Here is a 138,066-nt window from a genome sequence, read left to right as displayed (position 1 = left end):
TTCTGCCCAGAACTCCTTTGGTAAATGTTTCTCCTTCAGCATACATCTTACCATATTTAGTACAGTCCTGTTTCTCCTCTCTGCAGTCCCATTATGTTGAGGGGTGTAAGGTGCCATGACTTCATGAATTAAACCTTCTTCCTTGCAGTAATTCTCAAATTCAGTTGATGTAAACTCCCCCCCACCATCAGTTCTTAGTAACTTGATTGTGTTTCCAGCTTGTTTTTCAACAAGTGTCTTAAATGATTTAAATGTTGTAAAGACTTCACTTTTCTTTTGCAGCAGGTAAATCCACATTTTCTTAGTAAAATCGTCTATGAAGGAGACAAAATACAAGTTACCTCTATGAGACTTAGCTTCAAATGGTCCACACACATCTGAATGAACAACTTCAAGCTTTGTCTTGGCTCTTGTTGGCACTGTAGTCTTGTAGGATTTCCTGGGCTGTTTCCCTTCACAGCATTTACCACATACACCCTTTGGAGCTTCAATTTCTGGCAAACCAGCTACCATGCCCTTCATCTGCAGCTTCCTCATGCTGTTGAAGTTCAAGTGTCCCAATCTCTTATGCCATTTCCACACATTTTCATTGACTTGAGCAGCTAGGCATTTCTGCTCAAATGAGCTCACACCAACCTTGAAGGTCCTGTTCTTTGATACAGGTACTTTCAAGACACATTTGCCATTTGTATCAGCAACTTCCATATGCTCACCTTGCATATGCATTGAGAGGCCCTTCTCCATCAATTGCCCCAAGCTAAGCAAGTTGCTTTCCATATTAGGAACATACAGTACATCACTAATCACCACCTTACTTCCATCTACTCTTCTTATGCTTACTCTTCCAATTCCTTTGGCCATTACTGTTCTTCCATCTCCAAACTTGATGCTTCTTCTCACTGTTTCATCAAGCTCACAGAACCAATCCTTATGTCCTGTCATGTGATTCGAGCATCCAGTATCCAAATACCACCATTCTTCACAGCCTGTTTCACTGTTAATAATAGCCATCAGCATCACAGTTTCCTGATTATCAGAGTCTTGCGCAAATTGAGCTTCTTCATTTCTCTTTCTAGGCACTTTAGGATTATTACATTCATCTGCATAATGACCATATCTTTGGCAATTGTAACACTGAATGTCTTCTTTAGATTTCTTCTTTCCCTTTCCATTGCTGTCACCTTCTTTCTTCTGATTCTCTCCTTTAGGATTGTTGCCATCTTGCTTATTGTTCTTCCACTTTCCTTTTCCTCTCTTATTCTTCCAAGATTCACTTCCACCACCTTTCTTTTGAGATTTTGCAAACAAGGCTTTCTCATGTTCTTTATCATCTTTCTTTATACTCTCCCTGTTCTTTAGTTTTAATTCATGAGCTTCTAAAGCACCTAGCAATTGTTCTAGTTTCAATGTGTCTAAGTCTTTAGCTTGCTCTATTGCAGAAACGACTACATCAAAATTTGGGGTTAATCCAGTGAGAACCTTTTCAACTTTCATGGATTCAGACACAATTTCTCCACAGCTCCTCATTTGATTAGTTAGAACTACTAACCTATTTACAAAATTGGCCACTGATTCACTGGATTCCATTTGCAATAGCCCCAATTGACGCCTCATTGCCATCAATTTCACCTTCTTTGTTTGCTTATCTCCGGCGTATGTGGTGGCCAGCACATCCCACGCTTCTTTAGCAGTCTCATACTCTATGATCTTCTCAAGAACGTTCGCGTCCACACATTGATGAATCAAGAAGATTGCCTTGTCATCCTTCTTCAATTGTTCGCGATGCGTTGCCCTTACTGCTTCTGTGGGATTCTCCGCCAAAGGTGTAACACCGGTGCTTATGATATCAAGAACACCTTGATACCTGAACACCACCTTCATTTGCGCCGTCCACCTCTCATAGTTGTTGCCGTCGAAGATCGGCAATTTCGCCGGAATCTGGTCATTGCTTTTCTGCATTGCCATCGTTCACTACCGTGTTCCGCCGTGGATCGTAGAAGCTCTGGTGCCAAATGTTGGAATTCTGTTTTTGTAACAGAAATTGGATTTCTCTCTCTCTTATTATTAACCGTGGTTTACATGGGTATTTATGTAGCTAACTTCAATTATTAACCACACATTAGTTAACTAAAACAAGTAAAATGCCTAATTTGAATTACACTACAATAAGGACTTAGGAGTTAGGATGGAGTTTTTTTGTCTTTTTATGTTTGTTTGGTCTATCTAGTGGCACTGTGGATGGCTTGGAGGGGAAGTTTGAAGTGTAGCTTTTTCCTTGGCCAATAATAGTATAGTTGTTTTGTTCACTCTCTAGTCTACAATGTATTGCATTGTCGCTGTGAAAGACCGACTAGGAGGGTCAACGCTACACCCATGAACACGAAGGACTAAGGAAAGTTGAGATAGATTTTAAGACTTATATAGAATACTTACAAAATTATCTACCAAGTTGATAACAAAATTCAAATTCACATGTTTTAAAGATATGAATAAGTTGTTTATCAACTGATCGAACTACATCTTATCGACACTTATAATTGTTTGCTGACACTTTTCGGATGCACCGTTACAATAATAATAATAATTTTATATAAGTAACACTTTTCAAGTGCTCTTTAGATAAAAAAAAATATATATTTATAATAAATTATAAATATGGCTTAACTTTATTACTTTTCAAAACTCTTACATTTGAATGACGAAGTATTTTTTTAGTGCTTTTACTTTTGCTGAATTTCTTAAGTTTTTATATTTTTATATCATGTAATTTAATCTATAAACTTTATAAGAAAAACTTGTTTTTATTTATTATCCTAAAACACTTTTTTATAAAGCTAAATGACTAAATTACACAATAATAAAAAAAAGATTTAACAAAAGTATAAGAATTAAAAACATTATGTACTTGATTATAACATAATGTACTAAAAAAAGTATAGATATACAAAATTTAGCTCGTTTAAACTTATGTGTCATGTTATTATATTGTTTTTTTAGTAAATTTAATTTATTATCATTATATATTATTGGTGAAAGAGTAGTGGTAGTGTCCATGCCATGAGACAAATAAAAAGGATGCAAGGGTATGTATATCTTTCACTGTGAAAGGCCTAAAATTAGGCTGAGAAAGTGAGAATGTTGATATCATTTTCCAAAATATTTGATCGCAGATAGATATATTCTTGACTTTTGATAGATTGATGATAGGTATAATGATTACAACAGGTGAATTATAATGGAATTTGACTTCTCTCTGCTATCCCTTCTCATGTTGTCCTTATGTTACCACATAGGAATAACACTTATATTAATATTTAATAATAACATTTAATTTTAAAAATCATCAAAACTATATAATTTTAAAGGGGCAGTCCAAGAAGTTTCCACAATTAGATCTTTGTACTTTTGGATCCATGGCCAAAATTTATCTTTTATTTTTAATCTTTCTTTTTACTTTTCTTCCTTGTATTTCCATGTTTACCCTTCTTTTTATCACACAAATTCAATCAAAGCGGGGAAAGATCTGGGTGATTACTTGTGGATTCAAGGTTATTTTTTATGTTTACGGTCAAATACCGACCGTTTTTCTTATACATAACTATCCACTCCCCACGTTTTATGAAATAATAGGACTTTAAACTTTCTCCCACGCCATGGATCTACTACATTAACCGATCGATGGTGACTTAAATAGTTGTTGGTCATTTATTTTTGTGTCAACAATATCCATAATTTGATCATGTCATCTCTTGGAATATTATTAAGCATCCTTGTTTGGTACAAAAAGCAACAACAAAAACCACTAAATTTTATTTGAGCTAAAAGATGACTTGTCATTATTAAATTTAAAGTGAACAAACACAATAATAACCAGAACAAAATATTTTTTCACTAGGTCATGTCAACTTTATAGATCACATAATATCAGCAAACTTGGTTAAAAAAATCAAATTTTCATATATATATTGTATCATGATATCATTTTTAACAAATTATCCTCAATGTTCTTCTCAATTTCTTCCCTTTTTTTCATAAGATTAAAAAACATGCAATGACATATTTTGTACTGTCAAACCACCTTAACATAAGATTATGCAATGATATTGAATAAAATGGTGATATTTCTTTTTAGATGTGTGATGTGTTTGAATATCTAGAAAATATCAATAAGAAAAAAAGCCGTTAGTTCCCACAAATCGAAGATGATTTTATCTTCCTATATATTGAATAACACAAACAATCTTTAACTTTTTAATTGAGGCTCCTAAATGATGGACTTTCGCGGTATGACATTATTGAAAAATACAAGTACTGTTCAGACTTCTCATGAAAGAATTAACTATAAGTTCCCAAGAATCAAAGATAATTTTATCCATGTATGTAACAACACAAACAACCCTTAACTTTTTAATTAGAACTCTTAAGCGATGAATTTTTGCATGAGAAATTATTGAAAAAGATAAATATGTTATCAACTACACTTTTCACACGAGAATTACTGGCCTGTCTATTATACTTGTCTTTTTTTTTTCCGCTTTAAAAACTACACAAAACAATTGATTACACTCTTTCGATATATAATAAAGAGTAAACTACTACAAGATTTTGTTTTAATTTATCCTATTAGTATTTTTTATGTTTTGAATAATCAGCCTAATAAAGTGTTTATTAAATAAATGTTTCTCATGCAAGTACTTATAGATAAGTTGATTTTATTATCAAACAGGAGAATAAAACTATTTTTCATATAAATTATAACCTATTTTTATAAATTACAAAAATATTTTTAACTATTTTCATATTCTCTCACAAACAACTATATATTTGATTACAATCAATTTTTATATGATTTTAAAAATAAAATACCAAGTAAATTTCTACATATTAATTATCATTTATAAAATTAAATTTCTGCAACTTTTATTTAACTATTTATTAATGAAATTATTTTTTGAAAGTAAAGTTAAAAGTCAATTGTCAAGGTGTACAAATACTTACGTATAAGAGGGGAAAAAAAAAAACAGGACGTAAGACTGTGGCGCAAGTCTGAGTCGTGAATCATCGTTGTTGTCAAAGTTTAATCTCTCATTCCGTGTTTTCCCCAGATTTTGGGTAAGTGAACTTCCATTCCCTCCAACCTCTGTCGTTTTGATCTTCTCTTACTGCTTCTTGGTGTCAAACTAGAGAGAACCCTAGTCTCTGTGAATTCTCAACTGCTGCCTCCTTCAATTTCTTCTCCAAAGATCGCTTGCTTTTTTTTTACACATTTCTCAAATCAAAAGGCAATCATCAACTACTCACTCAGAATTCCTCGATTCCCACCTTTCCCTTTTCTGCAACGGTTGAGGTTTTGGTGGTTTTGCACGTTTTAAGTCTTGGTTCCACTCTTCCCCTTGCAATGCGGTTGATCTGCTTTGGATGTTTATTTTCATTGGTGTTTTTTTTTTTACAATTGTCGTTACGGATTTCTTCAATGGTGGAAATACATGTACTTTTTATTTTAATGGGTGGAAAGTCACGTGTTTATAGTTTAGGCACGATGGTCGTGTATATGTTAGTGGTAATTGTCTTTGTTTGCGTTTTAATATGGATTTCAGAACAATTTGATGATGTAATTTCGTTAGAATTGATTGATGATTGGGTGGCAGATTGATAGATAAGAGGAGGATTTTTTTTTTTTGATTTTGGTGATGTACTTTTTTTTTTTTATGGTTTTTACTTGGAGGAAAATTTCTGTAGGTCTTTCACTGATTGTTTTGATTTGAGCTCTACTTGTGAATTTAATATGTAGTTGGTTGGAAAGGTCTTTTAAGATAGATGGATGGATGAGAGAATTTCATAGTTCATACCGCCTTTGTAGTGGGACTGTTAATGCTGTCTTGGGGGCATTTATTTTTTTACTAATATTCAAAGAAAATAGATGGATGTTGTTTTTGATGTTTTGCCCTTCAATCTAAGTCACAATATATTGTTAATTATTTTGCAATATTTCTTCTCTTCTGTCAATAATTTTTTTTTTTATCTGAAAAAGAATTTCGAAAATGGAACCCATTTGCTTCAACTCTTATTCTGAGGGTTGCTCTGATATTGTATTGATATTTATGTGGTCATTGTGGTGTTATACTTCCCTTTCTTTCCACCTCCCATTTATTGGTTGGATTTACATGAAAAAGGAATAATGAGATTGATGATAAAATTTTTGTAATCTCTTAATTGCGTTTGCTTGTTGTAAAAAATTGGGAATTATGGATCAAGGTGTACCCTCAGGTGGGTTGCTACTAGATAAATGCTATTTTCCTTTACTGTGATTCACATCATATTTATTTTATTTTGTTTAGTTTTTTTCCCCTTACGTTGTTAATGAATATCTGCTTAATAAGGAAGCTGGAATATGGTTCAAGTTTGAAGTAGATGCTTCACAATGTGGGCCATATTCATCATTTCACCAATAGAACCTGGAAATCTTGTTCTCTTTTAGGGGGTTGAGTTTCTGATTTAATATCAAAGCCCTATAGAACAGCTGTGAGAGAAGGTGTTTTCATTTGGGGAAGGTTTATCCATAGTAATCAATAGTGCGGTATAGCAGCATTATAGTGGGATAGTAGAGTGGAGCAGCCCTGGGCCATAGTGGCAGCAATAGCAGCCGTAATAGTGGCTTTTTGCACGCTATAACGACGCTATCATGATGTAGGCTTTAAAAATCCATTTTTTTACCCCTGGAACATCAGTATTTTGTTTTTTTTGGGAAAATATTCCACAAAACTTACATATGTCTTGACCTCTACTCCTTCACAATTTATAGGATTATTGTTACCCCATTTTCCATTCGTCTTCCTTTAGACTTCCAGTTCACATTCTTCTGATTTTTTTATTATCTAATTTGTTATGTTCCTTTTCTATTAATTTCACCATCATTTTTCATTGTTTTTTTGACTTCATTTCTATGTTCTTATTGCTGATAGATTGATGGTAATTGTGTGTGTAAATTGTGTGACTTATTATTTATCATGAATTTCTTTAATTTTGATTTTTGGAGCAATTATATGTGTAGTGTATACATTATTTACTTTGTAGTATAATATTTAAAATAATGGTCATTCTGCTTCCTGCTATAGCATTTTCAGAGTTAGCTGCTATGCGCTACTATCCGACAAGATTTATAACTATTAACTGTGGATTTATCATTTGTTGTCATGTGGAATGGGATGTTCATGATACCTTTTTACTACAGGTTGGCTCGGCATTTTAATGGTTCTGTTTCTCGGGTGGCTGAGGAAAGAGAATTTCTTATTTTGATTTCATGGATGGGTGTATATATATTAGTTCGTCAGATGATGACTTGGAGGAGATAGATGATCAAGGGAGGACACTTCCGCAATGGGCTACTACTACTGTAAAGAGTTCGGGTGTGTGATCTTTAGTAAAAGCTCCCTTTTAAAATGTATATTTTTTAAATTAGTAATCATCATACATGCAATATTATGTGCAGATAATGGTGGATGGTCTAGGCGGGATAGTTTTTCAAGAGGGGCAAATAGTTCGAACCCAAGCTCTTCTAATGTTTATAATCATTCACAAGTCAAGCCTCAAACCCCACCCGTGTCCAGCACCAATACACTGAACCACAGAATTGCACGAAGAGATGAACCTTCCTACCATGCCCAGAATGGAAACACAAGTCAGCATCAGACAGTTAATTCCCGAATTTCAAATAATCATGGTGCAGATTATGAGAAAATGTCATCTCAGCAAGCTTTCAAGAGGACCCTTCAGTCATCTCTTCAACCTTCAGCAACAAGGGCTCTTCCTTCTTCATTTGCACCAGACAGCAGATTAAGAAACTTAAAAGATAGCACGAACAGTAGTCAACTTCATGATGCATATAAGAACCGTCCCCATGGAGTAGGACCTAACACGTCCAGTGACAGGGGCTACATTCATGAAAATTTTGGCAGGGGTTATGATGAAGATCGTTTCTTGTATCAAAATGGTGGGAATAGGATTCTTCCTTCACCTCTGATGCTTGGAAAGGCTATATCTCCACAGTTTGCTACTTCTAGTGAATCTGCGTATCGTGCTGGAGCAGGTGATGAAAGGGCTGCTGAAAGTGATGAGAGACTAATTTATGAGGCAGCATTACAGGTATTACATGCTGTTTATCATTGTGTTTGTAGATTCCTTAAATTCTTAAGTTGTATGCAGAAGATATTTTCTCTGTTAAGTTTGAGCAGAAATCGTTTAATGAAAAATTACTTCCTTAAGTATGAAGCTTTGTTTGGGACTTATATGTGATGTGTTGCCAAAATTGACTCCTTTGGGAAATTTGTTTTGGTTGTTGAGATGTTGAATTTAAGATGCAGTGCTCCTGGATATAAAAGTGGTGAAGCTGATTTTCTCCCTCTTTTAAAATTTTCTTCTTCATTTTTTGGTGTTCAGTGTCAATTTTCTTTCTTAAAAGGTGTTTAATCCCTCACATGGTTGTCAGGTTGTTAGAATTGTTTTTGATTTGAGGGTGTTAAAATTATTATTGTGTTATCCTTGTGGTGTAGTAGGAGTTAATTCTCTGGAAATACACTATTTACTAAAATTTCTGGTTGTTGCTTTGTTGTTGAGGATTATTGGAACCTGATTTGTTTTTGTATTGTGTTTATGATAAATGTTTACCAACAAATGTGCGTTTTGCTTTTGTGTGAAAAGCCTCAAAGATAAAGAAAAGTAGACATTTGCTGCATGAATGTGTAACGTAGGGTGGCAGAAACATTAGGATTTAGCAGATCAGAATTAGGGTTTATTGGGCTGATCAAGGGTAGAAATCAGGTGAGTTAAAGGGATTTTGGGTTGAGTTGAGAGAAAGATAGTTTACGCATATCGAATATGGAGATGAGGGTTTGAAGGGCCAATTAATGGTTTTTTGGGTGTTTTGAATAGTGTTTGTGAAGATAGGGTTTTAGGTCTAGTGGATTTCTTTACTATAAATTCACAATTCATATATATGGTTGCTATATCAATTATCAAATACGAAGCATCACATTTATTTTAAAAAGCTTCCTAATTCCTATCACTTGTCTTGCTAGAACAGGGGAGTGCCCGAGGCTCTTACTGATGCTAAAACCATTAAAGAAACTTGGACATGAAACTAAAAGAATTAAATCTTAGTTATGGGCTTATGCCTACTTAACATAAATTCAAGAACAAGTACCACCCAAGCACTAAAATTTCAAAAACAGCTCAATGACTGAAAATACAAAATTAAATGAACTAACACCCCACTACAATAGTTGGTGCATGGAATAATACAATTAGTCCTGAAGTAAAACGGTTAAACCTAATTTTGAGTTTCACATGGTTTGGTGTTTAATATTATGCTTTATGATTTATCAATGTTTGTCCTGTATCAATGTGATTTGTGGAAGGTGCTTTGAAGATTATATTTTCAGTGCTTGTGTGTGTGTGCGTTATAGTCTTAGAGACTCAATATTGTCAATTGTGAGTTTGGTTATCGCAGGATATCAGTCAACCTAAAACAGAATATGACTTACCTGCTGGTGTATTGTCTGTCTCTCTTCTGAGACATCAGGTATTATGGCTTGTCTATTAAATTGCTTCTATTATTTCTGTTCTGGGCCATTTATTTGTTATCACTTTGTATTTCAGAAAATTGCATTGGCTTGGATGCTTCAGAAGGAAACCAAGAGTTTGCATTGCTTGGGGGGGATTTTGGCTGATGACCAGGTCAATATTTGATGATAAGTTTTTTAATCAACGGCTCTTTACATTTAATTCTGAGTTTTGTTACCTGAACATCAAAACCTCGTTCAAGCAGGGCCTTGGAAAGACAATTTCAATGATTTCCCTCATCCTGGCACAGAGGTCATTACAGTCAAAATCAAAAATAGATGATACATGCAGTCATAAAACTGAAGCTTTGAATTTGGACGATGATGATGACAATGGTAGTGTTGATGTGGAAAAGCATAAAAATAGTGAAGAATCTGATGATATAAAACCTAGTAGAGAACCAAGCAGTTCAACACAGGCACCTGGTAGAAAAAGGCCAGCTGCCGGTACACTAGTTGTCTGCCCTGCTAGTGTTCTTCGACAGTGGGCCAGGGAACTTGATGAAAAAGTTGGAGATGAAAAGCTTTCTGTTTTGGTTTATCATGGGGGCAGTAGGACAAAGGATCCTGTTGAACTTGCAAAATTTGATGTGGTTCTAACAACATACTCTATTGTGACTAACGAAGTTCCCAAACAACCATTAGTTGAGGATGATGATATTGATGGAAAAAATGGGGAAAGATTTGGGTTATCCTCTGAGTTTTCTGTTAATAAAAAGAGGAAAAAGCCATTTAATGGAAATAAGAAGAGTAAAAAAGGTGGAAAGGGAATTGACAGTTCTTCTATTGAATGTGGTTCTGGCCCTCTTGCCAAAGTTGGTTGGTTTAGGGTTATTCTAGATGAGGCTCAAACAATAAAGAATCATAGAACTCAGGTGGCTAGAGCTTGCTGCAGCCTTAGAGCCAAAAGAAGGTGGTGCTTATCTGGAACTCCTATTCAAAATACTATTGATGATTTGTATAGCTACTTTAGGTTCCTAAAGTATGATCCTTATGCTGTATACAAATCATTCTACAATACAATAAAAGTTCCAATATCCAAAAGTACTATTCAAGGTTACAAGAAACTTCAAGCAGTTTTAAGGGCCATAATGCTACGTCGTACAAAAGGTGAATTTCTTATATTCTGTTTGCTCATGTCCAGACTGATAAATTGTGTTTTACCTTTTTGCTGGCATGGTATGGGTTTTCAGAGTCCTTGCAATATTCTCACTGATCTCCTCTTAAGTATAGTCATCATTTAGATAATCTTTTTTCATTTCATCGCGTTTGACATTTGATACTAGTGTACTACCATTCCTGTATCAGCAGAAATTCATTCTTGTATAGGATGTCTTCTGATAAGTATTCCAAGATCTACCTGGAATAATGTAAAGTATACTGTTCTCTCAAAGAATCAGATAAAACTGTCATTCATGAACCTGTAAAGAGTTCCTTGAGGGTTGCAAAGTCTCTTTCCATAATTTTGATAAATTTGGCTGTGGCTTCTGGGGCAATATTGACTGACACCATATATTGTATTTGGTGTCAGTTTTCTTTTGCTGTTATTTTCTCCCAGAAAATTTTCCATGAGAATGCTAGACATAGGTTTATATTTTTATATCAGTTAAAATAGAAAAAATACTTTAGTAATTTCACATGTACATGGGATACCCCTAAAGGCCTAAGCAGGAAGAGCCTTGACTTTCAAATGGGAGTTTGATGTCTCTCACTCATCTGATATGGGGACTACTCATTCCTGCATTAATCATGTCAGGTTTGGAAGTGTCCTTAAACACCACCATGGGGGATGGGCAAATGGGTATAATACCACTTCTTTAGATTAGATGTCATGAAAGGAGTTTTCATCCTCTGTCATCAAATTCATCTTTGGATAATTTAATCCGGTAGTTGCTGAGAAAATGAACCAGTATGTTCCTCTGATACACCTCTTAGTTTTACAGCCTAGAAATTTCTAGGTATAAATTTTTGGAATTTATCAGGACACGAGAAATCCTCATTTATTTTTGTAACCGATAATGTATGTTCTACTATTACGTTTTACGCATAGCAAGTCCTTCTATAGCATATTAAACACTTTGTTTTTGTAAACAAAAAATTGTTGCCTTTCCCTATTAACCTTGGCCCATTCCAAGGTAACTTGGGCTTATAGTGGGTTATTTTCGGATGACCTGCCAATGAAGGAGCACCTGTAGGAATTGAATGTTGTGTCAATGCTGTTCTTTCCTATCAATTGAGCCAACCTTCATTGGCCAGAATACCATAACTTGGTAAAAAATCTGCTAGAACATTTTTCCTTCATCAGTGCACAATTAGTGAATTTATTTATGAGACTATAGTGTGTGAATAGTATTACATTGTCAGCCTGTTGTTATTTTGCTATTTTTTGGCAAAATTTTCATGTTTTTAAGTGATGGATTATTGCTTATTTTTAGTGAACTCATCCCTAATTTCTTTTACCATACCATTATGTAGAATGTAATGACTTGTAATTATACTCATCCCTACATTGTTTGGTTAAGGGAGTGGACTGAAAATTTTAGCCATCTAGGTTTTGATTCATGTACTTGAGGAGGTTTTTCCTTCGATTTGGATTTTAGAGTAAAACATGGGATGAGTATTGGTCTCTTCTGTTTTATAACATCAATTTCTTGCATTTGTCTAGGAACTTTGCTTGATGGGAAGCCAATAATCAATTTGCCTCCCAAGACAATTGAGCTAAGTAAGGTGGATTTTTCGATTGAGGAGCGAGCATTCTACACCAAATTGGAATCAGACTCGCGTCTTCAATTTAAGGTTTACTTCCTTCAAATTTGTTTACATTAACCTGGACAATTTGTAATTATACTTTTTTGTTTCTCTTAAATAGAGAATCCAGGAATGTCCTTTTGCTAAAGAGATTTTAAACCTAGTGATTAGAAACACATTATGATAGTGGTAGAAGTAATTGTCTATTTGTAGGCAGAAGGGATAGACACTAATATTGGCAGCCTCTAGGTAATATTCAACAACGTGACCTGTAGAACAGAATTTCTTGTATTAATTTTGTTGAGGTGATAGGGATTTGGTAGGGAATGAGGACAAAAGAGCAAGAAAGCTCTCTTATCTATAACTAAGTTTAATCTGTTCAAGCACATAGGTGTCCACCTCTGAAAATTTTCCCACCCAATACCATGAGAATTCGACTCTCTCTGTTTTGATTAGAACAGTTTTCATTTAGTGGATATTTTTTGACGTTTAAATTAAGCACAAATGTCAATCTAGTGATATTATACTATATTGGTGCAGTGTTTGAATTACAAATCGGTTATCACTTATTTATAATAAGAATAAGAATATAATATTTGGTATATATAACAAATTAATACAATGAATAAAATCTGTCACACATTCTATTCAAGAACCTCACACATAACTCCCAAACAAAAACATTACATAACCATCCTACAGTTAGTCGGTTACTAAACAGTAAATACACATACCTCCCATACAACACATCACAACTGTCCTATCATATGGTTTAGAGCATCGAGGCACAAGGACAAGATATTTCTGACTGTAAAATTTTAAATTAATATAGCTGTTTTGAGTCCTTACTTTAATAAATAATTTTTAAATGCGTATGCTATCAATTTCATTTCATGTCTGTTTTTGGGATTGTTTTAAAATCATGCATGATTACTAAATTGTTTCTTACTTTCATAAACGTACAAAAGCTTCAATTTTGTACTTTTGAAAAGCCTGATAAGGGAATTTCTTTCAGATTCCCACCTAGTTGCATCATTAGTTGTCAATAAATATACTTGATATTTAAGAAGTGCTGGGGGAGGAGATTTTTAATTTCCTGTATCTCATTTATTGTATCTAATTTATTAATGCCTAGCATACACTTCCGCAAATTCTAGAATATTTTTGTTCAGCTGATCTTATTTTTCTGAAGTGTTGTAGATCTGATATGAAAAGTTTGTACTTTGCAGGCATATGCTGCTGCTGGGACAGTGAGCCAAAACTATGCTAATATTCTTTTAATGCTTTTACGTCTCCGACAGGCTTGTGACCACCCGCTTCTTGTTAAAGATTTTGATTCTGATCCTGTTGGGAAAGATTCTGTTGAAATGGCAAAAAATCTTCCAAGGGATATGCTGATTAATCTTTTTAATTGTTTGGAAGCAACATTTGCCATATGTCTTGTTTGCAATGTGAGTTAAATTCAGATGTGATATTTTTATTATTTGTTTTCTTTGTTGTGAGTACACTCTCTATGAAAGTGATGGTACTCCAGATCTTTTTGATTATATCTTATAAGTTTTGCTGTTTTGTTCTTATGGATATGCTTACAGTGGCCATGTTTTAGGAGTGCGGTATATTTACACTCCCCATGGATGTTTACTAAATTGACTGAAGTTGAACACTTAACATCTTTCTTGCAAGAAAAGGATGTGGCGGTTATGATTAGGAATGAGTTTTAAACCATTAGGGGTTCTAGTTGTGATTTTTGCAAAAATAGACATGTTTATTATCCCAGAATAATAGGAAATATTTTTTGGGGGATGCTTTTCAATGGGAAAGTTTTTATTAGTGTAGGTAAATATCCAAAACCATCATTTGCAACCCCTAACTTCTCTTTTTATTTAATCTACAGTTCACTATTGTTTTCCTGCTCTTAAATATTATTTTTTTCAAGGACATGTTTTTTATTTTTTGTTGTGAAAGGAAAATTTTTATTGGGATGAAGAGAAAATATTACAAGGACACGATCCTCTTTACTGATACCATGTTTTATTGATTGATTACTGAATCTATGTGACTCTTATTATAATTGCTTAGTTGGAATTTTAGATTTTGATTTCTCAGTTAACCCGTTATAGATGGGTTGTAAACAGTACCAATACGTTGTTAATAATTGCTCTGGCTGATATGTTTTGTGGTTTCAACAGGATCCTCCTGAAGAGCCTGTTATTACGATGTGTGGCCATGTCTTCTGTTATCAATGTGTATCAGAATATTTGACTGGTGATGATAACATGTGCCCTTCAGTTAATTGTAAAGAACTAATTGGCGACGATCTTGTTTTCTCCAAAGCTACTTTGAGAAGTTGCATCTCTGATGATGGTGGCAGTCTTAGTTCAGCAAATTCACATCTTTGTGATTATTCACTAGTGCAGCAGCGTGACTACACTTCATCTAAAATCAAAGCTGTTCTTGAGGTTCTGCAGTCAAATTGTAAATTGAAGATTTCTAGTTCTGACTTACCGAACTCCTCTGGAGGTTGTAGAGATTCACCGTCTTCGGATAATTTATATGTTGAAGACTGTGATTCAGATGTTAGGGTTACAAAACACACAATAAAGTATTCAGAGTCCACAACTGAAGGACCAATAAAGGCTATAGTTTTTTCCCAGTGGACTAGCATGTTGGACTTAGTTGAGACATCATTGAGACAATTTAGTATACAGTACCGGAGACTTGATGGTAGGATGACTCTGGGTGCGAGGGACAAAGCTGTTAAGGATTTCAATACTGAACCTGAGGTTTGGCCCTTCCCAACATTGTTAAAGCTATAACTTTTTTAATCCTCTTCATGGTTATATCAATAATGTGAACCTATTGCTTAGTAGGTGAAGTAGTATGAAATTTAATCCTCTTCATGGTTATATCAATAATGCTTGTTGCTTATTTAATCAGTATGTTTTCCAACTCCTTGAACTTGCATTATCTACTGTGTTCTACAGTTCTAGTGTCTCAACCTCGGTAGACTTTGGTGTCTGACTAGTTGAAATTTGTTTCAGATTGCTGTTATGCTGATGTCACTAAAAGCAGGAAACCTTGGTTTGAATATGGTTGCTGCATGTCATGTTATACTTTTGGATCTTTGGTGGAATCCAACAACTGAAGATCAAGCTATTGATCGAGCTCACAGAATTGGGCAAACTCGTCCTGTTACTGTGACACGGATCACTATAAAAGATACAGTTGAAGATAGGATACTGGCTCTTCAGGTTTGTATCTGTCAGTTGAGTGTTGTTTTAGGTGCCAAAATGAGTCCATACTTAGTGGAAAAATTGGATTTAGGGTCATCCATCACCAGGAGTGAGGTTTAGTATACAACGGGGAAACTGCTCTGCTTTACAAGTTTTGAATTGTTTTCTTTTTGACCTTTTCCCTCACCTATTTACTATTGCTTACTTTTTAAATTCATCAAACAAAATTGACTAGTTGAAATATGACATTTTTATTGCACACTTAGTTTTTTTTTTTTTGAACCTGCGGGTTGGCATTTATGAGATCAACAGAAGTTCTATTAAGGTTCAAGGGGAAGTTGATCTCATAAAAAGCGCAAGTCACTTTTAATTTTTGTAGGTCCCTTCTTCCAAAAGATAATGGGGAAGTTAGCACATGAAGTCGTCTTTTATTTTTTTAGTAAGCTTTGATATACTGGGGTGACAAATTTTGTGATTGGGGTGAAGATAGGATGTATCTGTGGAATGACAAATTCTGATTTCGTTCTTGTGTTGTATCATCTGGCAGGAAGATAAGAGAAAAATGGTTGCATCTGCTTTTGGGGAAGACCATGCTGGCGGTACTGGAACTCGCCTCACAGTAGATGATCTGAAGTATCTTTTCATGGTCTAGACTCTAGACCACTCCTTGCTTGTTCTCCCCATTTGAAGTTTTGGGCGGTTTGGCATGGAGTTAGGAGTTAGGACTTAGGATGGTTCTTAAGGAGGGTATGGCTGTTTTTTCAGTGCCTGCTGACATCGGTTGCACAAGTTGGCAGGCGAGGCCAGGCTTGCTTGATCCAAGTCGTAACTTGATCTGTTTTGAAGTCCACAAGGGCATTTTTGTCCTCCAAACTGCTATATAGCTGAAGGCTGTGTCTGTAAATATACTAATTAAATTATATGGTTTATGAAAATATGTCCTTGCGCAACTGCCCTTTCTGTTGTAGTGTACAGTTTTCTTTATAGTCTTCAACTGTGCAGGGAAAGCCTAGATTGTTTCTCTAGCTGCTAGACATACTTTTGAATTGCTGATTTTACTTTGCCCCCAGCTCCAGTGAATTTGACCAAGTCAATGTGAATTCATATGCAAAATTGAAAACTAGTAATCCAGAGAAATAATTTTTTTTTCCTTCATATTCAGCTATAGTGTACTGCGTATTCATTTGATGTCAATAACCATTTGATGCATACAACTTTTTGTCTTGTTTCAAAATAACGATTTTGACTGCAGTAAAACTTGATTTTATAAAAATATAATGTTTGGTTAATGCCACGTAAAATTGAATTTGTCTCAAAACTGCACTGTCGCTAGAAGTGATAGGGAAAAACATTTTTTTTTATGAAGATAGAGAAAAACAATTAGTTTTACTTGAAAATCAGTTTTTGAACAAAATTAATCTTATAAATTTAATTTCATTCAAAACCTACTTTGCAGGCATCTAATCACCCAACTATTGTTACTAACGTGAAGACGCAACGAAGTTTTGTGTGCATACGCTGTTGAATGATTTTATCAAAATTCCTAATGACTTATCAAACTTTATGAAATTTGTAATAATTTCTTCCCACTAAATCTAATCAAAAGTAGCGCATTATGACTATATACCTCGCGGATTATTTATTTAATTTTGTAAAATGTGTTAACATTGCTTTTGATACTCCTCTGATGTTAAATATAAGAATTTTTTTTCTTAAGAAAATTTTAATTAATTTTATCGTTATTTTAAAAATATTTTTTATTTAATTGAAGTTTTAGTTTTATTGATTATTTTTTTATCCTTGATATCAAATTTTAATGAAAGGTAAGTTAGAAAAAAAATTATATTTTAATTAAGGATGTCATTAAATATGATTAACTAATTTTCTTAGTTAGTATGTGATATTTTTTTCTTATATTTCTTATATTTGAGACTAGGGAATTACATGCAAAGGATTTATCAAGCACACAAGGCATTTGTTGTAGTGACTAGATTTTGTGATCGCATTCATATTTTTGGTATATTTTCATATTCAAAGTACAAGTCAATAACAATGGCATGAACGAACAAGACTCTGCTCAGAGAAGTTCTTACCTGTTGATATTAACTACATCAATAGAAGATATAAGGATTACTTAATGGTAAAAAGTGAAGGAAAAAAGGATAGATCATAGATTTAAATTTATCAGTTAATAAAAGCAATCAAACTAATCACTAAAAATTGGTGATAAAAAAACTGCATCAGACGGTTGGTAGAAATATCAAATACATCAAAGGCTTCTGACATTGACGAAATAACGACGAGGGTATAAAAAACTGATGATTTTGTCAAGTGCTTTTTCTGATGCGGTGTCTAAGTAAGAAAAAAAATGCAAAAGTATATCCTATATGATCTTAATCTCTGATGAAAGCGTACATTACTTGATTCCCTTTCCTTTCACCAATTTTCACCAACAGGGTCTTACTTTATGATGGGCCTGTAAAGTGCTAACAAAGCCATTAGGACTGGACAAGAGAAGTATCTATCATTTTCACCGCTAAAATTACCACATTGATGTAAGTGTTTGCGCTTGGTGCTAATAATCAACCACATTAAGGAATAAAAAGAAAAAAAGACAACAGTGATTTATCTTAATAATCTTAGATCCCTCATATCGAGGTTCCAACAAAGGTAGACCAGAGTCCCTATTGATGGTTTCACATGCCCATAATGGTGGTGGCTCCCCTTCTCTCATGATTCAATTGCTCTACCAGCTTTCAAACACACACAGAAGGGGGAATCTTCGTATGTGAAAGAAAGAAAAAAAAAAAAAGGAAAAGATGTCAGAGCAATGTCCACCCACCAGTAGCGAGACTAAATCATTTTTCCTCTTCAAATTGAGTAAAAGTATTCTCTTGGATCCAATATGAGTCCACAACATAAATATTACTCAAATATCCAATAGAGCAAATGAACTTTTCTATGATTCTTTTGAGCGCTCATTATATTTAGCTTAAGTTGAGTGAACCACTTTCGAATAAAAAACACTAGAAACTTCAAGTTCCATAAAGCATTACTTTTAGCATCTCAATCAAAAACCGAAACAACTTATTATTTTAAATACAATAGTTAATTAATTACCACATGCACGACGACCTAGTTGTTTCTTTTATATGTGACATGACTAAGACTAGAAAAATTCATATCGTTGGTTGATATACATGGCAATGGCTATTACTATTACTATTACTCAACAAACATTGGGTCCAAATCCCACAAACCCATTAGCTCCATCAACCGAAATCTGAATCCCTTCTTGCTGAATATTTCCGATGATGGAAAGACCAGAAGAAGAAGGAGCAAAGGCGAAGCAAAAAGTTCCCACGTCATCGACTGGGATCAAAAAGTTCCTAGCTGGCAGGGTCAAAATAGGCCCACCCGAGAAGTAAAACGACACGGTTGGAACCCGAACCGACACAAACCCGAACAAGTCATAACACGTGTCAAAAATGGATACTCCCGAAGCCCGGGGCAGGTTCGTGGTCTGGGCAATAAAACCATCCCGGAAAGCCTCATACGCCACCGTCGGAAGCCGCGTCACGGCGGTCCCGGTGTCCATAACAACCCCACCATCGCCCAATTCGGATAGTTTAAAAACATCTTCGGATATGGACACCCGCAGGCCCCCAACTCCCAGGCCCGAAAGCCCAATGTAATAAAAACTCTGGGCTCTCGGGTTGTGGATCAGGGGAACCCATGCAGCGCCTACGGGCATTGCTTCTCGTCCGAATTCGAGTAATCCGGACGACTCGATTCCCCTGCTGACCAAACAATAACTAAAGGCACCGCCGGTCTGACCTCCGAGTTGGCCCACAAAGGACATGGGCCCACCTCCGAGGCCCAAAAGCCCGGCGGCGCCAACGAACATTCCCTGGTTGTGGTGGCCGCACCCGATGGCCACGTTTCGGATTAGGGTTCTTCCGAACGTGATTGTCTCGAGTGCGAGTGTGCCTTTGGTGTAGGAGCCGTCGCCGTAGGAAACTTCGTAGCGGCAGCGTCCCTCGTGGCAGGCGGCGTTGTCGACGTGGCTGCAGACGGTGGAGGCGCAGGAGACGCCGGAGAAGGAGGAGGAATCGGCGGGGTTGAAAACGGGGTCGGATTGGTGGTAGCATTGGGTGCAGGGTTCGCATTGGACCCATATAATGTCGCTGCCTGAGTCCATGACCACGTACTGGTTTCGAGGTGGGCTTCCAACTCCGATTCTCACGAAGTATTCTCCGCTTCCTTGCTCCATTCCGGAAACCACGTCCGACCCGAATGCCTCCGCGGCGTAGGTGGGTTTTCCGGCGGCGAGGCGCCGGAGGAGGGCGGCGGCCCTTTTGGTGTCTCGCTGCATTCGTGCATTGAATCGGGTTCGGTGGTCGTGGTAGGTGTTAAAGGTGGGGACTTTATCTCTGTGAACTAGCTTCAGTTTATATTTTGCTGATGAAGATGCTTCGGTGGCACTGTTGAGTTTTTTATTGTGGGGGTGTTTGGAGGGTTGGGTTGGGTTTGGGTAGAGTTTGGTTTCTGTGAGGATTATTTGTTTGACATTGAGTTGTTGGAAATGAGGGTATGATATATTGTGGGAAGTGGAGATGGTAAGAAGGAGTGAGAGGAGAACCAGAACTGTGAGCATGGTGTGATGATGGGAGGAGTGTGTGTTGTGTGGGGGGAGTGAGGAGGGATTTATTTGGTTGGGTTTTGGGAGTGTGGAGAGGGAAAAAAAGGGGTTTGTTTACTGTAGAAATAATTGTGTGGAGGAGAAGTTTCTGTTTTTGTAGTTTAGTGTTTGGAATGATTTATTTGAGTCTGAGAGGGTGAGTGAAAAAAAAAGGGGCATGCATCTCTGACCCTGAGAGTGGTGTTGACGGACGAGTGGTGAGTTACAGCAAGATGGAAAGGTAGTTGGTGGTAGTGGTGGCACATAATGTTTTTGTTAAGGGATTTGATATTGTAAAATCATGGTTATTAACTTTAGATTTTGTATATTCATTGTGCATGTTTTGTCTTCACCTACTTTTTTTCTTTTATTCACCTGCTGTTGGCTACTACATTTACATTGTGTGTACTACAAGTGCTCAATGACCAAATTACCGGACGATAGTGTGCTTGTTTTGCATATTTTTACTTTTATTTGAATGTTGTCTTTCATTTACTCATGATGTTAGTGCTAAGAAGATTAACTTGTGGCATGGTTTTGGAGAAAGGGACGGGCCCTTGGAGGGAAAGAGAGGGGAGACCTTTTTTTGGGTCACGCCAACATGATCTGTTTAATAGGAAGAGAAAGGAGGATTAGTAGTACTGCTATGTGGGGAAGAAAGTGATCAAGGACATTGACCTTGGTACTGATTGTATTTCATTACATTAGATTAGATACGGCAAAGTTGCAAGAAATTTCCTAGTTAGACCAGAATAAGAAGGAACGAAGGGCAGGTACACTTACACAATAACAAGATTGGCTATATATTACACAAACATATGATTTCAAGAAAGAAATTACTGCATTGATAGAGAGGATAAAAACAAAAAGAATGAAAATAAAAAAAGAGATATTTAAATTAAAATAGATTGCAAATCTTAAAATAGATTTAGGACTCACATGAAATCTATACCACTGTTCCTCTATTTCCCTCCCTATCCCCTCTATTTCCTCCCATCAAATAAAGCATAAGACTTAAGTTAATATGTTAGATGAAATGGAATTAAGTATCCTAAAAGATACTATTATTAAATCTATTGGCAAAATGAAAAACAATATATATTATCAAATTATCAGCTTGCCCGTTTGTAGTACGGTAATATTAAATTTAGTTGTTGTTCAGTGTACTCTATTTTTTAATTGCACTAACAGTACAAGAATGTGAAACTGTGTTGTTGGTTGAGGGTGCGTTGATATACAATAGAAGGAATAGGAATTATTAGTTGTGGAATACAGGCTTAACTTTTCCATCAATTATTTGCAAAAAGCAGAAGAAAAAATTGTGGATTCCAAGCATTAATTCATTTGTTGGGCTCTGTTTATGCATGTAACATATATTATGTATCACTTTTATAATCATTGATTCATGCAATGTCACTGTTCTTTTCCCCTGTTTGGGTTTGCTAAGAGGGAATTAGTTGGAACTTAATTACTTTATTGACTAGGATACGCGCCAGCTTTGCTTTCAGCTTAGTATAAATAAAGACTAAAGACGAAGTCCTCTCTTCCTTTCCCTCTTTTCTTCGGTCTGTAATCCAAATATCCAATACGTTCCTTGAATAGCGTGAAGCTTCAAAAGTGAAAGACTTCGATTTTTTTTAAAAGAGAATATTATTGTGAAATACTATTGATTTTATGATGTTAGCCTTTTTTAATGGGAAACTTTCAATGGGCCTTTGGGTACAATAATAAAGAAAAAGAACACGAACAGTCACCGACCTTAGTCACCCCCACCTTAGTATGATGCTAGTAAAACAATTCTGATTTTTTTCACCTATCAATAAGCACTTATTTTATACCTATTTTTACTTTATTTTTGTTTCTCATTACACAATAATTATCACATTTATTATTTTATATTTTTTTTTCTTTGATCTCATTCAGTTGGTTAAATAAAATATTATCTTTGATTCCTATGAATAAAAAAAATAATCAAAAGGAATGTTAGATTTCTAAACAAAGGTGATGTTGTTTTAATAACCAACATCTATTTCCATTAAATATAATTTAGTAAACAATCGCAAGTGTGTCCAGCCTAACCTAGTGCTTCTAAAACCCTCCCCCTCCTCCCCCACTTTTTTGTGGGCAAATTCTAAAATGCCACTGGATAGTGGATACATAACCACTGGATACAATACCTAATAATTCCTGCAAATATCGGTGATGTTGGTGTGTTTAAAGGACACGCACGTGTGATGTGAAGGGCAGTTGGGTAAAGGACAATATACTTGTAAACGAGACACAAAGAAGAGTGAAAGGTGCATATATATTATACTGACAACATGTTTGTTCTACAAGCATACGTATATGCATGTCCATATATACATGTAACAATTAATACAATAATTGAACAACATGGATCTCTATGACTCTATGTTCTATATGAGTGTGAGCCTTAAATCAGCACAACCACAATCATGGTCATTCAGTGGGACAAGTAACTGTGCATTTCTCTCTTTAAAGAAGAACTTTGCAATTCGTCAGAGCCCAACACACTGAGAAAGTGTTTCAGTGGAATTGTGGGACGAAGGGCACAGAAAGATAACAACAACGTAGGTTAATCTTTGTTGTGCTTATAACAAAACTTCTAGGATTTTGATCATTAATGGTCTAAACTCCCTTCTCATACATTGACTAACTAATTTTGAACCAAATAAAAACAATGAATCCCTTGAATCATGAAGGACTATTATTAATTTTAAGCTAAGGCTTAACTGATCATAAATATATATATAAAAAAAAAATTTATATCAAATAATGTCATGAATCGCCAAAGTTGATCAACAGGGGAAATTCGCTCTAGGTTTCTGACACCTACCCATATTTTCAAAAGCAATGTGTCTGGACTTTTTCTTCTTCTTTTAATTCCGTTGATATTATTTGTAAGGTATTGACCAGTTATTTTACATTATATATATGTTGGTTGAAAAGCGATGTTTCTTTTCTTGCCCAAACCGTGCATCTATTGCGATTAATTGATAAAATACAGGTTAAAATATATTAAAGTTCGCATCACCTTTCCCCCCTTAATAAGTGGGTTACTAGTTTAAAAGCAGATTGTTTTCTTTTACACATTTGATATTATTAAAAAAAAAAGAAGCTCTAAAATGGCGGCTGAGCTCATCCTGGTATGACAATATTTGGCAGCTAATATTGATTGGAGTGATAGGCAACATAGGGTTAGGGGATCTTGCAAACTTCTCTCATCCTTTTTCTAATAAAATCTCCTTGCTAAATGGGTTAGGATTAATGAAGCATAAAGTAAATATTACTATTCAAAATGTTCTTCCACGAGTATCATGTTATTTGAAAATTTATTAATTGAAACTAGCTAGACTAATTTTGTTTTTAAGAAATTGGTTAAAATTAACAAAAGATGGAATTGAATTTCAACACCTATTGCTAGTGGGAACATCAAGAGCTCTCCAACTCCCCTAAAATTTTGAAAGTATTTTTCTAGGATGAGATATTCTAACTCAAATTTCAGATATTTTTTAATGAAAATTAATATTGTTATTTAAATGTTAAAATTTTGATCAAAATTCACAATGGAATTCTCTCCCTCCCCCCTCCCTCCCTCCCTCTCTCTCTCTCTCTCTCTCTCTCTCTCTATATATATATATATATATATATATATATATATATATATATATATATATATACATATAAACCAATAAATTTTGAAAAATAAGATCTAAATGAACTAAACTTTAATAAACGAAAAATAAAATCTATTCATATCTAAAAGATAAAGTCAAAAGTCCTAGTTAAGAAAAACAAAATTAAATGCCTTTAAAAAGAAGATAATTTTTTTAAATTCAAATTCAAAATTTTCAATAACAATTAATTAGTTAACAACTCAATTTACATAAGTTGTGATTGTACGTATATCACTCACTTTAGTCACTTAGCTTAAACGTATGAGAAGCAAGCGCATGCCACGTCCAAATAATTAATAAACGACGGAACCATTAGAATTTAATGCTTATTCCTATTGGATTAAGACATAAAGTCCTACTAAAAAAGAAAACCATATAAACATGTTTCCACTTCTCCTAATTAAAATGTCATAAAGATTTGGTGTCATGATATGGTGAAGTATATAAACATACGAATGAAGAACAAATTGTGACAAAAAAGGAGCAAGAGGGACAAGATACGAAGGATATTCAAATGTATTAATGCTTATTAATACGACAAGACCAACCAAGAAAGATATTATTGATAAATGAGAGATAATAGTGGGATTGTCACAAACACAATAGAAAACTAATACTTGAGTTTTAGAAATGTACAAGGACATGCACGAGTTCTCAATAATTGAGCCATTATTACTACCTAAAAGTTGCTCTTATATTATATAAGAGAACCAGGAATAATTTTTCCTTCTCCAGCTTTTCCAAGTCAGCAAGGTATTATATCTCATATCTAAATGCATGTAATAGTTGGAGATCAGGTTGCTGTGTGCTTAAGGATTACATAGAACCAAGTTAATTTTTTCATGGAAGAGACTATTAATTTAGCACTGGTTAAAAGTTTAAGTGAGTCAATTATTTAAAATAGTAAATATGTATTTTGCATTAGAATCTTTTCTATTAATTTTATAATTATTTTCTGCTAGTTTACAGGTTTGGCTTGTGGTTTTAATGTAATTTATAGATTAGATAGAAAATCAAAACTTAATTATTTTGCATCATGCTTCTTCCTTCAGAGACTCAGCAACCAAAAGCAGGGTACAGAACGAACCACTTAATAATTCGTCAATTTCTGATTGTCGTTATCCAAAATCAATGGAGATTATTCTCGAAAAAGATAGTGTGGTAGTTTTTGTTGGCTTCATTAAGTGGACATAATAAAACCATTACAAAATACGATATTATATATATAAAATTAATAATTATTTACTTTGTTCCTAATCATGAAATGAAAGTCTATACAACGAATCTCAATCTTGTATTTAGATGCCGTTTATATCAGATAATTTGAATTAGCATGGTCCCCATTGGATTCCAAGTGCGATCGTACCAGCTGTAATAATGCTTTGTCTAGCCAATGTTCATAAATTCAAACTATAGCTATTAACAATTTAACTATCAAGTGTTTGTTGTTAACTTCTGTTTTTCATCAATGTCGGTCTGAATTAACGATAAATTTTTTTTATTCTATTTGGAAGCCAATTTCCAAAAAGTGAAAAATTTAAAATAACGTAGGTACGTCATAAAAACATACGAATCTATAGGATATCTATCTATAATAGATTTGCGCTTGGAAGAAGTTCACAAACGAAATCATTAAGCTGGAGCCGGATATTTGTTTGTTAACAATGGAAAAAGAACATAGACGAATACAAAGATAAAAGATTAACAAAACAAGGGTTTCCACTTTCCAGTGGCATGCATATATAGAGCCAAATCAAACTTCAACACTTGAAATTTCATATAAATTTACGCAGCTTCTATACTATAATTATTGCCCCCATATTACGTGTGATAGATTCGATGACATACACGTATATTGTTAATTTAAAAAAATAACGTTATCCCTCAGGATTTAGAGTCCTCTTCCAATTGATTATTAGATGGCAGAACTCACTGAACGGCGCTTAGAGTTCATTGGATAAATAAAAATAATTTGATAGCCAAGATTCACGTGTTCTTATATTATAATTTTGAAAACTAATTTTGTAGAACAAGATTCATGTTTCTTCTCAATTAATCTACTCATTACCCTCTCTTTCCTATTACATCGTGATTGATCTCCATATACAATTTAAGAGAACGAGATTAGTCCATCCATTGCAATAATTTATATTTTCCTATTCTGTAAATCAAATAACAGTGGAAATGCATGTTCTGATTTCCTAGCGAAATAAGGCAACTCCTCGGACTATGGCTGTTATATGTTACAAGCTGCCCCTGCTGATATGCTTTTCTTTGTTACTGGCGGATGATATAGGAATCCATCACGTTAGAAGCTAGTTTTTTTTTTTGTCTCTGTCCTCCTTGTTTTACTGATAAAAATATCAAGTAACAGTTCTAATAGGTTACTGTTTATAACTTATTTTAATATATTTGAGTTGTGTTTAGAATTTATATATAGTTGCTCCATACATGCTTCAGTTATATCCATAACATACTCCCATCAAGTAATGTTTGACCTCCTGTACTGCAGTGTTAGGGAATGTATGCATCTCTTGAACAATGAAACTAGGCCTGCATATTGGAATTGGAAGTTAAAAATAGGGTCTCTCTCAACTTTTGTCTCTGACTACTCACTGGATGATGGTCAACAGGTTAAGTTGGCTCTGGTGTTAGTAGCCTAGTAAATTCAACATCAAACAAAAATGCAAAACCATGTAGCAGTGCTGGAGAAAACAGAAAATATGCATCAAGAAATACCAAGATATTACAGGCATGATAAAGTGAAGAAGAATTATTTAGTAAATTGGCAGAGTAACTAAAACAAAAAAATATTTGAAGGCTTTAGAGCTGGTCGTGAACAAAAGGAAGTTGACAAGTGAAGGATTTGCTTTAAAGAGTAAAGTGAGGAGTTTTTTGATTGAAAAATCAATGGTCGGATCATATTAAAAGCATACAATTAAATGTTTAATAAAATATGTAGCTATTTAAACCTCTCAACCATTGATTTTCTAATCAATGGGTATGACTTTCACTTTAGTCTCCAAAGGAGTAAAATCAGAACAAGGCAATCTGGGTTGGACCCACAGAATTTGAGACGAGCAAGGGGAAGAAGAAAAACTAGCATCATTGATCTGAACAAGGGAGAGGTGACACGTTAGCTGTAAACAGAAATTGTAGCAGCAAGATTCAAAAGATAAATACTAAATACATACGCTACTGAAATGGAAGGGAAAGCAACAGAAAGTCAATTTAGTGCATTTGTCGTAAATATTTTTTCATTTGCCTTCCTTCATTATTCTTATTTTTTTATAATTTTTTTTATTTGCCTTCCTTCATTATTCTTATTGATTAATAGTACTTAAATAGGAGTATTATTTATATTTATTGGTCAGTTTACTTATTTGATAAACGAAAACTTGTATTCATTAAGAGAAGTACAAGTTGACAAAACACACAATAAAATCATATTTTATTGTGTATTTTTTTGGAATCCCCTCTTATGTAACAGAAACATGAAAAAGGTATTCTCAAAATAAACTTTTGTAAAACACAGGCTGTGAATAGAAAAAGGTAGGTGAGAATAACATCTCACCAAATTTTACTATTTTAGCCCAACTCTTCAAGGGTGGATGGGCCAAACAAACCGGCCGATTGAGTATTGACTTTTAAAATAAAGGCCTTTTGTCTATAAATTTGTTCTACACTTAATATTTTTTTTAATTTTTAAAAATTATCCCTACTAATAAATATAATTCAAAGGAAAAATGTAATAATGTATTTTTTTAATATATAAATTTTATATAACCACAATAAAAAAACAAAAAATATTACATTTTCCCCTTTCTACTAGAGTGGAGAACGTGGGAGACGCAACCCCTTCCGTGACCTCCGCGTCATCGTCGCCGGTGAATTGATTCACGGGCAGGTAATGTTACCCTTTGAAGATTCGTAATCTTGTTTTGTCTAAATTTTAAGGGGGCATAATTGCAACTTCAGACTTACCTGGAAAACCTAATAGTAACCATGATTAAATCAAATACATGTAGAAAAAACTCTCAAGTTAGTTGCAATTTGATTTTCCTAAGATGAGCTTGCCAGTTAGTGAAGTCCTTTGTAGGTGATTACAGTTTTATCTCAGTGATTATAATTGTTGTTTACACTGGGCATTATTGGTCATCGTGATTATAATTGTTGTTTACACTCAGTGTTATCAATGCCGGAAGGCCACAATTCCGCGCCATACATGTATAAAGTCTAATAGTAACCATGATTAAATCAAATACATGTAGAAAAAACTCTCTAGTTAGTTGCAATTTGATTTTCCTAAGATGAGCTTGCCAGTTAGTGAAGTCCTTTGTAGGTGATTACAGTTTTCTGCATTGATTTAAAATTAAATTCGAATGATACACACAAGTAATGCTTCACTTTGTGTCAAACTGCAGTGAAGAATCTGGGTGAAAAATGAGCAAGTATGGCTTGAACCTTAGGCCGCCTAAGCCAAAGAAGCAGCCGCCAAGGCCTTCCCTCGCCAACCCTTTTGGCTTTAATGAAGATGATGAGAATGATGTTGAGAGAGAAATTGCTCTCCAGGCTAGCAAGAATAAACGTCTCAAGGAAGTATGTTGATCTTGCTGTAGTAATTTCCTTGGTGTTTTGATACTTTTAAACCGGTGTTTATTATTGTGACTGTTGTATTTGTTTGTTTATGTTATAATCTCACTTTCCATTTGGTTTTTCCTTTTTTAAGGTTGAGGAGCAGCAAAAGAAAGCCCTGGAGGAAGATCCATCTGTATTTGATTATGATGGAGTCTATGACCAAATGAAAGAGAAAGTTGCTCGTCCATTGGTACAAGATCGTGAAGAGAGAAAGGTATGGTTGCAGTTCTAATAATCTTTTCTTAATTACAATCAAACAACCATTGTGTTGTTTTTACAACTGTATTGAATCATATAAATATAATGAGAAACTGAGAATCTCTGCCAACTTACATCATAATTATGATGACTCTGGGATTAGCAACATATAGATACACTGTCGTACCTTTCTTTTCTTTTGTTTTTTTGGATAAAAAATTCCTTTTATTTATTTAAAATTTAAAATAGTTGGTTTGTGCTAAGATAGCGATGAAATCCTTATACATTTTGTTATCAGATAACTTTCTGTTGGGTTGTCTTCGATATATCATGAGTAATCTATGTGTTTTATGTTACAAAAATTTGCAAGTACCCTTTTGTTGTTTTGATAGGGTAGTGACATATGACAAAGGACATGGCAGATGTCACAATGACACCGAAAAAACCTAGATATAAGGAGGCATATATACAGATGATAGATTGGTAGATCATCAAGTAGAGCATATGGAATCATAATTAAAATATTCATGATGTGTTATGAGATTGTGAGATTTTAAGATTACTGTATAAAGGTGTTAGTGTCAATCTGGGTATTGGTGTTTGACATGTATAGACACAACTTCTCTCAAGGTGTGGAAGCTCCATTATCAACACATTGCTAGAATAGCGAAAATGTTGATAGTGGCTTTCAAATAGGCTATGTGCGAATTCCTTTTTAATATTTTGTTTAAATTTATTTTCTTGTTTTACTTTTGTGAGAGATAGTGTTGAAATTGGCTCATTTTGGGTTATTTTATAAATGACATTGGTACTCATCATCAACCTTTAATCATTGCAATGCAGCCAAAATACATCCAAAATCTGATTAAAAAAGCAAAAGAGCGAGAGCAGTATCGTGAGATTGTTTATGAGAAAAAGATTGCCAAAGAGAGAAGCAAAGATGACCATCTGTATGCTGACAAAGACAAATTTATTACTGAAGCATATAGAAAGAAGCTTGCTGAACGAGAGAGACAAATGGAGCTAGAACGACTGCGTGAACTCCAAGAGGAAAGAGATGATGTATGCTTCTGTTCTTTATTATTTTTATCATGTTTTCATATCTCTTCTGGTTGTCAACCTAGATTAGTAATGGATTTTAAAAGTTTTCCTTTCTTCTTCATTTTAGTGTATATTTTAAATTTTTTTAATTAACCTGACCTGCTTGTTTATGGTGTAATTCCTATCCCTCTATTTTAAATTATTGACATATTTTGTATTTAATATTTGCATAGGTTACCAAGAAGAAGGACTTTTTGCTTGATTTTTATGCTAACCTAGATAAAAATGTTGCTTATGGCGCGAAAGATGCTGAAGCAAGGAAACGTGAAAATCAGGCTGAGCATAGAGTTCCAGAGACCCATGAGGGAGTGAGCCTTGCATCAAATGAGCACGAAAATTGTAATGTGTCAGAGGAAGTGCAACATTCATTGGGCAACTCAAGTTCACCAGCGGGGTCCCCAAGAGTAAAGCTTGAGGAGGATCAGGGTGAAGCTTCTAATCCTTCTGATAGAAGTTTCAATCCCTTGGAAACGAAGCCAAATCCTGAGGCTTCTATGGAAGAAAAGGGTTCAGCTGAACTGCCATCAGATTCTCAACCAAAGCCCGATCATCACAAAAGAAGTCAAGATGCTGTGGCTGCAGCAAAAGAGCGCTTTCTGGCACGTAAGAAAGCAAAGGAACAATGAAATTTTTCCTGCCCTTGTTCAGATGCCTGGTGGTTCATTTGGTCTTTAGTTTTTCGTCCTTAATCTAATATCCATGAACCTTGCTTCAATGCCAAATAGCTTTATCTGTGAAAATGTCATAGAATGAACTGGAATACTGTGTTACTATATTTAATTTGGTGTCAATTAATTCATAATTAGGGATGACAAGGCGGGCGGATTTGACTATCTTCCTCCCTGCAAATGGCAGTACAGTACGGATTCAGGTTTATAAAAGGCAGGTGTGAAAAAATGAAACTTAACCGTATCTCATTAGATTTTATCAGGTTCAAGGAAATTCATGGAAAATTTATCTACAGTATTTTTTTTAAAAAATTTAGTTTGTTAGATATACTTTAAATAAATGATAGATTAAGTCAATAATTATATTTTAACTAATTATAAAAAAAATTAGAAAATAGTTACAAATTATGTATAATTATAAAATTACATACAAGCATATAATTATATTATTAATAATTATAAATATATACACATCCGGATGGGTATGGGAGCGAGACGAGAATGACATCCAATATCGACTCTGATCCTGATTTCGGTCAAAGTGGGATTTCTCCTTCAAAGTCGGGCGGGTCAAATGGGTATTCACCTGTTTGATTTTTGTTGTTATGCTTATTTGTAATTCAGTTCATTTGATCATAAACCTTTTCAAATATAAAATTCATTTTAATCTGGCATTGGTTTGAATAAAATGTGGATATCACTCTATCCCACTAATCAGAAGTCCCAATTCCTAACAAAAGACGTAACTAATTGATGTCTTAGTTTTACTCTTGCCCCCCATAATTCTTCTTATAATGGTTATTTTTTATATTCACTAAAAATAAACTCTACAAAAGAAAAGATCTACTCTTCTCTAATTGAAAGTGTACACGAGTTTGTTTAATTTGCTAGCTGATTTGAAAAGTATTGTTTTTTGAATGGGCATATTTGTAAATTTTATCATTAAAATTTTATTATTTTATAAATTTTAACACCTAAGTTTTATTTTTGTGCATTTTACCACTCAATTTTCATGATTTTGTGAATTTTACCACTCAAGTTTTTTTTCTCATGAATTTTACCATCAAACTTTTAAAATTTTGTAAATTTTACCATCCAAATTTTTATGTTTGTATATTTTATCATCAATCAGTTGTAGTTATAATCAATGTAAAATATTATTTTTTTACATCGGTTATAATTACAACTGATGTTAAAAGTTAAAATAATTTGTATTTTTGTGTATGATGTTAAAATGCATAAAAATTGAAAATATGAGTGGTAAAATTTTCCATAATAAAACTTAGGTAGTAAAATTTATAAAATAATAAAAATTGAGTGGTATAATTTATAATTAAGCCTTTTGAATTCAATAAATTGATTATTATTGAAGTAAACACGAACGCATGATAATATGACCGACCCATAAAATTCAATTTTCAAGTTCATTTGAGATAACTCATTTTAATCTTATTAACCACATTCTTAACTCTTTTTTTGCTAATCCTCCTTTATATGGAAAAAGAGACTCTGACTAATTCGAAGTTCGATCAAGAGGTAACTAAAGTCTAACAAAATTATTTTTGTCAAGTATCAAACTCGACATTCTTAACTCTTTAAACTCACTCAAATAATTTTAATTTGATTTTTATTTATGCATTATATCACATTTAGACACCATAATGATGCAATAATAAATTACTGAATTGGAATGTAAAAGTAATGCTCTGTTCTTCTTCTAAGTGATCAAGTATATATGGAATTATAAATTAAGTAGAAGAAATGTGTGTGACCTATTTTTAAGTTTTGATCTCATATTGTGGTGATGAAATATTTCTCTCAGCCAATAATTGGGTATGGAGTATGTAAAGTGTTGGATTCTAAACACCCAGACTTCAAAAAAGATGACTAAGTGTGGAGAGTTACGAAATGGGAAGAGTACAGTATCATCAAGACCGATAGCCTCTTCAAAATTGACCATACAGATGTTCCTCTTTCCTATTATACTGGACTTCTTGGTAAATGACTTGACACCATTATGCTTTCATATTCATAACTGGATAGCTTAGCTTATGCAAATGACAATTCTTTTACTTGTAGGTATGCCTGGTATGACTGCTTATGCAGGTTTCTATGAAGTTGGGGTCCCTAAGAAAGGAGATTATGTGTTTATATCTTCAGCATTTGGTGCAGTTGGCCAACTTGTTGGGCAACTAGCAAAATTGATGGGCTGCTATGTTGTTGGAAGTGCTGGAAGTAAAGATAAGGTAGAGATATTGCATGCAACCTAGAGCAATTTGCCTCTATCTAGTTTGAACAACAACAACCTCAGTTAACTGTTCTGTTTTTGGTTTAAATAAGGTTGAAATTTTGAAGAATAAGTTCGGGTTTGATGGGGCTTTTAATAACAAGGAGGAACAAGACCTGGATGCAACTTTGAAGAGGTGAGTACATAATAATTGCCTTAATTGGCACTTAACATATCCTTAGAGACAAATATTAAATTTAATTATCCTAATAAACTGTTGTAATTGATATTTCACAAGATAAGGAAATCAATTTTCTCAACTAATTAAATTTGGAATTGTTTTATTAGTGAGCCAGAATGCTAAACATATTAAATGCTGTTGGTTTAAATGGTGATAGGTACTTTCCTGAAGGCATTGACATATACTTTGACAATGTTGGGGGAGACATGCTTGAGGCAGCCCTTCTTAACATGAGAAGGCGTGGACGAATTGCAGTGGCCGGAATGATCTCACAGTATGATCTTGATGAGCCTCAAGAACTTAGTGAATATCATATACAAGCAGATCAAAGTAGAAGCCTTCACAGTTTATGATTACTATCACCTCTATCCTAAATTCTTGGATACTGTTTTGCCTTACATTAGGGAAGGGAAGATAACATATGTTGAAGGCATAGCTGAGGGTCTTGAGAACGGTCCAGCTGCACTAGAAGCAATGTTCCAAGGCCGCAGTGCTGGCAAACAAGTGGTTATACTTGCTCATGAATAATTTAGTACAACCTTACTGTTTGATCTTTCAATTCATTTTGGTTGTGTTTGTAACTCTCATTTTGAGAGGTTGTTTGATTAATAAACAACGTGGTATCATGTTTAACCATCTTTTAATAATTTATAAGCGCGATTATTAAGCTGTCATGTCAATCTTTTAGTTTATATATTACTTTATCATGTTTATATTTTTGTTAAATTAACTTTATATTTTAATCAATTGTATTTATAACAAATGTATATGATGAATTTCATTCTATTATATATAGACATTATTTTTATTTTATTTTTGGAAAAAATGATGCTTGTATAACAAACTGTATAATAATTTATATAACTTCAAGAGAGAAAGAGAAAATAGAGACATAGATTTAAAAAGTAATAAATGATTTGACACGTAATAGACACAAAAAATTGTTATGTGTATAACATCTCTATTTTCTTTTATCTGAAATAACAAAATAAAATAGAAAGAATTCCTTTCGGCCTTCCTTTTTGTTGGGTCTTTCAATTATTTTATTTACGTTTTACGTCTTCCCTTACACACAGTTTTGATACATATAAGAATTTTATGTAAAGTCCACATCATTTATCACCTTTATCTATTTTCTCTTCCTTGTACCCATCTAAAAAAACATTATTAAATGAGTTTATATTAAAATTTAATCTTAGTTGCAGACCATGTTTAAGAGTGAGTTGAAGTGAGGCAGTGAATTTTTTATTCAACAAGTGGCGTGTTTGTCTTACCACTTTGAACTCATAACCTTTATATATATGATCTTTAATTTATTTTCAACTTACAATGGTGAGATTTGTTCTCCAAACAATCCTAAAAAATCCATAAGCTAAATCAAAGCAATTAAGCTAGCTATAATAAACCAAGGAACTGACTTTGCAATTCAAGGTAATTGTTGTGGAAGCATTTTGCGTGCACTCTTCTCCATGTAAGAAGACGAGAAAGGTTCTTTTACATACACACAGGAATGTATGCATGCATACATGAATGTAGGCATGTAACTGTGATCATGGGATAATAAACACCAACTGCAAGGAAGAATATGCTCCAGTACTTCCTTTGGATTCTATACTAGTACTATTACTAACTACTCTGCTCCATGAGAAGGCAAGTCATTCTGAGCTCTATTCATGTTTGGTTTTTCGCAAGTGACAACAATCTCATCACCTTGGAACTCTTTAAAGTGTGCTACTAGGCCCAACTCATAAACTTCAACCATAACATGATCCAGTTTAGCCACCATCTCTACAAGCAAAGAAGTGAAAGCAGCAAAGGGTAATGCTTCTGAGAACTCAAGGCTAATGATTGCACTCGCAGTCATACTCATTTGTGGCCTTAAAACCTTCCTTTTCAGTTCACGAGAGTGCTCCACGGATTGCCTTAAACGCGGGGTAGAAGAACAGTTCCCGAGACTTGTAAATGAGAATTTGGTGTCCTCTTCAAGCTTTTGGTCAGGATGTGGAAGTGGAATTGCTTGAACTGCGGTTTTAAGGGTTCGAGTTCGACCATTCCTCAAGCCAAGTACAAGTTGTGGTTGGGATTTCAAGGCATTGTCCAGGTCTTGTAATGCTTCATTGAGATTGTTTGAGAGTGTTTGAGGGGAGAATTGACGATTGTTCCTTATGCTGTTGGCCAGTTCCCTTAATACATTTGACACTTCCTCTCCAAGTCTCATGCAAGAATCTTTGTACAGGGTACTAATTGACTTTGGTGTCTTAAGAATCAATCAAATGTTAATAAATAAATAAGTCGATGGAATATATTATAAAATCATGATAACGAGCATCAAATAAGAAGTTGCATTTTGTAGTCTTAAATGTACTTTTAGTCATCCTATTATTATTGAAATTTGATTTTGGCCCCATATTTTTTTTTTGCCGGATTTTAGTTCCCAACTATTTTAATTATGTAGTTTTGATCCATTTGTTAACTTGACATCTTACAAACCAAGAGAGTGTCATGTCAGCATAGATGTACTAGTAGTAGAGTATCATGTCATCATTCTCATTAAATATTGAATGTCAAGTTAATAAATAAAGCAAAATTACACAATTAAAATAGTTAGGGGACCAAATTCACCCCCCAAAACTTTGCAGACCAAAATTGAACTTCAACAATAACAAGGAAATAAAAATAAAATTAAGTCTACTATTCCGATAATTATAGAGATGCTACTAAAAGAATAATGATTGCTATACAAAATGATATTTCTAGTGATTCTTATCTATGTGCTGTTGACAGATAATTCAGGTCCAGGAGTTCAATGATGGACATAATAGAAGCAATTTTTGAGGGAAAGAAAACATGAACTGGCATAATGACCTAGATCAACTAGTAAGTTCTTTTTATTTGAATAGAATTGTCACAAGCATCATCTGTATGAATTATGCTTTAATTCACTTAGAGTTAAATGAAAGATAACAATAGAGAGTTTAGAAATGCAGCTACCAGCTTGCATCATGAAAGTCACTGGATTAAGATCTGATATAAGCATTTCATAGAAGTTTCATAGCCCTCTCAAATGTTATGATGTTTCAGACAGTGTGTTCTGCATAATTTTAAGATGTATTTACGTTTTTTAGGGAATGATAATCTTTTGATTTACATTTCTCTTTTGGGTTGAAAGTTAAGTCAATAGAAAGCAGAAGCACATTTAAGTTAATTTTGGCATTATACAAACTCATTTCTAAGTTATTTTGTTTTCTAAACTATTTGATTTAGTACCTGAATTTCAGACTGTAGACATCCATGTAGTGCTACAACAGTGTAACCGAATTGGCGAAGAGCAGCTCCCACTCTTGTATATTGATGCCACGGAAATTTGTGGCAATATCTTGAGAATCTTGGTTCCCAGCTTGCTTGTGATGCCTGTTTTCCACACAACAATTCCACATATGAACTTCCATCACAAAGTACTAGTTTTTGACATGTTTCGCAGAACAAGAAAGGGGCCCCGAGTTACCAGTGTTTCATCTTTTGCTTTGGAATCTAAAACAGCCTTGTAACCTTCGTAAATTGGATCCTCCGATGAATCATCATCTTCAGTTTCTTCTTTTGCAGACTCATAAAAATATTCCCTGACACAGACTGCATGATTCTTTAGACCATCAACGATAGTATATAAATCAAAGGGCTAAAGCAACATTTTCATATTTAACAAATAATCTTCAACGGTTCTTTGTTTTGCACTTTAATTACCTTGTATAGAGTTGGCTAAGCCTTCAAGCTTTGATATGGTGTTCTTGTGGAGGTCTTCCCCTGACCAGTTTGGAAATACTAATATGGTCATCACAAGACATAGGCCACATCCTATGGCAATGGTGTATATCCGATCTCTTGCAAAGTCCCAGATATAATCAACACGGTAGCTTGATACAGTTATCAAATTAAAGGTTAGAAGAAAGATCAGAACACCATAGTCATAATTCTTCTTGATATTGGGAATGAACCTCACATAAGTAGTTAGTGCTCCTGCCCACCAAAAGTGAAACTATGGCTCAGGAAAACATTTGGTAACACCAGTCACAGGACAGAAAATTTGATTACAAGTTCTTTGCTTTTGAGGATAATAAAAATTACAAACATGGGACAAGGATTAACACATTCCCACTTAAATGGTAAGTTCGATGGTTTTGGCATGTGACTCTAAAGGTTTGATGTCTCATGTTTTACATATCAATTGATTTTCTCTTAAAATTTCAACAATTAGATACTTTTTTGGCATGCACTATATGGATATATGAGGCAGGACAAAGAAACAGCATAAATAATTAACCACAGATTCAGAAAAAAACTATAGAAAAGTTTATCTCTATTTTGGTAATTCTCCAAAAGCCTTTTCATATTATTTTTGAAGTACAAAGAAAATTTCTTTCATGATAACAATAGACTAATAGTATATGCTTACCTATCATAAAAACTGCAATACCAATGTATACTGCTTGAAAAATCCGACCAGGGGCATCTGCAAAATACTTAATAAGAAATGCCAATGATCCTGCTGAGAGAGTCCCTATTCCTCTATTTAGTCCTTTGCATAATGTTGCCCCTGCAATCAGAGGAAAACCAAAAGGAAAAAAGGAATGGATCCATCAATACCTATTGACTTACGAGGCTATGATCCAAAAACAAAAACAATGCCAATGAGATAGCCTCACCTACAGTGAACTCCATCACCACAACCACAGTCATGACAGCCCACAAAGCATTTTTCCCTATCCCTTTGAACAATGGCTCCAACAAAAATAACAAAGAAACTAGTACCAAAGCCACACCGACTTTCATAGAATGAACCACCCTTCTTGGATCCTCTTTGCCAACCTTCCATATTGCCTTCCTTGCCAAACCAGGAAATCTCTTCAACTTATCAGCATAGCTATAAATATATCTCATTTTCGTAGAGCTTGTATTGGTTTCAGCCATTAAAACTTTCAAATCCTGAACCAGTTTCAATTACTGAGTATAACAATTGTTGGAAATCCCACGTGAACTAGTGATATGACCGGTTTCGTAAGATTGAGTGAGGCTCAAACCCAAATGCTAAGATGATATCGTAGCCTATCCCAGCGATCGACTAGTGATATGAGATTGGAGATCAAGATCAAACGTCAAAGAAAGACGATTGAAGATTTAAGATCAAGAACAAGGATACCATCCGAATAAATCTAAAACTAGGGAAAAACTGAAATGTTGATGTTACGATGAGATGATGCAGGGAATTTCTATTTATATCCCAAGAGAATTCCCAAAAAAAACTAAAGATGCTCTTATAACTAACTAACTGTCACGAATTTCTGTCAAAAAAACAAAAAAAAAAGTCACCAATTAACTATACACGTGTAATATTAATTAGTATTAATGTTTCAGATATGATCGAGAGTATGTTGTGTTTTTAGCTTAAAAGCTTTCACAAAGTGACAGGGAACAAGTAATAAAGACGGTAGGAAAACTTTATTTATTTATTTTTTCCTCTTAATTAATATGGATGCAGATAGTTCCAGCCGTTTGGATGGTGCAATCCAGTGTGATTATAAAAGAGAAAGAGACAGAGTCAATGTTCAGTGGAGAAAACCAACCTCACAGAAACTGCTTGTCTTGTTATCTTATTGGTGAAGGTGCTGACCAGAAGCTTGTAGATATCATACAGGCTGAATAAGTTTCTCCATAAATAAATATAACAAGAAATAATAAAATAAGTTTTTCTACAAGTTTGAATTAGCTTGGCTTATCTGTTTTTTTGTTTTTATTTTCACTAACACAAGAAATACAGGAAATTGTAGTTGAAAATATGTTTGTTTTAATTTTTGAAAACATTTGGAGAGAAAATAGGTTGAAAACAGAAAACAATAATTTGTTGTTTTCAATTGAAAAGCAGCGTCACGGTAAAAACTTGTTAGCACCCCCTCAACAACCTCTCTTAGACCATCTTCAATCCTCGTTTTGGATCACGTTCAGTAAAAATCTCCTTCTCCTGTTGCACAGACCAATCGTTCTTAGACCGCGTTCCCCTAATCAAATTTTCATTTTTTTTTTATATTTTAAAAATAGAAGATATCAAATCAAAATAAACATTTTTTAAAATCGGAAAATAAAAATAGAAAATATTATCTTAAAGTTCTAAAAAGCTGGAATATTTTTTTTTTTTATCAAACCACTCGTTAAATTAATTAAGACACAGGGTTAAGGTTCGAGGTTGAACAAACATTAACCAATAATATAAATAATTTTTTTTAGAAGAATAACAATATATATATATATATATATATAATTAAATAATAGATAAAATAATAATAAGTAAATATGATATTGTAACTTTATAACTTTAAAAATATTATTATATCTTCTTAATACTCAAAATACGCATAAAAATTTAATAAGATGTTGACTAAGTTATTTATTCAAATAGATTTTTAAACTTATGTTGAAAGAGATCATCCTTAAATAAATTTTAATTCATTGATTGTTAAATTCTAACAAAAAAATGAGATTCACTAAAATAACACAACCCTTGGTCTTTTGAACAAATTAATTGTGTACCATAAATTAGGATTTGAGTTTAAATTTCACTTCTCATTATAAAGATTGTGAATCAACTAAAAATGATTTTAAATATAATTTTTTAATTAATTATTATAAAAGTTAATAATCTTATAATAAGTTAATAATCTTATAATGCATGACAATCCAAAATTATATAATAATAAAAAAATATAATATATGAAATTTAATTAAATTTATAGCATATTATGACATTTTGATTCATGGTCCTCATATAAACTCCTCCTATATTTGTTTTTAACCCGCCAACATGAGACTTGTTCTTCAACACTTTCAACTCTTGGCCGCCTTATGGGCTTCCTTTTTAGTTGGGCAAAAATGCCTTTGGCTTAAATTTAAATGAAAAAACGCGCACCCAGCATCCTTACTCTTCTTCTTCTTCTCTACTATCCTGGTTTTCTGCTTGTTTGTGGCTCTCCTCCGTGCATCTTCTTCTCCATCTGTTGGTGCCGTTTTCGAGCTACATTTTTGTGCTTTTCCGCCTCGAGGTAAGTATCATTTTCCTCCCTGTTAATGGCGTTTGATTTCATGTTTTTGGCCTGGTTATTGTTGTAGGTTAGAGGATGTAGGTTATAGAAATGGATGTAGTTCATCCGTAGTAGGGAAAATAGGAATAAGATGTAGTTTTACACATACAGATGTACTTCATCCATATGTGTTAATGAATTTGTAACGTTCATACAGATGAAGTTCAACCGTAAGTGTAACTTCATCCGTATGAGTCATACAGATGAACTACATTCGTATGTTGTACTTCGTACTTATGGATGTACTTCATCCGTATACAATTTATAGATGTAGTTCATCCGTAGGTTGTACTTCGTACATACGAATGTACTTCATTCGTATGCAACTTATGGATTTACTTCATTCGTATGTAAAAAAATTCAGATCTACTAGAACACCAGTTATCCAGAAAAGTCAAAAAATGTGTACCTTTACTGAAATAAAACCAACACCGGTAACACTTTCACTTCCATTGAACTGCTACCTCTCTCAACAATGCAAAACGACCACCAATGGAAGAAACCGGACCACAATGATAAAAACAAGCATTAAACACAAAAAACCACTAGCAATACTAGTGCCATTTAAAAGAAAAACAACGAGGGACATTTTTGTCATTTTTTAAATAAATTAGGTGCATCGGTAATAGTGTTGGGTGTACCTAGCAACACCCTTCTTTTACTTGTATTTTTATTCACGTTTTAGGCCTTTCCTTACATTCGAGTTTTGATGCCATAAAATCTTTGTAAAATCCGAGTGAAAGAGAAAGTTAATGAGCTTTGATTTTGATTTTTTATTTTTTTCATCTCCTCTTTCTTTTACATTCATTTTACATCCCTTTCTCTTTCTATCTTTCTTTTTTTTTCTTTTTTTCTATCTCATTTTTTTTTATTTTCTCTTCCTTTCACTCATATAAAAAAATATTATTGAATGAACTTATATTAAAATTTAGGTGCAGACCTTGTTTAAGAGTAAGGTAGTAAATTTGTAATTAAGTGCACAGAAACCAAATTTCAAAAAACGCTCAATAAATTATATCAAAAAGCACTCAATTTTTAATTATATAAAAAACATTTGTCTTACTCCTTTCAGCGCATAACTAGAAATGTAAGTGGTGTCTATTGAGTTGAGTTTAATCTAATTTATATTTCAACTCTCAATTAAACATAATTATCTTGGGTTGATTGATTCATTTTTTATTTATTTATTTTCCTGTTAACAACATAATCCAACTCAACCCATCCAATATTAAATAGATTGGATTGAGTAATTATATTAAAAAAATAGAAAATAAAATAAAGAAATCAGGAAAAAAAGGAAAGTGGACCCCAACTTGCTTCGACTCCTACTCTTAACCCTGACATAATATTTTTATTTATTTTTAACTTAATGGTGAGATTTGTTCTCCAAAGAGTCCTGAAATCCTTAAGCTAAAATTGTAAAATCATATACCTAGATGTATATATGTTATTCTTCCGTAATCCGTATGCACAAGGCTCGTGAGAAATCTTAACAAAAGCATAGGAGCTCACTTTGCACTTGAGGGTAATAATTGTTGTGGAAGCATTTTACGTACATCTTTTCCATGTAAAAAGACGAGCAAGTTCCTTTACATACACACACGAATGTATGCATGCATGCATCTATGTACTCATGTAACTCTGCTAATATCTCTCATTGCTCCCTATGGACTCTACCAACTACTCTGCTCCATAAGAAGGCAAGCCATTCTGAGCTATAATCATTTTTGATTTCTCGAAAGTCACTACAATCTCATCATCTTCTTTGAACTCTCTAAAGTGTGCCATCCGACCCAACTCTTCAACTTCAACCATAACATGATCCAGTTTAGCCACCATCTCTAAAAGCAAAGAAGTGAAAGCAGCAAAGGGTAATGCCTCTGAGAATTCAAGGCTAATGATGGCACTCTTACTCAGTTGCGGCCTTAAAACCTTCTTTCGTGGTGAAAAAAAATCATTCTTAACACTCGATAATGAGGTTCTTGCTGCTGCTGTGTCCTCAGCTTCAAGCTTTTGAACTCGACCATTCCTTGAGCCTAGTACAAGTTGTGGTTGGGATTTTAAGGCATTGTCCAGGTCTTGTAATGCTTCATTTAGATTGTTTGAGAGTGTTTGAGTGGAGAATTGACTATTGTTCCTTATGCTGTTGGCCAGTTCCCTTAATACTTTTGACACTTCCTCTCCAAGTCTCATGCAAGAGTCTTTGTACAGGGCACGGATTGACTTTGGTGTCTTAAGAATCAAATGTTAATAAATAAATAAGTCAATGGAATATATATATATATATATATATATATATATATATATAATAAAATCATGATAATAAGCATCAAATTAGAAGTTGCATTTATAGGCTTAATCCTCTTATTATTGTTTTTTAATTATTCAACAAAGGTCTTGATCGAGCTATGATTGAAATATCAAATGACTCTCAAAGCAATGGAAACGGTCATGTGATTCATGAAATATCAAACAATTTTAGTGCAGTGCAAGGGAGTGTCGCGTTTGCTAATGTGACAATGCAGTAGAATGTCTTACTCATATTTTCATTAAATATTGAATGTTAAGTTAATAAATAAATCCAAACACAATTAAAATAGTAGGGGACCAAATTTGTACAAAAAAGAAATATGGAGACAAAAATTGAATTTTAACAATATATTAAGTCTACTATTCCGATAATTATAAAAGATGCTAGCTAAAAGAATAATGATTGCTAGACAAAATGGTCTTGAATATTATTTAGATCCAGGTATCCAGTGATTGTTATCCATGTGCTATCAATAACATGACAGATCATAATCCAGGTTCTGGAGTTCAATGATGGACATAACGGAAGCAAGTGGAAGCAATTTTTGAGGGAAAGAAAACATGAGGTGGCATAATGGCCTAGATCAACTAGTAAGTTGTTTTAATTTGAAAAAAAAAATTGTCACAACCATCATTTGTATGATTTAATTTACTTAGAGTTAAGTGAAAGATAACAACAGCAAAATTAGAAATGCAGCTACCAGCTTGTATCACGAAACTCACTCGATTAAGATCTGTTATAAGCATTTCTTAGAAGTTTCATAGCCCTCTCAAATGTTTTGATGCTTCGAGCAGGGTTCAGGATACTTTTAAGATATATTTACGTTTTTGAGGGTAGAAAGAAGAAGCACATTAAAATTAATTTTTAAGTAAATTTTGACATTATACAAACTCTTTTTTAAGTTAATATTTTTATTTCCAAAAACTATTTGATTTTAGTACCTGAATTTCAGACCGTAGACATCCATGTAATGCTACAACAGTGTAACTGAATTGGCGGAGAGCAGCTCCCACTCTTGCATATTGATGCCATGGGATTCTGTGGCAATATCTTGAGCATCTTGGTTCCCAGCTTGCTTGTAATGCCTGTTCAATTCCATACACATCAACTTGTATCACAAAGCACTAATTTCTGACATGTTTCACTAAACAATAAAGTAGCACTGAGTTACCAGTGTTTCATCGTTTGCTTTGGAGTCTAAAACAGCCTTGTAACCTTCGTAAATTGGATCCTCCGATGAATCATCATCTTCAGTTGCTTCTTTTGCAGAATCATAAAAATATTCCCTGACACAGACTGCATGATTCTTTAGACCATCAATGATAGTATATAGATCAAAGGGCTAAAGCAACAATTTCATATTTAACATAATCTTCAACAGTTCTTTGTTTAACAAAAACTGATCTAGCATTCTATCTTTAAAACTTCACTTTAGTTACCTTGTATAGAGTTGGCTAAGCCTTCAAGCTTTGATATAGTGTTGTTGTGGAGATCTTCTCCTGACCAATTTGGAAATACTAATATGCTCATCACAAGACATAGGCCACAACCTATGGCAATGGTGGACATGCGATCTTTTGCAATGTTCCAGACATTATCAATGCGGTAGCTTGATACAGTTATCAAATTAAAGGTCAGGAGAAAGATCAGAACACCATAGTCATAATTCTTCTTGATATAGGGGATGAACCTCACATAAGTAGTCATTGCTCCTGCCAACCAAAAGTGAAACGGGTTTGACATGTGACTCTAAATGTTTGTGCTTTGTATGATAGACACAAGTTTTACATGTCAATTGGTTTGTCTTAAAATTTCAACAAATAGATACTTTTGTGGCATGGCACTATATGGATAAGAAACAGGAAATTAATTCACCAGAATACAGAAAAAAACTATAACAGAAGAGGTTATCTCTATTTTGGTAATTCTCCGAAAGCCTTTCAATTTTTTTTTTAAACTACAAAGCAAGTTTCTTTCATGACTATGATAGTAAAGGCTTACCTAACATAAAAACTGCAACACCGATGAAAACTGCTCGAAAAATCCGACCTGGGGCATCTGCAACATACTCAATAAGAAATGCCAATGATCCTGCTAAAAGAGTCCCTAATCCTCTATTTAGTCCTTTGGATAATGTTGCCCCTGCAATAAGAGGCAAAACCAAAATGATGAAAAAAACGGATTCTTCAGTACCTATTGAATCTATGATCTAAAAGCAAAACCATGTCACAGAGATAGCCTTACCTACAGTGAACTCCATAACCACAACCACAGTCATAACAGCCCACATAGCATTTTTCCCAATCCCTTTGAACAATGGCTCCATCAGATACAGCAAAGAAACTAGTGTCAAAGCCATGCCAACTTTCAAAGCATGAACCACCCTTCTTGGATCCTCTTTGCCAACCTTCCATGTTGCCCTCCTTGCCCAACCAGGAAAACTTTTCACCTTATCGGCAAAACTATAAACATACCTCAATTGGCTAGAGCTTTTGTTACTAGTATTGGTTTCAGCCATTGAAACTTCCAAAGCCTGAATCAGCTTTAATATCTGAACAGAATAATCATTAATGTTTCAGATATGATCAAGGGTATGTTATGTTACGTTTAGCTTAAAAGCTTTCACAAGATGACAAGGAACAAGTAATAAAGACAATAGGGAAACTTTATTTTTCCCCCTCTTAATGATGGGACTAATTATAATATGGATGCAGATAGTTCCAGCCGTTTTGCTGGTGCAATCCAGTGTGGTTATAAAAGAGAATAGAAGGTGGTAGCTTTCACAGGTACTTAGAGTCAATGTTCAGTGGAGAAAACCAAACCTTACAGAAACGGGTTGTTATCATATTGGTGAAGGTGGTGACCGGAAGCTTATATAACAATAGAAAAAAATTTCAAAAAAAAAAAAAAACAAGATAGAATTATGAGTGACACATTCTCTGCCACATTTTTTAAAACTTATTATTATTGAATAAAATTTATTAAAAATCACAAAATTTTATAATTTTATGAATATAATTTCTTATTTGAGCTCCTCTTATAATTATATAATTTTTTTTGAAAAAATTTAACTAGAAAATGAAAAGTATGTTAAAAAAAAATCGTTAAAGGGTGAGTTACTAATACCTGTCTCTCTCTCTCGAGTCTCAATATAAATAAGTTGTAACAGGACATGTGGCACCTTGTTATGGGTGACTTCTCAATATGTTCTCTCCCATGTTACTCTATGTTTTCCGTATTCATTGTTCAGCATAGAATTGTCTAGACTAACGTGGACGGCTAACATGGCACAAGAAATTTAGTGCTATAATATTGGTTAATTTAGAAATTGACAACGGCTGATATCTACTTTTTGAGTTGCAAGTACAGTTGTAATCCTATGTATGCATGTTGGTATTTTATCATACTTAAATCAAAAGTGAAGCTAACCTGCTTATCTTTGGAAAAAAGAAGATATAAATTAAACATTTTGTAGGATGGCTGGTTAAAAGCTTAAAGCTTTCTTAAATTGAGCATCTAAATTAGAGGATTGGGCTGCATTAAATTCTTCCTAGCTTGGAGTTGAGTAGAAGTATAACACGTCTTGTTGAGAAATATTCACATTTAAAGTGAGATATAATAAGATTTTCTCCTATTGAAAACAGCATGAAGGAAAAGAAAAATTATGGTAGCACTTGGTTAAGTGTTTTTTTTTTCTGAAAATAGTTTTTATTTTCAAATTTTTAAGATTTAAAAAATATATTTATTTTGATTTATAAAACAAATATTTATCATGTTGTTATCGCGTTTTCAGTTCTTCTAATGAAAACATTTATTTGTTGTTTTCAATTTTAAGTGTATTTTTAAAAATATTTTCAAAGAAAATATTTTCTAAATTTTAATCAAATATATTTTTTCCTTTTATTTTCTGTTTTCTAAATTTGTTCTATGTGGACAATCTAAACTAGATCTAGAGCTTTAATTGATTTTAGTATTAAATAATGACAATTCTTTATTGAAAAAAAAAATAAGTTCTTATTATGTAAACTTTGATAAACGCTGAATATCCAAGTAGGCTTTTAAAATTGATAATACTTTTCGGATGATCTCAAACTTTGCAATTGTTATTCTGTCCAATAAAATCTTAGAACTTTTTACCTATAAATAATTTACTTGTTACTTGTATATAGATTTCTAAAACTCTTCTCTTTTATCCCCCACTCTCTTGTTCTATTCATACCTAATTTTTCTTATTTTTTATTGTTTATATAGAATGATAGGATGTAGTTTTCTATAGCCAGAAAAAGAAATGAAATTTGCATCGATCTTCAAAACAAAATGAAAAAATGTATAGAGATAAAATATAGAATATAGGAAAAAGAAAAAAAAATAGTCATTAAATAAAGTAATTGAACTTATAAATAGATAAATAGATTACCCCTGTTGAGGTGCTTTTTTTTTTTAATGTTTCTTATTATTTTTTATTTTATTATCATTTCTTTTTAATCTAAACTAGATCTAGAGCTTTAATTGATTTTCGTATTAAATAATGTCCTTGACAGAAAACACACTTTCAGGTGATTGTCCGACAAAATTGTATTTCTGAATAATCTTTTGCGTTTACTCGTTATTGTTGCTTAGGAACGTATTATAATCGCTTTAAAGTTATGACTTGATATTCATTTTTGGTTAGTGGCCACTGTAACTCACCTACCATGATTTTTATTTTCAGTGAAAACTTGGGGAGTTACAATGGTTGATTAAAAAAAAATATATGTATCTAACTATAATAAGTTAATAACCAATATAATTGTTTTTTTTTACTGCTTAACCGATATAATTCTTAAAATTTACATCAATGATTTTTTTCTTATTGTTATTCTTTTTTTTTTTTAAGCAAACCTGCATTACAAATATAGCCAACCAGATTAGCTGTAATATGTGGATTAAAATTTCGCTGAATGCCAAATAAACTCCGTACGTGTGATAAAAAAAATTCAATGCAATTAGTGAAATCCAGTGGGGAGGCAAACTGGCAAAGAAAGCTAGTTAAAAAGGGAGAAGTGGTGCCTTTATTTTTATTTTAACACAAAGCTACAACTTATTTAATCCATGGGCCGAAGGAATCATGTTACGCGTTAATGGGCCGACAAGCAGTTACAGCCTGTTTAGGTGGCTCTAGTCCGGCAATTACTTCCTGCACCTGTTATTTTTGCTTCCTGTGCCGCGGAAAATAGTAAAGTTAGTACTTTTGTGACATAAAATAAAAGTCAAAAAAGGCATTTGGTAAAATCTACATCCATATATGCTAGGCTTGTAAATTGGTTCAAAGGCAGAAACTTTTACAATGAAATTCAATGCTTAAACTCAAATCTCTGATTATAAATAACCGTCCATTTGATCAGTTTTAGCATCTCATCCAAGAGACAAAACATGAGATTGCTCAAAGTATTTTTCCTAATTCATAGAGATGTGTATTATCCTATTATGAGACTAGGGAGTGTAATTATTCTCTGGTATTTAAAGAGAAGTTGTAATTTTTCTCCACTCAATAAAAATATTTCTTTAATTTTATCTTATAATTTTTCCCTTATCAATTGAGAATTTTTCACATTAAAATATTGTGTCTCAATCTATATTTTTCTCAAATTTATTTTTACCAATAAGATATTACTATGTTACTCTCCTATCATAACTCAAACCTTATTAGACATTATTACATGAACTAACCACTCGTTTATAAAGAAGTCATAGATCAAAAACTAACTATTAAGAAGGAAGGATATGGGGTGATTTCAACATTCATGCATTCTACTGAATCAATTGAGATTCTTTGACACACAAATTGTTACGTTGTGATTAAAACGTCTGCTAATAAAATTATTAGCTTTTGATCACATTTATGCTTTAAGAAGACCTAAAACTAAACAACTGCTATACCCACATATGCCTTATTCACGCACTTAAACACTTAACTCTGCTGGTGGGATGATAACAACATGAAACGCTGAGGGAGAATATGTATATATACTCCCATAACAATCCAAGTGGATTAATCTAATGCATAAGAAGGCAAGTCATTGTTAGCTACTTTTGGTCTCTCACAAGTCACAACAATCTCATCTTCATCTCTGAACTCTCTAAAGCGTGACAATTTGGCCAAGTCCTCAACTGCATCTATAACATGATCCAGCTTTGCCACCATTTCCACAAGCATAGAAGTGAAAGCAGCAAAAGGCAGTGCTTCTGAGAACTCAAGGCTAGTCATCGCAATCTTACTCATCAGTGGCTTCAAAACCTTCTTGTGTCCCTCCATTGACATTTCACCAGAATGCTCTTTGGATTTATATTCAAACATGGAAGAACAATCACTCCTAACACTTGAAAATGAGACTTTAGTGTCTTCTTCAGGATGTGTGGTTCCACCAAACTTCTTTGAGCCTAGGAAGAGTTGTGGTTGGGATTTCAAGTCATCGTTGAGGTTTTGTAGAGCTTCATTGAGATTATCAGAGAGTACTTGAGGGGAGAATTGACGTTTGTCCCTTATGCTGTTGGCCAGTTCCCTTAGTGCTTTAGACACTTCTTCTGCAAGTTTGATGCAAGAGTCTTTGTATAGGGCTCGAATCGACCCCGGTGTCTTATTTCATGTAAAGATGAAAGCATATATCAATACTTTATGAACATAGCAAAAAAATAATAATAATAGGGGTTATTCCGACCTATTATTGCAAAGATGTTAGCCAAAAGAATAATGTTGTTGACATTTTCATTTTTTATTGATAGACCTAACTCACGAGAAATTATTATATGGACTGAAATTATATGGTCCTAGCCAATATCCGTGTGTCACATTGTTAAGTTTTTTTTGGAAATTGGATAAGACTGGATGGTTGTAGATCATATAATAATTTCTGCTCATTCATAGGTTTCAAGATATATATTTGTTCTCTTCTATTTATATAAAAGTGATTCATAAGAAACCAGAAACATTTTTTCTTGTTACAAGAATAGTCTCTTTTGACATCGATCATGTATATAACATTTTCTAAGTGTAATTCCTTTTTTTTTTTCTAAACTAGTTGATTGAGATATAGTACCTGAATTTCAGACAGCAGACACCCATGTAGGGCAACAACAGTGTAACTAAACTGGCGAAGAGTAGTTCCCACTTTTGTATATTGCCTCCATGGGATTCTGTGCCAATACCTTGACCATCTTGGCTCCCAGCTTGCTTGTAATGCCTGTTTAATTGCACGTCCATATCAGAACTTCTGCCACAAAAAGCACTCATTTTGTACATTCTTTAACTTCACAAGGAAAGCGCACAGTTACCAGTGTTTCATCTTTAGCTCTGGAATCTAGAACAGCCTTGTAACCTTTGTAAATAAGATCCTCAGTTGAATCATCTTGAGTTTCTTGATTTTCAGAATCATGAAAATATCTCACTACACAAGCTGCATGATTGTTTGGACCATCAATGATATATACCAAGACAATAGAACTACATATACATTGTAGCATTCCATTGTAACCTTTTCTATGTTCATAATTAAATAGTGTATTATTCATCAATTTATTTTGTTTTCACAAACTTGAGTACTGTTCTTTAACATAAGGCAGAATACCTTGAAATTAAGTTCAGATTAATTACCTTCTATAGAGTTGGCTAGACCTTCGAGCTTTGATATGGTGGAATTATGGAGGTCTTCCCCTGACCAGTTTGGGAAAACCAATAGGCTCATTACAAGACATAGGCCACCACCTATAGCAATGGTGGCTATACGATCTTTTGCAATTTCCCACACATTATCAACACGGTAACTTGACACAGTTATCAAATTGAAAGTCAAGAGAAATATCATAACACCATAGTCATAATTCTTCTTGATATGGGGGATGAATCTCACATAAGTAGTCGTAGCTCCTGCCAACCAAAAATAATGTCTCAGCAAAACATTAGGGAAACTTCAATTACAGGACAAAATACTTGATTACAAGTTCTTTACTTTTTGAAGATGAGGATTACAAGTTATAACATACATGAGGAGAAAAAACTTGACTACAAGTTCTCAATTTGTAAAGGAGGATTTTCTTTTTAGACTATAGGCATGTTTTCTCAATTTTCCTATCTCAATTTGTTTGAATGATAGACTGGAATGTTTTATTCTGTTTTTTCATTTTTTACTTTCCTTTTTCAATACAAAATTATTACGTTATTTTTAATATATTTTCTATTTTCAAAGATTTGTACAGAAAAAACAAAAAAATATTTTTGGTTTTTTTTTTACAGTTTTTTGAAAACATGAAAAGGTTGAAAATAAGATGAATTTGTGGTTATGGTTAAAAGATAAAAATAGAAAATAAAAATAAAAGTAAAGGAGACCTAAGCAATCTGGGAATGAGGTTTATTTTTTTTATTTTTTTTTGGTCCTTTGGTTTCTTATGGGATTTTCTGACTGGAGGTTCATCTCAGCTTTTGTGAAAGTTGGATTCCGTTTTTCAGTTGGGCTTGGGCCTGCAAGGAATGATTCAGATTCGTCCATGATTTACCATTTTACCGTATTAATGGCCAAATTTTCTCATGTTATTGTTTTTAATATTTTTTTTTGTTTTTATTTTATCAATCATTTCTAAGGATTTCATAAATATTTTTTATTGAAAATTATAATGAGATATATTAATAACGTTAAATAATATAATTGTTTTTGATTTAATATATTTTCCGTCTCTAAACATTTTGGGTTTTTATTTTTAGTTCTTAATCTAAATTTTAATCGGGTAAAATTTCTCAACTTATTTTTTTTTACCACTTTTAGTGTCAGTTGTTAAGTCACAACATTAAGTTACCATTATTATCATTCTTTAATTTACTGGATTAAAGTTTGTTTCTTTTCTATAATTTGGACATGATTAAAACACTATGTTTATTTTTTATATGAAATGAAGAAAAATAAATGAACTTAACTAGCACCTGTAATTAATGTAAAATTAGGTATTTTATTTATATTTAAAAATCTAAAAAGAGTGTATGATGATTGTATAATCATATGCAATTGTGCTATTTTATGCGTAAAGAAATCTTAAGAATACTTTCTAACACACTCCTGCTACTGTTATGAAGTGCATATTGTTTAGCTGTCGGTTTTAGTTCGAACTCCATGCTATCCTGAATTTGATGCATGACTAGATTTGCTTCCTCAATTTTTTTGGTAATTCACCAAGAAACACATTACCCTTTAAAACGATTAAACTACAAGCAAAGATTCTTTCACTTAATAAGTGGTGATACTTAATTACCTAAAACAAAAACTGCAGCACCAATGAAAACAGCTTGAAAAACCCGACCAGCGATGTCTGCAATATACTCAACAAGAAATGCCAATGATCCTGCCAGCAGAGTCCCCAACCCTCTATTCAGTCCTTTGCCTAATGTTGCTCCTGCAATATACATAAGCAAAAAGGATGATGTATATATACATATACGTTTACGTTTAGAGTTTGATTATGCCTGGACTGAGAAATGAGTATAGCTATTAGCTAGCTAGCCTTACCAACAGTAAACTCCATCACCACAACCACAGTGAGAACAGCTGACATGGCATTTTGTCCAATCCCTCTGAACAAAGGCTTTATTAGATACAGCAAAGAAACTAGTGTCAAAGCCAGGCCCACTTTCAAAGAATGGACCACCCTTCTTGGATCCTCTTTCCCTACTTTCACTGCTGTTCTCCATGCCAAACCTGAATATCTTTTCACTTTCTCACCAACACTATTCATATTCTTCCAAATCCAATGCCTTCTGTTGTTACTTGCAAAATAATTGCTTTCAGCCATTTGAAATTAACTTTCAAGCCTGAATCAGCTGTGAGTAAGATAATCTAACCCTTAGCCGTTTCAGTTATGATCTAGAGGATGCTTGTAACGTTTAGCTTAAAAAGCATGCACAAGGTGACAAGGAACAAAGAGTATTAAATACTGTGGGGAAACTTCTTGTTAATTCCTTCGATCGATGATAAGGATTGTTAGATATATCTGGATACAGACAATTCCAGCTCCCCTAGTGTTTACAAAGAGAAAGGGAATAAGTTGGTAGCTTTCATAGGTACTTAATTATTAGAATACGTGGAGAAAACCAGCTTCACAGTAACCTGCAGAAGCATATATAAATAAAAAGGGTGTTTTGTCTTTGGTTATCATGGTGCACCATCTTCTAGAGGATCCAACAATATGTGTAGTACCGCCTTAAATCCTGTGCTTGACTTGTTTGTTGTCAAATAGAATTATTTAGACTTGCGTGGACGGTTTTAAATCCTGACATATCATAGAAGGCTTAATGCTAGAGTTAATTTTGAAGTTGACAATAGCTGGTATCTGCGCTTGAGTATTAGTACCAGTACTCTAACAAGCTATCTTGTCGTTTATTCTTTTAAAAATAGTTTGCTAGCAATGTGGTGAAGGTTCACTTTTCTTCAATTTTTAGTTTGAGTAATAAATATTTTTGGCACTTCAACAGTGGAAATACATTATTGACACCTATCCCTTTCTCTTTATTTTTCTTTTTAAATCACATATAATATTTATACTTCTCTCTTTTTTATCTTTCTCTTTCAGGTGTAGATTAGTATTTTTTTTATTATTATCAGTATGAAAGAATGTAGATTAGCATTTGAGTGTCCAGAGGTCATTTTTGTTCTAATTTCTTGACATGCAATACAACTTGGTTGTTGGGCTTATATTAATTATAATCAATGTAGCTAGAAATCTCACTTGTAATAGCAGTTATCTGTAAAAAAAGGACAATAATCACTGAATGTCAAAATAAACAACGTAAGTAATTAGATATAGGGTAACGAATGATCGCACTTGAAAGTTTCAACTTGAAAGTTTCAAGTGGGATTATTCTTCACTGTAATTTCTAACAGAAAAATATAGGGAGCGTTTTGTCTTTCGTTGTTGCAGGGACATATGGTGCACCTTCTTATAGGGGATGTGCTCTTGGACCAAAAACACTGAAATTCGAGCCACCACGAAGCCAACAACCCGTGGTAATAGTCTGATAGACTCTCCCCACCTGTTGGGTCAGGTTCGAGACATTAGCCGCGGTCTCCTCAACCCATGTTATGCAACCTACTTGTTTTAACATTGTTATATTAGAAAGTTTATTTAGTCTTTTTTTTTTTTTGAAAGGGAAAGTTTATTTAGTTATTCTGTCATTTGTTGAACATTTCTTGTACTGAAAAATGTTTTTTTTTTCATTTAGAAAAGGCACAATAAAAAGTAAAAACAATCCTTAATTTCTTCAATTTAATCCTTCAAACTCTTAAAAGAATCATTCACTTTCCTCATTTATAGAAAAAGGCAATTTAACTTTGAGATATCGTGTTAATAAAAAAATTGTAAGAGACAAATTGACCAAAGTGAAATGGAGTTTCACTCGGTTACCCTAAGCTTTTATATCGAAAAACCCAAAACTGTTGAACTTTTTATTAACGTTTTGCTAAACAATATGATTGCTGTTGGGTCCAAAAATATTCTAACAGTGCTACTAGGATCTTGACGGTCATTATAGTCATAGTCATATGGTACATGTATTATCCATTGAGAATAGAGACGTTCTACTTAATTAATGATGGCTGAACCAGTGATTTGAAAATTTGTATATTATTCTACAAATATTACATTTAAGTTGAGATCCTATCATCCTCCAACTGATCCAGGTGTGACTCTACGACAAGCCACGGTGGATCCCATCAGCAAATAAGAACTCGCAGATAATATGAATGGAAAGAAGCAGTAAGTGTTGCCATCGCACAAAAAGCCCACCATGATTGAGACTAAGAACCAACTAAGGGCCCAAACATCAAAATTCTGTCGTGTCATAATCTTCAAATACTGATTCCTTGTCACTAGAATTGTGCCAAACTTTTCTGGGTATCCTGCAATCGATGATGATCTTAAAATATTATAGAGAAAATATTCACTAAATGTTGGTAAAAATGATCAGGGGACAAAAGAGCGGCCTTTACCTAACATGAATTTACCGGAACTCATCATGGTAATCGTCGTCATCATCTTCATCATCGTTGAAAATAGCACTATAAAATACATATGGGTTCTCAATCATCTCAGTCAAAGTAAGACGGCCATCCTTGTCCTCGTCTGCCTGTCATAGCATTATTTCAAGGCTTCATACAATTGTTACTGATGAAATAAATGCATGATGTTATGCAACAGGTGTTGGGAGTGCGTATTGAGCCATCTTTGTCAGTAACTGTTTCTCATAACATTATTACGATGTTTAATGAGATGTAACGCAACAGATGAAGAAGTGCATGCTGAGGCCATCGTCAAGAAAAATTAATCCGAAGGTAGCATCTAGTTGAAAGATCTTAACATGTAAATCAAGCACGATGGATATAACCCCTCAAAAAGAAAAAAGAAAGAAAAAAAAAACAGAGACTTGTTAACATATAATACTTAATACTTCAGAATTCCAGATTGTTAAATAGAAGATACGCACCTCAGCTTTCCCACCAAAGAAAACAAAACAAAACCATCCCCTTCCTCCCTCTTAAAACAGTATAGAAGGGAAAGATTGTTAACATATAGTAATACTTTACATTGTTAAATAGAATATATGCACCCCTAGCTCTCCCACCATGGGAAAAAAAATGCTCTTTCCCTTCCTCTCTCATAAGTCATAAACCAGTACATATTTACTAAAACAAAGTTTTAATAGAAGCAAGAAGTGGAGATAAATCTGGCTGTAGTGATTTATGCACTGAGTATATCAGAAAAGAGACATTATTTGACCATAAGCAAATGCTAAATGTGCATTTTCAACAACTAAAACTGGAAAATGGAGAGGAAAAATGGATGATAAAATTTATTTACTTAATAATGAAGTCCCCCAAGAAGCTATAATAATAATGAAAACAAGCAGACAAAGAATTGCAGACAAAATAAATTTCAATTATTCTTATCCAGAAAGAATGGGAACTCATTAATGAATGATTTTGATTTTAAAGAGATCGAAAAGAAAGTACAATTATCAATTACAAGCTAAAATATTTATTGAACAAAAAAAGAATCTTTAGTGACTAAGAAGCAGCTGCCAGCATGCTATCACCAATAAATACCACATAAAGTGCAGTGTGCAGCTATCAATTTACATGGCTATAGTGAGAGAAATTATTGATTTATTATTGATCTCAGAAAGAAGTGACATTTTAAGTTTAACACCAAAGATAGAACAATGAAGAATTGCCCTCAGAACTATCAAGCTACAGAAAATTTATCAGCTTTATCAATTATATCAAATTATAACTTCAGATACATTGAGTACTGAAAATATCTAGCAATATTTATTTCAAACTTTTGTCTCAAGGCACTCTGGCAAAGTAAGCTAATAGATATTCACCAATTACTAGGATGTAAAGTAGGAGAGGCCCACATAGGCCAGAATCAATGATTCACTCACAGTTAGTGAGGGAGTTGTAAGTCAGCAAGGGGATTGTAAGTTGGTAACTGTAATCACCTGCTTACATGACAGGAGTATCGTGAGTAAAAAAGAAAAATCAGTTAAGAGGTTATAAAGGAAAAGGAGGAAAAGAAGGGAATGAGAGAGGAATAGAGAAGCGAGCAAAGATTGAGTGTGCGATTGGATAGTGGGCTACAGGTCTCTTGAATGACCTTTGTGGCTGTTATTGTAATAGTGAATCTGTTATTGTAACAGGGAATTATTCCCACTTTTTTATAATCTGATACAGTAATATCTGGGTTCCTATCAAAGCACATAAAACGTTTACTCAAAAAACAGTTATGTATGTGATCCATCTTAAGCCAATATCAATTGAATAAATAGTCATTTGCATGATCCGCTGACCTTGCAATAAAGAATTGGCACCTTTGTCGACAATAAAAGTGTAATTATTGTAAAGTTAAATACAGTACCTGTGAAATGATATAATCTGCTTGTTGTTTTGCATAATACTGCTCAGATGGATGGAGTTTGCCAATTATGGGCAGTAGTTCAACATCAGACAAGTACCTGCAAAGATCGAGATGATAACCCAAAATCGAAAGATGTATGCTATCAGGAGACTATCATAATGATTCAAAGAATGTAGACTAATGATGAAAATAGAAAGGGTGAATACCCGTCCCCATCCTTGTCAAGCTGAGCAAACAACCCTCTAGCTGGAGCATCCATTGAATTATCTGTGTCATTGTGACTTTCTTCATCATAGTTCCTTACCAAATCAAATAGCCCATGGAAAAATTCTTTAAAGTTGACCTTCTCATCTCTGTCGGTATCTCTTTCCCTGTAAAAAAGAATTGGGTATATCAAACAATAGTAAGCTAAGGCAGTGATATAAATAAGCCCATTCCATATAAACTGAAGAATCCATTCACATCAGACAATAAAATTAACTACAAATATTGTTCCCGTTTCTAATATATGGCACAATAGTTGGTGAAAAAACTATACAAATATTGAAAGTTGAAACTTCTTCTAGAGGAGGCAAATGACTGCAAGGAAAAATTCATTTTCAAGAATAACAAACCAACCATACATCCATCACTTACAAGTAATCAGCTGGGATGGCTAAACAATGGATTGAAACATTCAACTTCAATCCTAATAGGTTGCACAGATTACAATGGTGTTTGGCTTTATAGTTGTTTTGGTTACTGTTTGGCTCCCTTTTCAAATTTACAGTGCATAACGCTAGCTTTTGTCCTAGATGCAAAATAGCTGCTATAGTGGGATTATTACTCTATGGCATTGTAGAAATCCTACAATCCACTATCATGACTCCATTATAGTGCAGCTTCCACGAAAATGCATCCTCCTATCATCTCAAGAGAGTAGAGTAGTCGCCAACAAGTTAGTCACTGAAGTTGAAGATGTTGCAATATTGGAAGAGGTAGAAGGCATTGATTTTGAGGACTAAGAAGGAGAAAGAAATAGAAGGATATGGCTCAATATCCGACAATGAGAATGATGATTATATTAGGGAAGAGGTAGAGGAGAATGAATAGATATTTTGTCTTTTACGTTTAACTTCTTTTTAATGTTTACATGAACAATTGAACTTTTCGGTCAATATGATGCCAATGTTTATGCAACTTAATTTTAGTTGCATACAACTTAATTTGTTATACATAATTTATTTCAACTGCTATGCAACTTTCACCATTTGCCCAGAACACTATCTGCTATATGATATGGCGGATTTTGGGCTTTATGCCATTTTCCACAATTTGCTATTGATGACCCTGAATTTAGTCCCAGAAGTGGTCTGGTCCAACCAGTCTCCAATCTTAGATGCCCCTGCCTTGTATCCATCCAATGTTGTTATCATGTTTTTTTTCATTTACATTTATTCCGGTGACTTCATTTATCCAATGAGTCATAGATTAGTGAGGAATTATTGGGAAAAATCCAAGTCCTACATTGACTAGAGATAAGGCAAAGATAGAATATATAAGAGGGGGACAACTCTTACCCCATGAGTTAATTTTTGGGATTGAATTAGACCCAAACCCACATTCTAAGAGGAATTGACTGTGATTCATACCAGCCTCCTATTGTGAATAATATAGGTGGCAATTTCTCTTTCATTAATGAGTCATGTGGTGATGAATTCCTTCCTTGGTTGTGCAACACTCCAATATCTCGAGCATCCTCGAGTTTTCTTTTCAGCCATGTTTGGTGGAGCCCATATTATATATTTTTTTCCTTTTTATACCAAGGGTTTTTAAAGCATATTGAGCTTCACCTTGACAGGGAGAATTATAGCATTTGAAAAATATCCAACACTATCTTGATTATGTCTTGGAATAATCTAGGGTATCTTAGATATTTATTTATGATCCCGTGATTTATTTCCTTATTCAGTTAGAATTATGATTTAGTATATTGGTATAAATGAAGTTTAGTGCTTTATGTCTTGTATCACTCTGTAACACATCACAAATTCACAATGCACAATAAAATATTATTCAAAGTTTCTATTCTGTCAATTTCCTCCCTCAACACCTAAAACATAACCCTGTACTTTCGACACAGATGTATTAAGATTAAGCCTTCATAGACTTTTTTTCTGATATTTGAGTTACCTGACTTCCTCCTTGCACAACCACTGAAGAAGCTTAGGGTTTTTGCTGTCAGCAGGGTGCAGAAAGCTAGAAGACAACAGACAAAAAAAACAAAAAGGAAAATCATCAGCAAAGAGCAAAAGGGATTATCAAGTACAAGGTTTCCTAGCAAGCAGTAGACTAGAGGCCTCACTCATTGAATTCAGTTAAGTTTAGAACACCATCTCCATCAGCATCCGATGCATTAAAATGCTCTTCTTTCCACCAACCCATATCATAACCGAAAGACTCATTATCTGACGAAAAACAAAAACACATCGTTCAGCAACACACAGTCATGAAGGTAAAAAAAAAAAAACACAACAACCAAAACACAATACTGTAGCTCAGAAGACAGTGATCACATACATTTGCACAACTATTAAAAAAATAAGTGGAAATTCAAAGCAAATTGATCTCAAGTTGGAGTCCTGAGTATGTAACTGTACTTGTTGCTTATAGTAGTCCTACTCAGGTCGTGCAATTTCGTAGTAATAAAGAAGAAAGAAAGAGATCTAAAGAAGGGACGTGCCTGCATTTTGAACCCAACTGGGAGGATCGTACTCGGAGAAGGAAACGAAGCCATCGTGGTTCTTATCGTGAAGCTCCATCTCCCTCTGCGTGCGATGCAGGACCTCGCGCTGGGCCTGCTGGAGGTTCCACTGAGTCAACTCGTGCTCCGTCACGAACCAATCGGTGGGGTCCACATCGATCTTCGGGAACAAGAGTATCAACCTGTTGGTAACATTAAACTTGTCCTCGTCATTGAGGTAATCCTCGGCGTCCATGAAGTCCTCCCACTCGGGCTGGGACTCGTGGGCCGGGGCCGGGTCCGACTCCAGTTCGGGATGGGCCTGGTGGATTATCTGCTTCTCCCACTCCTTGTCCTCGCGGTGGCGCTCGAGCTCAGCGACGAGAGGGTCGAAGGCGACGGCGTGGTGGCGCGAGGGGGCGAGGGTGAAGTTGGAGCGGAGCTTGAGGCGGCGGTGGCGGTGGCCGGAGTGCTTATCCGGGGAATGAGAGAGGAATAAGAGAAGCGCCGCTGCGACGAGTATGTAAATGAATATCGACGCTTTGGCCATCGCTGCTAAGTGCTTACAGTAACAGCCACCACACCACACCAGATCTGATTCTGAAGCTGTCTTCAATTCAACTCGCGATCACGTTCATGCTCGCCGCCTTTATCCCATTTTTAAATCGCATTTCCTCATTATCGCTTCTGTCACGCCTCTTGTTAATTAAATAACAAATACTTTCTATATAATCTCACAATTAAGATTTCTATACACTCAATTAATTATAATTTTTTTTTCATAGGATAACTTTTAAAATAATTATTATATAAATCAATAATACTATCTTACATAAATCAGATAAAATGAAAAAATTAATAATATTTATAATTTATCAATATATTTAAATTAAATTAAAAATAAGATTAAATATGATTTATTAGTAAAATAAAAAATAAACTTTGTATTAATAATATTTTTTTTAATAATTATCTTAAATAACATGTAAATGGTAATTCTTTTTATTAATTAACCGTATAACTATGTTTTACATTATAAATATATAGCCATTAAATTCTTATTAAAAACATTATTAATTTTGTTTTTAATTAAGAAACTGCGCATTTATATAAATGAGTTATCAAGAGTGATAATTTTATAATAAAATAAACTAATGAATTTAATATTCATACACCATCGAAATATAGAACTTTACAATGTTAATTAATTAAAATTTACCAGTAAAAAAATAATTAAAATTTATATCAAACATAAATTTAAAAATAAGTAATGCAAAAATCAATGTTTTATTCAAACTCGTGATCGACTGAGTCGGTTACTCAGACTTCGAATATCTAAAAGATTAAAATAAGGTAAGAGAAAAACTTTATCCCTTAGTTATAAGATAAATATATAATCTTAATACTAGAAAATATCTTTTATTAGAGAAAAGATAAGATAATTACCTTATTTTTTTCTATTTACATTATTTGAAGGGAGAAAATTGAGATTAAATAATCCAACATCTCCCTATATAAGAGATTATAGTGACTTGGGTAAAACATTCTAATTTCAACTCATATATTATTGTTTGCATACTTCTACGTCTCTAACTTAAGCATTATAGTGTCCTTGAATTGGTAAGAACATTTGACACTTATCATGGGGTTAGAGAAATTTTTTTCCTTCAACCATATCATCATCAACAATAGCAAACTACGACAACAACTTCGAATGGAAAACACTGCCCTTGAAGAACAATACCAGAAGATCTGAGAAGACAATAATGTGCATTTGGCACCCATCAAACTCATCTACCAAAGACCAATGAAGTCGACATGACATGGAGGGAACGAACTCCATCGGTTAGTGAACAGGGTCCATAGAGTGGAGAATCAGTTCCATCCTTTCATTGATGGCATTATGGAGATATCGCTAGCACCCGAACCCGGGTGGAAGATGCTGGTGATAGATAGATACAACAGACTCTCAGATCCAGATGAACACGTAGATACATTCCTCACCCAGATGAACCTTTTCACCAATGATGATGTCATCATGTGTCGAGTATTTTTGACAATCCTAAGGGGAGCAACACTTTACTAATACACCTGTCTATTGAGAAATTCAATCGGACTAAACTCATGTTTGACTCATTGATCAAAAGACTGAAACTCACAAACGGCTTAAATAAAGACTACTATGTGTAGTCGGCTTAGGCCACAAATAACTTGGCTAAAATTTTGACTATGAAAAAGACCAAAAGATCAAGTTACTTGGCTAAATCAAAAGACTCAAACTCGCATACGGCTTAAATAAAGATCACAACATGCAGTCGGCTTAGACGCAGAAAAGATTAAAGGATTGAGTTAATTAGCTAAATCCAAAGACCAAAACTTGCAAACAGATTAAATCAAGATTGCTATGCGCAGTCGACTTAGACCATAGATAACTTGGCTAAAATTTTGACTGTAAAAAAGACCAAAAGACTGAGTTACTTAACTAAATCCAAAGACTGAAACTCGCAGACGGATTAAATAAAGATCGCTACACGCAGTCGGCTTAGACCATAGATAACTTTTGGGTAAATTTTTGGTTGTGAAAAAAACCAAAAGACCGAGTTACTTGACTAAATCCAAAGATTGACACTAGCAGTTGGCTTAAAACAATTTTGTTTACTTCTATAATCTGTTATAGTCAACTTGAGAGCTTGGGAGCATATGTTCTACTCATACTCAATAACCCCTGTACTCGATGGTCAACCGAGTCAACTACTCATATCCTGAATTTCTAGGAGATTTAAATAAGGTAAAAGAGAAATTTTATCCCTTAGTAATAAGATAAAGATATAATCTTAATACCATAAAGTATTTTTTTATTAGAGGAAAGATAAGTTAATTACCTTATTTTTTCCTTTTTACATTATCTGAAAGGAGAATATTGAAATTAGATAATCCAATTTCTCCTTATATAAGAGACCATCAAGATTCAGGTAAAACATTTTGATTCTAATTCACATACTATTACTTGCATACCTCTACATTTCTAATTTGAGCATCAGAGTGTCTTTGTAGATATCTCCCATAGTTTGTGGATAGGCTCATGAAAGAGCACTACCATGAGTAGGTCTTGTCAAATATGATAAAAACGATTAATAAGTTTATTTACTTATATAAATAATATATTTATACATAAGTTATGTTTGACAAGACATTATAATTAATTTTTAGTTTTTTTTACTAGCTGAAAGCTCATTTGGTTTTTCCATAAGCAAACTTTTTTTTAGTAATTTTTCAATAACTTCTAATGTTTTTATAAACACTACTTGAATTAATATTTTTTAAAATGCTAACTTTTAACTTTTTATATTTTCTTTTACTTTTATTCTTAATATATTTATTCATTTTCCTTGTTATTTTTTTAAATAAATCATGATATTATTTTTTTTATCCTTTTACACTTTTAAATTACTTTAACCGAACATTTCAACTTCTAAGTAAACTTTTTAGTTTCAACGATCAATAATACAACACATAAATTTGTCAAAATGGACATTTGACTATCGGTTTCATCTCTAGAGTGATACGGTCATCACCTATGTGAGATAGTAGTAATAATTATAGACATTGAAAAATTAAAACCGTGAAAACAACACACATATGTGTACAGTACACACATACCCTACGTAATACTAGTACTGTTTACAAAAGTAAAATTGGAGGGGCAATCGTCCCCTAAAACTTAAGTGTAGGTCCATCCGAAGATAAAATCGTTTGTTCAACTCTTATAACATGTAGAGATACTAACATGAGTCTCCTTAAAACATTTAAACTTGTGAATAAATGACCTAACCCGGAGTGACATCTGTAAGTATTTATTATTTCCCTTTTCCTTACAAAGTTTCTTATTTGAAATTTGGCACAAATGGTATATTAGTCAACCTAGACAATTTTTTTCTTTCTTAATTTAAAAATGCCAATAAAAATTGTTTATTTTTTTCATTTTATGTAAGTAAATAAGTAATAAGCTGGTTAACAAACTCACGTAACAAACTTAGTTAACCAATAAGATGGTCTAATTTGCGTGAGTAATTGTAAACTTTAATCCTTAAATTGGATTCCTATAAATAAACAAATATTTAATCAAAGAATTTCATCTATCAACATACATGTATAAATTCATCATCAAATAAAGCATGATTATTCAAATCCATTAAAGTTTTGAATTTTGGGGAAATACAAGTTATATATATATATATATATATATATATAATTAGACTCTTCAATTTGATCCTTAAATGAAATTGGGTGAGTTAAATGTGTAGTTCCTCAACTTTTTAATCTTTCATATTTTAGTTCCTCAACAAATTTTTGACAATTTTTAGTCCTTTATTAACTTTTTGTAATAAATAGGGACGATAAATCTTAAATGTGATTAAATAATCAAAAATTAATTTTATAGTCGATCAACATGATCAAAGCTTATAAAAATATCTTGAAGCCTTATAGAGAAATCAAAAATCTTAATTAAGATGATTTAAAAAATAACAAGTACAAATTAATGTAATAATAATATCTATTTTTTTCTATTTAATTTCTCTTTGTTGTGAATTTTCTCATTTTAAATATATATTGCTCCATTGAATTCAAACCATCCAAATCACTTTGAAAGGTTGCATCTCCTATATTCATTGCTAAACAAACAACCAAAAGTCTAAAACACGAAGTCAATGTATGACACATTGAAGTAAAAAGAGAAAAAAAGATGAACCAAAAGGTTGAATACAATGCTGACATAAATGCGAATCCGACGATAATGATTACCAATGACCGATTGGTAGGTTAGGTGATACTATAACAAATTGTCCGAAAAAGTCCCGAACCATATCATCGAAGGTAACTGTGACATCATCACTATATTGATCGCAAAGAAAGAAGCTGATTTTTTTTGAAATAGTTGTGTTAGATGGAGATGTAGAACAGTTGGTCGAGGTCATGGCAATGGCATCACCCACCTTCAGGTATCTGGTTCGTGCTGCTGCTGAATCATGAAACATGTTGGCTGCTACAACTACTAGAGCAAAGACAAAAGCACTTGTTCTCCTTCCCATCACTCTTTGTTTTTGGAACTTTCAAGTAATTAAGGTAAGCCTTGGTTTTATTTTATACAGAAAAAGAAAAAAAAAAAAAGCAACTATTGCCGACTAATTGAGATGAGATATTACTCCCTAGGTGTTATCTTATCATTTAATTTGTTTTAATTTTGAATTAACATTATCTTATCTAATCCGACATTTTTACTTTATTAAAGAAATTTGAATTGAAGTTTAATTTTACCTACTTTTTTAAAATCCTTTTTAATATAAAATATTAAACTTATATAATTAAAAGTAAAAGATATAAAATATGAAGAAAGTAATGAGATTTTATCTCACTTTTTTAATATAAAATATAACGTTTAATTATATCTTTAAATCAAATTTATCATATAGAAATAAATTTTTTGACTTTGTTATGGTAATGTAACCCCCTGGATTTTTTATTTTTTTTACAATTTCATCACCTTTTCATCCTTACTGGAGTTGGGGGGAAAGAAAATCCAAAAAACTTATCACCACGGCCTCTAATTTTACTCTCTTTTAACTGAATCTACAAGTTTTTAAAGGCCAGAGTAGTATTCTGCAAAAATCTGCCAAATAAACAACAATTTCAGGCTTGTGAGAGGATTTCTTGGGTATTAAAGTTAACTTTATGGGGGATTTGATAAGGGTGTTGAAGTATCATTGATAAGTTAATAACTTGTTATACCTGTAAACCATTTACTGTTACCCACTTGACAACATGCCAACTAACAGGAATTAGTCTTCAACTGTGGTGAATGGCCCATGGCAAGTATCCTTTCTCAGAGCTGCAAGGGAAAAAACTCAACCTGGAACTGGAAGGCTGGAAATGATTGATATTTCCCTTTTCTACAAACAGAAATGTATAAATACAATGGTTTCAGTTGCTGCAGATTTCAATTTCTTCAATGATGAGTCAATCACTCGAAAACAAGATAAAGGCATATATACATCTTAGATGGTCACACCGGAATAACATCACCGTCTCTTTACTTTTTCCTACCTCATCACAAGGGAATTTGGAGAAGTCTGACATCAGAAAGTTCAAATGCCAATTCATAAAGCCTTGGTGATGCATCCTCACATAGGCAGGTGTAAGTGGAGAGTATTGCAACTAATCGGTGTATTTCATCATTTACTTTTTCTTTTTTAATTCCCTTACCTGTTTCCAAAACAGTGTAGTTCTTCAATGGTTTGTGTGACAAAATAGCAATATGCTACCAGCGAGAATGCTTTTATTTCCTTACTTCGATCAATCACCATGGAACCTTGCTCCTGAAGATATATAAACTTCTCTCTAGCTTATCCTCTTAATAAAACTAACCTTTCAAATATTTTTTAAATTTAGAAAAAGTTGACTTGAATCTTTCTGTACCATCTTTTTTCTTTCAAGTTGCCATGCCAGTGCCTTTATATCAATCATGATCATGGTTGATGATTTAAGGTTGAGTCATCCCACCAAAGGGTCAAGATTCCCTTCCTAGTTTTCATCCCTTTAAATACCTCTTTGGAATACAAGGAACTCATCAACCCAATTCCCTTAGCTAGTTCAGACCATTCCTCTTCAACTTCTGCTAGTCCCTTCAATTACACAGAAAATCTTATTAATCATCAATCATGCAGACCTCACTTCTTTGAGAGCTAGGTGTTGGAACTCCAGTCATCGGAAACATATGATCAGCTTCAAAACTCAGTTAAAAGATACTTACCTGGTCCTGCCACTCAATGCCAATATTCAACCACGACATCAAAGCAAAGTAAAAATTTCTTTTCCTTTACACACAAAAATCTAACTTTGTTCAGACGTAGTTATATATACATGAAATTGTTTAGCTTGGTGAACGGATCTAATTCTATTTATATTACTCTGAAATTGCAGTGAGACCGAGGACAAATATATCTGAAACTGTTATGAGAAAGTTAAGCTTAGGGGCTCGCATTCTTCGAGTCGGTGGAGTGGAAAAAGTGTTGAAGCAGTTTTTAGTATGGGAGAAGGGGAGAGGCTGTTGAAAGTTTCCCAGTGTTATCTGTCCACCACATCCGGTCCTCTAGCAGGTCTCCTCTTCATATCCACAGACAGGGTTGCCTTTTGCAGTGAGAGATCAATGAAAGTCTTTACTCAGAAAGGTAATATATACGTAGGCCAAATTTGGATAAACTTTCTGAATAAGTACTTACAGGGAGCAAAATAGAAAAAGCAAAATGAATCAAAATTCTCTATGTGTTAAAATCAACTTTTTAAAAATCCCTCTCATTTAACTTCTTCAAAACTTCTCTAATTTTTTCCTGGCCTACAAAACCTCTTAATATTTCTTTGTTTCTCAAGATCCAAAATTTGTTAAAGTTCTGAAAGTTATATTCAATCATGTGCAGGTTGTCATTCCACTGAAGAAGATCAACTGTGTGAACCAAAGTGAAAATGTTCAGAAGCCAACACAGAAGTACATAGAGATGGTCACAGTTGACAATTTTGATTTCTGGTTCATGGGTGTATTAAAATATCAGAAAACTTTCAAATATCTTGAGCAGGCAGTTTCTCAATCTTAGTTGAGTAGCCAAATCCACCATTTGAATTTTGAACTCAAAGATTCATGTTGTCAAGCTTAGATGAGTTGCAAAACCTACCGTGTGAGCTATAAGCTTCATGTACTCAGGAACAAACACAGAGATACACTATCAGAAACAAATTAAAACTTTGCAGCTGTCGTTGATGATCATGCGCTTTCTCTTTGATAAAAGGGATTTCAGTTCATGGTATATATCCGTCCTGCTTGACACTACATATGACCTATGATAGATATTCAAACATGGTTCATATCAGCTGAGTTGCAGACTTAGCTGCCAACATTTCACGTTGTGAATGCAAGAGTTCAAAATTTGGTGCCTTATTTGTAGCAGAATCCAAGCTAAATGTATTCTGTGGCGAATTGGCTGGCAGTGTAAGGGCCACACTACTTTTGTGGAAGGTATCCATCCATCCATCCAGGCACAGACCTGTGCTATAAAGGAAGTAGAGGAGTAAAAAATACATAGAAAAAGAGGGAACAAAATTGTTAGCTTCCCAAATGTACAGGTTTCAGCCTTAATTTTACCCATTGTTTTATTATGTTTACCAGAGTTTGTAATTCAGCTTGTATCATACCATCTAACATTTTAGTCAAATTTGTGTATAAGTATTTAAAGTTGTGTCTGTTTTATTTAATTAGTATAAATAATCAACAGGAAGTCTGATAGAATACAATTGATAAATGGGCACTTCAACTATAATTATTGAATTGATTTCGTTAACTGTTATCAAGTATTTTACTTATTTAAGTTAGTAAAGTAGAGTGATGTTTGATTAATTAAACTTAGTTTGGTTGAAGTTATTGATCTCACATTCTCACTGGATCCAACTTGTAAATCAGTTATAGGGAGTTGAGCATGAATCCAGATGGGTTGTGAAATATGGATGTGTAAGTGTAATCTCTCATTAGGATACGTTATAGACAGAAAGTCATTTGATGCTCAATGTAGTCCCACATCGGTAAGTAAGGATAACAATTACCTGAAGTTTTATTATAAACTGCACGTTACATATTAGTGCAACTCATACCTTTCTCGGCCTTTTGGCTAAGATCAAGTGTAGTATCTGTTCTTATCAGATTAATATCTGATATGTGGGTCATTGGTTCATTCTATTCAGATCAGATCCTTTTTGAAATGAAAGACTATAAGAGAAGTTATCAAAAAGGATCTTAAATTTAATGATCTGAAACTTAATGATCTGGAAATATGATACTTGATAGAAGATTATGGTGGAAGTTGATACATGTAGTCGATCCCATCTAGTGGGATAAGGTGATGTTAATTTTTTGAAGGGGAGATCCCAACACAGTAGCTTCACTATAGCATGGGCATGGCGCACCCTACAACATAAGTTTAACTATCTTCAATGTGTTAGTTTCGGGTATTGTTGTTTGGCTTTAGTAAATTTTTAAATGATATGTAGTTGTTTGGGTTATTAATTTTAATTATTTAGATTTTGTTGGTTTATAATGGCAAAATTACTGGTGCGGCAAGATTAAATGGTAGTATTAATTGATGTTAATTTAGATATCGTGAAAATAATCCGGCTTAATGCTGAATTTTAATTTTAATTGGTATATTATTTTCTCAAATATTCTTTAGATTTAGTTATTTAAAAATGATTTTTTGAAAATTTGTTACAATTTTCACAGATAATTTTAATGTTTTCTATGTATTCTCAAGTATACAAAGTTAATGTTTTTAGCATATTTTTCACAAATGATTTGTCCAATTTTATCATTCATTAGCATACGATGTTATAAAAGTCATTAAAAAAACCATCCGTGAATTTCTTGAATGAAGCTTCTGGATGAACATAAAGATACAAGTGATGGTCACAAACAACATTCTAGTCTGTGAGAGTAAATGGTCGAGGTTCAAATATCGGCTGAATTGCAGACTAGGCTATTGGCACATTATGAAATACAAGACTGCTTTTGCAGAAGCTAAGCCAGCCAGGGACTTGTCACAGAAGAAAAGTTCGAAGGACAGAGAAATCGAATAAAGAGGGAAGAAAATTGGTTCTGAATTCAGTTTTAGAACAAGACAGCTAATATAAAAAGAGATGTAACTGAGATGGTTGAGGTGCTGGTTGGTTGAGGTCCCACATCGACTAGAAAAAGAGGTGGAGCTTAGAGCAGCCAATATAAAAGGAGAGATCAGACGCGGTAGTGAAGCATCTTTGCGCTTGGGGCAATGACGCAGCTAGTGAGGTTCTAACCGAGGCGCGTCTATTGCTGGTTGAAAACTATTTCCAAACCCCCTCTTAGGCCTGGGTTCACCCCTGGCCTTCGAGAATTTCTGGAAGGGCTCCCTACGGGGTTAAGCCCTACAATGTCTAGTTCAATCTTTTTTTTTTATTTAAAATTTCAGTTTCTTATGCTACTTAAAATCCCAAGAAATACAAGAACCTTCAACATAAGCATGGGGATGATGAGCGTATGATTTGGCAATTTCTTTCTCACAATGTCAAAAAGTCTACTCTTCAATATCCCTGTCAGCAACCTCACTTTATGACATGGATTGTTGTTAGATCCCATAAAAAACACTGATGGCTTCGTTGATGACTGCCTGTGCTAATCAGGGTGCTTCATCCTTTACTTTTTCTGGTTTAATTTCCTAAACTGCGATTCTCGAATAGTTTGTGTGGAAATATATTACTAGACACAGGATTTGTTTCCTTCCATCAACTACCCTGGAATCTTGCTCCAGAAGATATATAAACCGAGCCTTAAAAAGCTAAACCTTACCGAACCATATTTCTTAAAGCAAGCAAAACAGTCCATGATGTGAAAATATTATCTTGAATAATTGTCACGGTTGTCATATCAGTACATTTTTATCAATCAAGGTTGATGATCCAAGGTTGAGTTGCCCCACTAAAGAAAGTGTCAAAGATTCACTTCCTAGTTTCCATCCCTTTAAATACCTCTTTGGAATACAAGGAACTCATCAACCCAAGTTAGCATAACTTCCCTAGCAATCTAGTAGCTCCACCTGTTTCTGTTCACCCGCATCTAGTCCCTTTGATAAAACAAAAATCTTTTTTGTTAATCATCAAACATGCAGACCTCACTTCTTCATAATCTAGTTGTTGGAACTCCAATCATCTCAGCTACATATGATAAGCTTCAAACGCCAGTTAACAGATACTTACTGGATCCTGCCATTCAATGTCACTACTCAACCACAACATCAAAGCAAAGTAAAATTTTCTTTTCCTTTTCAGACCATTATCTAATTTTATTATGAAATATTGACAGGGTTACCAATACGAGAGATTCTATGTTTCAGGTAGAGTATATTCAGTTGCGAACAAACTTGGAAGGAAGACGGGTAGTCTTTCACAAGGAGTCCAAGAACATGGTGAGTATCCTTGTAAGACCGAGACATGTTTCCAAGACAAATATTGATGGTACTGATAAGGAACTATTATGAACATCATGCCTAATTTTCATCTAAAGGACTGGTTTCGAGAGTATAACTGATTTTCTTCTCCCTTCAGTTGGGTTCAGTATAACAGTTGAATTGGCTTTGCTTGAGGCCTTATGAACATATCTGAAACTGTTAAGAGGAAGTTAAGCTTAGGAGCTCGCATTCTTCAAGTGGGAGGAGTCGAGAAAGTGTTTAAGCAATTTTTTAGTGTGAGAGAAGGGGAGAGGCTGTTGAAAGTTTCCACCACATCCGGACCTCTAGCGGGTCTCCTCTTCATCTCTACAGACAAGGTTGCCTTTTGCAGTGAGAGATCAATGAAAGTTTTTACTCAGAAAGGCCACATGTTGAGGATCTATTATACGGTCAGTCATGAAGTAATTTATACATAAAACCTCTTCATGTTTCTCAGTTTCTTGATCCAAGATTTGTTGAAGTTCTGATAGGTATACATGGTTGTGTACAGGTTGCCATTCCATTGAAGAAGATCAAGTGTGTGAACCACCAGAGTAAAAATGTTCAGAAGCCAAAACAAAAGTACATAGGGATAGTCACAGAGGACAATTTTGATTTCTGGTTTATGGGTATCATGAAATATCAGAAAACCATGAAATATCTTGAGCAGGCTGTTTCTCATGCTTAGTTGAGTAGCAAAATCCACTGCTTGAGCTTGAGGCTTCATGTTGTTGGGACAAACATAAAGATACAAGAGATGATCAGAAACAAAAATAAAAATTGGACTTTGTCTTTGATAAAAACAGCTTCACTGTTTCATCCGTTGTTCTGGACACAACATGTTGGTGTGACAGCAAATAGAAGTGGTTAATATCAGTTGAATTGCAAAACTTGGTTGCTAGCACATTTTGGACAAAGGTTGTGAGTACAAGAGTTCATCATTGATGCCTTATTTATTGCCGAGTGCAAGCCGCATGTATTCCAGTTGATGGTTGGTTGTTAATGCTAATTAGTTAAGGACCAAATGGCTTTTGCAGAAGGTATCCATCCATGGACTGGCCTACGAAGGGAGGGAGATTACGGTGGAAGAAAAGTTTAAAGGAAAGATAAATGGAATAAGAGGGAAGAAAATTGCTAGTTTCCCAACTGTACAAGTTTCAGGCTCATTATTTGTAAATATTTTCAGAACCAGGTTGCTAAAATTGTATTCCAGATTGTATTCTTCCCATCCAACTCTTTAATCAAATTTGTATATAATTATTTAAAAGTGAGTTTGCTTTTGTTAATAGCTTAAATAATTAACAGGAATATGACAGATAAAACTTGAAAGTGATAAATGAAACTCTGGTATAATTAGTGGATTTATTTTATTGACCGCTGTTAATTAATTTTGTTACTTATTCCAATTAGTTGCAGTAGAATGATATTTGTTTTTAAAATTAAGGTTTGGTGGCAGTATAGTCCAAATTATACAGGCTACATATTTGGTCTTGTTTTCTGACTGAGTCGTGACAATGTGACCTCTGGACTTCAAAATATTGCTAGGATACCATTTTTGTGAACCAAATCTAGTCTGGCTGGTGAATACAAACTTTAAGAAGAATTTTTTAACTACCTCCATATTTATATATACATAAGCCCTGTAAGAACAAAAATATTTAAAATATTTCGATCAATACTCACGGGTTAAATTTCAGCTTAAAAGTGAAGTTGTCACTGAGACTTCCTAACACGTATAAGAAATAAGAGTCAATTTTTCTCAAGAAAATTGTCGACCTTTGTGTACAATTTCTTGGGTATGAAAATTTAACTTTATGGGTATATCATAAGGCATCACTTATCACTTATAAGTGGTAACTTCTTATATCTGTAAACCATTTGTAGGTACCCACTTGACAACATGCATACCTGACACTGGAATATATACACATAACCAATAACCGATATCCACATTCCAACTAATTGGGTACCTACAGCTTTACATATGATATGAGACTTGGCAATTTGGTTTTCCTCAAAACTTAGAAGTATCTTGAACACTCTTCTCTTCCCCTACTGTTCCCCGGCACATGACTTTCATAGCCAACTTGCGGCCGCAGATAACTTTCCATTTTTGACATAGACAATTTCACGTTCTATTGTCATGTTTTTTTAATATATTATTTATCCCTTACCAGTTACCATCATCATAGCCCTGTCAGCAAGCTCACTTTATGATATGGTTTAACCTTTGATACAACAAAAAGAACTGATGGCTTCGTTAATGACTGTTTGAGCTTTGGTTTAGTCTCAAACCACATGATGAGAGCATGCATGCAATGGTTTTAGTTGCTGCTGATATCAATTTCTTCAATGATGAGTCAATCACTCGAAAACAAGATAAATGCATATATCTATGTTCAGGGAATGGTCCCCTTTAATTTCCCTTAAGAATAGCAGGAGATTGTGTTGTCTCCCACATCACATGTCGGCACATGTCATGTCACCTTGCCAAATGCCTACCCTTGAAGAGTGTATACACCATGCAAGTCCCAACTTGAATTTGGAGAAAAATGCCATCAGAAAGTTCAAATGCCAACTCATAAAGCCTTGGTGACACATCCTCAATAAGCTAGTAAAAGTATTGCAACTAATTGGTGTATTTCATCATTTACTTTTTCGAGTTTAATTTCCTTACCTGTTTCCAAAGTAGTACAGTTCTCCAATGGTTTGTGTGACAACATGGCAATATGCTATCAGCAACAATGCTTTTATTTCCTTAAATGAATCACCATGGACCCTTGCTCCTGAAGATATATAAAATCTTTCTCTAAGCCTCTTAACATTAATCTTTCAAGAATTTTTTAAATTTTGAAAAAGTTGACCTGAATCTTTCTCTACCACTTTTTTCTAAAAGCAGGCTAACAATCCATGACATCAAAATATTTTCTTCAATAACTTTCCTTCAAGTTGCCATGCAGTACCTTTATATCAATCATGGTCATGGTTGATGATCTAAGGTTGAGTCATCCCACCAAAGGGTCAAGATTCACTTCCTAGTTTCCATCCCTTTAAATACCTCTTTGGAATACAAGTGACTCATCAACCCAAGTGAGCATAACTTCCTTAGCAACCTCGTAGCTAGCCTGTTCCTCTTCACCTGCTGCTATTCCCTTTGGTAAAACAGAAAAATCATCAAACATGCAGACCTCACTTCTTCATAATCTAGTTGTTGGAACTCCAGTAATCTCAGCAACATATGATCAGCTTCAAAAGTCAGTTAACAGATACTTACCTGGTCCTGCCACTCAATGCCAATATTCAACCACAACATCAAAGCAAAGTAAAATTTTCTTTTCCTTTACACACAAACATTTAACTTTGTTAAGACGTATTTATATATACCTGAAATTGTTTAGCTTGGTGACCGGATCTAATTCTATTTGTATTACTCTGAAATTGCAGTGAGACTGGGGACTAATATATCTGAGACTGTTAAGAGAAAGTTAAGTTTAGGGGCTCGCATTCTTCGAGTTGGTGGAGTGGATAAAGTGTTTAAGCAGTTTTTTAGTGTGGAAGAGGGAGAAAGGCTGTTGAAAGTTTCTCAGTGTTATCTGTCCACCACATCCGGTCCTCTAGCAGGTTTCCTCTTCATCTCCACTGACAAGGTTGCCTTCTGCAGTGAGAGATCAATGAAAGTCTTTACTCGGAAAGGCCATATGTTGAGGATCCGTTATAAGGTCAGTCACAAAGTAACATATAAATAGGCCAAATTTGAACAAACTTAACAAGTCCTTATTGGAGAAGAAGAAAAGAAAGTAAAATAAATCAAACTTCTCTCACAAGTTTCTTGATCCAAGTTTTGTTGAAGTTCTAAAGTATATTTGGTCATGTGCAGGTTGTCATTCCACTGAAAAAGATCAAGTGTGTGAACCAAAGTCAAAATATTCAGAACCCAACACAGAAGTACATAGAGATTGTCACGGAGGACAACTTCGATTTCTGGTTTATGGGTGTCTTAAAATATCAGAAAACTTTCAAATATCTTGAGCAGGCAGTTTCTCAAGCATAGATTAGTAGCGAAATTCAGACTTGGAACTGGAAGATTCATGTTGTCAGGACAAACAAAAATACAAAGGATGATCAGAAACTAACTAAAATTTGTCTGCTATCACTGAAGATGTTGAACTTTGTCTATGATGAAAGGGATTTCACTTCATTGTACATATCCATCCTTCTGGACACGACATTTGACCCAAGATAGTAGCGAATGGATGTGGTTAATATCAGAAGAGTTGCATACTTGGCTGCCAGCAAATCACATTGCAAATGCAAGAGTTCACCATTCGGAGCATCATTTGTTGCAGAATCCAAGCTATACGTCTTCTGACAGGCTTGCAGAGCTAAGGACCAGAATGCTTTTAAGGAAGGGATGGGCCTATGTTAGAGCTCTATGAAGGGAAATTACTTTAGGACAAAAGTCTGAAGGAAAAATACATAGAAAAAGAGGGAACAATGCTTTTAGCTGCCCAAATGTACAACTCTGAGGATCCAATTACACATTTAAATGTAAATGTTTTCAGAACCTGATTTTGTAATTCAGTTTGTATTTATACCATCTAACTTTGAATTCAGATTTGAGTATAATTATTTAAATGCGAGTCTGTTTTACTTAAGTAGTTTAATTAATTAGCAGGAATCAATTGGTCTCACTGGATCCATCTTTTGAATTAGGATTTCTCTAATTGTGGGGCAACATCTGATAACGGATAAGTTTGGATTGTCCAAATGATACAGATATATAGGGTCTGGTTGTGACTAAATTGTGGCAATACAACGCCTGGACTTTGTTTCACAATTTCATCAACTTTCCTTGTGTGGAATTGTGCGATGGCAATCAGAAATCACCATAGCTTCCAACTGTTGTGTATTTATTTTAGTTTGTAATGTTTTAATTTTTTTTACATGTTATAAAAAAAATTATTTATATTTTTAAAAAAGAGGCGCCCATGGACTGGTCCATTTGACCCAGAATTCGTCAAGAATTGAACCACGTTATGAAAATTTCAGGCAGTCATAGGAACTGTAACATTTGACCCTTTCAAAACTCAAAGAGAAAGCGCTGAAGAAGGAACTTGTACTACAATACATATCAGCTTTACATGGCAATTTGCTTTTCCACAAAACTTTTAAGTATGTCTGTCCAAAACTCAGTCACAGACTCTTCCGCTAGCCAACGTGCGGCCACATGCAGATTAGTTTCCATTTCTGACTAAAACAATTTCAGGTTCCTTAGCTTTCTCTTAACCATCATATACAGCCCTTTCAGCAATCTCACTTTATGATTACATATTTTGACGCAACAAAAAGCACCGTTGGCTTCGTTAATGACTGCCTTTGTTTCAAAACCCCCAAGATTGCAATGGTTTTAGACTCTTAGTTGCGGCTGATGAGTCAATAACTAGAAAACAAGATTAAGGAATGGTCCCTTGAGAAAAGCAAGAGATTCTATTGTCTCCCACATCAGCATGTAGACTTGAACTATCATAAAGTGATCTTAACAATATTTTGGCATTCAACTTTCATATATTTAGTATCCTTATGTTAGAGACGACAAAATATGATATTTTATTTTAAGCAGAGGTCATATATATTAGATGGTCACATGGGATAAACTTCACAATTTCTTTACTTTTTCCTACCTTATCACGAGAATTTGGAGAAAGTTCAAATGCCAACTCATAAGGCCTTGGTGATGAATCCTCACATAGGCAGGTGTAAGTGGAAAGTATTGCAACTAATCGGTGTATTTCATCACTGACTTTTTCTTTTTTAATTCCTTTACCTGTTTCCAAAACAGTGCAGTTCTCCAATGGTTTGTGTGACAAAATAGCAATATTCTACCAGCAAGAATGCTTTTATTTCCTTACTTCTATCAATCACCATGGACCCTTGCTCCTGAAGATATATATACACCTTTCTCTAAAGCCTCTTAAAATTAACCTTTCAAGGATTTTTAAATTTTGAAAAAGTTGACATGAATCGTTATGTACCAATTTTTTTTCTAAAAGCAAGCAAACAATCCATGACATCAAAATATTATCTTGAATAACTTTCCTTCAAGTTGCCAGGCAGTGCCTTTATATCAATCATGGTCATGGTTGATGATCCAAGGGTTAGTCATCTCACCAAAGGGTCAAGATTCACTTCCTAGTTTTCATCCCTTTAAATGCCTCTTAGGAATACAAGGGACTCATCAACCCAAGTGAGCATAAGTACCTTAGAAACCTAATATTTCAGATCAATCCCTTCAATTTAAAGAAACCTAATTAATCATCAATCATGCAGACCTCACTTCTTCGTGAGCTAGTTGTTGGAACTCCAGTCATCTCAGCAACATATGATCGGCCTCAGAAGTCAGTTAACAGATACTTACCTGGTCCTGCCACTCAATGTCAATATTCAACCACAACATCAAAGCAAAGTAAAATTTTCTTTTTTGTTACACACACCTGAAATTGTTTAGCTTGGTGAGCGGATCTAATTCAATTTATACCACTCTATAATTGCAGTGAGACTGAGGACAAATATATCAGAAACTGTTAAGAGAAAGTTAAGCTTAGGGGCTCGCATTCTTTAAAGTTGAAGAAGGAGAGAGGCTGCTGAAAGTTTCCCAGTGTTATCTGTCCACTACATCCGGACCCGGTCCTCTAGCAGGTTTCCTCTTCATCTCCACTGACAAGGTTGCCTTCTGCAGCGAGAGATCAATGAAAGTCTTTACTTGAAAAGGCCATATGTTGAGGATCCGTTATAAGGTTAGTCATTAAATAATATATCTACACAGGCCAAATTTGGGTGAACTTAACAAGAACTTATAGGAGAACAAGATAAGAAAGTAAAATAAATCAAACTTCTCTCACAAGTTAAAATAAACTTTTTTCAAACTCTCTTATCTAACTTCTTCAAAGATAAAATGCATAAGATGATTTTAACTTGCAAAAGTTTTATTCATTTTTACCTCCTATTTTCTTCTCCTTTGAGTGTTCATGGAAAACTTTATCCTAGCCTGTATTCATATTTCTCAGTTTCTCTTTATCCAAGATTTGTTGAAGTTCTGAAGTATATATGGTCATGTGCAGGTTGCCATTCCACTGAACAAGATCAAGTGTGTGAACCAAAGCCAAAATGTTCAAAAGCCAACACAGAAGTACATAGAAATTGTCACGGAGGACAACTTCGATTTCTGGTTTATGGGGGTCTTAAAATATCAGAAAACTTTCAAATATCTTGAGCAGGCAGTTTCTCAAGCTTAGCTGGGTTGCAAAATCCACCATTCAAACTTGAAGATTCATGTTGTCTGGACAAACACAAACATATAAAGGATGATCCGTAACAAACTAAAATTTTGGCTGCTGTCATTGAAAATGTTGAGCTTTGTCTATGATAAAAGGGATTTAAGTTCTTTGCACATATCCATCCTTCTGGACATGACATTTGACCTGTGATAATAACGAATGGATGTGGTTCATATCAGAAGAGTTGCAGAGTTGGCTGGCAGAAAATTGCGTTGTGAATGCAAGAATTCACCATTTGGAGCATCAATTGCTGCAGAATCCAAGCTATATGTGTTCTGTGGCCTCGGCTGGCAGTGCTGAGGACTGCTTTTGAGGAAGGGACAGGCTTATGTTAGAGCTCTACGAAGGGAGATTATTGTAGGAGAAAAGATTGATGGAAAAATACTTAGAAAGAGGGAACAATACTGTTAGCTTCCTCAATATACAACAAGTTTGAGGCTCAATTACACATTGAAGTAATGTAATTCAATTTGTATTTATGCCATCTAACTTTTAGTCAAATTTGTGTATAATAACTTAAATGCGAGTCTGTTTTATGTAAGTAGTTTAATTAATTAGCAGGAAGTTGTTCATCTCACTGGATCCATCTTATAAATTAGGATTGCTCTAGTTGTGGGACTGTATCAGAAAACTGATAAGTTTGGATTGCCCAGATGATTCACATAGGATCTTGTTTTGTGACTGAATTGTGGCAATAACGCCTGGACTTTCTTTCACAATTTCATCACCTTTCCTTTTGTGGAATTGGTGAAACGACAATCAGAAACTATAGTTACCATATCTTCCAACTGTGGTGTGGATGAGACTAATACAATAGGTTTAAGTCCCACATCATTTGATTATACTTACTTTTAAGTTTTTATATATTGTCTTTTGTTTAAACTTGTTATTTGTTAAATATATTTAAAGACACTTAGCTTGTGTGCATAAAATTACTTGAAGTAGCTTTAATGGAATTTTATTTTATTCCTATAATTATTTTTAGACATTTAATTTAATTTTGAATTTGAACTTATTTTTTGTCTCTCGTTTTTGCAGCTCTCTTTTGTTCTCTGAAATTCTACAATTTCAGGGATCTCATATTTTTAGTTTTGTTAGTTCTTAAGCCTCTGACAAGAACTTTTATTAATAATGACTTAGTTAACTCTATAGAAACTTTCCATAAAAACTCTACTAAAAAAATTCAAGATGTGTTGTTGCAAATAAGTGGCTATCTCTCTTGTGACAAATGTTTGAGAAGCTGAAAAAGATGATAGAGCACCAGAAAGTTAATTCCTCTCTAGTAAGGACACCTGTGTCATAGCAACGGTAGCATTATTGACCCTTTCAAAACTCAAATAGAATAAAGGGATCGAGTTTAGTTGGCTAATAAGATGCGTGAATTGTTATAAGTGTTTATCATTTACTCCTATGGATAAAAAAAAAAAACTCAAACAGAAAGAGCTGAAGAAGGAACTTCTACTACATATCAGCTTTACATATGAGACCACATGGCAATTTGCTTTTCAAGGAAACTTAAGTATGTCCAACACTCTTCTCTTCCGCTAGCACATGACTTTCAAAACCAACATGCGGCCACAGATCACTTTCCAATTCACATATATAAACAATTTCACGTTCCACAGCTTTGCCTTCATTCTCTTAATTATCCCTTCCCATCATAGCCCTGTCAGCAACCTCTCTTTAGGGATATAGTTTGACCCAACAAAAAGCACCGATGCCTTAACTGCCAGAGTTTTTAGTTTAGTTTCAAACCCCAAGAGAGCATGAATACTATGTATGCATGGTTTTAGTCTTTTAGATGCAGCTGATATCAATTTCTTCAATGATGAGTCAATCACTCGAAAACAAGATAAAGGCATATCTATATTCAGGGAATGGTGCCCTTTAATTTTCCTTGAGAAAAGCAAGATATTGTGCTGTTTCCCACATCAGCATGTAGGCATATGTCCTGTCAGCAAGCCTAATAATGCCTAATCTTGAAGAGTGTATATGTTAATCGTAAGTACTAACTAGTATCTTTAGAAAATTGATTAAAAAATTAAAAGGAAAAATATTTTTTATTAAAATATATAAAATTATCACAATTAATAATTTTTTTTAATTCTTTAACCAATACCTAAAAGTACTATTCAACAAGATCCTAAGTTAATATATGTATATTGACACATACCAACTTTAACTTTCGTAAGGTCTTAACAATATTTTAGCATTGAACTTTCATAAATTCAGTATCCTCATTCAATCTTCAACCGTTTTAGAAAAAGCAAAAATAAAATAAAATGATTTTTTATGTTAAGCAGTCTGTTAATTGCAAATTCTTTACTTTTTCCTACCTTATCACAAGAGAATTTGGAGAAATCTGGCATCAGAAAGATCAAATTAAATGTCAGCTCATAAAGCCTTGCTGATGCATCCTCACGTAAGTAGGTGTAACCGAAAAGTATTGCAACTAGTCGGTCGGTGTATTTCATCATTCAACTTTTTCTGCTTTAATTTCCTTACCTGCATGTTTCAAAAACCGTGCAGTTCTCCGATGGTTTGTGACAAATGGCAATATGCTGTCAGCAACAACGCATTTATTTCCTTAATTACTTCGATCAACCACTGTGGAACCTTGCTCCTGAAGATATGTAAACCTCTCTCTCTAAGCCTCTTAAACTAATCAACCTTTCCAGAAATTTTAAGTTTTTGAAAAAGTTTAATATTTGTGTACCATCTTTTCTTCTAAAAGCAGCCAAACATGCAATCCATCCATGACGTCAAAATATTATCTTGAATAACTTTCCGTCAAATTGCCATGACAGTGCCTTTATATCAACCACGAACGTGGTTGATGATCTAAGGTTGAGTCATCCCACCAAAGGATCAAGATTCACTTCTGCTGCGGATAAAAAAAAAAAGGGATTCACTTCCTAGTTTTCAGCCCTTTAAATACCTCTTTGCAATACAAGGAACTCATCAACCCAAGTTAGCATAACTTCCTTAACAACCTAGTATTTCAGACCATTCTTCTTGATCAGAATCCTTATTAATCATCAATCATGCAGACTTCACTTCTTCAAATTGTTGGAACTCCAGTAATCTCAGCAACATATGATCAGCTTCAAAAGTCAGTTAACAGATACTTACCTGGTCCTGCCACTCAATGTCAATATTCAACCACAACATCAAAGCAAAGTAAATATTTTTTTTTCCTTTACACACAAACATCAAACTTTGTTCAGACGTATTTATATGTACCTGAAATTGTTTAGCTTTGTGAATGGATCTAATTATACTTATATTACTCTGAAATTGCAGTGAGGCTGAGGACAAATATATCTGAAACTGTTAAGAGAAAGATAAGTTTAGGGGCTCGCATTCTTCGAGTTGGTGGAGTGGAAAAAGTGTTCAAGCAGTTTTTTAGCATGGAAGAAGGGGAGAGGCTGTTGAAAGTTTCCCAATGTTATCTTTCCACCACATCTGGTCCTCTAGCAGGTTTCCTCTTCATCTCCACTGACAAGGTTGCCTTCTGCAGTGAGAGATCAATGAAAGTCTTTACTCGGAAAGGTCATATGTTGAGGATTCGTTACAAGGTCAGTCATGAAGTAATATATACAAAGGTTAAATTTGGATAAACTTCTCAACAAGTACTTGTAGTTAGGGAAAAAAATAAGAAGGTAAAATGAATCGAACTTCTCCCATATGTTCGAAACAACTTGTGCACCTCAACATTTTTATAAAAGTTCTCTCATCTAACTTCTTCAAAAATGAAACGCATAAGTTGATTTGAACTTAGAGTACAAGTTTTATTCATTTTAATTACTGTTTTCTTCTCCTATAAGTATTCATTTAGAACTTTATCTTGACCTATCATATTTCTCAGTTTTCTCTTTACACAAGATTTGTTGAAGTTTTAAAAGGTATATACGGTCTTGTGCAGGTTGCTATTCCACTAAAGAAGGTCAAGTGTGTTAACCAAAGTGCTAATGCTCAGAAGCCGACACAGAAATACATAGAGATTGTCACTGAGGACAACTTTGATTTCTGGTTTATGGGTGTCTTAAAATATCAGAAAACTTTCAAATATCTTGAGCAGGCAGTTTCTCAAGCATAGTAGAGATACTTGAGTAGCAAAATCCACCATTCAAACTTGAAGATTCATGTTGTCAGGACAAACACAAAGATACAAAGGACGATCAGAAACAAACTAAAATTTGGCGGCTCTCATGAAGATGTTGAGCTTCGTCTCTGATAAAAGGGATTTCACTTCATTGTATATATCCATCCTACTGGACACAACATTTGACCTGTGATAATAGCGAATGGATGTGGTTCATATCAGTTGAATTGCAGACTTGGCTTTCATCATATCTCGTTGTGAATGAAAGAGTTCACTGTTTGGAGATCATTTGTTGCAGAATCCAAACTATATGTGCATTATTTGGACCAGAATGCTTTTTGAGGAAGCGATGGGCTTATGTTAGAACTCTATGAAGGGAGATTAATGTAGAAGGAAAACTGTTAGCTTCGTTCTCAAACGTACAAGTTTGAGGCTCAATTACACATTGATTCATTATATAAATGTTTTAAGAACCTGAGTTAGTAATTCAGCTTGTATTTATAACATCTAACTTTCAGTGAAATTTGAGTATAATTATTTAAATGCGAATCTGTTTGATTTAAGTAGTTTAATTAATTAGCAGGAAGTTTGATATAATACATTGATAAATGGACACTTCTAATATAATGAGAGAGTCGATTTTGTTAATCACTATTAATTAAATTTGTTCCTTATTTCAGCTAGGTTTTTTTTTTGAAGGAATTTCAGCTAGTTAATTATAGCTGAGTGATGTTTGATTATTTTAACTTAAGTTTGGTTGTAATTATTGATCTCACCGTTATCCATCTTATAAATTAGGATTGCTCTAGCTGTGGGATTTGTTGTTTTTAGAAAGATATGAAGGATTAAAAGATAAAGAAACTCAGGATATTACTGCAGAAGAAGGTTGTTTTATTAATCTGGAAAGCAGAGTGCATTTTACAAAGAGATGCTAAAATATATAGATAAAACTCCTATGGGTTGTTGCCTAAAAAATAGAAGATAAATTTAAAAACAGCATAACAGTCTAACAACATATCTGAACAGCATAACAACCTAACAACATATCTGTAGCATAACAACATATCCTAAAAAAAACTAGCAACAATTTAAAAAATTTGTTTCAAGAGTCAAACAGTTAACACTCCTCCTTGACTCTGGAACAGCACACACCAAGCCTCTGCCTCAAGAATTCATATCTAGCTTTAGGAAGCGCCTTTGTTAGGATATCAGCACTTTGTTCCTTTGTTGTGCAGTAAATTAATTTCACTTCTCCTTCCTTTTGTGCCTCCCTGAGAAAATAGAGCTTTATCTTGAAGTGTTTTGTTTTGCCATGAAACACTGGATTATTTGAAATTGAAATTGCAGCTTGATTATCCACAAATATCTGCGTACTGTCCTGTTGTTCCATATGCAAATCTGTCATAAGCTTTCTGATCCAAAGAGCTTGATTTACAGCAGCAGTTGCAGCAACATATTCTGCTTCTGCTGTGGATTGAGCTATTACTTCCTGTTTCTTTGAATACCATGAGAAAATTCCAGAACCAAAGCTAAAAAGATAACCTGACGTACTTCTCATATCATCAGCACATCCAGCCCAATCACTATCAGAATAACCATGAAGTATGAAGTTTTTAACATAATGGTATCTAATTCCAAAATCAATTGTGCCTTTAACATATCTAAGAATTCTTTTTGCTGCCTGAAAATGAATTCTACTAGCACAGTTCATGTACCTTGATAACAAGCTTACTGCATGCAAGATGTCAGGCCTTGATGCACTTAAATACATTAGGCAGCCTATAAGGCTCCTATACAGCTTTTCATCCACTTTTTCAGCTCCATCTTCTTTGTAAAACTTCTCCTTTTGATTCATTGGAGATGCAGTTGGTTTGCACCCTTCCATGTTGAACTTCTTGAGAATTTCTTTTGCATATTTTTCCTGGCAAAGAAATATTTCATTCTGTTTTTGATCCACCTGCATACCGAGAAAGAATGTCATCCTTCCAAGGTCTGTCATTTCAAAAGCATCTTTCATTTCTTCCTTGAACTTGTCAATATGCTCCCCGCTGCTTCCCGAAACCAGTAGATCATCAACATATAGAGATACTACAAGCATTTCACCATCAGTCTTCTTCACATATAAAGTAGATTCACTTAAACTTTTTTTGAAGCCTAAGTTCACCAAGTGTGCATCAATTCTGCTATACCATGACCGCGGTGCCTGCTTTAAACCATACAAAGCTTTCCTTAATCGATATATTTTCTCCTCCTGTCCCTGAACAACGAACCCTTCAGGTTGCTCAACAAAAATTTCTTCCTCCAAGTATCCATTTAAGAAGGCTGATTTCACATCCATTTGATGTATAATCCAACCTTTTTGTGCAGCAAGAGACATCAACATTCTTATGGTTTCTAGTCTGGCAACTGGGGCAAAAGTCTCTGAAAAATCAACACCAAACACTTGAGCATATCCTTTAACAACAAGCCTTGCCTTGTATTTGTTTACAGAACCATCTGAGTTGAGCTTAGTTCTATAAACCCACTTGACACCAATCGCTTTCTTGTGGTTAGGTCTGTCCACCAGCTCCCATGTTTTATTTTTTTCAATCATTATAAGCTCCTCTTTCATTGCATTTCTCCATTTCTGATCAGCTGTAGCTTCTTCATATCCCTCAGGCTCCATTACAGCAACATTACACCTTTGGTAGATGTCTGAAAGTGATTTGGTTCCTCTGATGGGTTCTTCATCAACATCTTCATTCTCCTCCTGAAACTCAGACCTCTTATCATTTTTCCAGTCCCAACTATCTGACTCCAGAAATTTGACATCCCTGCTGACGATTACTTTGTTGCTCTGTGGTAGGTAGATTCTGTAGGCCTTTGAAGTTGAGCTATAACCCACAAAAATTCCAGGTTCTGCTTTCTTGTCAAGCTTGTCTCTCTTTACTTGAGGTATGTAGGAGAAACATAGGCAGCCAAATGTCTTCAGATTTGTTAGCTTTGGTTTGTAGTCGTGCCATGCTTCAAATGGAGTCTTTTTTTGCAAAGCTTTTGTTGGTAACCTATTCAGCAAAAAAACTGTTGTGTGTGCAGCCTCTGCCCAAAATTCCTTTGGTAGCCCTTTGTCATGAAGTAAGCACCTTGTCATCTCCATAATTGTTCGGTTTTTCCTCTCGACAACACCATTCTGTTGCGGAGTGTATGGTGCTGTCAATTTATGTTCAATGCCTGCATCTACACAAAACTTGTTAAATTTTTCAGAGGTATATTCAGTTCCATTATCGGACCTGATCACCTGCATCTTGCATCCACTTTGAGTTTCAACCCAAGCTTTAAACTTCACAAAGATGTCAGCAACATCAGATTTAAACTTCATAGAATAAATCCAACACATTCTTGAATAATCATCAATGAATGCAATATAATACTTACTTCTATTCAATGATGGTGTTTTCATGGGTCCTCCCACATCTGTGTGTACTAACTGCAGCTTTTGTGAAGCCCTTCAAGTCTTGTTTTGTTGAAAAGGAAGTCTGGTTTGCTTTCCATATTGGCAAGCAACACATTTTGGAGGTAAATCGTCTAATTCTGGCATATCTTTCACTATGTTGTTCTTTTTCATGAAAAGTAGTGCAGCATGATGAAAGTGCCCCAATCTCTTGTGCCAAAGCATTGTATTATCATCCTCTTTGTGTACAGCTGCTTGCTGCTCCTCATTCATCAAGTCCAAGACAAAACTCTTGCCTTTCATTTGAACTTTGATCATTTCTATGTTGTTTGCATCTTTAATCACACAGTTTTTGTCCTCAAACAGCACCTTATATCCTTTCTCCAGCAGTTGAGTAACACTTAAAAGGTTTTGATTAATTTCAGGAACATATAATACATCAGAAATTAATTTCAAACCTGAGTGGCCTTCAATTGCAACCGTTCCCTTGCCTTTTACTGCAATAAGTGCTCCATTTCCAATTCTGACTTTGGAAATAGTTGTCTCGTCCAATTCTTTGAAAAGTTCACGATCATAAGTCATGTGGTTTGTGCAACCACTGTCTATAAGCCAGCTCTCCGTAGTGGTGTTGGTTGCAAAGCATGATGCTACAAACAGCTGCTCCTCCATAGGCTGATCTTCAGCAGCCTTGGCTTCTCCTTGTTGTTGTTGTTGAGTCTTGCATATTCTTTCCACATGTCCTAATTGACCACACTTGTGGCATTTTATGTCTGGTCTCCACCAACACTTGTTGTGTGGGTGATTATTTTTTTTGCAATAAGGACAAGGTGAAAAGACACGTGTCTTGCTGCTTTGGCCATTTTTGTTGTTGCTCTGCTTCTTCTTGTTATTTTTGCCTCCTTTGTAATTCTGTGATCTGGCTTGAAAAGCACCCTCAACAGACCCTTCTTGCCTCATAAGCCTCCTTTGTTCTTGTGCTTGTAGTGCATTCAACAATTCAGCCAATGTAATGCTTGACAAATTCCTTGAATTCTCCAGAGATGCAATTGTGGCTTCAAACTTTTCAGGTATTGTGACTAGAATTTTTTGAACAATTCTAGCGTCTGAAAATTCAGTACCTAGGAGCCTTACATTATTGACAATGCCAAGAAGCCTATCAGAGTATTCCTTAATCGTTTCTGATTCCTTCATTCTCTGCATCTCAAATTCTCGGATAAAATTCAGCACCTGCATGCCTTTAACCTTTTCATTTCCTTCATACTCTTGTTTCAAAAAGTCCCAAATCTGATTGGCTGTTTTAAGTGTCATTATTCTGGCTAGAATGGTGGATGAAACTGCTGCAAGCAAAGTTGCTTTTGCTTTTGACTTTCTCTGCTTCCTTTCTTTGTGATTTTTTATTTGAGCAACCGTTGGATTGTCCGGCAAGGGTTCGACTTCGTACACATCTTCAACAGCTTCCCACAAATCACCTGCTTCGAGATAGGCTTCCATTCTAAAAGCCCAGAGATGATAACTTTTACCATCAAACAACGGAAGTGTAAGTGAAATGGATGAACCTTCTGGATTCATTCTGACCAGGTTATGTGTGTTTGTGTTTTGAATGTGTATGGGTTCTCTCAATCTCTCAGATCCCTCAGAATAAGGCTCAGAATACCAATTTGTTGTTTTTAGAAAGATATGAAGGATTAAAAGATAAAGAAACTCAGGATATTACTGCAGAAGAAGGCTGTTTTATTAATCTGGGAAGCAGAGTGCATTTTACAAAGAGATGCTAAAATATATAGATAAAATTCCTATGGGTTGTTGCCTAACAAATAGAAGATAAATTTAAAAACAGCATAACAGCCTAACAACATATCTGAACAGCATAACAACCTAACAACATATCTGCAGCATAACAGCATATCCTAAAAAAAACTAGCAACAATTTAAAAAATTTGTTTCAAGAGTCAATCAGTTAACAGGATTAATGCATCTGAAACGGACAAGTTTGGATTGTCCAAATATTGTGGCAATATAACGCCTGGACTTTCTTTCACAATTTAACCACTTTCCTTTCGTGGAATTGTTAGAATTACAATCAGAAATGCTAAGCACCGTAGCTAACAAATTTTTACATCAATCTTTGTTTTAAAGGCATGGTCAAGTTAATCAAAGTATGGGCCTGTTAATTATTTAAATCCCAGGATACTTGTCTTTGAGGCTAATGAATGTATTAAAAAAGTTCATTAGCTAGGGTACCATTTTTGTGACCCAGCCAAAACTATTTTCGGTGAACACAAAATTTCAAAAGATTTTGTGAACGGCCCCCCGCGACCATACTGAAAAGGGTTTATTGGGTATTAAGATTAACTAATTTATGGGTAGGTGATAAGGGTCTTAATGTATCATTTGATAACTTCTTATACCTGTAAATCATGTGCTGGTAACCCACTTGACAACTCGGGGTACCAGATTGAGTTCTTTCATACCGCTTGACTACATGTACAAGTTACGCTTGAATTGAATATATGTACCCAAAAAATTGAGATTAATTGTTAGACAGCTACTCCTAATGCAACAATATATATATAACAGGTGGAGTAAATTTGACCACTTCTTTAAATTTGAAAGCACAACAGTAAATTCTTTTTAGGTGAGGTCAAGTGTGTTATGCTATGCTGATAGTAACAGTGTTTTCCCTTTCAGAAATGAAAAAAAGGAACTTTCGCTGTCAGCTTTTTATATGTGGGGGCATGGGTATGATGTAGGAATGATTTAGCAATTTGCTTTTCCACAGAACCTTCAAGTAATATAGTTTGACCCCAAAAAGAACACCGTTGGCTTCAGTAATGAGTAATGACTAAAATTTGCAATACTGCATTGATCTCACAAATGAAATATCCACCTGTTGTTCTCACTTTAAGGACAGACACATGAGACATAAATGATTTGTTACATTTATACATATAGTTTACCTTAATTAGAATTTTGATATATCAAAATGCCTTTACTCTCTCTTCACTTGTTCTTTTCTTAATATATACAACTAAACAGGAAATAAAACACAGTTAAAATGGACATCAAAAGTGTGAGAGATTATATAAAAAATATATTTTCATCATTTAGTGCAAGGGAAAATCCAACTTGGCCCCTAAACTACAAAACTATATATGCGTTCAATGGTCCGTGGTATAATGAAAAGCAAAATAGCTAGCCAACATGGAATGTTCTGGCAGTTGCCTGATGCATATGGAAAATGATTTGGTGATCCCCTTTTCTACAAACACAAAAGCATGTGCTCCCTCTTAAAATGCAATGCCAAAAGCAAGGGATTGTGTTTATTGTTTCCCATATCAACAAGTGCCGGAAGAGGTCATGTAATGTATGTATTTTGATTCGACACATGGAATCATGGAATCATGGCAACTTTATTGTTGATCAGACTATATAATTATATATCTTTGACCTTGAGAAGTCTCATAAACATTTCTGCTGTGAATTTTCACAAATTTAATATTCTAATTCACCTTTCAGCCATGTAGATAGAGAAATTAATTAAAATGATACTGTAGTTTGAACTGCGGTATGTTGGTTGCAACTTGCAAACAATACGTGAATATATATAGGATACACCTCATCTCTTTACCTTATCACAAAAGCATTCAAATTAAGGAGGCTGGCATCAGAAAGTTAAAATGCCTGCGTCAAAAGTTTTAATGATGCATTCTCGCGTAAGCAATTTTTAAGCTACGAGGCTCAAATACTCCGGTGCAACGCACGTCGATACAAAACCCCGAAACTTCTTAAAGTATATGCTAAAATAATTTTATTAGAAATAAATATACAATATTTATAAAGTGATACTTTGCTTCTTATTAATATATACTTATATTATTAGGTAACCTTGTCAATCACTCAAATGAGAAAGCACATGCATAGCATTCAATCCTTAACTTTAGCTTCCTTTGTCTTTTCAACTTTTTTCTATTATTTTTTGTAAAACCGTTTGTGATTACTTTCCATACTCTTCTTTTATACATATTTAACCATATCATTCTCTACATTCTGCTATTTTTTTGTTGTTCATAAAAATAAGGTAGACACACCTTTTTGTATTTTTCAAAGTCATTATTTTTAAAAAAGTTTATGAAACTTCAATTTTTTTTATATTTTTTGATTGCTCATTTTTTTTTTCAATAGATCATCATGTTCATGTGCTAAAATCACTAAATATTTTGATGGAACCTGTATAGCCATCTAGCTTTATTACAATAAATCAAAGCATGTTAACGCAAATAATAAATAAAAAATTCATATAAGTGATGTTATATATTGAAGAAATGGTTTTTAAATGGCATCACAAGACGTGCGGGCTTACATTTAAATATATTTTTTCACCATTTTTTAGGCAACAAAATCCCGCATAGTTTAAAAATGTATAAAATGAAAATATACCATTGCTACGAAAATTACCATTTTAAGTGGTATTTTAATCCAGATACCTGAAATTAATTTAGTTCTTTGTCCCCTTCTATTCCATCGTCTCTTTGATGATAAATTTGAAATACCATGAAAAATAGCAACATGTGTAAAATGAAAATAATATATTTATACGTATGATTTTGCAATGTAAAACAAATGGATCCCTCCCTTTTTTTTTCCTATTTTACAAAAGTCAAGGCAGTGGATTGTGATATAAATGGTTACAGGAAAGGGTTTGTCGGGTACAAAATTTAATTTTGTGGGTACATGATAAGGTTCCTGCAGTATCAATGTTAACTTCTTATACCTGTAAACCATTAGTTGGTACCCACTTGACAACTAGAAGCACATAACTGGTGTTCTTTCAATCAATCACACCGCTTGACAACATGCACAACTTAACACGAGAATACATGTATGTACACAGGAATTGCCATAAATCAGAAGCACAAGAATATTTAAAGAAGATTCAGGTTTAGTGAATTGAATCACTCTCCTGAAATTTCAGGGGTACAAACAACATTAATTCCTCTTATAATTAGGTAAAGCCAATTGTGGTGTACATATAACAAAATAATGATGTTCTTCTCCCTTTCAAAATACAAAACAGAAAGTGATGAATGAACTTCAAGTGTAAGCTTTCGATCCGTGTGGGGCATAGGGATGATGTGGGAATGATTTGGCCACTTCCTTTTCCACAAAACATTGAGGTATGTCTTCCCCTATACATTGAGGGATGATGTGAGAATGATTTGTCCATGTCATGTAACATAGCCATGTCTCCTTTTTCTTTAAAGTTTAAACCTTGCCATATATAGCATTAACACCTAGCTAACTCACTTTATGATAGTCTTTTCAACCACTAATAAAGCACAGTGGCGGGTTTCATTAGTGAATGATGCTTGTGTTTCTATTAGTTAGCTAGGTCCAAAATGATTTTCTCATCTCCAGAAGGATGTTCTTCTATTCGTATGCATGCATGATATGACTTGAAAAGATAGAGGAACCCCATCTGATTTTGATAGTTGTGATCTTCATTCCAGGAGAGACCAATGAATTCCTCAGACCCTTGCTTAAATTTTCAACACCAATTCATGATCTATCTCAGACATGAAATATGCACCTTCAATTAATATTATTGGTTCTCACGTTTAACACTTAAAATATACTATTAAAGACAGGCATTAGACAATGTGGTGGGTGCAAACTTTTTCCCCTCTTTACTTTATCTAATAATAGTAAAACTTAAGAGAGGTATGGCATCATAAAGGTAAAATTCCAGCTCAGAAAGCTTAAATGACACCTTTACATTTGCAATTATGAATAAATAATGTGCCAATTGACGTGCTTTGTCATCATGTACGTGGCATTGTCCCAACAAACCAAAATATGTTACTATTTTTTCTTCCACCCATTCTCAAAAGGGTGGCATGCATTTCCTAAAAGCTAAATAGTTTCTTAGTATTATTAGTATTTATTTATTTTTCCCTGAGGATCCAGAAATTAAAATTGCCCTGGGTGATTTTATTCCCTCTAATTTCTTATATGGGGGTTGATGGAATTACCTTTTCTTTCTTATTTTCTTTCCCTAGTTGCATACACAAAACCTTCAGCCAGAAATAGTAAACGTGAGAGCATTATACCCGTAGAATGTAGATATATAAAAGAACAACACCAATTAGTTCAATATGCATTGTTGAAATCACATATGCAAACTAATGGCCACCTAGAGTCAATATCCAAATGCGGTGAAAGCTAAAAGCATAACAGAACCTTAATTCGTCTTTTGTCTCAATATAAGCAGTAACAGCCAGCCAGCCAACCATTAAGTCCAACCACACGTTCCAAGTTTTTATGCATATAAAGATTTTATATTTAAATTCAACAGAATCAACATCCAGAGGGATACTTTTAATTAACATCACAAAGTTGCTTTCAATTCTTTAATTAATAAACACATCTTTCTTTTTCATATATCTTTTTTTCTATGGGCAACCGAACATGCAAATCTTCAAATTTTTAATTACTTTTTTCCTTTTAGTCTTCATGATGATCCATATCTGACCCATCCAGCAAAAAGTCAGGAGTCAACTTGTTTCCTTTTGGCCATATATATATACCCTAATAGAACACAAGAATTCATCAACCAAAGTGTTAAGAGCTCTTGAATATAATTCACAAGCTTGTCATTGCTCAAAAGACCCTCCAAGAGATAAGAGGAAAATTCCTGAAAGATAACAACAAAAATGAAGGGCTCATTTCTTCATGACCTAGCTAATGGAATTTCTGTCGCCTCAACATACCATGTTGGGAAGTCGTCAAAGAGATATCTTTTGCCTGATTCGTGTGGCAAATACAGCAAGTCCATCACTAAATCAAAGCAAAATAGAGCACCCTTTCATCACAAATCTGGATTCTTACAAAGATTCCGAGAGCATGGTATATATATAATCTTTAACAACTTAAATTTTATTTTTCGCTTTTGCTTAGTTGCAAGATATAGAACAATCTTCTGTCATAATTTGTATGATGCATAATTTGACATGATTATTGGAAAACAAAATGAAGCTCTTATTGATGGCTTGAAACTGTTGTTGTAAAATGCAGTGAGGCTTGGACCAAAGATAACAGATACAGTGAAAGGGAAATTAAGTATGGGAGCCAGAATTCTTCAGGTTGGTGGAGTAGAGAAAGTTTTCATGCAACTGTTTAGTGTGAGAGAAGGGGAGAAGCTGTTGAAAGCATCACAATGCTACTTATCAACCACATCTGGTCCTATAGCTGGTCTTCTCTTCATATCCACCCATAAAGTTGCTTTTTGCAGTGATAGATCCATCAAGATCTCTTCCCCAAATGGAGAAGATGTTAGAGTCCATTATAAGGTGAATTTCTTTTTAATTATTTTTATAGTGTCTAGTCTATGCAAATGTTTTCTAGCAATCTCCTTAATCTTTCTTCATACTTTTGCTGATATGTTACTTCAATTTCTATGTCATTTCAGGTCTCAATTCCCCTTACAAAGATAAAGTCTGTCAACAAAAGTCAGAATGTGGAGAAGCCTTCACAAAAATACATAGAAATAGTTACTGTGGATGATTTCGATTTCTGGTTCATGGGTTTCTTTAATTATCAGAAAGCTTTACGATGTCTTCAGCAGGCTGTCCCTCAAGCTTAGAGGAAAAAACTCGTGCAAGTAAAATTGTTTGTCCCCTCTGCTTCATCACTTATTTTGTGAAGTTGCAGAGGTTCCTAAAATGTACAAATATTTTACATAATTTTGTTAATGATAAAAACAAAAACTAGTTGTTTCTTTTTTAAAAAAACTTTTGGTTCCATTTCCAACATGCAAAGTTAGTTCCAATTTTAACATTTTAAAGTCAAACTTCATAAAAATAAATATTGGCCATATTTTCTGGCAAAATCTGCAAGGATATTCAATAAGCAAATGGTAACCGGTGCTTAACAAGACCCACCCTATTAAATATACAATAAACCAGAAACTAATCGGCTATTATTCATTTAATCAACCATATTTACCCATGCAATTAATCTCTTCTTTTATGTTAGAAATATTATATTTTAAACCAGCAAGAACAAATGCCACAAGGGCAAAATCTGCAACTGTTCCAAGACTTGAGGCCAAATCCCTATCTCTATAATAGACAATTTTGAACCGAAACCTAATTTAGCCTAAATTGTAATGTTGATTAAAGTCAATGATGGATATTCTTACGATGTATTATATGTTAACAGTAGGAAGTGACGGATCCAAGAAATTTAAGTTGTGGGGACGATAATATATACATATGAATTGGTAAGATTGATAATATAATATCATTCGAATTACAAACATATATCACAATTATTCTTTACAAATTTAATATTTTTATCACAGTTTTACATCAAATTCTTAATGATATTCATGGCATAAAAAAGATATTGAGCAACAAAAGTGAAGCATTGGTCATGCGACATGCAGTTTCATAATAATACTTCTTGATGTTTTTTTATTTTTTTTGTGTTCTCATTGTTATATTTGTTATTTATTGCATTTGAAGATATATCAAATGAAGATTATAACTTAAATATTTAAGTGTTATTTATTAATTATTTGACAATTGTGTAACTAAAATATAAAATAATAATGAAAACAAATGCATGAAAAATTATAGATGTGCTTGGAAATTCATTTTACTGTGGTTGAATGGACCTTTAATTTTCATTTTTCAATAGAAAAAAATTAAAAGGAATAAAAGGGTTGGATTGATGATAAGTTAATCATAATGGATATATAAAGTTAACACAAACTATACCATACAAGATTAAAAGAAACCAAAAGTACAATAAAAACACATAAACACAATAAAAAATCTATCTTCAATAAGTAAAGAAGTAATTTTTCAGTTATACACTACATTATTATAATAACAATTGCCTCCACTCTGATGGCTGTGAGTCCGTAAGAAATGTAAAATTGGTTTAGTGATTAGGAAAAAGAAGAAAGAAGAAGAAAAAAAGTCAATGAGTTCAAATTTTTATAATTGACATTTTTAACAAAATTAATAAATTAATATTTACTGATGAAAAAAACTATATGCTAACCGTTGATAGCCAGAGTAAATTTATCATGTCTCTTTAGTCTTTACCAAGACAGAATAATATTGCTTGTCGAATCAACGTTAACGTAGAGACTTATTCTCCAGCACCAGTAAGAAACCTCAAACTTTAGTTTACGTAGAGACTTATCTCAATCAACGTTAATCAAAATTCAGACAAAGTCAATGGTCCTATGTATATATAAGGCATCAACATTCAACAGGCTGCCTTGTTGGTCGGGAGATTACGACTCAACTTGTTTAAGGTCTGACTTAATTTATTTAGTAAAAAGTCAATTTCAATTTTTTTTTAAAAAACATATTTAATTAAATAAGTTAAGTCATAGATTTTAAGAAAAACTTATTAAATGTGAATAACCAGTTCATTTAAAAATAATATTATATAATAAAAATATTATTATTAATATGATATATAATATTATAATTATTTTATTTAAATTAAAAAATTATTTTAATAGTTTGACGATTTAAATAATTTTAATTAATATTTATAATAGATTAATTCATATAAATATAGATGAATAATAAAAATATTGACTATTTTTTTTCATGAGTTAAAAGGCTTGGATAACATGTCACATAGTCACATATAATGTTTGTAAATAAATTTTGTCTATATCTTATGGTTTAAAATTATTGTATTGTTTCTATTGAAAAAAATTTATTTTATTTAAAAAATAATATTTTTTAATATGAAACAAGTCTTTAAATAAGTTAACGGATTTGATGAACTTATACAAAAACTAAACCTAAATATAAGAACAGATTAATAACACATTCAAACTTAAACCATAAAAATATAAAACACGTTAGGTCAAATTTAAATAAGACCCAACCCAAATCATTTCCACCCCTTACCCGGCTTTAGGCGCACTGATTTTATTAATGCACTCACAGCACAATTGCTAATAAAAACTTTTTATTTTTAATTCTTTCGTGGAAGTTTTTAGGGAACCAATTATGAGATCTTATTTAATATACAATAAACCAAAAACTAATCGGACGATTATTATTTAATCAAACATATTTATTTATGCGATCAATCTCTTGTTATGTGACCAGTGTACGCTTTACTGGTAACCTAACCATTTAAACTTTTGGTTCAATTGATTCACAATATGCTATCAAAATTAAACTTTTGGGAATCAATTAGGAACCCCATTTTGAGTTTTTCAAGGCAATTTTTCATTTTTGTAGACAACAAATGTGATAGGAGAAAATTGTTACTTCTGCGTTGATCAGAAGTCATGTTAATCATATAAATACACCCTAAGTATTTTAGAGGTATATCCTTGCCACCTCTTTTCTGTCAACAATGATAAAAGTACAAGCTTGTTAATATTTGGTGAAATACTTTAGTAGCTTACAAGCTAGTTAATATTTGACCAAAAATAAGCTAGTAAAAGTGTTTGGTTAGAAATTTTTCTTGGAAAAACTACCCCAACTTAAAAAATTTATTTTTTATGTTAACAGAAGTAGCGTCTGACTTATAAGAGTGGTATATTTTACCCTTGTTAACTTTAAAAAAAAAAAAAAAAAACAACAACAACAACATGACGACTTATTTACTAAATATTTTCAATTCAATAAGTCACCTTATCAGCTTTTAGTTTTTAATTCTCAACTATTAACTCCTTTCAATTTTTATTTTTTCTTACTTTCAAGTAACTTTTCAACTAATTAAGACAAAATTGAGAATAACCTTCAGTACAGCATGAGAAAGGCTGGACGTTGTTTCATTGCTATTTCTTACTTGAGAAGGTTCATTTCATGCAGTCTGTACTCTGTAGTTTGTACATTCATTGGCAACCTCGTTGTGCAGTGGAGACGCGTTTTGTAAGATACTAAACTCTGTGAAAGTGGCTTCCCCTATTTCATTTTTAAGCATATAATTAATGTCGGGTGAAGCTTGTTATCTTTATTAAAATTTGGATTTTCCTTATGTGGAGCAAAAGGATGATGAGGGAATGATTTGGCATTCCTTTTTTCTCATCCAAAAAAGTTGCTTACCTTACAGCCCCCACCAAATGACATTCATAGCCGACCTAATATTTAATATGGTTCCTTAGCTAACTAAGTTACTAAGAAATAAGCAGAGAAGCAGTTTTCTGCCTGCTTATTTTGTGATTATTTGTTTTTACCCTTTTAGAGGTAATTCACTGGTATTTTCCAGTGATGGCGTTGGCTGCTAGTGTTTCTATTGGGTAGATTTAATAACAGACGATGGTGAATTTTAACTTAGATGGGAGTAAAGTATAATTTACATGTTCCAAAAGAAACATAAAATAGAAGTGATTTTATAAATGAAGTTGGTAGATGTTAATCAACAGCATCATCAGGGTATTAGTTAAGAAAGTAAAAAAGAGTTTTTTTATTGATATGCATGAAAATATATTTTTTTATAAATTTTAAATGTGTTTTTCGTATGATTTTTAATTAAAAAAATCCCTTTTTATTTCTTAATATTAGCAAGACCCAATGAAATTATAATTTATAGTTGTAATTCCAATTCCATTTTCGTTAGAATTGGAATTGATTCTGAATTATAATTCTTATGGGGGGGGGGGGGGACAAAAGGGTAGGGGAAGTTGTGAACTTGTGGTTGGGCAGCATAGTAGTGGTATCAAACTAGCAATTAGGAGCAAAGACGGTCCATGACTGTGATAGTGGTAATAACAAATAAAAGAATAAAAAAGACATACATTGTTAAAGAGTAAAGACGATTATGCTATTCCATAACACCCCCTCCCCTTGTTTAATTTTTTCTATTTTAAATTACATTAAGGTTTTCATTTTTAATTTAATAATCAACAATAATTTTGTTTAACGTAATATTCTAGTTTTCATCTAATGATAAGAAAGTCCTTATCAAAATGTATTACATGTAATAAGCCATATTCAATCGTTTATCGATCCAACAAAATCAAGCAAATTACGGTATCCTTTGTTTCAAAAGATGATTAATCAATTGTTAGGCAAGAGAGAAAAAAACAAAACTTTGTTGACCACCTTCATACTTGTTTAGCATAGTATGCCATCTTTTTTTTCGATGAAATTATGTTGAATTGACAAAATTGACCGTCATCAATTTTTTGTTAGGTAGACAGTGGAATATATTCAATTCTGACCATGACATGTAAAATATGTTCGACATTTTTGCACGTTGAGTCACAGAATATACATCACGTATGGGCAAACTCTCAATTTAATCCTTCAAAACTCCATGGTCATCAACACAAGTCCGCCAAAAAAATTGAAGTTGATCACCAAAAATAAATAAATAAATAAAACATAATCGATGGCTATTATAAAAAACGTCAAAACCTTGATATGATTTCTCCTGTTAACCCGTTAGAAAATCAAGGGCTATCATATAAATTTAGGAATCTTGTTTCCATTTCTCCTGTAAAACTAGTTAGAACATTTATATAAATCTAGCATCTCATTTCCATTCATCGAACATTTATTCCATACAAACAACGCGAAGTTGCAAACTTCAATGACTGGCTTCCCACTCATTAGTTTTCTGTTTTGGGAAATAATCAAAGACAAACAACCGAAGGTAGTTGATTTGCTACCGTGAGATGCTACGTTATAATTTATAAAGGCAATTTTATCTACCATAAACAAATAAATAATACGGCAACTTCATTCCTTAGCTAAATAAACAAATAAATACATTAATTTAATCAAATGTAGGAATTTATACCTATAAAAAATCTCCCCATGACAGAAAATAAAGCAACCATCTATCTGCCATAGAGAAAAAAAAGTAGAAATGCGGTAAAAGGACTAACCCATGATTTCCTGACCTCCCTCAACCTAAAACTTATGCTTACTGTGAAAACATAATCAAGTCTATCATAGCATCAGCTTGCACTTATGGAACATTCATCAGTAAAACATGTTTAGACGATTGGTTTAGTGAATAGGAGATAAACAATGTGTATATGCCAGTTACAATATGACAAACTAACTATAAGAGAATTGAAGGTGAAGTGATTAATCAAATCAAACTTTATTAATGCGTCACAAAGGAACAAAAAACATGGTAGAACCAGTTCTGAACCTCTCTCCCTTTCCAAATTATTCAGATTTCAGAGCCATGCCCGTTCTTTTTTACTTAAAAAAAAAAAGAGAAAATTTTAAAATGTTGCCGAATTAAAATTAGAAGTTTATGCTACTCACATAATGGACATTGTTGTTATGATCAGTTGCAAAAAAAAAAAAAAAACATTAAAGGCTGCCTTAAGCTCTGTCCTTCACTCTTCCTTTCTTTCCATCTCCTAAGTCCTAAACAACGTTTCTTCTTCTACGGATACAAGATCATTCATCCCAGCAAAAACAAAATTTGACCCAAAGATTAATTCCGATAAATACATGGAGTTATACTTAGGCAGCAAGGAAAACGTATGATATGAGTGACTCGAGCAACCAAAAAATCTACAACAAGGGACAAGCATAACAGGGAGAAAGTGAAAATTCCATTGAGGTAGTGTGATATGATCACATTCACATTGATTCAAATGCTATATACAAGTATCTTAGCATCATCTGAAAGCTAAGAAGCCAACTACATAATAAAAGCTTCAAATAAATTAATAATAACATGGCGCAAGCTTTGATTTAAATCCACTAATGCCAACAACAAAAAAAGAAGAAATTCAGAAACCACGAAATATATTACACAAATGGCAGAAGAGAACAGAGCAAGACGGAGCATACCAAGCGGAATCAAACAATGGCACTTCCACCTCCACCGGAACTCGAAGCAGAGTTAACCACTCTCTCTTCCTCATATTCCTTATCATCCGTTGGTAGCTCATACCTGCAAACAGGGCAAGAATTTCGAGAACTCAACCAAGGAACAATGCAATCTCCATGATACCCATGCCCGCACGGCAACCTCTTCGCCAAGTCTCCAACACCGAGCAAATCCTTACATATAGCGCACGCCACGGCTTCGCTTTCGGACGCAATCTTCACCGTCGGCAACGCCTCCACCGCCGCCTTCGACGCCGGCGGCGCTCCTCTCCTACCTCCGCCGTCGCTTTCCGCAAGCGTATGCAGCAGCGCCTCGTACTCCGCCGCGTCGACGTAATCCTCGGGATTCCCGACGTAGCGGTCGGATTCCGGCAGCTGGAGGCGGAACTCGATGGAATTGTCCTCAAGGCCCATCAGAATCTCGGCCCAATCCAAGATCCGGTTCCGCATGCTCCTCGTGCGCGTCGCCAAATCCCTAATCCGAAGCCGAAGCAGCTCGCGCCTCCTTCTTCTCAGATCCTCGTCGTCTCTTCCGTGCGGATCCTCGTTGCCGGAGCGATCCTCCGCCTCCTCGTGTTCCTCGAACTCCTCGTCGTCGTTGTTGTCGTTGTCGTTCTCCTCATCGTTGTCCCAGCCACCGAGCTCGATCCTGAGGAAATCGTTCTCCGGAGAGCGGCTTGGCGGCGGCGGAGGCGACGCGTCGTCGTCACGCGCCGACTGAGCGATTAGGCGAAGGACCTGGAGGAACTGCGAGCCGAAGTAGGGGTCGTCGGAGGAGGCGGAGGGGGAGCGAGAGCGCGACGGCGTGTGGATGGATTCCACGAAGCCGTTCTTGCACTCACCGCAGACGACGTCGGGGAGATTCGCGAGCGTTTCGATGGAGACGCGCTTCTCGCAGTGGTAGCACCAGTACGGCGGTGGTGACGCGTTGGCGGTTGGAGGCGGTGGCTGAGACGGTGGTGCTTCCGACATGGTACGGCGGAGATAAAAACAAATCGCTGCAGGGTTTGTTTGGAAGGTACAATAAAATCGATAATAATACTACTTGTCTAGTATTTTATTAAAGGATCTTTCTCATTTTTTGTTATTTTGATAATGTAATTAGTGGGTCTTATTTAACGGTTCATTTTCTCCAATAAACAAGTAGAAAAATACTAACGAAATGTCTATAATTTTGTCACAATTTCAGTTAGGAAAATTGAACTTTTCTAATCCCCACCTCTCTATTATGATTGAGTTTTTCTACCATAATATTAATGCATCGGGTTCTTGTTTTCTTGCAAGTGGCAATTACAGAACATCTTTCTTTTCTCAAGTCACATCACAATTTCTTGTAAGTAGAATTTTTTTCTAAATAATGTACTTTTCAGTTTTGTTCATAGGTTTATTTATTTTATTTGCAATTTGATATGTCTTCATCTACAAATGCCCAAAACCTATGTTTACATAAAAAAAAACTGTTAAAAACATTAAACACAACCTTTGCTTTTTAAGTACCAAGGATCCGTGTTGGTGCTTGCAGTTTTTTATTTTTAGTTTTGAAATGTATTTTTTAAAACAAAATATATTTGATAAAAATGTGGTTAAATAATTTTTAACTTAATTTCAAAATAATTTTCTACCAATTTTCAAAACTAAAATAAAACATTTATGAATTTAATTTTTAATTTTAAAAATACACATTTTTTTTCAGTTTCAATATGATTCATCTAATTGTTGTTATTCACACTCACATATATATTATTATTATTATTATTATTATTATTAGTAATTGTATGACACTATTATCATTATTGACATCGACATTATTATCACCATCATTAACATTGACATTACTATCACCTCATCTACCTAAATTGTGTGTTTTTTTAATTTTGGTCTTGTAAGTTGTTTCTTTTTTTTCAACTTTAGTCAAATAATTTGTGTTTTTTCAATTTTATTTCATATAGTGCAAAATTATGTGGATTAAACATTAAAAAAATATTAAAATTGAAAAGTACAAACTTATAAGTATTAAAAAAAAGAATTTGCAAAGAATAAAACTGAAAAGAAAATTTATGGGACTAAGTTAACATATAACAAAATTTAGATGATTTTAATATTATATTTATATGCATTATATATTAGTTAATTCAAAATAAAATGCATAAAAAGTAATAATGAAAAATAAGGATTTTAAAGAAAATTTTAAAAACAGTTCATAATGATTCATTTAAATAAATATTAAGCTGTTACTGTTTTTAATCTTTGTTGAAAAACCTAAAATCTTGTTAATTTGAACATAATTCTATTTCAACCAAAATAATGTTTATATCAAATTATTATTATTATTATTATTATCAATTTCTATATTTTATATTAGTATATAATTGAATTTTCCATTTTAAAATAATATTGAATTTTATATTAGTATATATTTTATAAAATAGTTTTTTTTAATCTTAAGTAATAAACAAATTTGTGTCATACTATATATAAAAAATCTTTTTGTTTATATATTTACATAAATTTTACATTAATATTGAATATTACACTTTAATCCAACCAACATGTTATGAATAAAAAAATTGTCCAATTCATCATATCTATTTGACAAACATAATTCTCATCAAATTTAAAAAGGCATGCCTTATGAGTTATTATGAATAAAGTTTGCATAGGAAGATCTATCGATGAAGCCAATCTTTTTTAAAATAAATGTAGTATATATATATATATATATAACAGGCATGCCCATCGATGTCACTAGGAAATTCAATCTCGCAGCATTCAGGGAAATGGAGGGAAGCCTTTGCTATATTCGGGCATGAGGTCACATCCAAGTGTAATCTTTAAACTCAATCAAGCCTTCTCATTGCTTATAAGCTGAAAAGTAGCATTAGTCAACTCTATCAGGCACCTATGCTGAGTGCCTCAAGGTTTCTACATTGACTTAAAATACAGCTCAGTGCAGAATCAGAAATGTTTTTACACCAATCCGCCCCTAACACTTTAAGGCTGCTGCTAATTCCACAAGCAGTAGCCAGCAATCACCAATGAGTAATGTCTCCAGGTTACCACAGAATTTGGTTAAGGATAATATGGTTCCATCCCCAATTTCAAATGTCTTGAGAGAAGACAAACAAGCCCTGCAAATACTAGAAATCCCAACATCACTGATATTATAGCATTTATAGAGGTCTAGAAACCTGATTATGTGGACAGCCACTTGCAAGCTCAGTAATAAACCCTCTCACACTCAACTCCTCAAAGTTAGGACAGTTTTTGGAGAGAGCTTCTGTCGCATGTGAATCACGACAACCATTGAACAGTAAGAGATGTCCAAGGACTGCAATTAACACGGACACAAGATAAAATGCCAAATCAACCAACACTTGGAATTAAAAATTAAAATGACAGTCCACAACTCAATCAGAGCTAACATAAAAAATTAAATGACATATTTAAGCACGTTCTTTTACTATTTCCTTCGTTCTAAAATAAGTGGTGTCTTAAGTCTTTTTACACAAATAAATAAAAGATGCTAGTAATTTTATAAAACTAACCTTGTCAATAATATTACATTAAAAAACTAAAGTAACACTTATAAAAAAATATTAGTTAAAAATGATAATTAATAATATTACATTGAAAATCTAACATATCATTTATTTTGGAACTTTTTTTTTTCAAATACGAGAGTACTACTATCATATATCACACTGGAAATAATATAGTTGCGTTTTTTAAACGTATTCACAAATGAATATATTCGTACCAAGTATCTGACTGCTTGAGTTATTTGAATGATTTATAAGCCTCGATTAATTTCAGGCATTATTGGCTGCCATCAACACTGATGTTATTCAGGCGTCCATTACGCATAATGTCTTCAATCAGAACCTCATCAAACATTTTGTGTTTCCAAAGTTCTCTTGCCCTGAGATTTTCGGCAAAAATCAGAGCCAAACCTTTGGACAGTGCTCCTCCTCCTGATGATCGTAGGATGGTTGCTGATTCGTGAAATGGTGTGGCTTAGTTGTGATGAGGCAATGACCTGATGATGATCTGTCTTCATGGTTGGTGTTAACAGATTCAGAGAGGACACAGAAGTTGCACAGATTCATGGGTGGGTTACACAGGTGTTGACGGTGTACGGAAACAAATTGTGTTGGTGCATCAGCGCCTCACTGGTGCAAATTTTGTTTCATCATCGATCATATATCAATATAGTTAAAAAAATGCTATTGGTGATGACATTATAAAGGAAATTTATGAACTTGACAAGTTCCTTACATATTACTAACATCTAACTTTTATAATTTAATCATCTGACCTTTATAAAGTGACAGTCCTATACAATTTTTAACTACAAAGTAGTTATTTACTCCAATAAAGTTAACATAGGAAGATCTAGCAAAGAAGCCAATCTCTTAAAATATATATATATGGTACCAAAGAAACACAGCAAGCTCACCTTAAAAAAAAAAAAAAAAACACGGCATGGACATGCTCAGTGATACCACTATATAAAAAGTGAATATCGCGGCATTTAGGAAGATGGAAATCAGCCTGTTATATGCGGGCATGAACTCACATACAAATTTTTCGGAGAAGGGCATTTACTCACAAGAATGCATATACCCAACACTGATCTTTTCACAGTAACTAATATCCAACATCTGCAAACTCAATCCAGGCTCCACATTGCTTTTAAGCTGAAAAGCCACATCAGTCAACTCTTCACAGCACCTAACGCCCAAGGCCTCAAGGTTTCTGCATTGACATAAAATACAACTCACTAAATAATCAGAAACGTTTGGACATCCATCCATACTTAAGATTTTAAGGCTGCTTCCGCAAGCAGTAGCCAGTGTCTTCATGGCATCGGCAGAGACATCCTCAGAACCAACAATGTTTAGAGTCTCCAGATTACCACAGAACTTGGCCAAGGATAATATTGTTCCGTCCCCAATTTCGTAGCAATCCATCAATTTCAATGTCTTGAGACGAGAACAAGCCCTACAAATACTAGAAACCCCAACATCACTGACTTTACGGCTGGCATAAATAGAGGTTTCAAATCTTGGTATGATGACAGCCACTTGCAAGGCTTATGAGTCCATCATCGGTAATACTTGTGAGTTCCAATCTCAACTCCTCTAAGTCATGACAATTTTTGGAGAGAGCTACCAATACACCATCTGTAACAAATTTGCATGCAGCCATACGCAATATCCTTAAGTCACAACAGCCTTTGGCAACAACCGATAATCCCATGTCCGTCAGCCTTGTACAGAGTGTCACGTCCAACGACTGCAATAGGGTAAGACCTACGCCAATGGCTTTCATTCCAGAATCTGTAATTTCTGTATATTAACACAAAACAATACAAATACAATTTAGATAACAATAATAAATGCAAAAACCTTAATTTATTTAAATAATCACAGTAAGAGAAATTGACCTCAGGCAAGGGAAGCCTCTAGCAATGACAGCGAGGTCGGAATCGGTGATGTCGGGATAGATGCGATGGGAAGCGAACTGGGAGTAGTCTAATTCGACCAAGCGTGTGAACCTATCAGACATTCTTCGGAGCATGTGGAGACCCGCACGTGCGGTGATCTTCTTCGTTTCCGTGCTCTGCAACCCAAGCCATCTTTTGCAAACCAACCCGAACGCTTCCTTGTCCTTGGTGCTCTCTACGCACCCCAGAATCAAACACAACACGTCGTCCGTTAAAACATCGTTTATGCACAGCGGCGATCCCCGTTTCAAAGACATTGATATTGATGCGGAGGAAACCCTAACCCCAGGATTTAGGGCTGATTGCAAATGGGAATTATTACTGGCGTAACATAACAACAAAGCCTTACCTCAGACATACAGGAAAGAAGAACCCTAATTTGGTGCATGAATCAATGATTGTCAATGAGTAGCTTAGATTGAGTAAATGTGAAATGCCCCTTCTTCTTCAGTTCTCCGTCGTCCCACTCATGAATTCTGTCAACGAGCAGAAAAATACTACCATTAAAATAAAATGAACCTATTATTATTAATATTTTTAAATATGACGCTAAACTCATCAAATAAATATAATAAATACTGTAATTGTTAAAATAAATACTATATTATGAAAAATATCTAAAAGTAATAGCAAACAAAATATAAAACCCAATTGTTTATGAGAGGGAAAAAAAGGAATAATAAAATCATACTTTATGTAAAAAAGTATTAAAATGAAATCTAATAAATATTAACAGTAAAAATGAAATAAAATATAAAAAAAACAAAAATAAAAGGTTGGCATTTTAAGTAATGTCTTACTAGCTCCTAAAATAAACTCTTTACCAAACAATATTAAAAGGACAGATAAATTTTTAAACAGTAAAAAAAAAAACTAAAACTAACTAAAAATATTTCTAAAACATATGCTAATCTTTAGAAGTACAAGATGCATATCTTAATAGATAATCTTCCATATATATGAACATTAAGATCAAACATCTGGCATAATCTTAAAGGGGGTTCTATCATGCTAAATCGTACCTTGCACTACAGCCAGATCATGTTTATCTTTACACATGCATTAAAATAATTAATATCGCATTTCATCTCGTATAGTTGTTGCCCATTAATTTGGTCATGTTCCAGTTCCTCGTTCTTTGTTTTTCTTAATTTCATGAGAAGATCAAATTGTAGCAAGTAATTCTTGTAATAAAAAAATGGTGTTTCAATGCTCATATTCTGGGCTAATCAAGTGAAAATGCAGTTACAACCCTCAACGTAATATTTATAACAATTTTAGTTAGAAAGGTAAAGACAAAAAAAACTAGCTCCTAACAAGCACTACGCCCATGGCCTCTGCAAATAAAGAGATATCCAAAGAAGAACCATGCTTAGCTAACCAGAGAAGTGCATTTACCTGCCGCCACTGTGATCTCGTCACAATAACTAACATCCAATATCTTCAAACTCAATCCAGCCTCCTCATTGCTCATAAGATGAAAAGCAGCCTCAGTCAACTCAAGGTTTCTGCATCGACTTAAAATACAGCTCACTGCAGAATCAGAAATGTTTCCACCCCCAAGATTTTAAGGCTGCTACCACAAGCAGTCACCAGCGACATGCCAGCAACCACCAATGAGTGAAGCGAACTTGGAGTAGTCCAACTCGACCAAGCGAGTGAAACTAATTTTGACAAAGCTAATGATCATTTAAACTGAACCCATTTAATCAAACATAGAAATTTAGTTCTATCGAAAATCTTCCCGTGACAGAAAGGAAAGCAACCATCTTATGCTCATATTCAGGGCTAATCAAGTGAAAAGTACAAATTTGTGGAAAGCGAGAGGGGGGAAAATGTTCTCTTCAAATTTACAACTGAACTGATCAATAAAATATGATACATCCAATACCATTTAGTGCACTGATATACATGCTACATCATACATGGGTTGCACAAGAAAACTAACCACACCAGAACAGCCCAGATTCTCATCAAATTTACAAAGGCACGCCTTACCAATAAAGTTTACATAGGAACATTTAACTATGAAGCCAATCTTTTAAAATAATTAGGGTATCAAAGAAGCACAACAGGCTCACTGATGCTACTACCATTAAAATTAATCTTGCAGAATTCAGGAAAATGGAAACCAGCCTCATCTAGGCCAGCCTTTGTAATATGCGGGCATGACCTCACATCCAAGTATTGCAGGGAAGTGCATTTACCCACAATAATTCCTATACCTGCCACTGTGATCTTTGGACAATTACTAACCTTCAAAATCTTCAAACTCAATCCAGGCTCCTCATTGCTCATTAGCTGAAAAGCAGCATCAGTCAACTCTATACAGCAACCAATGTCCAGTGCCTCAAGGTTTCTGCATTGGCTTAAAACACAACTCAATGAAGAATCAGAAGTGTTTAAACACCAATCCATCCTCAAGTTCTTAAGGCTGCTTCCACATGCAGTAGCCAGCGACTTTATCGCATCAGCAGAGACATCCCGGCAACCACCAATGATTAAAGTCTCCAGATTACCACAGAATTCGGCAATGGATAATATGGTTTCGTCACCAATTTTGTAACAATCTAACAACTTCAATGTCTTGAGAGAAGACGAACAAGCACTAGAAAAACTAGAAACCCCAACATCACTAACATTACTGCATTTATTGATGTCTAAAAACCTGATCTGTCGACAGCCACTTGCATGGTTTATCAGTCCATTATCAGTAATACTTGTGCACCCTTGCAATCCCAACTCCTCCAAGTTACGACAATATTTGGAGAGAGCTTCTAATACACCATCATTAACAAATCTGCAACCAGCCATATGCAATATCCTTAGGTCACAACAGCCTTTGGCAACAGCTGATAATCCCTTGTCAGTGAGCTTTCTACAGTACGACACATCCAACGACTGTAATAAGGAAAGACCTTCACCAATCGCCTTCATTCCAGCATCTGTAATTCCTGTATATTCACACAAACAACAAAATGCCCTGTCAATCATAAAATTCGAATCCTCCAAATTATACAATTTAAATAATACTAATAAGTAATAAACAAAACACTTTAATAGTGATAGTCCTTAGCAGAGTTTTAAAAACACAGTCCACTACTGTGATTTCAGCCGCACTGTCAAGGTTTTTGGGCTCTCCACATTTGTCCGTGATGTAAAACCTTGGTCCTTAATCATCACTCGAACTAGATAACATGAAACTTTACATAACAAAATAACCACAATAAATTGACAGAAAAAAAAAAAAACATTGTTTTTAGTCTTCTCTGTCCATATAAGTTAAATTCTCAGAATACTATAAGAGAATATGTAGCAGTAAATCATAGAAAGCCAGAAGAAGAAAAAAGAGAAATTGACCTTTACAATTATGCAAATTGAGGATCTTCAAGCAAGTGAAGGCAGTGGCGATGACGGCGAGGTCGGAATCGGTGACGCCAGGATAGAAGGAACGAGAGACGGACTGAGCGAGGTCCAATTCGACCAAGCGTGTGAACCTATCGGCCATTTTTCGGAGCATGTGAGGGCCCGCACGTGCGGCGAGCTTCTTCCTTTCTGTGCTCTGCAGCCGGAGCCATCGCTTGCAGACCAGCCCGAACGTTTCCTTGTCCTTCTCGCTCTCCACACGCCCCAGAATGGAACGCAGCTCGTCGTCCCTTAACACGTCGTTTATGCACAGCCCCGACCCCAATACGGCGTCGCCGTCGATCGAATTCGAAGCCATCGACGCAGATGAAACCGTAACCCCAGGATTTGGGGCTAATAACTGCAGATGGGAATTAGAAGTAGAAGAGAGTGTTGTGTTGCTTCAGCTTTCATTTGGTGCACCAATGATTGTCAACTACAGCTAGCTAGTGCGAAATTTACGTCAAAATCCCCTTTATTCCTTTGGTTCATTGGGCAATTTCGATCGACAAAAAATATACTCTTTTGTTCAGCTGTCACTGTCATTGTTTTCAACATATTTTCTTCTGTTTTGCTAACTAAAATTATAAAAAAAAAATTGTGAGTGCTATTTTATATCGTTTCTGTTCATTTTAATAGTATTTGTGAAATATCGTTTCTGTTTATGAGACTTTCTCAGGCTACCTTAGATGCTGCTGCATCTTGGATCGGTGGCTCGAAGTTCTCGGCATCAAGGAGAAGGATAGATCAACAAGACGACCACCCAGTAGAACAAATTATTGAAGGTTATATTAGTAGAACAAACCAATATTAGATTATTTTGTCGTTCAAACCTAAGATGCTTTAAGTTATGACTTGTTCAACTTTAGTGGTATTTTTTTTTTATATTTTTATATACTTTTGAGTTGAAGTTGTCCATTTTAGTGAATTGAACTGCAAGAGTCTATTCCATTAAATTTCAAGGCATTATTTTTCAACTTTGAATGTTTTGTTCTACTACTCTTCAAGCATAATCGAATATTCACCCCATCTTCAGCCTCGCTCCATATATTATTTTTTGTCGTTAACGATAGTCTCTATTCTCTAAATAATTCTTTGAGTTGTTTACCAAATTTTTTACTTCTATTTTATTCTTCACGTTTCCACGCTTTGATTTTCCCTGTCTTATTGCTCTAGGGTGCACTTTTTCTTGCTTTCGGAAGAGATTCTCTGCTTCTACCTTATTTCTTTCACGTTCTTCCAATTTCTTTCTTAACCCTTAAAACTTGAGTTAGACAATTTGTTTAAGATAAGGGCATTTCATTTTTTCGGAAGAGATTTTCCCTGCTATCATTTTTTATTGTGTCTAAAATTTGTTATATAATAGATAATCAACTCAATTAAGTATTTGATTAATAAGATTTTGTTATATAAAATTTGCCATGAAATTTACCATGAATCGTATCAAAATTAAGATAGGTTTATTAATAACTTTACCAAAAAAAAAGTTGAAATATGCAACAAATCCCTTATATAAAAATTCATAAGTCATCTGCTGTGTCTAATTTTATATTCCCAATCGCACATTACCTTCATTTTTTTTCCATTAAGATATCAAAAATGAAAATAATTTCCGTTAACATCAGCCACTTTTTCACCAGCCCAAGCATGAAAGAATCAATTGAAGAGAAAGTTGCAAAATCTTTCATTTGCACTATCAATATATCAAGAGATCAATTATAAGGTGTCAGGGAACAATTGTGTAACATATCTTTTCATTTACACTATCAATATATCAATGAATCAATTATAACCTGTGAGGGAACAATTGTGTAATCCCCATGAGGTGGTTGACTTTTGATATAGTCCTAACCACCATAGCACCATCGCACCATCCATTAATGGAATGGCTGCTTTCAAAAATCAAAATGGATGAACTATATGGTGTATGAGTAAGCCAAGGAATGTAAAGAATTAGTAAGATTTACAACGACTAACAACACACTCCTCCAAAAACTGACTGAGCTGAGATGTATACAATTTTGGGTCATTCCTAAAGTGGTCAACATGGGGTGAGGAGACAAAATTGCATGCCCTCACATCATGTCCAGCCCTACGCTGAGCCTCTACAAACGATTCCACTGAATCAGCAGGAATAACCCTGTCAGCAGAGCTATACATGTATAACTGTGGACAGCTAGGTTGTCTTGATGACAACATGCTCATGACATCAGAGAGCCTCCTGCATTTGAACAATATCATTATAGTTAGGAGCAAAGTTGTCATACGCAAACAAACATTGAATATTTATTGATTTGATGATAGGTCATGTCTTGTGAATCAACACCAAAAGGCCATACCATTAGTCAATAAGGAATGCACTGCTATTTCCAAAAATCACATGCATAAATCTTTCCAGATGTGAATTATGCTAAAATATTGCATGTATAATGTCACATTTTAACAAGGGCATTGCAAGATATCACTTTTCTAAAGAAACTATTGCAGAATTTCAACAATGATACAATGGCTTATATGTTCCTGTTTGAGAACGCTTGAATCTCTAAATTGTCAGTACAATCATATTTCTCAACCATTCATCAAGGGTCATGAGAGTTTATTATCAACTTGATCTAATCAACAATGGTCTAATGCCCTCCAAAAATAGCAATATTCTAGAAGAATAAAAAGCAAGCAAGACTTGGGATGCAATATCATCATTTTCCATAGCAACAATCAAGTAAAAGAAGAATTTGAGTCATTACCTATTCACTGAAGGAAGATCCAGAATGATCTCAAAAAATTTCTTTAGAATTAGTAGTAAAGCTGCTTCTGTTAGAGCAGGTTTGCGCCAATCTTCACTGCCAATTGATACTTTAATGCCAGATTCATCAGAAAATACACGTCCTTTAGTAGCCACGCTGTTCTTCTTAAGAAACGCTGCAGAGAAACCAGAGGCCCAGACCTGAAATGATAATCAGATAATTAAAATCATATCTACTAATCTAACATAAAACCTCAACATTTCTAAAACCAGGATTAGTAGAGAAAAGAATAGCAGACATCATGTATCAGTTTACTCATTTTAATCAAAACCCAAAATATAAAAAAGAAACTTCACGGATTCAAAATTAATGAAATTAACATAACTTTTTTCTATTTAATTTTCCCCACTCCAAGAATATAGGCCAAAAAAAACTGAAAAGGTCAAAGATCTCAACCAAATATGTTCAAATGCCAATGTCTCAATTCCTGAAATGTCAAAGAAATCAAGCATAATATCCAAGGTCTCAATTGATCAATGCATTACACTTTACAACTCAGCAAGGCAATTTATTTAATCATTTTTTACAGTGAGGATATATAGAACAACAAAGACATTGAGCATATAAAGGACAGCTAGCAATAATAGCATGAGCACTACAAAAGATAGGAAATATGCACAGCAAACAGCAACGTTCATCAAGTTTCACAACAGCTAAGCAATTACCCATGGGTCAGGGTATGCAACAGGTGCAGAGTCTACGATGCATCCCTTGATCCTTCCCGTGATAGTTGGATCCTGCTTTTGAAGATGTTCAAGAATAACACCATATCTGCAACAATGAATAGCAAACCAATTAAGCAACATAATAGAAGAACACTGCTAAATTTTATGCTTGAGCTTAACAAATTCCACTCACGTTAACCATCCAGTGTTGCTGAAGGTATGAAAGACAAGATTCTTATCACTTTCCCCTTCTAACCAATCAGCCAAGTGATCGACAAGCAAATGAACATTTTGCTCGGCTTTTCCACCCGGCTGATAACTCAGGATCTCCCCCATTGGAAATGTAAAGGTAACGACATGAAACCCCTTTGAGGTGTACCATTCTGCGTACTTCTTCAAGTGTCTCTGCCTTGCTCCCAACCATCCCAGCAAGACCACCACTGTCCTTGACTTTGTCAATGAACAACTCGAATCATCCAAAGCATTCGGCTCGGGTAAATGCCATTTATACATGACCTCAGAAGTTGTTGAATCGGAGACACCATGGGAATATGCAGCAGGTCTTGAGACTCTAGGCAAGTCAGCAGAGTGATACAAATTGCGAAGATGCGGGGACGAAGCAACCGAAGAATGGTACAAATTTGAAACACAATTGTGTCCCAAACTCGGCACCCGGAATTGAACATGAGGCACAGGCACCGGAATTCGGGTCACGAAAGATAGGTTAGCAAGCTTTGAGTCTGAAATATGAGAAACCCAGGATGAATCTGATTTTTGTGTGTTGCTACAAGGAGTAGAATGTGCCAAATCGGAGGTAGAACAATCACGTGATGGCAATTTATCGGAGAGATCAGCAGAGAAAGAAGCGACAGCAACGGCGGCAGCCGCTACAAGAGGTCTTTGAATGGCTCCAGAAAACGAACTCATTGCAGATATTCAACTCAACGCAAAAGCTTGTCAAAGCAATACTATAGCACAACACCAATAAGTAGTAACCCTTGTCCCTATCTACAATCAAAATTCCAAACCCAAAATGAGAATCAGACGTCAATACCAAAATTTAGGCAAAAGAACAATGCTTTAAGGAAAAGACAGAGAGCCCATTAAGGAAGAATCAAAAGGGTAGGTGGGGTCAGTATCCCCAATTGGAAGGAGAAGAAAAACGTGCACCACAGAAATCAGAAATCACACGTAGGAAATACGCGGAGCAGAGAATAATAATAATAATATGTATGAAATGGAATAGGGATATTCGGTTTCGGAAAAAATTATTCCTTAGGATTGGTACCTGAAACTGGGAATGTGCATATCTATCTACTACCTCCAGAGAACCGGGCTGTCAACGACGTCGTTTTGACAGCCCGATTGGGTTGGAAGTGTGAACACGCCGACCCCTCCTCAAGCCTTCCTTTCTATGAATTGGGGTATCGAATTTAAACCCTAAGGTGAATTGAATTTTTTTGAAACGGAGAAAAGAAAAACGAGATAATGTGAACTTGTGATTGTAAAGGAGAATGGACCATTCAGATTGAGCCACGTGGTGGACTGTGACGAGAATGAAGTCAACCACACGACAATTTGTGGTTCCGAGAAAATAGGGGAGAGGCGATGTGACTCTGAAAGGACCTTTTTACCCTTAAAGTAATTTACATGTGATTTTTGTAAATTGTAACTGTAATGATCATATCATATCAACTAATATAACGGTGGGACGATGTTAGTCAAAATAAGTGCCTACTCCTCAGTGACACTGTCCTTAGATAAGATTCAAGAAAGTCAAGAAAATTCAATATTCAGAATCGTTTTTAAAACAAACGAAAAGTCCTTGGAAAAAAAATTAAGTAACGTTCAATTACAACTCAACCATTTTTACATTTTGCATCGGTTGTCATGTTTAACCTTATAATCAGAAATGAGAGTAGTCAAATACTCAAATTTCAAAGCAAATTAAGTGGTCCAATAACCCATCTCTTGAATATGTTTTGTCTTAATCCTCCTATGAAAAAGAAATATTAATTAATCCAAAGTTTAATAAAAAAATAAATAAAATTTAATTAAAAATTATTTCATAAAAAATAAACTTGAATAATATTTAAATAATTTAACCTTAATTTTAACACAATATTTGTTAGTACATTTAAACTTTTAAGCTTGTTTAGTCAAAATAAAAAGATATGTTATTCATATTTGAACATATCAGTGTTCGTTTCAAAAAACAGAACAGAGCAGACCTTGTTGAGTTCTTGAATAGCGCTTTGATTTAGGACATGCAGAAACAAGTCTCCGAAGAAGCATTTTACGCAGATTTACTCTAGAGATGCAGAAACAAGTTTTCTAGGGTGAGTTATACTCTAGCATTAAAAATTCAAATCAGATCGAAAACGAAACCCACCTGCTGCCACTGCGGGAGGGAGGGTAACTTCCAAATCTTAATTATCTACACTGCACATAATATCAATTTCAGAATTATATATTAATTCTCAAATATGGCAGTTTTTTTCTTTTTCTTTGAGAGAACAAAGATCGCAGTTAGTCTCTATTAAGGCCTTAGACCTCCGATCCTACCCATGGTCTTTCCCCCACAAATTCGGTCTATGATATCAACAGAGTTTTACTCATTAGATAAAAGTCTATATTATTATTATTTCTTGAAATTAAGAAAATTTTAAATAAATTCCTGACATTTAATCTGTCAGTCATAGTCATTTAAAATAAAATATAAATATGTGACTTAAACAATAATATTAATATAAATTTATTCAGGGTTAAAATAATAATAAATAATTAAGTTTTAAAAATTGGATGAAAATTCAAGAACTAATTTTTTAAAAAATTACCTCAATTTAAAGTTTTCTTACTAGAACTAACGTATCAACTCTATATATTTTTAGAAATTGAAATGATAGTTTCCTCAAACAGGGTTTTTTTTTTACAATATCAAACAAGATTTCTCTAACATCAACATATAGGACAAAAAAGATACAGCCTTAAAGTTTATCTAACATCAAGGATAAAAAAAAAAAGAACTTTGTGCTGAAAAACAGTTACTAGCTAACTGGTGTTTAAAGACTAGTTAAGAAATTAAAAATAAAAAGGTTTCATAAAAAAATATTATCAATATAAATTGAATGATGATACATTGACGATGTAAATATTCAATCATAAATTATCATTGATATAACTTTTAAAATAATTATTATAAAAATTAATAATTTTATCATAATAAATTATAATTAAATAACATTATAAAATTGTCCATACATAATCTTTTTTATTTTTATCAATATATTCCTATCATAATTTTCAGTCCGCTCCCTCCATAATTTTCAAGAATTTTTTTTGTTTATTAATTCATAGCAATCGTCAATAAGACCCTAAAGTAAATCTGTACTTTATTTGTACCACTACTTATTCCTTGAAAGAGCATCACAACACTATAGTTATTTATTTGAAAGACTTAAAGTTTAGCAAGCACGAACTAATTTCCGAAACTAACCCTTAATTTCCAGAAAATAAGAGATTCCCAATAACGTACAACTAATGTCATAGTCGTGAAGAGATTCACAAATTATTGTTTTATAATCAATTGTGTTGACCCAATTTCATCACTTAGTTTGGAGGCATATTGCATTGAAGAGGGGAAAAAAGGAAGAAAGGTACATATATACCTGTATCACTCTACTTTGGGAGATGGATAAAAATCATCTACAATTCAGTAGACTAAAAATTTAAATAGAAATAATTATCTAAACTGAATCAAGTGCAGGAATCACCAAACTCAATAAACAAGAACTTCAAATTTTGAGAACAAAAAATGTCACTCAGACCTCCATAATCTGTTTCTATATGGACAAACTTGCTGTCAATAACTACACTACACTGCACAACATTTTCCTGATCAAGTAAAAGTGAGCACTTCTCATATAATCCTTCCTTTGGTGCTAGATTCAATAAGCAGGATCTAGGAGCAGACACTTTATACTGCCCAGTACTGAATCTTTCTTGATCAGTGGCCATTAATATGAGACGATGAGGCCTCCCCAAAAGCTCTGAGACATACTTCAGGTCCCCTACGGCAAGGGCTTCACGAACACGTGTAGATGAGACCTGTCCCCTCTCTTTGGAGTTGGTAACAGAATTCATATCAGCAGAAAAACGATTCTTGTCCATAACAGATTTTATTATGTAAGCTTCCATCCCGTACTCTTCACAAAGCTTAACTAACTCCAAGGCATCACCTGCTGCTTTATACCCGAATCGGTAGTTCTCACCTACCAGAAGTTCCAGAATCCAGTACAGACTTCTATTTCAGCTTATGTGTGAGTAAAATATTGCTCAAATAATAAATCATGTTGATGTTGCTATTCAGGAAAAATAACAAAATACCAATAAATTATGTTAATAATAAAGGGGTTGGTATGTGTTGATGGTAAATTATGGAGCTACTTATTTACCTGCAACAACTCCCCGCACCCTAAGCTCTTTTGATAACTTTTCAACAAATTGTCGGGGATTGAGATGTCGAACGCTTGAAAATTCAACCTCAAACTCTTCTGGGACCATGTTACAGCAATAAGGAACCCAAGATGAAAGAATTCGCTTTCGGTCACATTTAGCAACTATAGGAGCCCTGTTAGGGAAACATTTAACAAAATAGACGTTATTTTACACATGGAGATAACAATTATGATGCTCTGGTCCCCAACAATCAGAATGTAAACATGAGTTAGGAGTTTAGGTATTTACTAAAATTATGTCCAGAATTATTTTAACAACCATAAGATTTCATGTGTATAATCACCCAAAAGAACTCCAAAACAAAGACCAAACTTCTGAAGAATCTTTTTAAATACTTATATATATAATCATAATTGTCTTCCTTAAAATGAATTCCATGTGCAATATTGATTGCAAAGTTATTCTACCTGATGGAAAAGTTATTATAATGACAAAGTAAAGTGCCAATGCCACTAAGGCATAGCTCAAGTGATAAGGATGAAGTGAGACGGGTGTAGGATGGATGTTTTAGGTTTAATTCTCATGAGAAGCCTTACCCCACCCAGTGGAAAAAGGTTTTATTTGTTTTTGTTGCTGTTGTGATAGACCACAATAGCCAGCTTCATTCGAGTTTATAATTATCTTTCTACCATCAATTATTCAAACGGCGGAAAGAGGAATGATTACTAATCTAAGACCTAAATTACAAAGGAAGAGTAACAACTAACAAAGGAAGGCTCACTTAATCATTTTAATAATATGTCTGTCAGTGATCTATATTCTATTCCATCCTATGGCTCATATGCAATGTTAAAGTGAGGAACACTAACATGAGTTCAGTAAGGCATGACTCATGAGCATTGGCTCCATTGCCCAACAACTTATGCATCAAGGGCAAGGCTAGTGGGCAATCCAGTACATGAGGTTGCCACTTAGTTGGGTTTGGGGAGGATAGATGTACACAGTCTTACTCCCACAGGTGGATAGACCCTGTAAGATTTGAACTCATGACCTCCTACTCAAAGGCATAACCTTATTGTTGCAACAAGGATCGTTTATAGGGTGATCAAGCACACGAGGTTCCCACCAAATAGGTCTTGGGAGGGTAGAAGTATACAACCCAACCTTACCCTGCAAATGAATAGATTGTTTTGAACTGTGACTTCCTAGGTCACAGGACGGCAACCTTACCTTTAAGTCAAGGCAAAATTTTAGTCCCTTTAGAAAACCTTTCCTATATTCAGAAATTTAGTATGAATCACTTTTTTCATCAATTGGCCATAAAGTGTAAGATCACCTTATATGAGTGCAAGTCTGCAAGAGCTAAATACAGTCTCCACCCAAGTAAACCATTTTTTTAGCTTGATACCAATGTATACTAGTTTGTTTGGATAAACTTCTCCAAAAGCACTTATAGGAGAAGAAAATAAGAAGAAAAAATGAAATAAACTTCTCCAAAAGAACATGTTTGTAGGTCATACCTAGGTTCCCAACCAAGTACTTTTGCCATGCCAACAAATGACAAAAGAAATGGAGGTCCAGCCCTTGATGCTTGAATTGCAAGTTCTCTATGACCTATGTGTAGAGCATCAAACTTTCCCAATGCTACAATTCCACCTGGTAATGATTAAGATAGAATCAAAATAGTACATAATTCCACCACGCCAATTTCTGCATGTCCATCTTCACTAGATCTCTATACACACTCAAGAAAGCAGTACTAATTTAACCAACAAGCAAGAAATCTACATACACGAAGACTGAAAGAAGAATGACTAATTGGCCATAAATAGACTAAAGACAAAAAAGATGTACAAGGTTAAGGAAGAAATACAATACTGTGCTAAGGGAATTAAGAAGTACAACAAGGTGCACTCCTCTCTTATAAGAAACTATCAAGACATCTTAATCACAGAAGTCAGAACCGGTTCCACAATATCATCAACCATCCTTTTTTCTTTTCTTTTTTTTACTTTTTGGAAAAAGCATGTTATTTTCCTCCAAACAATATAGACATGCATATGAAAAATGGTAAAAGAGGTATAAGGTGAACGAGGCTAAAAACCTGCCACGGCAGATGTTCCATCAGAGAGAATTTCACGATCCTCTTCTTGTTGGCTTCACATAAGAAAAGGAATCAGATTCTTGACTAAAGCAGGATAATAACTAATGCACATAAAAAACAGTATATCTGTTTATCGGTTGATTTTTATTTCCACAATTTACGCATAGATCTTGTTTAAGAAATTTCATCTGAATTTTTTACAGCCATGCATGTAGAAGCCGTTAGAAATCAACTCTCTCTCTCCTTTTCTCTCTCTCTCTCTGTAAGATTAAAATATTTAATGAACAATTAGCACATGAAACTCATGTCCTGATTGAATATATTTCACAATAAGTATTCATAGAAAAAGAAAATAAGAAGCTAAAATGAATTAAATTCCTTCCATAAGTTAAAATCAACTTATTCTATAGAAGTTTTTTCATCTAACGTGACCAAAACCTGAAGTCGATATGTTAATTTTAGCTTACTGAGAAGTTAAATCAAACACGACCTCAATATTCTTATTATCATGCATGCTTTAGGCAACTCATTCCTCGGACACGAACATAGAACCTTCAACGTTTAACCTTGGAGTAAATCAAAGGGTCAACAAAGAATGCTAACTTAATAACACCATATCATCTGAAGATACGAATTTTATAACTACATTCAAATTAAACCCCTAGAGATCTGTTCAGCTCACACCAAATCACCAACTTTTAAAAAACACACCTCAATTTTATTATCTTCAATTTTTTCAGAAGGTGAAGCAAGTAAGTAGTGTCCATCAAACTAGCAAGAAGGAAAAGTATAAAAAGAAAAAGAAAAAAAAACCCATTTGATGAAATGAAGAATAGAACCTGAAACAATCGAAAAGGAGAGGAATTTCGCCGGGGGACTTAGGTGGGGTGCCAAAACAGCGGTAATTTGAGGGAACTATGGTTTGAGAAATGCCTCCCCAGCGAGGTTTGAGAGGGAGTGGGGGAGACGAAAGGTGGAAAGTTTGAAAAGCAGAGTAAGTAAAAGTGAAGTGGAAATGGAAATGGAAGTCGCAGTCTCGAAAATGGTGGGAAATGCGAGAGACGCCACCACCAACCATTGCGTTCCACTCACTGTCGCTGCACCGTCGTCAATCTTTCTCGTTAAGGGAAGGGATAATGGGTTTTGGGCTACAGCCTACAATGGGTCGGGTCGGGTCAGGAACTTGGCTTATATCACAACACGAACTCGTTTTTCACAAAAACAAATGTCACGCTCATTCACAATGTGAATTTCAACTTATCACTTATCTTTTTTATTTTAATTCTTTATTTCTGTTATTTTTTATTTTTTTTATCTTTATCATCTTTTAATTTAAATTTTTTATTTTTATTTTTAAATCTTTATTTTATCTAATATATTTCTTTTATTTTTATCTTTAAATCTTTATTTTATCAAACCTAATATAATTGGATCAAATCACACAAATACGGGTTGATCAAACCTAATATGGGCTGCGGGTAACCCACGGATCCTATGGGCCAAATCCGCATAGTCTGTGGGTTAAGCGGGGCGGGTTCAAAAATATGTCATGAGCATGAACCGTTTAAAAAAATTGGTCCGAAACCCCGCGGACTACGGGTCCCGCGAGCTAGTCCATTAACCTGAACCCGTTTACCCACCCCTAAATTTGATTGATCATCTTTGTATAAATTTATAACACCTAACTATAATTAATAAGTGTCTAAGAAAATGTCTTACTAATATTTATTCTTATATTATAAATTTAACGAAAGAATTCTAAAAACTATCATCTTTTTTAATTAAGTCACCTTTGATTTTATTTTAGTTAAATTACTCAATTGATTCCTATAATTTTATCATTTTTATACTCCTTATAATTTTTAAATTATAGGGACTAAAAGAAAATTAAAATGCAAAGAACTAAAAAGAATATTTTTAAACTACATAGATTAAAAAAAATATATATATAAATTATAAAGACTAAAAATATCACTTTCAAAAATTAAAAAGATAAGAATCATAAAACTATAGGAATCAAATGATTAATTTAGCCTTTTATTTTTTATTAATATTTTTAATTTCTATCAAATATTATTAGACTTAGACTTAGTTACTATTTTAATTCTCTAATTTATTTTTAAAATTTAATTTGATCCTCTTATTATTAAAAAATTAATTAATTTTTTTATTTAAAAACAGTTCAATTAGTCTTTTATTTTTAAAAGTTTCAATTAATTTTTTAAAAATAAATTCAATTTGATCTTATTTTTCTTTCATATACTCCAAAAAAATATTAAATTTGATTTTAACTGAGACCAAATTGAATTCATTTTAAAAAATAAAAGGACTTAATTGAAACTTCTAAAAATAAAAAGACTTGAAACACTTTTAAAAATTAGATAACCTAATTGGACCTCATTAAAAAAATAGTAATTAAGAAAATATTATTACCTAAACTTAATTAATCTCAATTTAAATTTTAAGAATAAACTATATTAAACTGAAATGATATATATTTTTTAAGATTATAACCTGAATAAACCATCATTTCTTTGTTCTTCAAAATTTAAATTAATATATCATATCAAATCAAATGAATAAATAATCACTTAATTCAAATAATTTATTTTTATACTTTTTTCTTCAATTTTCAAAACTGTCTTTTAAGCTTACTTTTAAATAATGAGAATATTTATCATGAATAATAGATCTATCACAATTTATTCTTTTTTTTAAGACATGTAATGTAATTTTACCGTATCTAAGAATAATGATAAAAATAATAATTTTATTATTATTATTATTATTATTATTATTTACAGTTACATTTATAAATCTCACTTAAATGTAGAAATATCCACAACCCGTGTAATGCTGAAAAACTCGCTATTTTTTTTACATGCAATTCACATACCAAGGCGTGGGGTGATGATTTACATGACTCACACGGTTCGTATTGAGTATCTAACTCCACAACTCGTGCAGAAGTTTCTCATACATAAGAGTGGCTAGCAACAGCTAACCTAATTACAGTAAACAGTAATTTATTCGCCCTACTCCTATCGTATCTTTCCTATTGTATTTTCCTCATTTTCCGATATATAGTTGGCAATGCCCTTAAAACAGTGCATAGACCAAAGCCAAACCCCAATAAGATAAAATAAATAAATCAACTTATTCTTATACTATTCCTTCTTCCCCACCAACTTTTCTTCACTTTCTCAATCGATCCATCTTCACTCCCAAGTTTATGTAAAATGACCTTTGTTTCACGTAGTCTTGCACCATAATCCTTTTTCCAAGCTTCAAACATTTGTTTTAACCTTCTAAGCTCTCTATCTGGGTTCAAACTTGCTTCAACTTGACCAGATTTTACCTCTACCAAGAATTTAGAATCATCACCAAACACTTGACTCCTTTGCTCAAATTCTTCAGCCAACCGACTTATAACACTCAAACCAGCACTCATTGATTTTGCCCCATTGCTTTCTTGGCGCCGGTGATTGGTTCCTACATCCCAGCTGAAATCCCTGTCATCACTTGCATTAACAGAAGCATCTGAATTTCTTTCAGAATCATCCATAGCAAGGCTCTTCTTTGCAATAGAGAGGCTAGATTGTAGGGACCTCATTTGTTTCTGCCATACTTCTTCCATGGATTTCATCTTTAATTCATATTCAGACCATCTGTTCTCATACTGTTGAAGGCGTTGGTGAAGAATGTCATTTTCCTCTTCTTTCTCTCTCAGGGCAGCTTCTGCCTTAAGTACCCGGCGCTGTAATTCAGCCAGGAAAGATGCCTTCACCAGAACCTCATCTGACTCATTAGTCTGTTTTAGAAGTTCATGATTGTAAGTATCACAAAGATGAAAATTTTACAAGCAACCAATGACAATAATCCTTTTAAAACATAGCTTCCAAAATTAGAAAAGAAAGTACCTTAATGCCTTGAGATTTTGATAGTCCTATATCTCCTGAGCATCTTCTGACTAACCAACCACGAATAACTGCAAAATGCAGTAAAAACAAATGAAAACTTATCCAATATCATTGAAAAGACAGCTGACCACACATTACAGTAAACTATAGTACTACGAAATGTATAATTATCTTCCATAATAAAATTTGGGAATTTTGAAAGAAACATTCAGTGCAACACCTATGCTGAAGAGAGAATGGCAAAGAGAACTGATAATTTTTTAAAACAAATTTTGGTGCCCTACATACTTTGTGACTAATTCAAATATTTGAATATAAAAATAGTAACATTTATCTTTGCATTTTGAGAACACAATTCTTACATGATTGTATGACAACTGCAGCATCATTAATATTTTTCATTCTGTTCCTTGAAAATACTGTTTTCATCCGCTTTTGTATAATAACAGCAGCCCTATGTCTCTGAAGCGAAGCTGCATATTCCTTTCTGCTTTTCTCTCCTCTAATAACTACATGAACGGGTAAAAAATAGTCAGTCAGTTAGACTTCTCAAGAAATGTGTAAGGCTGAAAGAATTAGGTGAGAAAAAGAAAATACATGATTGGAGAGTAGTGATTCCTCTCCAAAGCTCCTTGCGATAACAACGAGCTCGGTAACCCCTGAAGCAACTTTGCACACGCAAAACTCCATGCAGGGTACGATTTCTGGTATCTTCAAGCACTCCAATCTGCAATCACAGTCAACGCAGCATATTAAAGAGACAATGCAAAAGAGAGGAGTAAATAAAGTTTAAACTTAGGCCTTGGGAATAAAACTATTTCAACGACTTAAATACATAACACAAAATTATATTGAACACAACAAGGACTGGCTTAAATACAAGGACCAGTTTTATAATGCAAAAGAGAAAGCAAAGTCATGCGAAAAAACAAATAAATCAACTCAGGTACTCAACCCAAGTACCCAACCTGTTATATTTTTCACTTGTCGGACACGATGGAAACTAGTTTCCTTTATGTCAAGATACACAACAGAAACTATCTTGACTTGATCATGTCAAGATATGCAATGGAAACAAATTTCTGTTAAATATTTTGCCAAGATACTCAACTAAAACTAGTTTCCACCAAGAATCTGTATACACAACAGAAATTTATTTCCGTCAAAAATATTTTGTCAAAAAAATAATTACAAAAAAATGGGGGTGGGAATATCAAAAAGTGAGTATCAATATCAACAACAACAAAGTATTAACAAAACCTAATCCATAAGAGTTTGACTTTGACAGCGGAGGGCCTATCACAACCCTCTTCTCCTTAACCCGGGCTTAGGACCAGCTATAGGCGGATGACTAAACAGAAAAGACACGGTGTAGTTCATTACAATAACTTTATAAAGGAACCACCTGATCAGAATAGAAGTTGAAACTCTAGTTCCTTCAAATCCCAAATTACTAAAGCCCAAAACTCCATGGCTTCTTATTAAGTAAAAACTAATTCTCAGATTATAACCCTAACCGCAAATAACATCAATCTTATCATTTTTTTTTCTTCATTACACTTTCACCATTATACCATACTTGAGTAAGATGTTGAGCACAATTTCTAAAAGTACATGATCTAAATAATATTTCCTTCACTAATTCATTTTCAATTTGATGTTAACAAAATAGTTAAAGCCATAAAAATTGCTGATTCTATAAAATCATTACAGTTACATTCATTTGCCACAACAATTTATATGAAATGAGAATAATTCGTGTAAAAAATTTTATAGACATCTATATACCTGCCCTGTTCGGAAGAATAGTTTTGTGTAGCCAACTTGATACATCTCAGGCAAAATGTTGAACTGATGAAGAATAGCAACTGAAACACTAAGTGGATCCTGAGAGGCAACATTTTCAAGGAGAAGAAAACCATATCTGATTCACCGCTCCCAAATCAATAACAGAAAAGTTAGAAACGTGCAAAAAACACTAGGATGGGGACTAATTTGAAAGGATATCAATCACCATAGTTTCTTTGTTGTTCTACCTTCTGGCAAACTTTTGGTGAGACACTCTAGTAGGAAAGCCCGATCTTGATATCCGAACCACTTCCAGGACCCCACAACATCTCAACTGCTGCAGTACAAGGCTTTGCTCATATGATCCAGGTGATTGGAGGTTATTGGGCTTAATGCAGCGTATAAAATGTGGTGTAGTACTCTCTAAACGTTGCATCAATTGGAACAATTGTCCCTGGGTGCCAACAGAAATAACTTATAAAATCATTTAAAGCAAGATAAGTAACCTAAGTCCCAACCTATCAAAATAACCCCTGAATATTTAAGCTTTGTTTGGTAGGAGTGAGATGGGGGATGCAGAGTTGATAAAGTATTTTTAAAAACGAATGGTTTGATACATTATTTTCACTCAATTCCACTCCGGTACTTCCATTTTCACTTGTACAAACCACAAAAGTTGTGTAACTATATGTATTTCATTCTACTTTGATAACTTAAACCAATTCACAATTAAAACATATGAATTGAATTGATTATTTGTACAGTTAAAATGTTGGAAAAAGCCACATAAATTGTGGTATTCCTAGATAGAGAGGGTGTGGTGAAAGTCCCACATGGCGAGTAGCTGTGGACAAAAAAAGGGAACATGTTGAAGTCCCACATCGACTAAAGATAGTGTCAAGATAAACAATATAAGTAAGAAGAAATCCTCACCTTACAAGTCAGTTTTTGGAGTTGAGTTAGGTCCAAACCCACATTTTAAGATGGTACCAGAACCTATCCTAGAGCCTATCCTAGATCCATTAAACGGGTCATCCATTGTATTATCCAAGTCTGACATGAGCTAAAGATAGTGGAAAGATAAAAAATATAAGTGATGGGCAACCCTCAACCTTTGAGCTAACTTTTGGGGTTAAGTTATGAAATGCGTTGTTTTATTATTTCATGTACATGAGATAATGCAGCCTACGAGCTAAATGCCGTAGTTCTATAATTACCATTCGCCACAACAAAAAGATAACATGGTCTATGTGCACATAGTGAAATGAAAGTTTAATTATAAAGTTATTATTCTTGAATGCAAGTTTATATGTAGTTCTAAAATTTTTCAAGGGATTATACAATAGTTTCTAAAAGCAAGTTGTATTTATTTTGCTTTTATTTAATGTCATTTAAATTTTTTTTGGATGTAAAGACTCATGCTATGTTGTGCTCTCCTTCTTATTCACTTTGTATTTTATGCTCTCACTAAGTCTTCGTGACTTATCCCCTTATTTTATTTTATTTTATTTTCTCATATACACAAGTAGTGGGGTAGCTGACTTCCTGGAATTTGCTGACTTACCCAGAAATTTGATTATCTTTTGATAGGCCTCCATTGCATTTGATGGAGTGTTTTTCTTTTGTGACTCTAGTATAATGCAGCTATAGGGATAAGGGTAGTAATGGATATAGAGAAAATTCCTTTATTTTGAAATTTAAATGATTCTCTCTTATAGATATGTTGATGATGTAATTATGATGTTTTGAGACACTTTGATGATTAGTATTTATGACCAACATCACTATTAGTTGATATTTTGGACAATATGTCGAGAGTCTATGTTGTAATCTGTGACCTTGATATCTAATTGTTAGATCGGGATATATATTTATATACAGATTTGTTTGGATATATTATATGTTTTTACAGGTTATTCAATATGGGTTAGGCTAGCCAGACTAAGGAAATTATAGTCTATGCGTCGGTCATGGTCCAAGAGTGGGTCATGACAAGTTAGACCTAAACCTGCATTGATAAAAGAACTAATCTGAAGCATCTTCGTTGACAGGCCATGTCACACTTATCATTAGGGTCATTAATATTTAGATGAGGCTGTCCTTTTTCAAGCTGTGGATGCAGTATTTTTGCATGGTTTACCATTAATAGCATTAAAAACATATTGAATAGAAGTCAGGGAAAACCAAAATATTAGTTTACTTAAGTATTAGAACATTTCAAGCTTTAGAGAAAAATCATAATTAAGGTTATGTACCTTGAATTTTGTGGCAACGCTTAGCTTTTGGGAATCTGCCCCACCTGACTTATGTAAGGGACCTACTACAGGCTTCTCAGATTGAGTAAGCATATGGGATGCAAATAACTTGGGAAGATGACATATGCTTGAGGATAGAAGTTGGATGGAATCCAAGTGCAAAAGGTCCCTGTTCTTTTCCAGGAATCCAGATGTATCATAAGTGACCTGGAGAAGAACAAATGAAACTATCAATTAGTAAGGTAAGATGGGCAAACTTAAATTGGTAAGAAAAATTATAGTATTTGGTAATTCAAAAATATTAACAATGAAAGTTTAATCAGAATCATGGTTAGTAAGGTTATAAGTAATGCATGGATTCAAATATAGTGGAACAGTGTCTTTCTATCCATAAAACTTAGTTGTATTACATTATATAACCCACACCAGAATGTCAAAATGGATGTCATTATAATGCAATCTTAGACGCATTCATATCAAGGCAATTTACAATCACTTTGCATAAACAGATAGAACCAGCACGGTGTTGCATAAAAATGACCAGATTAATACCTCCCCTGCATAATGACGCACAGTAAAGGCTTTTTCTCGTTCTCCTTTGAAGCATGAATTGGAATTCAAATGCTGCTTAAGCTTGTTAGCAAAGGTTAAATCTGTGCCATTAGGGAAAGTTGACTCTTCATCTAACAGGGATAGTAGCCCGAGTGGTTTCTGCACATGTCACAAGCAAAGTCTAAGACAGTCGAATTTCCAATTTCTAATCATTATCAGACATAACGTTTTCCCACAGTTGAAAAGAAAAATATTAGCCACAGACTTTATCCTCTTAACATTCACCTTAATATCAGACATCAGTGCCTTGTGAGGGAAATAGGAGTTAAAGCATAACAAATTAACCAAGTAGTAATACAAATGATATTAATAGTTGGATTCATATCAACATTGTAAAATTTTAAACATCAGTTAAGGAACTCTGAATTAACAGAATTCACTCCAAAAGCCCAATAGATGTGCTTCAGTCTCGCAAAAAAAAAAAAAAAAAAACTAAAAAGCAGCAGCTTTAAACAAAGCTTCTACAGAAAATCTCAACAAAATCATATCCCAGAATATTTAGTTTAACAGCAGTAAGAAACAGAATTGCATATATAAGCACTACATATGGCCCACTGAAGAAGCAGATTAAGTTTTCCCTATTGCCTTTGCCTCCATATTCTAATTGTAATAAAAACAGAGTAAAGATTACACAGAAAAGGTCAAAGTGGGGCAAGGGAGCTCTGTACCTTTTCAAAAAGATTAAGGCAATCTTGATTGTCTTCAAATTCAACTTTAGCCCAATCAATTCCATCTTGGATATATTCCTGAAACAAAATTGTAAACAAGCAACAGGCATAAGCAAATGTTTAGTTTTTGGAGGTAATAATAGCTTTTTTTTTCATTTTAGACATCAACTTTCAACTTTCATTTGATGGTCATCAACTTAAATGAGAACTTGTTTAAACATAAGCTTTCCAAAACTACATCAATATACTGATCACTCCTGGAAAAGAATTAAGATCAACAACGACTAGAGGAAGTTGAGTTATGTGGTCCTGAACAAGGATATTTGGGGGGTAGTTTCTGACATGAGCCCAATAAGGAACCAGGGAAGATTGGTATTCAGCTTTTTCTACCAACATAAAGGGGAAATAGTAGTAGCCTAGTCAGTTTCAGCGTGTGCGGCTTTGTTAAACCAGTATGGAGTGTGGACTGATTAGTGTTAACCTCTAGGAAGTTTTTGAAAAACGAATTTAAAATGCATTAGCATGGGGGCCAACTCCAAAGGGTAACCTGCCACCTAGGCTTATCATGGGTGGTTGAAGTGGAAAATATTCAGTCCTCCCAGTGTATTCCCTCCATTAAAATTATCAAACCAACTATGTATGATCATGTTTTTCCCAATTTTATTTTCTTTAAAATAAAAAAAGAGATAAAATTATCAAATTAAGAATGATAGTTGTCAAAGTAGGAAGTACAAAAGTATCAGAAATTTGCTCGTTGAGCTGGGTGTAGATTTGGCCAAAGACAATTTATATTTTATAGACTTAATTTATTACCCTAGATTAAAAAAAAAGAAACAAAGCCCTCACTGGTCACTGCAAATGTTGAAGAGCTAAGAGTTCAAATAAAAATGTTGCAGGTTTAATATTCACATTTTTAATGGGAACTTGCAAATTTGAATGAAATTATTCAGTTTGGCTGATAAAATGCTATGCACCTATTCTTCATCCACTGTTAAGCAATCAGTTAATATGTGGCACATACCTCCTGTTCTAACTTGAATAAATGACGATTGAAGTGTTGTTGTAATCTCTCATTTGCATAATTTATACAGAACTGCTCAAAACTGTTCCTCTGCATGCATAAAATCCACCGCATACAACAGAGCAAACATTTTAAAAAATTAAATAGGATAAGGATAGTGATAAATACACACACACACACATATAAAAGATCTGTCATATAATATAACATACATTGAATGACTCAAAGCCATAAATATCTAGAATGCTGATTGATCTGCCAGTTCGTCTTTTGCCAACCGCGAGGGATTTGTTTATTTGTTCAACCAACCAATCAAACAGACAAGCATATATTGACTTCGCCAAAGCATCTCTCGCATCAATAGCCTACATGATAAGACAAGCAACAATCATTCATATTTAGATTGAGTGGAAATTCCAAGAAGGAAAATCCAATGAAGCAATGTCCATTACCAATGAAGTTTTCTTTTGCATTCTATTACCTTGTAACAACAAATTAAATGAATTGGCATATGCTGATTCAGAAACTCAATATAAATTTGTATGCACATCTTTCCCCTTGGGAAGTTGCACTTTTTCCAACCATAATTATAGACAAAGGTAAATGTCAACACTGTAGTCATTTTACCTGAGATAGAGTCAACTTCTGGACAATAATATCATTACCAACTTTCATTTTGCGAGTTGATAAAGTCAACTTCAGGTCTTCAATTTCACAGCCAATTAACTTGGCAACAGTCAACAGCCCTATAAGAAATCAGGAAACAAAATCCATTTTTAATTGAGATATTAATTAACATATAATGCATTAAAGCATCTAAAATAAGGTCAAGACTTATATGCACCAGAAATTAGGTATCAAGAGCACAATATCAAGCAGGAAAAATCCTATGCTTTAGATTTCATTAGTAGCACAAAATTCTTACCCTCATCCTCAACAGCTTGAACATGATTTTCATTATCTACCACAGTAAATGATATGTTTCCTAACCATAATACTGCAGCAAGCATTGCAAATACATTCTCCTGGTCTCCTTTGCTAATGTGGACAACATCCAGAGCTTCCTGGAAATTAAAAATAGCATGAAAAAAACTCATGTATGTCAAGCTATTATTTCAGACTCAAACCATAAGACAAAATGGAAATTGTAAAAAATCATATATAAACCTATGTGAATGCAGATCATTCATAAGCAAAAAGTGATGAAAAATAATGTGTACCTTAACTATGCGAAATTCTTCTGCATCATCAACTCCCGTAATTGAATAACAATTGCTCTGCCTCAGATATTTATAGTCTTCAGCACTTAGTAGATTTAGATTCTCTGCAATACAAAATCAAACATCAAACAACAATGAAAAGGCAAAGGCTAATAAACAAGAATATACAACTTAATGAGTTAATATTATGTAGAGGAATATTCTAGAATAAAAAGCTTATATCATTAGTGAAATCAAATCCCATACATGTGAGATTATGTTATAATAAGTATCCTCATTAGTTTGTTCCAATCCTGACCCGATTAAGGAGAGATCAAAGTCGAATGTCTAATTGAGAAAAAGGGGAACTAAATGCCCATTTGACTCAGATTGTAGAGGAATGAATAGTAATATGAAAAGAAGTAATGCTAAAAGAGTTTTTTTGAGTATTACAAATTGCGATAGCATTTTTTTCATGTTACAAGGTTTCTCCACACTCTATTCAGTGTGAGCCTAATCCTCACTCAAAATATTGAGCCTTACTGCAGAGACCCTCCAACTATTGAACTCATGCTATCTCCTTAATAAAAACGATAAAGCAACCCAGTTTCTTAAACAAAAGGAAGAAATTCACTTGCAAGTAACAATCCCACCCAAGAGATAAGGGTTGGACATTAAAGGAAAAAACTGAAACCAAAATTTACAACTAAAACAACAACAAAAGAACCTTATCCCACTAGGGGAGGTCGGCTACAAGAATCACATTATGTCATTTGGCACAGTTAAAAAATAAAGTTTTAGAAATATTATTAAATTTGAGATCTCCCTTGATGATTTCCTCTAACATCCTTTTTGGTCTCTCTCTTCTCCTTTTCCTAAAAATCATGCAATCTACTCTCCTAAAGAGTAACTTTTTCAAAATAAAATAACCATTATTTAAAGAGAAATTCTATGTTCTTCAAGGCCATTCTCAAATAAAAGTATGCCAATAACCCACCTATGTAACAAATACATATATTGGCAGATACAGAAGGTAAAAGAATCCACTTACCCCTAAGAGATGATGGTGCTCCAGCACATAGCTGATAAAATATATGATATGACCTTTCCCCTTCGTTGCATTGGACTACTCTAGACTGTTCACATACCAAGTAAAACAAGGGTCAATCACATAAAATGGACACATACTGAAATGTAAAACTAGCTCAAAAGAATGAATACCTTTTCCAGCAAAACTGTTTAGGGTATGGTCAAGCCAGGAGCATCACATGGATTCAATACATGGATACAAATATTGACATAATTAGTTGGAAACTTATAGAAGAAGCAAAGACACAAGCTTTCAATCACATCCTGCAGAAACTTACATGTTTGAATATTAGCACCAGATATTTTTCCAGTTTCACTGAAGTGAATCTCAATGAGCTTTCCCTGTAACATTCAATCAAATTATGAGAGATTTCAGCACCAAAAGTTCCCTAATGAATCAACTAAAAGAACCAATAGGATAAATGGGAAATCTTACAAAACGACTTGAGTTGTCATTTCTTAATGTTTTTCCATTACCAAAGGCTTCTAGTATTGGATTAGTCTTTAATATCTCATTCTCTATTCCACTTCCACCACCAAGGGCAGCCAAGTACTGCATTGCTATTTTTGCCGTCTCAGTCTTCCCGGCTCCACTCTCACCACTGAATATGTAGATGAAAAGAATTATTATGTGTCCCAATTAAAATGCAATTAAGGGGCACACAAGGTTAAGAAAACGAAATTATTAATGCTGAAAACTTCAGGCAACATAAAGAAGCATTTGTTTCCATCAGTGCTAATCAAAGAATGGAAAATAGAAGCTCATCCCTAAATTATATTTGTCTTCACCCAGTAAAGCAAAGTCCCTTTGTTACATGAATGTTAAAGCATCAACAAGGATAGATAGACAGGTGAAAACTGAAAAGTATCTCAATCAGAGACCACAAGGGAGACCCAATACTAAATAAAATGCAAGGTGAGTGTTTAAAAGTCAAAACCAAATCCATGCATCTAGACACTTGAAAGTTGAAATATTAACAGAAAACAAACGAGAATTATGTCTATATGACATGAATATCAAATCAAATTTATGAACAATATGGAATATACAAGTTTCTCTTTAGTTTTTCAAGAGAGTGAGGAAAACTATAATATTATATAATATGGATAGATAAAATCTTTGGGAAACTAACAGAAAAATGAACCAATGCTAAAAATATTTACAGCTTAAGGCATAAGAACATTTGACCACTCAATTTGCTACTCATTCTTTGAACATCAACCAGCAGAATGGTTAATCATTCATGAACTGAATATTTTTACCATTAACTCGTTTTTAATATCTTTTTCCTAAATTATTTTAGCCATGATTCAGCATTTGATCCAAAACATGTGCCAGATGAAAGAAATGACTTATCTCTATATGAGATTTTGAGTAACTCTTATACAACGAAAAGGCTTACTAAAATCTCCAGAAACAGAGTGCAGACAAGAACAAAAGCAATAAGCATGATATATTTTGGTTCAAAACCTTGAGTAAAACTAAACTGGGCCCCACATGGGAGCCTTATACACTGGACCATCCTTTAAACTTGAGAGAGTAAAACATAAGACCGGCATTCAAGCAATACTTTCACAAGTTGCAACTGAAATAAGAACTTAGATTGAAGCATCTAATAAAAAAATAAATAAAGAAATGCCAAATAGTTCATGACAACCAGTTGCTCAGAAAAGAAGAATTAATCAAAAAATACTGACCTTATAATTATAGACTGATTCACTTCATCTGTAAACAAAGCAAGAGACAGAGTACAAAGTTATAGCTCAAAACAAATGGAAGCAGTATAACTTTTGAAAGTTCCTCCATATATATATGTAAATGTAAGGAACAGTTACCCCGTATCATTTCTCGGATGGCTGTGTCCGTAATTGCATATACATGAGGGCTTTCAATTGATTTACACTTGTAGGCTTCAATGTAGTCATTGCCATACAGAGGAACTTTCTTAAAGGGATTTACAGCAACCAAAACAGGCCCAGCTTTCGTCTGAATTGAACACAGTATGTTATGATTAGGAAACAAAATTTAAGAGAAAAACTAAAGTGATATAAAGACTTACATAGATCATATTATGATTGTATCTATATTGCAGGTTGAATAAAACTGATGGTTCGTTTAAATAACTTAGTTGCATGAGGTCATCCACCCCATCAAGAATATCAGGATTAGCTGGCACCAAACTCTCCTCTTTCACCTTAAAAACCTATGATTAAGGGGGGAAAGAGTACTGTTAATCAGACCAAAAGAGAACTGAACATTCTTGAGAAATATAGCCACTTATCTTACTTTCCCATTAGGCAGTGAAATAACAGATTCGTCTCCAGAAGTTGTTATTATTTTTACCAGCTCCCAATCCCCATTTGGTAGTTGAAGCCATGACTGAAGCTTCTGAAATAGTGAACTTCAGATATAAGAGAAAGAGACAAATATTTTAAACTATCTATTAAAGAGAGCTCAAACAAACTTGGTAAACAAAGGACTGATTTGCTTTAATGGAAATTATCTTCTTTTTTAATTTTTCTAAACGTCTTATCAAAGAAATGAGGAATGCATTCCCTCCCCAGCACGGTACATCCACACTCAGACATTAATAGAAAGAAAATGTATCAATTCCATGAACATGTTCTTCGAGAAAAATGAAAGTATTTGTCCAACTGAAGGACGACATATCAGGTACAATTATAAACTGATTTCAAAACCCAGCAGCAGAGTAAAACTGAAATCCAAAGCCAAAATTACCTTTTTTGAACCATAAGGATTTGTATCATTCCACCTGCTTTCCCTTGAGGATGTCAAAAGCGGGAGGGGGGGCAACGAAACAGATACTGAGTCTTCATCTGCATTAGATGGCCGGTCTTTTAATGATCTACCTTTTGCACCATACGGCGAGTCCTCATCAGAAAGATCCATGCCACCAGCACGGCCGTTAACTTCTTCAGAAGCCTCCCCTACCTGTGCACCATTTTCAAGGCCATTTGATCCAATCGGATTGTTGCGTCTGAATTTAACATCTCCATGTTTTTCCACAAGAACGGGGTTAGGATTATTAGCAAACTTGTACTCAGGAGGCAATGATTTGATGGAGTGAAAGGCAGGCAGGACAGTGGATGTCTGAGACATCTTCCCTTATAGACTTCTGCCATAACCCAAAAAGGTTACCATCAGGTATTGCAAATTGCGAAAAAGCAAAAAGTGATAAACATTTTTTCAAAAACAAAAAAGCTAACTTTCCATACAAATGGGCCTTTCAAACTTTAAAACAAGGCCCCAATGAATGACTTAATCAGGATAGCATAATGGAGAGGGGACCCTAGCTCCACATACACACTCTACTCTCTACTCCCTAATCCATTGCTCCAGGCTTTAAAGTAGCCGTCAAATCGACACGTTGAACCTCATTCCAAGCTGTAAAATTCAAAATCATGAACCTAACACAACCATGCACCCACTCAGCCTAATCCCATGGACCCAAACTTAATGAAGTCCCTTCAAGGTTGAAAACGTCTTCCACCTTCAACCTTTCTTTCTTTCTTTTTCTTTTAAAAATACTGCAACATTAACACAGAAACAGATCTTTCGTTCTGCACTTCTACTCAAACATCAATTTCTAAGTTAGTAAAAATTATAAGCATTGAAATTTTTTATAAAAAAAAAAAACAATAAGTTGAAATGCCTCACTTAGAAACTAAAAATCAAGATAATAAAATTTCAAACAGCAATCCTCATTATCTTCAAGTTCTCCTCGTTTTACGTGCCGAGAACCAAAGAACGCTCAAAACACAAACACGAACGAAATCAGCAACTTAATCAGATGCTCGTGAAGCGGATACACTAACCTCAGAAGACGCAGAAGAAGACTTGTGAAGAGAAATGACAAAGACGAAGAAGATCTTGCAGAACGGAGTTTACGTTGGTGGAATCGTTGAGCATTGAGCGATTCAGAACTCAGAAAACGAAGAAGAAACACAATGTGTTCGCGGAAGAGCCTCAGCCTCACAAGGCCACGTTTGGTTCCTTACAATGTATGGAGAAGAAGAGAAGATGAAAAATTTGAAAGAAACAGCTTTTTTGGCTTTGCTTTTCACACTTCCTACTTAGCATAATAATCACACAATTTTTTAACAGGATTAAAAAAAAAGGAGGGGAGGGAGTTTAAAAAAAAAAAAAACAAAAGAAGCTTTTTTTTTATTTAATAGTTTAAAGTTTAATTCCTGGTCTTGACCGATTCAATTCAAATCAATTCTTTCCGTTTCTTACAAATTTAAAATTTAAAATTGTTTTTGCATTGCGCGTTTTTCCTTGCCAACCGAATTTGAAGAGAAACTCAGTTAGTACTAGGTACAATATTTTCGCTGGAGCTTGGGAATTGACGAAAATACCCTTGCAGGTGGCGGCTTCGGGACTCAATCAAGGGTACTAATGAGTAATAATAACGGGGAAAGTTATTAGTTCCTCACTTACTTCCCTGTAACTAGTTAGATGAGAATTCACAAATATATTTTTACTAATTGATAAATATCATGACTTGGTAGTTATTTTATGCTAAATTTAACCAATAACTTGTTTGTTGTTAAGTCTTACATCGTTAATTTTTTTTCCTTTAAGGTAGGATTCCACCATGTTGTTGTTTGGTGCCTAAACAACTTATTTCCACGTTTCTATCAATTATCAATAAAGTAACTAGATAGATCACAAAAATGGCTTGGATGATAAGTCACATTAAAATTGTTTTCTTATATGCTATGTAAGCATTTTTTAAAAATACATGTTAAAATCTGCATTTTATATTATGCTATCCCCAACAAACTACAACCTATGCTTAATTACAATGTGTGGTGACAATGCATAATCATCTTCGTGGATGTTACTTTAAAATATGCAGTGTACATAGTCTTTAATTGACTAGTTCCTGATGCCGAAGTACAACCACTCTACATTTATGAAATTTAGGTAAATGAGTTCTGCTATCACATGACAATATTAAAAATTGTCAATTCTTTTCCATTGAAATTATTTTAATATATGAAATAAAAAATATTTTTTAAAAGATTACTTCTGGGTAAAGAAAATTCAATTAGATTAAGAATATTACAATGCACAATGAAATGGTAGTACGCTTTCAGAACAGATAATTTTCCTACAAACTAACACACGTATATGTAGCATCTTTTTTCTTACTTACGTGTTTTTTTAGGAGTCTTAAAAAAAATAATACGGGACATATCAGATGCTAAGGAGGAAAAAATTAGGGGTGAAAATGAGTCAAGCCAAGTCAAGCCTTACTAGACTTGAGCTCGGTCTGAGTTGAATACGTGAGGCTTGAGCTTGGCTCATTACCTGTCATAGGCTTTTTTTTTAAGACTCAACTCGGCTTATATAAAAGTCTGTCCACGAGCCTATTTAAAAGTCTGCTTAAAGACGTTTTTGATTAATTAATTATTTTAAAACCTAGTGAAATACTAACTAAAAAAAGAAACTTATAAAATTTCGTATAAGTAATGTACAAATCCAAAAATAATTGATAAAATAAAATCATATTGAATTCAAGTCGTTGAAGCACAAAGTATATCAAAAGAAAATAAAAAAAGCATAATATTAAAAAATGTATGGATTAGAGATGATTTGCAGAAAATGAATTTTATTCTACGTGAACAGTGTGCATGAACAGTAATAAAAACTGAAATTCTAAAATCCTAGAATTATTCTCCTCTCTGAAAAAAAACTCCCTAAACTAAAACTTTGGTGTTGTTATATAGGTCATCAGCCTCAAAGCTTACAAAACTATTTTAAGTCCTAACCCACAAACGAAATAAAATAAAATTTGGACAAGATAAGATAAGATGGGATGAAATAAAATCTGGATAAAATAAAATCTAAATAAAATAAAATCTAGATAGAATAAAATCTGGATAAGATAAAATTTGATAAAATAAAGTTATTATTATTATTATTATTAGTTAAACAAGCCGGTTTGTTAAGCTTAACAAGCTTTTTTTATGGTTTGAGCTTGACCTTTTTATCTAAAAAGGCTTTTTAAAAAGCTTGAGCTTAGCCTTTATAGTAAATAAGTCAAGCTGAGCTGAGCCTTACATAGGTCGAGTCGAAGGCCCTCGACAAGCTGCTCGGCTCATTTCCACCCCTATTGTCAATGTAAAAAAAATGAGACATAAGCAATAAACTTTCCACAAAGTGACAAACTTCTGATGAAAGGATATATAAATGAATCTTATACACACATGAATGAGAGAGGTGTATAAGCTATGTAGGTATAGAACTATACAATTGAAGATAATCTAAAAAAAATTATTGATGTTACCTATATCAACAAAACAAGTATATTTTTTAATAAATCTAAGAATTTCATGATTAAGTTATTTATTTTAAAATTTAAAATAGACGATATCTTAAAAAGTTTTTCAAGAAAAATGTGAATGATAACAAAACATACTAAAATAACTTATAGTATTTTATAGGAGCAATCTTCAATTCACAAAATAACAAGTGCGAGAGTAAAAATGACAAATAACAAATAAGCTTATGAGTTAAATAATTAAATTTATATATTAAAGAAAATATTTAAAAAAAAGGATATGTGTGAGAGTAAGATTTTAGAAGAAAAAGAAAAGAATTCATCCCCTCCTCATCTAATTTTTACGTGAGAGTTAAACAATTAAATTTTAATTTTTTAAACGTAAGTTATATAATCTTTGCTAATAAAGGTCGATATAATTAGTAAGGAACGAATTCATTCCCTCCTCATCTAATTTTTACTCTCCTCCCATACTGGCTCAACAAAACATCATTTGAAAGCTCGTCAATATCTTAAACAAGATGCTGGCTAGCGTGTCACAATTAAGAAAGTGTGGTACCAAGCCAAAGTTTATATGAGCCATCTAGATATAACATTAAAAATTCAACAGCTGGGACTTTTTACTTTTTCTGGGATATATTACTGAATAAGCAATTGATGAAATTACCTATATAATATTACAAGTGAAAAAGAAACATTAAACACTACCCTTTTGTTCCCACTATCCTTGAATCCTCTCATCATCAGTGGTTTCTTCGTCTCTGGAATTTTTCTTCGACCCAGCAAACGGGGATATCGCCTTCGTTGGTCAGGGACACTAACAGGAAATAGTCACGAACAATTTGAAAAAATGCCCAAAGAGAACTTATATACCTAACACATTTCAGTAACAAAATTGAACTTTTTTTATATACATTGGTCCAAAAACAAGAACCACATGAACATGAAACCATGACAAACATGCTCACACTCAAACCACAACACCTACAATTACTAAGCCTTATCATAAACCCTAGTTTCATCAGCCACCATAAGCACTATCACCTCCACGAGAGCCATGAGAACCACTGTCACTGTAATCACAGTCTCTGTTACCATCATAGCTACTGCCACTATAACCTCCACCATCACGATTGTATCCACCTCTCGATGATCGATCATTGTATCAACCGCCACCACGGTTATTCACTCTATTATGCAAATACGAGGTTGGAATCAAAGCTCAACAAAACAATCGTAGACGATGGGAGGGTTCAACTACAATGGAACCACAAGGAAAACGGACTTCTCCACAACAAGGGTGTTATTTTTAGTGTGTTAGTTAATGTCTTCCTATTTACACGTGTAATGTC

At 33.9% G+C, this 138,066-nt stretch overlaps 17 protein-coding genes, 1 non-coding gene and 4 pseudogenes across 24 annotated transcripts; 11 read left to right on the top strand and 11 right to left on the bottom strand.

The window, feature by feature from the left end:
* Window positions 1–5,018: 5,018 nt before the first annotated feature.
* Window positions 5,019–16,753, top strand: LOC114371030 (helicase-like transcription factor CHR28). The gene is made up of 11 exons (XM_028328429.1): window positions 5,019–5,112; window positions 7,232–7,406; window positions 7,490–8,142; window positions 9,506–9,577; window positions 9,655–9,732; window positions 9,824–10,727; window positions 12,283–12,413; window positions 13,595–13,816; window positions 14,555–15,148; window positions 15,407–15,616; window positions 16,146–16,753. Exons 2-11 carry the CDS (start codon window positions 7,301–7,303, stop codon window positions 16,248–16,250), a joined length of 3,075 nt encoding a protein of 1,024 aa, XP_028184230.1. The 5' UTR covers window positions 5,019–5,112; window positions 7,232–7,300; the 3' UTR covers window positions 16,251–16,753.
* A 1,862-nt stretch (window positions 16,754–18,615) lies between these two features.
* On the bottom strand, window positions 18,616–20,504 carry LOC114369167 (protein ASPARTIC PROTEASE IN GUARD CELL 2-like). Its single transcript, XM_028326358.1, has one exon. The coding sequence runs from the start codon at window positions 20,253–20,255 to the stop codon at window positions 18,828–18,830; it is 1,428 nt and encodes a 475-aa protein (XP_028182159.1). The 5' UTR covers window positions 20,256–20,504; the 3' UTR covers window positions 18,616–18,827.
* A 7,249-nt stretch (window positions 20,505–27,753) lies between these two features.
* Window positions 27,754–30,747, top strand: LOC114371192 (nuclear speckle splicing regulatory protein 1-like). Its single transcript, XM_028328630.1, has 5 exons — window positions 27,754–27,884; window positions 28,402–28,576; window positions 28,707–28,829; window positions 29,657–29,875; window positions 30,088–30,747. Exons 2-5 carry the CDS (start codon window positions 28,421–28,423, stop codon window positions 30,538–30,540), a joined length of 951 nt encoding a protein of 316 aa, XP_028184431.1. The 5' UTR covers window positions 27,754–27,884; window positions 28,402–28,420; the 3' UTR covers window positions 30,541–30,747.
* A 1,614-nt stretch (window positions 30,748–32,361) lies between these two features.
* Window positions 32,362–33,724, top strand: LOC114371193 (annotated as a pseudogene).
* Window positions 33,725–34,442: 718 nt separating this feature from the next.
* On the bottom strand, window positions 34,443–39,002 carry LOC114371190 (aluminum-activated malate transporter 14-like). 2 transcript variants are annotated; one of them, XM_028328628.1, is made up of 7 exons: window positions 38,669–39,002; window positions 37,751–38,030; window positions 37,501–37,641; window positions 36,792–37,064; window positions 36,556–36,680; window positions 36,318–36,461; window positions 34,443–35,307 (listed from the first exon to the last, which is right to left on the bottom strand). In XM_028328628.1, exons 2-7 carry the CDS (start codon window positions 38,013–38,015, stop codon window positions 34,681–34,683), a joined length of 1,575 nt encoding a protein of 524 aa, XP_028184429.1. In that variant the 5' UTR covers window positions 38,016–38,030; window positions 38,669–39,002; the 3' UTR covers window positions 34,443–34,680. The 2 variants fall into 2 exon arrangements, with proteins under 2 accessions (XP_028184429.1, XP_028184428.1); XM_028328627.1 differs by having other exon boundaries at window positions 37,751–38,166; window positions 38,669–39,001.
* Window positions 39,003–41,588: 2,586 nt separating this feature from the next.
* LOC114371191 (aluminum-activated malate transporter 12-like) lies at window positions 41,589–45,339 on the bottom strand. Its single transcript, XM_028328629.1, has 6 exons — window positions 44,733–45,339; window positions 44,490–44,630; window positions 43,928–44,200; window positions 43,660–43,784; window positions 43,430–43,573; window positions 41,589–42,409 (listed from the first exon to the last, which is right to left on the bottom strand). The coding sequence occupies exons 1-6, from the start codon at window positions 45,004–45,006 to the stop codon at window positions 41,858–41,860; spliced, it is 1,509 nt and encodes a 502-aa protein (XP_028184430.1). The 5' UTR covers window positions 45,007–45,339; the 3' UTR covers window positions 41,589–41,857.
* A 2,918-nt stretch (window positions 45,340–48,257) lies between these two features.
* On the bottom strand, window positions 48,258–52,401 carry LOC114371023 (aluminum-activated malate transporter 12-like). The gene is made up of 6 exons (XM_028328425.1): window positions 52,019–52,401; window positions 51,765–51,905; window positions 50,119–50,391; window positions 49,800–49,921; window positions 49,565–49,708; window positions 48,258–49,104 (listed from the first exon to the last, which is right to left on the bottom strand). The coding sequence occupies exons 1-6, from the start codon at window positions 52,299–52,301 to the stop codon at window positions 48,520–48,522; spliced, it is 1,548 nt and encodes a 515-aa protein (XP_028184226.1). The 5' UTR covers window positions 52,302–52,401; the 3' UTR covers window positions 48,258–48,519.
* Window positions 52,402–53,921: 1,520 nt separating this feature from the next.
* On the bottom strand, window positions 53,922–59,848 carry LOC114372062 (reticulocalbin-2-like). 2 transcript variants are annotated; one of them, XM_028329453.1, is made up of 7 exons: window positions 59,143–59,846; window positions 58,765–58,867; window positions 58,593–58,658; window positions 56,627–56,791; window positions 56,421–56,517; window positions 54,494–54,630; window positions 53,922–54,403 (listed from the first exon to the last, which is right to left on the bottom strand). In XM_028329453.1, exons 1-6 carry the CDS (start codon window positions 59,690–59,692, stop codon window positions 54,505–54,507), a joined length of 1,107 nt encoding a protein of 368 aa, XP_028185254.1. In that variant the 5' UTR covers window positions 59,693–59,846; the 3' UTR covers window positions 53,922–54,403; window positions 54,494–54,504. The 2 variants fall into 2 exon arrangements, with proteins under 2 accessions (XP_028185254.1, XP_028185255.1); XM_028329454.1 differs by lacking the exons at window positions 53,922–54,403; window positions 54,494–54,630 and adding an exon at window positions 54,639–56,004 and having other exon boundaries at window positions 59,143–59,848.
* Window positions 59,849–64,848: 5,000 nt separating this feature from the next.
* LOC114370973 lies at window positions 64,849–67,403 on the top strand (annotated as a pseudogene).
* Window positions 67,404–67,832: 429 nt separating this feature from the next.
* LOC114372707 lies at window positions 67,833–67,957 on the top strand (annotated as a pseudogene).
* Window positions 67,958–68,417: 460 nt separating this feature from the next.
* LOC114370956 (GEM-like protein 4) lies at window positions 68,418–71,416 on the top strand. The gene is made up of 3 exons (XM_028328358.1): window positions 68,418–70,014; window positions 70,104–70,606; window positions 70,708–71,416. Exons 2-3 carry the CDS (start codon window positions 70,358–70,360, stop codon window positions 70,882–70,884), a joined length of 426 nt encoding a protein of 141 aa, XP_028184159.1. The 5' UTR covers window positions 68,418–70,014; window positions 70,104–70,357; the 3' UTR covers window positions 70,885–71,416.
* Window positions 68,988–69,138, top strand: LOC114372729. The gene has a single exon (XR_003658297.1). It is a non-coding gene; the product is annotated as a U4 spliceosomal RNA (small nuclear RNA).
* A 1,851-nt stretch (window positions 71,417–73,267) lies between the features above and the next one.
* LOC114369402 (GEM-like protein 4) lies at window positions 73,268–74,773 on the top strand. The gene is made up of 3 exons (XM_028326634.1): window positions 73,268–73,518; window positions 73,641–73,915; window positions 74,074–74,773. The coding sequence occupies exons 1-3, from the start codon at window positions 73,377–73,379 to the stop codon at window positions 74,245–74,247; spliced, it is 591 nt and encodes a 196-aa protein (XP_028182435.1). The 5' UTR covers window positions 73,268–73,376; the 3' UTR covers window positions 74,248–74,773.
* Window positions 74,774–75,883: 1,110 nt separating this feature from the next.
* Window positions 75,884–78,359, top strand: LOC114369404 (annotated as a pseudogene).
* A 2,021-nt stretch (window positions 78,360–80,380) lies between these two features.
* Window positions 80,381–82,178, top strand: LOC114369403 (GEM-like protein 4). Its single transcript, XM_028326636.1, has 3 exons — window positions 80,381–80,710; window positions 80,834–81,108; window positions 81,456–82,178. The coding sequence occupies exons 1-3, from the start codon at window positions 80,575–80,577 to the stop codon at window positions 81,627–81,629; spliced, it is 585 nt and encodes a 194-aa protein (XP_028182437.1). The 5' UTR covers window positions 80,381–80,574; the 3' UTR covers window positions 81,630–82,178.
* Window positions 82,179–91,657: 9,479 nt separating this feature from the next.
* LOC114371971 (GEM-like protein 4) lies at window positions 91,658–92,852 on the top strand. Its single transcript, XM_028329326.1, has 3 exons — window positions 91,658–91,968; window positions 92,137–92,411; window positions 92,531–92,852. The coding sequence occupies exons 1-3, from the start codon at window positions 91,776–91,778 to the stop codon at window positions 92,702–92,704; spliced, it is 642 nt and encodes a 213-aa protein (XP_028185127.1). The 5' UTR covers window positions 91,658–91,775; the 3' UTR covers window positions 92,705–92,852.
* Window positions 92,853–98,607: 5,755 nt separating this feature from the next.
* Window positions 98,608–100,056, bottom strand: LOC114371970 (E3 ubiquitin-protein ligase CIP8-like). The gene has a single exon (XM_028329325.1). The coding sequence runs from the start codon at window positions 99,879–99,881 to the stop codon at window positions 98,880–98,882; it is 1,002 nt and encodes a 333-aa protein (XP_028185126.1). The 5' UTR covers window positions 99,882–100,056; the 3' UTR covers window positions 98,608–98,879.
* A 3,246-nt stretch (window positions 100,057–103,302) lies between these two features.
* On the bottom strand, window positions 103,303–106,105 carry LOC114371871 (F-box/LRR-repeat protein 4-like). The gene is given in 5 exon segments (XM_028329178.1): window positions 103,303–103,948; window positions 103,950–104,257; window positions 104,372–104,713; window positions 105,814–105,923; window positions 105,999–106,105. Coding segments are annotated over 5 exon segments (1,305 nt in total). The 3' UTR covers window positions 103,303–103,510.
* On the bottom strand, window positions 103,303–108,629 carry LOC114371892 (F-box/LRR-repeat protein 7-like). 4 transcript variants are annotated; one of them, XM_028329203.1, is made up of 5 exons: window positions 107,776–108,629; window positions 105,814–107,369; window positions 104,765–104,891; window positions 104,356–104,590; window positions 103,303–104,257 (listed from the first exon to the last, which is right to left on the bottom strand). In XM_028329203.1, the coding sequence occupies exons 1-2, from the start codon at window positions 108,137–108,139 to the stop codon at window positions 106,474–106,476; spliced, it is 1,260 nt and encodes a 419-aa protein (XP_028185004.1). In that variant the 5' UTR covers window positions 108,140–108,629; the 3' UTR covers window positions 103,303–104,257; window positions 104,356–104,590; window positions 104,765–104,891; window positions 105,814–106,473. The 4 variants fall into 4 exon arrangements, with proteins under 4 accessions (XP_028185004.1, XP_028185003.1, XP_028185006.1 ...); XM_028329202.1 differs by having other exon boundaries at window positions 104,356–104,891; XM_028329205.1 differs by lacking the exon at window positions 104,356–104,590 and having other exon boundaries at window positions 103,303–103,664.
* An 851-nt stretch (window positions 108,630–109,480) lies between these two features.
* Window positions 109,481–112,745, bottom strand: LOC114369594 (transmembrane protein 53-like). 2 transcript variants are annotated; one of them, XM_028326825.1, is made up of 5 exons: window positions 112,578–112,745; window positions 111,483–112,297; window positions 111,290–111,395; window positions 110,565–110,764; window positions 109,481–110,041 (listed from the first exon to the last, which is right to left on the bottom strand). In XM_028326825.1, exons 2-5 carry the CDS (start codon window positions 112,214–112,216, stop codon window positions 109,774–109,776), a joined length of 1,308 nt encoding a protein of 435 aa, XP_028182626.1. In that variant the 5' UTR covers window positions 112,217–112,297; window positions 112,578–112,745; the 3' UTR covers window positions 109,481–109,773. The 2 variants fall into 2 exon arrangements, with proteins under 2 accessions (XP_028182626.1, XP_028182627.1); XM_028326826.1 differs by lacking the exon at window positions 112,578–112,745 and having other exon boundaries at window positions 111,483–112,507.
* A 2,153-nt stretch (window positions 112,746–114,898) lies between these two features.
* Window positions 114,899–119,015, bottom strand: LOC114369452 (FAD synthetase 1, chloroplastic). The gene is made up of 5 exons (XM_028326683.1): window positions 118,691–119,015; window positions 117,852–117,904; window positions 117,268–117,403; window positions 115,744–115,919; window positions 114,899–115,560 (listed from the first exon to the last, which is right to left on the bottom strand). The coding sequence occupies exons 1-5, from the start codon at window positions 118,927–118,929 to the stop codon at window positions 115,046–115,048; spliced, it is 1,119 nt and encodes a 372-aa protein (XP_028182484.1). The 5' UTR covers window positions 118,930–119,015; the 3' UTR covers window positions 114,899–115,045.
* Window positions 119,016–120,700: 1,685 nt separating this feature from the next.
* LOC114370628 (myosin-1-like) lies at window positions 120,701–134,498 on the bottom strand. The gene is made up of 24 exons (XM_028328020.1): window positions 134,241–134,498; window positions 133,144–133,540; window positions 132,691–132,792; window positions 132,464–132,607; window positions 132,240–132,390; window positions 132,102–132,129; window positions 130,840–131,005; window positions 130,682–130,745; window positions 130,536–130,549; window positions 130,366–130,450; window positions 129,336–129,439; window positions 129,041–129,179; window positions 128,743–128,861; window positions 128,328–128,480; window positions 128,116–128,205; window positions 127,095–127,172; window positions 126,367–126,525; window positions 125,815–126,021; window positions 123,808–124,013; window positions 123,560–123,695; window positions 122,369–122,498; window positions 122,134–122,280; window positions 121,772–121,839; window positions 120,701–121,662 (listed from the first exon to the last, which is right to left on the bottom strand). Exons 2-24 carry the CDS (start codon window positions 133,522–133,524, stop codon window positions 121,003–121,005), a joined length of 3,531 nt encoding a protein of 1,176 aa, XP_028183821.1. The 5' UTR covers window positions 133,525–133,540; window positions 134,241–134,498; the 3' UTR covers window positions 120,701–121,002.
* Between the last annotated feature and the right edge of the window lie 3,568 nt (window positions 134,499–138,066).

The sequence above is a fragment of the Glycine soja genome, chromosome 10 (genome assembly GCF_004193775.1).
Source record: "Glycine soja cultivar W05 chromosome 10, ASM419377v2, whole genome shotgun sequence".
Lineage (NCBI taxonomy): Eukaryota > Viridiplantae > Streptophyta > Magnoliopsida > Fabales > Fabaceae > Glycine > Glycine soja.
The sequence above is the reverse complement of the archived record's forward strand: the minus strand, read 5'-3'. Positions and strand labels throughout refer to the sequence as shown.

Excerpts from the sequence above, each read along its gene's own strand:
- LOC114371192 (XM_028328630.1), top strand. The coding sequence starts at position 28,421 with ATGAGCAAGTATGGCTTGAACCTTAGGCCGCCTAAGCCAAAGAAGCAG. Across the intron at positions 28,577-28,706 it reads AGAATAAACGTCTCAAGGAA|GTTGAGGAGCAGCAAAAGAA; the intron begins GTATGTTGATCT and ends TCCTTTTTTAAG. Across the intron at positions 29,876-30,087 it reads TCCAAGAGGAAAGAGATGAT|GTTACCAAGAAGAAGGACTT; the intron begins GTATGCTTCTGT and ends ATATTTGCATAG.
- LOC114370628 (XM_028328020.1), bottom strand. The coding sequence starts at position 133,524 with ATGTCTCAGACATCCACTGTCCTGCCTGCCTTTCACTCCATCAAATCA. Across the intron at positions 132,391-132,463 it reads ACAATCATAATATGATCTAT|ACGAAAGCTGGGCCTGTTTT; the intron begins GTAAGTCTTTAT and ends TGTTCAATTCAG. Across the intron at positions 128,481-128,742 it reads AGAAGTTGACTCTATCTCAG|GCTATTGATGCGAGAGATGC; the intron begins GTAAAATGACTA and ends CTTATCATGTAG.
- LOC114369402 (XM_028326634.1), top strand. The coding sequence starts at position 73,377 with ATGCAGACCTCACTTCTTCATAATCTAGTTGTTGGAACTCCAGTAATC. Across the intron at positions 73,519-73,640 it reads AACCACAACATCAAAGCAAA|TGAGACTGGGGACTAATATA; the intron begins GTAAAATTTTCT and ends CTGAAATTGCAG. Across the intron at positions 73,916-74,073 it reads TGTTGAGGATCCGTTATAAG|GTTGTCATTCCACTGAAAAA; the intron begins GTCAGTCACAAA and ends GGTCATGTGCAG.
- LOC114371023 (XM_028328425.1), bottom strand. The coding sequence starts at position 52,301 with ATGGCTGAAAGCAATTATTTTGCAAGTAACAACAGAAGGCATTGGATT. Across the intron at positions 50,392-51,764 it reads TGCTGCAGTTTTTGTTTTAG|GAGCTACGACTACTTATGTG; the intron begins GTAATTAAGTAT and ends TTTGGTTGGCAG. Across the intron at positions 49,709-49,799 it reads GAGCTAAAGATGAAACACTG|GCATTACAAGCAAGCTGGGA; the intron begins GTAACTGTGCGC and ends GCAATTAAACAG.
- LOC114370956 (XM_028328358.1), top strand. The coding sequence starts at position 70,358 with ATGAACATATCTGAAACTGTTAAGAGGAAGTTAAGCTTAGGAGCTCGC. Across the intron at positions 70,607-70,707 it reads TGTTGAGGATCTATTATACG|GTTGCCATTCCATTGAAGAA; the intron begins GTCAGTCATGAA and ends GGTTGTGTACAG.
- LOC114371971 (XM_028329326.1), top strand. The coding sequence starts at position 91,776 with ATGAAGGGCTCATTTCTTCATGACCTAGCTAATGGAATTTCTGTCGCC. Across the intron at positions 91,969-92,136 it reads ACAAAGATTCCGAGAGCATG|TGAGGCTTGGACCAAAGATA; the intron begins GTATATATATAA and ends TGTAAAATGCAG. Across the intron at positions 92,412-92,530 it reads ATGTTAGAGTCCATTATAAG|GTCTCAATTCCCCTTACAAA; the intron begins GTGAATTTCTTT and ends ATGTCATTTCAG.
- LOC114371190 (XM_028328628.1), bottom strand. The coding sequence starts at position 38,015 with ATGGCTGAAACCAATACAAGCTCTACGAAAATGAGATATATTTATAGC. Across the intron at positions 36,462-36,555 it reads AAGCAAAAGATGAAACACTG|GCATCACAAGCAAGCTGGGA; the intron begins GTAACTCGGGGC and ends TGTGGAAAACAG. Across the intron at positions 35,308-36,317 it reads GTCTACAGTCTGAAATTCAG|ACACCAAAGTCAATTAGTAC; the intron begins GTACTAAATCAA and ends TTGATTCTTAAG.
- LOC114371970 (XM_028329325.1), bottom strand. The coding sequence starts at position 99,881 with ATGTCGGAAGCACCACCGTCTCAGCCACCGCCTCCAACCGCCAACGCG.
- LOC114371892 (XM_028329202.1), bottom strand. The coding sequence starts at position 108,139 with ATGGCTTCGAATTCGATCGACGGCGACGCCGTATTGGGGTCGGGGCTG. Across the intron at positions 107,370-107,775 it reads CAATTTGCATAATTGTAAAG|GAATTACAGATGCTGGAATG; the intron begins GTCAATTTCTCT and ends GTGAATATACAG.
- LOC114371030 (XM_028328429.1), top strand. The coding sequence starts at position 7,301 with ATGGATGGGTGTATATATATTAGTTCGTCAGATGATGACTTGGAGGAG. Across the intron at positions 9,733-9,823 it reads GGATTTTGGCTGATGACCAG|GGCCTTGGAAAGACAATTTC; the intron begins GTCAATATTTGA and ends TCGTTCAAGCAG. Across the intron at positions 15,149-15,406 it reads ATTTCAATACTGAACCTGAG|ATTGCTGTTATGCTGATGTC; the intron begins GTTTGGCCCTTC and ends AATTTGTTTCAG.
- LOC114369403 (XM_028326636.1), top strand. The coding sequence starts at position 80,575 with ATGCAGACTTCACTTCTTCAAATTGTTGGAACTCCAGTAATCTCAGCA. Across the intron at positions 80,711-80,833 it reads AACCACAACATCAAAGCAAA|TGAGGCTGAGGACAAATATA; the intron begins GTAAATATTTTT and ends CTGAAATTGCAG. Across the intron at positions 81,109-81,455 it reads TGTTGAGGATTCGTTACAAG|GTTGCTATTCCACTAAAGAA; the intron begins GTCAGTCATGAA and ends GGTCTTGTGCAG.
- LOC114369167 (XM_028326358.1), bottom strand. The coding sequence starts at position 20,255 with ATGCTCACAGTTCTGGTTCTCCTCTCACTCCTTCTTACCATCTCCACT.
- LOC114372062 (XM_028329453.1), bottom strand. The coding sequence starts at position 59,692 with ATGGCCAAAGCGTCGATATTCATTTACATACTCGTCGCAGCGGCGCTT. Across the intron at positions 58,659-58,764 it reads AACTTAACTGAATTCAATGA|CTTTCTGCACCCTGCTGACA; the intron begins GTGAGGCCTCTA and ends GTTGTCTTCTAG. Across the intron at positions 56,792-58,592 it reads TTGTGCAAGGAGGAAGTCAG|GGAAAGAGATACCGACAGAG; the intron begins GTAACTCAAATA and ends TCTTTTTTACAG.
- LOC114371191 (XM_028328629.1), bottom strand. The coding sequence starts at position 45,006 with ATGGCTGAAACCAATACTAGTAACAAAAGCTCTAGCCAATTGAGGTAT. Across the intron at positions 44,201-44,489 it reads TGTTGCAGTTTTTATGTTAG|GAGCAATGACTACTTATGTG; the intron begins GTAAGCCTTTAC and ends TTTGGTTGGCAG. Across the intron at positions 43,574-43,659 it reads AAGCAAACGATGAAACACTG|GCATTACAAGCAAGCTGGGA; the intron begins GTAACTCAGTGC and ends GGAATTGAACAG.
- LOC114369452 (XM_028326683.1), bottom strand. The coding sequence starts at position 118,929 with ATGGTTGGTGGTGGCGTCTCTCGCATTTCCCACCATTTTCGAGACTGC. Across the intron at positions 117,404-117,851 it reads TGGAACATCTGCCGTGGCAG|GTGGAATTGTAGCATTGGGA; the intron begins GTTTTTAGCCTC and ends AATCATTACCAG. Across the intron at positions 115,920-117,267 it reads GTACTTGGTTGGGAACCTAG|GGCTCCTATAGTTGCTAAAT; the intron begins GTATGACCTACA and ends TTTCCCTAACAG.
- LOC114369594 (XM_028326825.1), bottom strand. The coding sequence starts at position 112,216 with ATGAGTTCGTTTTCTGGAGCCATTCAAAGACCTCTTGTAGCGGCTGCC. Across the intron at positions 110,765-111,289 it reads TTGCATACCCTGACCCATGG|GTCTGGGCCTCTGGTTTCTC; the intron begins GTAATTGCTTAG and ends TTATCATTTCAG. Across the intron at positions 110,042-110,564 it reads GATCTTCCTTCAGTGAATAG|GAGGCTCTCTGATGTCATGA; the intron begins GTAATGACTCAA and ends GTTCAAATGCAG.